The 103,901-nt window shown below is 40.1% G+C and overlaps 3 protein-coding genes across 9 annotated transcripts; 1 reads left to right on the top strand and 2 right to left on the bottom strand.

The window, feature by feature from the left end:
• The first annotated feature begins 16,486 nt into the window (after window positions 1-16,486).
• coro2ba (coronin, actin binding protein, 2Ba) lies at window positions 16,487-71,147 on the top strand. Of its 4 annotated transcripts, none has more exons than XR_015129123.1 (13): window positions 16,487-16,740; window positions 49,423-49,623; window positions 54,818-54,934; window positions 57,346-57,495; window positions 57,619-57,783; window positions 57,947-58,063; window positions 58,164-58,268; window positions 58,577-58,673; window positions 59,035-59,147; window positions 59,547-59,637; window positions 61,830-61,969; window positions 62,582-68,702; window positions 69,292-71,147. XR_015129123.1 is itself a non-coding variant. In XM_086292805.1 (12 exons), the coding sequence occupies exons 1-12, from the start codon at window positions 16,726-16,728 to the stop codon at window positions 62,714-62,716; spliced, it is 1,446 nt and encodes a 481-aa protein (XP_086148931.1). In that variant the 5' UTR covers window positions 16,487-16,725; the 3' UTR covers window positions 62,717-71,147. The 4 variants fall into 4 exon arrangements, 2 of the variants coding, with proteins under 2 accessions (XP_086148931.1, XP_086148946.1); XR_015129122.1 differs by having other exon boundaries at window positions 62,582-68,730; XM_086292805.1 differs by having other exon boundaries at window positions 62,582-71,147.
• LOC147339332 (acidic leucine-rich nuclear phosphoprotein 32 family member D-like) lies at window positions 64,570-69,872 on the bottom strand. 2 transcript variants are annotated; one of them, XM_086292842.1, is made up of 7 exons: window positions 69,693-69,872; window positions 67,645-67,794; window positions 67,437-67,559; window positions 67,134-67,332; window positions 66,934-67,049; window positions 66,714-66,768; window positions 64,570-65,867 (listed from the first exon to the last, which is right to left on the bottom strand). In XM_086292842.1, exons 1-7 carry the CDS (start codon window positions 69,744-69,746, stop codon window positions 65,803-65,805), a joined length of 762 nt encoding a protein of 253 aa, XP_086148968.1. In that variant the 5' UTR covers window positions 69,747-69,872; the 3' UTR covers window positions 64,570-65,802. The 2 variants fall into 2 exon arrangements, with proteins under 2 accessions (XP_086148968.1, XP_086148958.1); XM_086292832.1 differs by having other exon boundaries at window positions 64,570-65,870; window positions 69,693-69,870.
• Window positions 71,148-82,270: 11,123 nt separating the features above from the next.
• LOC147339330 (uncharacterized) lies at window positions 82,271-88,700 on the bottom strand. 3 transcript variants are annotated; one of them, XM_086292677.1, is made up of 5 exons: window positions 88,263-88,700; window positions 87,020-87,071; window positions 84,862-85,017; window positions 84,521-84,616; window positions 82,271-83,215 (listed from the first exon to the last, which is right to left on the bottom strand). In XM_086292677.1, the coding sequence occupies exons 3-5, from the start codon at window positions 84,964-84,966 to the stop codon at window positions 82,898-82,900; spliced, it is 519 nt and encodes a 172-aa protein (XP_086148803.1). In that variant the 5' UTR covers window positions 84,967-85,017; window positions 87,020-87,071; window positions 88,263-88,700; the 3' UTR covers window positions 82,271-82,897. The 3 variants fall into 3 exon arrangements, with proteins under 3 accessions (XP_086148803.1, XP_086148811.1, XP_086148794.1); XM_086292685.1 differs by lacking the exon at window positions 88,263-88,700 and having other exon boundaries at window positions 87,020-87,326; XM_086292668.1 differs by lacking the exons at window positions 87,020-87,071; window positions 88,263-88,700 and having other exon boundaries at window positions 84,862-85,732.
• Between the last annotated feature and the right edge of the window lie 15,201 nt (window positions 88,701-103,901).

The following is a 103,901-nucleotide window of genomic DNA, read 5'->3' as shown; positions in this document are numbered from 1 at the left end:
GTTTCTAGGACATGACAGCGAGTTCTCTGCAGTCACATGGCCTCCAGCCACCAGATCGCAATCCAGTAGAGCACCTTTGGGATGAAGTGGAACAGGTGATTTACATCTGGACTGGCAGCCAACAATTATGCAGCAGCTGTGTGATGTTATCATGTCAGTAAGAACCAAAATCCCTGAGGAATCATTTAAGCACCTTGTTGGATCCAAGCGATGAAGGATTAAAGCAGCTCTGAAGGTAAAAGAGGTCACTAATTCAAAGATTATGAATATTTTCATAGACAGAAGTGAACTAATAGGATCAGTTCAAAAGCACAAAAACCGAATTAAGAATCTGCCGTTTAGTTTTGATCACTGTTTCACATTAAAAGCTTGTGGCTGCCAAAACCAAAATGGCACCATTGTGCTCATGACACAATACAATAAACAAAACTAAGAAAAACATTGATGAATCTACAAAACTGTGTTTTTAGACACTTAATATTGTGTTCTGGGATGCAAATACATCGGTTTCCATCTCATGATCTTGCTCAGCATTTCTGTGATTTGGCCACCAAGGAGGTCCAAATCACAATTTGATTAGTGTATCACAGGAATAATAGAAATGCTTTTTCATCCATATCAAGTTCTCTCCTGACTTTTGTAAGAAGCTTGACAGTGTACTCCCATTATTAGGTAACTGATACAATCTCATTACTACTCGAATACCAATGGAAAATCCCTTTATAGATGAACGTATTAAAGAGCTACATCCAACGAATGAGAGAAGTAAATGTTACTGTCTGAGCTTGAGTGAGTCATGCTAACTTTTCCAGATCTCTGGCGGAGCTTTGTGCAGGTTGAGTTGTGCCAGTAGCAATAGTGGGAAATAGACTAATGTGGAAACTAAAGCCACACGCCACAAGATGGACGACAATGGAACACTGCAAAGCTCACACGTCCAGATTGAGGGCAAAGCCATGTCTCTCAACACCCAGCTTAAACACAAAGCCCATATGAAAATACTTGCCCGGACGCGTGTGCTGTAGTGTATGTAAGTGAGAATTTTTTTCCCCGTCTTGAGGCCTAATATGGATACAATACAGTAGTCGGAGGCATATAATTTTCACTCTCTCTCATGCAATTCACATTCTGGTAGTATTACTTCCCAGGACAGACATATAAGGGATCTATTAGGGTCACTGCATTCCTATACCCAATCAAGCAACTCAAAACTGAGGTCATTCTGTCTTGTGGCTCAACATAAATTTCTGCCTTCGTCATGTCTTCTTCATGAGAGAGCACACGCTCCTGTTTCATTGTGTTAGGATTTACGTTCATTGTGACACAGATGGAAAAATCGAACCAGGCTTTTTTTTTTCTCCTCTTGGATCTCGATGGAAAACCAGACTGTCTACAATTTTCTGCTTGTAATTATTAGGTTTCACGAAGCTTATGTGCAATTATCTGTTGCAGGTCTACCACTCAAACACCAAGTTAAGCCCTTCTCACAGAAATTTTCAATGCAATCCTTATGACAACACATTAACGGTTAATGCAACACATCTTGTGGCATAGCGTTTCCAAAGGGGAAAGTCTATGTGTGATGTTATTTTCTGTTGTTTTACACCCTGGCAGCTACTGTTCCAATGAGAGACTGAACCTTCTGTTTATTATTTGACCACACTTGGCAGTTTCTTTGCTCATGAGAAGACAGATTCTGTTTCCCAAACTATGTTTGTGTTTTTTAAAGAAGAGTTTAATTTGATATTGCTTAAGGTGTCTGCCGTAAAAAGGCTATAATTCAGTTAAACGTTGTGCTATACATTGTGTTTATAAAAAATCTGCAGACATTTTTGACGTGCAATTTTATTGCTTACCCAGAGATTTTTTTTAAAAAGAAAGAAAACATTATCTTATATTAAATTGTGCCTGATTCAGGTAGAAACATAAGCTAAAGTCTCTGAGATACAAGAATCTAAATGGCTCAAACAATATCCACGTCATATATTCACAAGTAGTTAGTTTTAGTTTAGTGGCTTAAACATCTCATATATGTTCATGTTTTGCAGTTCTCTATATACAGACTCAGTGGGCACTTAATTAGGTACACCTTATAAGTACCAGGTTGGGCCACCTTTTGCCTTCAGAATGCCTTAATTGTTGACGAGTGACTGAGACTGATGTATTTACATCCTGAAACGCAATACTAAGTGGCTAAATACACAGTGTTGTAGATTCATGTTTTTCTTAGTTTTGTTTTGTGTATTGTGTCAACAGTATGAGCACAATGCTGCCATTTTGGTTTGGCAGCTATAAGCATTTAATTTGAAACAGAGATCAAAACTAAACGGTGGGTTCTTAATCTGGTTTTCATGCTTCTTGAACCAATCCCAGGGGTTCTCTCCACTCTATGAAAATATTCCTAATGTTTGAATAAGTGGGATACTGATATATAAAACTATAACTCGCTAGACATTTCATTGGGTACAATCTACTAGTATTGGGTTTGGCGACCGCGGCTCAGGGGGTTGGGACATGCATCTGTAACCGGAAGGTTGCCGGTTCGATCCCCGGGCTCTCTGTCCTGGTCGTTGTGTCCTTGGGCAAGACACTTTACCCTACCGCCTACTGGTGAGGGGCTGATGGCGCGATATGGCAGCCTCGCTTCTGTTAGTCTGCCCCAGGGCAGCTGTGGCTACAATTGTAGCTTGCCTCCACCAGTGAGTGAATGAATAGTGGCATTGTAAAGCGCTTTGGGTGCCTTGAAAAGCGCTATATAAATCCAATCCATTATTATTACTTCTTGGCACAAATCTGAAAACACTGGTCAGAGATTCTGGTACATGTTGACATGATAGCATCACACACTTGCGGCAGGTCTGGTTTGAGCTCTGGTGGAGCCATTTGAGTACAGTCAAGTCATTATCACAAGCAGCAAACCAGTTTGGGATGATTTGAGCTTTGTGACACTGGAAGCAGCCATCAGAAGGTGCGTACACTCTCATATTGTTTACACCAAATCTTGACCCTACAGTCAACGTGTCAAAGCAGAAACAAGCAACGTTTTTTCAATCATCTACTGTCTGATTTCGGTGTGCCCATGCAAATTCTAGCCTTTTCTTAGCTGACAAGGGTGATTTTCTGCTGATATAAGCCAACTGCTTAAAGGTTTGACAAATTGTGTGTTCACAGATGCTCTTCTGCATACTTTGCTTGTAACCACTGGTTATTTATTATTTAAGTTAGTTTTGCCTTCCTGTCAGCACAAAGGACTCTGCCTATACTGAAATATAAAGGTAATAATCAAAAGTGGTAATCAACTGCCAATTATATCCTGGACCCAAAAGGATTAAGTTAATTTAAAAAGATTTACTTTTAGTTATAATGCTAGTTAGTATCTGGACTACTGTATATCAAATGTATTACGCTCAGTACACACAAATACATCCCAGCCTTGCCTATTATAACCGACATGTTACATTAAATATAGAGTATCCTGAGACGGGAGCTCTGGAACATCAACCTAGAAGAGCTAAGTACAAAAATACAATCTAAGCACAGATATTCTAACTGCAAATGAGATGTTTACCTGGAAATACCAACTCAGACTTTTACATTTTTTGAACAAACCCTGATTTACTGTAAAGGGACAACATGATTCCTGGAGCAGGGTCCAGAGCCGCACAGAGTTCATGCGTGCTGAGTGTTGTTGCTCTGCCAGGCGCAGGTAATTATGCTCCCCGTGGATGTTTGAACTCCCTGTACAGCCATGCATTTTATGACCATTCTGTACCTCAAGACTTCAGGTTACAAACATGTCTGCAGTTTTATAAACTGTTCCTGCTGCTTTTGTATTGATGGCCACATGCCTTTGGATGTCTCTAGAACAATGCTTTGATCAGCCTCTCGGCCCGTCTGATCAGAGAAATCCAACCAGAAACACGTGTATTTAGAAAATTTGTTTGTTCCTGGTATTCAACACAGAAAAATATGGAGGCCTTTCATTTAATTAGTGTGGTTATATTATTTCTCACAGCTTCAAACATTTGTTCCTAACACCAGCTGCTAATACACAGATGTGACTATGTACATGCGCTATTAGCAGCCACATGATGAAACAGAATGATCTCATGCTTTGGTCCGAAGGCTTTTATTTATTTATTTATTTTTAGCAATGATTAGTTTCACAGCTCTTCATAACTGTTCCCATTGTTTTTCTACTATGATGAGCTTCAGCTTAATATTTGACTTCTGTTTCTTGTGCTTCTCAAGTGTTTATGGAGTTTTGATCCCCAAGCAAAACATGACTTAGTACTTGGTGGAAAAACCCTTTCACAATGATAGATGTCTTTTGTAATTGGTCACCAGGTTTGCCCACATCTCAGGAGGGATTTTGGCCCACCGGTCTTTACAGGACAGGGGTCAGGAGAGCTTTGGTTTCATCTGACCACAGCACATTCTCCCAAGTCTTCCCTGAATCATTTAAATGTTAAGTGGAAACTTAGAACAGGCCTGTACACGTGCCTTCTTGAGCAGAGGAACCTTGTGGGTGGTGCAAGCTTTCAATTCATTAAAGCATACTGGTGTTCTTGGTGACTGTGGTCCCAACTGTCTTCAGATAATTAACAAGCTCCTCCCATGTAGCTTTGGACTGACCCACCACCTTTCTTATGAAGATCCCTCACCCCATGAGCTCATTTAATATTTCATCCACTTCTGAACAATCGCACCAACAGTTGCCACGTCCTCACCAAGTTTCTTGCTTCTTCTCTTTCATTTTGCCATGAAGGTGGAAATGTTGGAATGGAAGAAATTCTGTGGACAGCTGTGTTTTATCCACATAATGAGTTGAGATCATGACATCTATAACTGACTGTTTGCCACATGGGTGCACAGCCAGTCTGCGGAAGCCAGAATACTGGCTGGTTTGTAGGCGATCAAATACTTATTTTATTCAGTTACAGGCAAATCAATTTATGACTTTTATTAAATGTGTTTTTCTAGATATTTCACTGATGTCTCGCACCATTAAAGTGAAACTACCAGTTTGCTGGTACTGTTAGGATGCCTGGGTCGTTGACCCAAGGTTTTTGAGTTTATTATTTATTATTTCCAGTCTTTGGTTTTTTTTGAGTTCTGTCTTATGGTTTATGTCTCTGTCTTCTCTAGTTGCTCTGTCTCCCCTGTCAGCTGTATCCCCTTGTCTAGTTCGCGTCTCTGTGTATCCTTAGTTGCTATATCCCCGTGGCCAGTCAGTGTTTGTGTCTGCCCTGGGCCCATGTCTCTGTTCCCTCTGTTGTAGTGCCTGCATGTGAGTCTGTGTCTTTTGTTCAGTCTGTGTTATGGGTTTCCTGTTTTACTTTGAAAGTCCATGTCTGATGTTAATGTGTCTGGTTTTGCTTCCCCTTGTCTCGTTAGGCCTGATTTGCCCCAGCTGTGTTTCCCTCCTGTTACCCATTCCCTGATTGCTCCCTCTGTGTATTTGAGCCCTGTGTTTCTTTGTGTCTGTGTCGTGATCTACCGTTTACCTAGCTGTGTGTTCTGTCAGTCCTCCGGTTTAAGTTTATTTTGATTTTTTCCAGTTATATTTTGAGTTTTACATTAAAGCTGTTTTGAGTTACGATTGTCTCCGGAGTCTGCACCTTGGGTCGTATTCCTGTCTGCACACAGCCACTCATAACAGGTACCAGCTTGCGTTGTAAATGAGCAAACTTACAAATTCAGCAGGGGGATCAAATAATTATTTCACATCACTGTATCACCGTGTCTTCCTATCTGTGCTGCCTTTCTCTCTTCAGGTTTAGTGTGAGAGTTCGATATCTGCATGTAGCACTAGTCTTTTGGATATTTCATGTTTTGCTACCTTATGATCTTCAGCCCTTTATCCTTTGTGATTTTTGGACTTTGGGTTTTCTTCGGATTTGGAATTCACCTTTAAAGCTCGTCTTTTGCTTCATAATTTGTATCTCTTGTATGCTGTGTTGTCCTCTACAACAGTGGTCCCCAACCTTTTTTGCTCCACAGACTGGTTTATGTCCAACAATATTTTCACGGACCAGCCTTTAATGTGTTGCAGATAAATACAGCAAAATAAAACCAGTATCAGTACCAAGAAAAAGAAGATTTATTCATAACACACGGGAAAGACCCAGGGAAACCAAGTTAACGATAAAAACGCTAAAAAAAAAACCACGCTAAAAACCCTGAAAACCATGAATTTCACACCGAAGCCTCAACTCCTGCGGCCCGGTACCAGTCCGTGGCCCGGGGGTTGGGGACCGCTGCTCTACAACAGTCTTTACGGCCACCACACTGTGACATAGAGATCCCAGGATTCTTTCCCAGCCTAACTGCTATAGAATATTTTGCTTTTATGTTTCATAGAATAGATGTGTGTCAGCGAAGTTATTAAAGTAATTAAATGATTTTGGTGACACTACACTGCCTGAATTATATTAAGTTTTTCATCTTTTTCCAAATTTTGATGAACATGTTTGTAACTCACTATGATCTAAAACATCGATTTGTCATTCATTGTCTTCTTTGCTTTAAGAGAGGTCTATATTTCCTCTAAAGACAAAGCAGTTTGGAGGTAGGCTGTCCAACATACTCTAAAAATCATTTACACCAACTTCCCATTCGTCATTTTAGAGCAAGCAAAGAATATTTCAGGTATCTGAATGGTTCAAATTTGAAATGACCTGAAAAAACAAAACTGCACATAAAAATGCATTCAACTATTCAGTAAGGTTTTGACATGTTTCTAATATGATCCAATAACTCGCTTGTATGTAAATTGCATCTAATTTGCTTTTTGTCATATTGAATCAAGGCAAATGCCCACACTGACCAGCACTGTCATTTGTTCCATGCGGTTGAAATATGCCACCAGTTCCAGGCGGCTGGCACTAATCAGACTTTGCATGCGTTCCAACTTTGATTACCAGCTCAATCAAACACAATCAAGAGGAGGGTTGGGATGTAATTTATGCCTTGCAAATAGGTTTCAACTCTGCAAGAAATAAACAATGTAACAGCAGACAAGAAAAAAAGTTTACAAAACAGTAGTAAATGCCCAAGTTTTAGAGATCACAAAAAGATCCATCCCCTGGTGCTTCAAGAACCACCCAGTAGGTCTGAGTCTGGCAGATTTTTGAGATTTTTGTAAGTGACCCCTGTTTTTGACCTTCAAGCATGAGTCAGTATTCAGTTTTCACTTTTGGCAACACACCAGATGAAATACAGGCTTCTGTAGAAGGTTCAATAGCATTCCAGTGCTTTTATAATAAGCTGTAGTGCTAAGACTGAAATCTTTAGGCTGGCCAACAAGCTGTGTAAGCAATGGTGAGAGCTGCGCTAATTGAAGAGCACCAGGCTTAGTACTGGACTTATAGGCCTGTCTGTCTGTCTTTGCTGCTGCTTCGTCTGCGGCATGAAGGCCACACAAGGCCATATCTACACACTATAACCATTATTTTGTATCCTTACACGGATGGAGCACAGAAAAAAAGGCAGATTTAAATGGGAATGTGGTCATTTTTGATAGATGTTTTCTCTCATAAACGATGGTAATGTGTTTTTTCCACCACACAAAAGGCTAATTTACACCACTGCTGACTTATTGATTTGTGGTTATTATTAAAAATAAGTTTTTGTCTAAAAATACATTTTTTAAATTATTGTTTTTACAAGATGTGTCCAATACTGTATTGTATGTATGTATGTATGTATGTATGTATAAAAAAAATCAATCACTGAAAAGCAACTTTATGGCACTGCAAAGATACAAAGAAACAGCTCAGAAAAAGTGTGAGTGTGGTTCCTCCATTGTAGAACCAAATGGAAACCAAATGAGCATAAAGCACATTTCAAATTCATCGGTGGGGCCGGAGCAGACCAGAGGAATATTTAAATATATGATGTCTGCCAAACTGACTCACTTCACTCAGTTCATTGAGTGATCTGTGGGGACTTGTAAATTTTGAAAGTGTTTATCCCTACTTATTGAATTTTATGAGAACAAAATATATAGCCTTTGTCCATTGTAAGAATAAAATTAGTGAACTAGAGTAACAATTCCTACTTTTATTTGCCTTATTAATGTCAATTAGTGAAAGAAAATTTATTTCAGAACCAGATAAAGTGGGGGGAAAGGTATTTCTTCTGCCTGCTGTATTTGTATTTGATAATATGTTGTGTGGTGTTTCCAGTCTTTTTCTCCGTATTTTATGTCTACTGGATTTGAAAGGTCTGCTTAAGTGCTACCACATGTTAAGCCTTTATACTGCTGTCACTAACTTAATGTGAGTGTGTTGTTTTCCAGACTCTGTGTGTGGTGAATGTGTATGTGAGAGGAGACAGATGCAAAATGACACAGACAGAAAAATAGGGGCTAGATGTATACAGTATATGCATTTGGTTACTCGGATTGGGTCTTTTTCCATGTGGGAACAATCTAAACTGTAAATCACAACTATATCACACTTGAAAACATCCCAATTGATTCATCATTTTACCTTCATAGACCTATCTCTAAATCAGCAATGGGGTTAACTTATTTAGGAAGGCAGGGAGAGAGGTTAGGCATTTTTTTTCAATGTAATATTATAGTTCAGAAGCATCTTTTTTTTTTGACAGTGGAATTAATCAGGATCTGGGAAGGACTAGGTGAATAGGGGCTTTTTTCCCACCAGACGACTCTGTAAATCTGCCCCAATGACCGGCAGGTGAAAAAATAGTGCAAATGAGAGGCTCAGCGGAGTGAAATGTAGCAGGAGAGGAGACCTGGATGAATTAAAAACTGGTGGAAAGTAATTTCAAGAGTAGGAGAGAATGGAGTGATTCATGTGTTGAGTGAATAAACGGTGGAAATGTCTAATCATGGCTGAGTTATGCATCAGCTGCTCATATCGGCACACGGTGGTGAGAAAACTGGACTGTGTGCGTGTATCATATTTCTCTCTAATATTGTAGGGTCTTTACCTTACACTAGAAAGTGCTTTAAGGCAGCTGCTGTTAATTGGCGCTACATAAAATGAGATGAAATGAACTGAATCTAACTCATGCTTGCTTCAGTCTTCACAGGTTTTTATTTTCATGCCTGCTTCCTTATCCCTATTTTTCTTCTTTACATTTCTTCACTCATCCCACTTCATCCTCACACAGACCCCTACAGTAATCGTTATGCTAACTAAAGCTTAGTTTTGTCCTCATTCCTCCCATGACGTGGAACTATTTCCCAATCGGCTATCATGAGGGGCCTTCAGTTTCTTAATTGCAACTTGAGGAGATAAGGAGTAAGGTCAGAAGAGGCTTTTGGAGAAGCTAGAAAATAAAGGCTTCATCTTTAAGATTTCCTACACTGAAATCTAGAGCTGCAGCATGTCTGTGAGGTATGCTTATTGTCACATTTACAGTTGTGGTCAGAGGTTTGCATGCACTGATCATGGGAATGGATGCCATAGTAATTTGGGGCTTTTAATGATTTCTTTGAACTTTTCTTTTTCCAGAGTGGAATGATTGTTCAACATAGACCTTTAATGACTTTAAAAAAGCAATAATTAAATCTACAAGTTTGAATTTATTTTGCATTTTTTTCTAATTCACACAGAGTCAGAAGTATACGTACAATCCACTAATATTCGGTAAAATGTCGCTTAGCAGACTGCAGACTGGTCAGACACTTACAGTAGCCATCAGCAAGCTTCGGGCATAATTCTAGCTGAATATTTGACCATTGTTCTTGGTAGAGTTGGCATTTTAAGTTCATTTTAATTGGTTGGTTTCCTGCCAAGGACCTGGGTTTCAAACATAACCTACAAATTTTCAATAGGGTTGAAGTCAAAGTTTTGGGAACACCATTCCAGAAGGTTAATGTTTTGATGCGTCTCTGGATCATTGTACTGTTTGAACGCCCAAGTTGTCAACCTGTTGATTAGATGTGAAGTTGAAGAATTTGGAGCTAGTTCCTCTTCATTACTCCATCTAGTTTGTGCAGTGTACCAGTACCACTGGCAGCTAACCGGCCCCAGCGCATGGCACTAGCACCACTATGCTTGACAGCTGGTTCAGTGTTCTTAGGTTTGAAAGCCTTACCTTTACTCCGCCAAACATATCTCTTGTCATTATAGCCACAAAGTTCAATAATTCTCTCGTCTTATCATAAAACTTGGCATTTGGCGCAGGTCGCTGTAAATTTCAACTGAGCGACAAGGTGTTGGTTTTGGAGCATGGGCTTTGTTCTTGATCGGCACCCTTTCAGGCCAAAGCGATGTAAGACTTGCTTCACTGAGGACAGCGACCCTGGGGTTTCAGAAGTTCCCTTGTTGGTTACAGTGGTTGTTCCTGAACATCCTAACAAATTTCCTTTCATCTGAGGGTGACAGGTTGGATCTTCTACAACAGTACAGTACATCCCTGTACAACAGCACATCCCCAGCAGGTCCCTGAGGTCATGTGATCAGGGCTTGCTGGTCGTCCAACATACGAAGCTGAAAACAAAAGGCCCCCAGACTCTGGAACTCCCTTCCTTTGAGCCGGAGATCTGTGGACTCAGTAGTTTCATTTAAAAAAACAGCTAAAAACTCATGTCTTTAAACTTACTTTTGGTTGATTTCTGTTTTTATGTTTCAGCTTTTCTGTGAAGCACTTTGTGATTTTTATCTTGAAAGGTACTATACAAATAAAATTTTACTTACTTACTTCTAGATCTTGGTGAAGTGGTGGCACATTTGAATAACTTCTACTTACATACAGTTTTTTGAACTGATGATCTTGGAATCTTGAGTTGTTTAGAAATGGCTCCAAAGACTTTCACAGTTTGTGTAAATCTACAATTCTCCTTCTTAGATCTTCCTGAGTTCCTTGGACTTCTGATTATCAATCAGTCCAATGTCAAAGAAATCCTTTGTATGTTTGTAAAGACAAATAGATGTAATAAACCATTTTCACTGACAAGAAGTTAATAGACCAAAGTCTATTAAGCATATGTATTTTGACCCTGTGTGGATTAGAGAAAAATAAGAATTGGGCCATTTTTTTTTTTTTTTTTTTTTTGGTTTTGTTTTTTTAATTTTACAATTGGCATGCACATATTCTTTGACAGCTGTGGAAAGTCTTGTTGTTAGTTTAATATAAGTAACAAAAGCCAAAACAAATGTACTAATCTATACATGAATTAGAAGTTTTTAAAGTAATATAAAGAGATGATTTTAAGTATTACTTCTCTATAAGAGTCTTTAAGACAGCAGAATGGTGCAATATATAACTTCTGATGAAATTAGTTACCAACACGCAACAGTCTGAGAGTTGAAACAGCTGTGCATCTATCATACACTAGCTGATGTTGCTTACAACTGAAATTACGGAAACAAGGATTTCTCATCTTGCAGCATCAGCTCTCTCTCTCTTTCTTTCTCCCTTTCAAGGAAGCAGTGTAAAGATGCAAGTGGCAGAAACAGGGAAACACTTCTTTTCCAGATCCTCACAATCCTACTCGCCTTTTTCTTCTTCTGCACTTTCCTCAGATGGAGGAAGTGGTTTGTGAGCAGACTGCGGCTGACTGGAACACTGTGCTGCGCACTGGGGAAGCCGAAATCGGAGCTTCTGTGGATTAAATGTTCCACTAGAGCAACAATTTCTGTGAGGGGGGAATCATGGAGCGGGCTAGGAACCGAAGAGGGGGCTCACTCATGGTACAAACGAAGACAGAAAATGCAATGTAATGCAATGAAGGGAATTTCTCACAATTTTAAATTAAAAGTTGGCCACATTGTCAGTTCATTCATTTTCAGTGCTAGCCATATTATCTACGTTTGGGTAAAAGCCTAGCCACTTACCTTTTTTGTATATCACTCTCTTTCTCTGCATCATTCTTATCTCTCTCTCACCCTCTGCTGTCAGCTGGCCAGCAAAGCATCTACGACAGATCAAGTGCAAGAGAAATCAGGTGACAGTAAATTAATTACGTTCCATCTCAGATAAACTGTGACAGTGAAGGTGATTTAGTAGGTGCAGGTAAAACGTTGCTGATCTCTACACACATTATAGCAATTATGATATATGTCCCTTTCAGTGTGACCTGCGTTACCATAGGGATGAGGAAACTTTGCTGTAAGTGTGCGAATGTGGAGTGTATTTGTTTCATTTTTGTGATGGTTGAGGCTAGTGTCAGTCTGGCCATGATAGGAGAGAGCTGAAAATTCATACCACAAGCCACTGAAGATGTTCCAAACCAGCATTGTGTGAATATAATACATGTCAGCTCCCATAATAGCAATGTTATCAGTGAACGGTCTGGGGTTCATCTGAGTTTCTTCCATCATAATTCTAAAACTCCATAACACTATAACTCTCTATTATTGAATCCTGTTCAGGGGTTATTTTCTGAATGGAGCTAGAAAGCATATGATTGTCAGTTACAAAATATGATATCTCTGTTTGCTGCAATAAATGTAATGGCATGACAGCAGAAGGGAACAGAAGAAGACTGCAGATTGCAAGCCTTTCTTTTGTTACTAAAGCGGGCTATTGCACACAGTAGGACAATGTTTCTGGTTTTTACAGGCTACGTGTTTGTTTGTGCAGTTTTGTGTAGATTTGGTGTTTTGTGACCCTGTCATCACACGTAAATCTAAGTTGTCTTTTGTTTTTCTTTACAAATTGTGTAAAACGTTTTGCTCTTGTAATCAGCTTCTGAACAGTCTTCAGTAAGACAGTTATTTTTTTCAGAAATAGTCAAAATAGTTTTCTGGTATAATACAGCAGGAATTTATTCGTCAATGAGAAACATTTGAAGACAACACTTCTCGCATGAACTGTCATTCTGATGGTATATTAATAAAACGCTTGATTTTACATCATGTCGGAGGTACAGTTTACCTGTTAACCTGCAGTGTGTGGATGCTCATTTGAACTGTTCTGGGAAATGCTTCTTCAGTGCTTCTCAAATACTTTGAGAAATATACCAGAACAAGAGAAACTATTGGCTGCTAATGGTACAAGTTAGTTTCTGATATGGGAGAAACTGTATCAGCTGCACATCAAGCATGAAATAGTTTTTCACTGCAATTTTAGTCTGCTTGCATTGGCAAGATTAGTCGTCCCATTAACTGTTAATACAGCGTGGTTTCTGAACAGTGAGTCAGCTGAGACCTTAAGAACAGTGGTCCTTTCTTGTGGTTTACACACTCCTTAATATTTTCTGTGATGGATGAGTCTATTATTAGCTTGAACCAGCGGCACAGAAGTTGGTTACATCATATTATTGTGTTTTGTAACAATAATCTGCTGAGTAGATTAAATAATGGCTACCAAATAATCCTGCTATACGCTTCAATTACAGTGAAGGCCAATCATGTTTTACTCTGAGCACAGATGTGCGTCAACAGCAAATGACAATCGCGTACCAACACAGTCTGAGGTCTGCACGCAGAGGTTTAGGCTTCAATTAATCTAACAAGAGAGCTAATTGCTGCCAAATACTGTCAAAAATGCAGAATTTGTGAGGTTCATCCTCCTTGGAAAGCTCAAAAGCTTTTACCAACTCAAAAGCAGAATGATAGAAAATAGATAGTTTAAAAAGTCTTTAAAAATGCTTTTTTCAAGTCCACAATGTTTTGATATGCAATTCCAAATACTATAACTTTTGGTCATTTAACTTAAAAATGTGCAAAAATAATTTATTAGGAAACCAGGTTATTTAATCAATTAAAAAAGAGAAATAACCCTATTAGCAAAATCCTGTTTTATTATATTTCAATATCTTAATACTTTGGTTTTTGATCCTTCCTGCTAATAGATGCAATTTGAGGCAAACCTATGGGTAATGTTTTAGCTAACATTGAAGTAAGTAGTAGCTTCTGCACATTACATGTAAAAGGCCTACTACTGATAAAAGAAAACATTTGTCAACATTAGCTTGTGCTTTTTTATTTATTTATTTTGACACATTATTTATTATCCTTTTTGAGGTTTGAAACTAGATGATGCTCAGCTAAAGAGAGAAAGAGAAAGCCACATACATATTTAACTCAGTTAACCAGTTATCACTTCCTTAAACATCCCAACCAAAAACATCACTGTATAACCTCCATAACTACTTACACTTTTACACTTTTTGTCCTCACCACCAGTATATCATGTATACCCTCTATGAGCTATGAAGCTTCAAGGTTTAAGCTAAGCTAACATTAACTGTTAGCTTAGAAACGTGGTGTTAAACTTGTAGGCCTAAATGCACCACTTCTGTTAATATGATTAAATTTGAATAGTTTCCATGGCACAAGTAAAAGGTATTTTTGCTGGAGAAGCTACTGCATATGTAAGCAAGGCTTTCCCGGTTTCCTATTAAAAACAGAAGGAATGATAATAGCAATGCTTATATCCAGTACACTTCCACTGCTTATAAAGCGAGAAATTTATTTGAAAATCATCCACTGATAAAGACCCTTAAAGCCTCTGTGTAAAGTTGATGAAAACTTAAAACAAATGCCATGTTTAGTAGGACCAGACTATTACCTGGAGGTAATGATATTGTTTCACCACAAGGTGGAAGCAAAACATCAAATATGGAATTCCTCGAAAAGCCTTCAGAGGGTTAGACTGCTAAACAATAAGGAAATTAAGCTCCTAATGCATAACAGACCTGGTAAAATACATCCTCTTCCTCTTTGGAGAGCATAGCTAGGCCAGATCAACTGACTGCTGTTGTTTATTATTGCATTTTTCAAACCTAATGTTGTTCACATCCGTGCATGTTAGCTGTCACCGTTAATGAAGACAAGTTCTTTCCACTTCTGTTTCTTTGAGTAGAAGCATGTAGACATATGGTGGAACATATGAGCCACGGTGGCACCTTCAGATTTAATGGTCACAGGATTTGCCACCTCCACCCTGTGGATGATGTCTTTTCCTCCCACACATTTTATATGGTGTAAAGTGGAAAATTTACTTACCTCCAAAAGCCTGAATTAAGAAGTGGCAAGAGATGCAAGTTTCGCACTGTGTTACAGAAATGACCATGGGCTAAAATCCCAAATTTTCTCAAATTTCATCATTTATCTCAGAAATGCTAATTAGTTATGATGTGTGATCATAAACTGAGTAAATCCTGATATAAATAAAATCATCATGTTTAAAATCATGCTGATTTCAACTCCCATCCCCCAGATATTTTCTTCTATATTTGAAAGACCCTCTCCTCCACCCAAAGTATGCAAACAGACACAGGAAATACTATTGTTCCAGACAGGAAATGCTGAGAGTTGGGCCATAGATGACACTCCTAAAACTCTGAGAATTAGGAGCAAAGTGACGCAGATATATGAGTGACATAAAAAACAGACTGAGAAAGAAAACTGCGTTCACTCGGGACTCTCTTTGTCTCAGTAACCTTAACTCCAGCATGTACAGACACTTACAGTACACACACGCACGCACATAAACGCAAGTAGTTACACATAAATGGGCAAAACAAAGACTGTGTTGTGGCTCGCAGCCACTAGAGAAGACTCTCACTCAGCTATTCGGGAATCTAAGCCATGGTAACTGAGCTGGAATCTTGGCCTGTCTCTAGCATCCCTCTATTCAGCCAGTTAGTATGACAAAGATCTGTTATTCTGTGAGTGTGGGTGGATGCCTTTGTGCTACTACACTGAGACACTCAGGGTGAGAAATGCTAAGAAACGTACTCCAAAGTGAAGACGTCATAGACTCTCAAATTTCTTTGAGAAAATCAATCAAAGTTAAAGTAATTGGAGTAATAAGGCAGTGAGGTGTTGTTAGCATTAGGGCCAAATGTGACTGATGATCACTTATGTTCCTCATCAAATGTTTTTCTTGGTTTGTAATGCTTTCATTTACAACAAAATAATTTGGCAAAACCAGATGACGATATCCACTGAAAGCTAAGTTCTGCCACGGTTCACCATTAGGTTATAGCATGCATGAATATTAGATTAGTTGGTGTCCTCCAAGGTGGAGCTTCTACAACTTTTACCTGTGTGTCCATTTGTATCTGCCAAGGACTCCTTTATGGTTTTATATGTAGAATTAACATCCCTTCAGTGTAGTCTGAACTTGGTGCAAATATCTAACAGACTCTTGTCTCCCCTCATTATTTCCTGTGTCGTTCACACACTTAGGCACACACACGCACACGGCAGATGACGTGCAGCCGGCTCCATGCCTGAGTAGCAGACTGCGACACAGCATCTGACTCCCCTCCCTCCCTCCGTCTCTATTTCTGCAGTCCTCTCCTATCCCGGGGTCTCTGCTCCCGCCTCCTCCCGCAGCCTTGCCTCACTGCTAATAATCAGTAATCTGTATTAGCCCATCACTAATCATATTGTGATAGACAGTGAGAGAGAGTAGTGCAGTCAGGCTTTGAGCACATCATCCGCATGTGTGTGTGTTTGTGTGTGCGTGCGGGCAGCTGGGGAGGGAGGAGGGAGGGGTGTATCTTAGCAGGGAGCTCTTCCCTGTTGTAGTAACCAACCACATGTCGACTGCCAGCCATTACTTCACTGCAGCAGCAATCAGCCCTTCCGTACTTAGTGAGCCAGACACACTAACCTGTCTGTCCCCTCCTCTTTCCTCTCTCTCTCTCTCTCTGTCTCTCTCCCTCCCTCTCCTTGTGTGCATATTCAGCAGAGCTGCCCTCCTCTCCTCCTCATCACTTTGCCACTCCTGCGGCATTGCTCTTTGCTTGAAGGGGACACCGGCCTGCTCCTCACCCACTGATTCTGCATGACTGTCACAAAGGTAAGACCGCTTCGGATCTGGAACAACTTTTAGGATCTCCACACAATTTGGCTCAGGGATGCGCTGAGGAGACCGAAAGCATTATTTTTTCTCATGCATGTGTGTTTTTGAGTAGTGTTGGAGTTCCTGTATAGAAGCTGGTTGTCAGGATGTTGCTGCCTGAGGATGTGTGTCATGTATGGTTTTAATAAGACTACAATAATTGACATTCTCTTACCCTAACTGCATTACATTACGGGTCAGCAACAGTTCATTCTGGGATGAGAAGTCTTATTTTTATCCGCATAGAAACTATTTAAAGTTCATTCAAAAAGTCCAAGATGCAATCCAGTAGGAGGCCTGGCGTCTAGTAACAAAGCAGATGCTTTGCAAGCTGTTATCATGCATATTGGACTGATGTGGTGCTAATAATGGGCTGTTAACATGTTTGGCATGTTTCTTTCATTATAAAACACGAGAATCAAATCATGAGGTTGAAAGCAATTTATGTTGTTTGCTAGCAACTGTGGGAATAAAGCATGTTTGAAAGCTCTGTGGTTGCTTTCACGAATAATCACATGTAACACTAATATGCAGAAAGATTACTTTTAGCAAATTATACCTTACATGGATGCTTAGTCCAAGTCCTTCACATGTAAACACATCTCAACTGTTAGTGGCATCAGTGTGACTTCACCCTGATCTGATGTGCCTTGGATTATATTTACGTTTGTCCAGTGATTGGAGTGAAATAATCTGCCTAATGAACAAGTGTAAAAGTAAAATGCAAAAAATGTTGTTCAGACATCAGGGGAACTCTAGCCTTATTAAGGATTAGACAAATCTGAAAATAAAGACTTTTTGGTTAAAGTTAGGTGAAGGGGTGGGGTTAGGCAAACAAATATGGTGGGAATAATGGTGCATCCTCTGGGGATATACTTTGGGGCATTATGCTGTTCTCTCAACTGACAACAAATGTGTTTGTGTGTATTAGCAGCCTAAAGCTAATCTTAAAGTAGGGTAAGAGTTCATGTGCACCTAAGTGTGTGCTGGTGGTCGTAGTTTGTGTTGACGTTCATCGGCGACTCGAATCCTCTTAATCAATTTAGCACACACACACATGCAGAGAGAGAGACAGACAGACAGAGAGAGGAAATTAGCACACCTTCTCCCATGTAGAGAATTAACCTGGACTGAAATAGATGACCTACTGTAGACATGGGATAATGGCCTATTTACACACAATCGTGGTCACACACCTCCATGTTCCACCAAAAAGTGTTGGTAATAGAAAATGAAGAGGTCTGCATTTCCAGGATGCAATCTCCAACACAAACCTGCACAGATTCACAGACAGTTGCTCTCAAAGCACAATTTTGCTGCCAGTGTATGTGTGTGAGTGTTTGTGTGTGAGAGAGAGTTTGTGTGGGAGGTGTGTGTGTGTGTGTGTGCTGCTGAGTAGGTGGACGTTCTCCACTATGAGAACTGAAAGAGGAAAAGGTCAGGTGCTCATGTGTTGGCACTTAGCCATAACCAAAATCTGACTGTAGACAAGACGCAAAGCACTGAAAAGAAATGTAATGAATATGACGCTTTTTTCTTACCTGTAATTATGGAAATGATGTGAGGAGGAGGAAGTGAGAGAAAAAAATTGAAAAAAAAAACATGCTTTGACATCTTTGTTAAAAAAAAAAAAAAGGTATGAAAGCGTTTTACCCGGTGGTATCTAAACGCTGATGGGTGTGTGGGAGAAGAAGGGAGAGAAAGAGAAGAGAGAGGGAGAGTCTTGGGAGCTGTGTTCATGGCTCTGCCTGCCAACAGCAGAGAAGTCACCTTGGGAAGGATACAGGACAAGGGCCTCTATGCTGACGGGGCTAAACACCCTTCTTCCCCTCAGCGCATAGATGCAGACTGACAATATTGTGGACAGGAAAGCCTTGAGATTCCTCTTTAGTATCAGACCAAGATCTGCATTGCCTTTCCTCGCTGTTTATTTAAAAAGTGTGGAGCTGAAATAAGAGTGTAGATATTTACACAGTTGCAGTAATGCTCTCTTTAAACAGCAGTGAAGCACAGCTCACTTATGCTGCCTCCTGAGCACCAGCATGTCAAAAACACAACAGAATGTGGATCATTTCTAAACATCAAAGAGCACATCTGCATATTTGATTATTAAAAATATTAATCAACACCGCAAGGGCTGTTAAAATCTATTTTCTCTATTTTAGTACATTATAAACATTTTAATCCTTATCCTATTAAGTAGGACAAAAGAAGAAATACAGTGGTTATATATGACTTTAGATTTATCTAACAACCAAAAATAGCTATACTTGTTATTGTTCATTCCATAAAAAGTATGTATTTGATTTGAGGGTAATGAAAGTTGCCGGAACTACAGGAACTCCTGGATGTAATTGAGAAACAGCGGTTGCTATGAAGAAGGTCCACCAACCAGAAAATGATCATTGTAAAGGTCAAAGAAGTGCGTTGCTTTCACATTGAGCTGACAGAGTGAGAAGCTACCGTTCAGTCTTTTAAAATGCTGACAGAGAAAATAGGTCATTGCACGTTTAAATCCACAGCCTTTGCTTTCAAACATGGCCTCACTGGACTGAGTTCTCTGTGAGACAGAGCCATAAGCTCTTTAGCTTTCAAAGACTGACACTTTAGAATAATTTCTTTGGGCCAAATGCTACCAGCTATTATGCTACCAAATAGCATAATACCTCAGATTGATATGATTTGTAAATACCTGAGGGCATCCCTAAACTGTATGACTTTATTATGCTGTTGGTTTACGAGCAGAATTAATGCCCTGTGTGCAACTATTCTACAGCAATATTTTTACGCTACAGAGTTGCTAAGGAGCAAGTGATCTACAACTTAGTAGAGTTTTTTCTCAAAATGCAAAAGAATTATTTTAGAAATATCTACTCGTCTCCCCTTCATGTTTGTTTTCATTTGAAATCGATCCATCCCTGAGTTTTTAAGAGGTATGTACACACTGGAAGCAACTTGCAGCAATGTGGAGACTAAAGACCATAGATAGTGAAGATTTTCAGAAACTTCAAGCAAATAAAGGCGACACAACGCTGACAAAATTAAGTGGGTGGGACCCAACATAAACTTTTCTAATCAATTTAATTTTATTTATATAGCTCCAAATCACAGCAACTGTCACTCAAGGTGCTTTATATTTTGAGGTAAAGCTCTTACAGTAATACAGAGAAAACACTCAGATGATCTTCTATGAGCAAACACTTGGAGACAGTAGGAAGGAAAAACTCCCTTTTAACAGGAAGAACTCTCCAGCAGATCCGGGCTCAGGAAGAGGAAACCATCTGTTAAGTCTGCTTAACGTGTTATTTCTGTGGAGAGGTGAATTGAATTGCTAAAGGGGTGAATCAGAATTAAATAAGAACATTTCAGTTTTGCGAGCACACAAAATGTGTAGAGAAATGTTGAGTTTGTCAAAATCGCCAAATGTAGGTTTCACTCACTCCATTTGAAAGCTCTGTTGAAACCACCAGTTAAAATCGATCTTCGACTCAGTGTCCCATTAAATCAATCTCAACCTGTACTCTATTGTAACAGACACAAAATTTATTTTTCCTGCCTCAATGCTTTACTTTTATGAATGTTATAAAAATCCTAAGTGTAGCAGCTGTTATACAGACATACCATGCAGCACTGCGAAATTAATTATATTCATTTTTTGACAGTCAATATTAAAACATATCGTTTAAAAATAACAGATATTTTTTAACATATTTAAAATGAATTAAACAGTAAAAGGCAAACATTAGGTTTGTGAAGTCCCACTTTGAAAACTCGATTTTTATGGGCGTTGCTATTTTGTTGTTCTGGCTGCAAAACTGTATGCTTAACTTGTTAATCATCAGTCATTAGCCAATAATATCCCAGATAATCCTCCTTTCTGAAACATATGTACAACATTTGCAAAATGGACTCAAATTTTTATTCAATATAACCTAAAATAAGTGACTGAGGCCATGCCGTCAATAATAGTGTTTACAGAGGTCCAATAGACTTTTATAGGACCGGAAGTACTTTTGCAACCACATGTAAGTGAGTCAGAAGACTCAGAAGCTGAGTCTAAAAATCAGTGCTGTGAAAATAAACACATACAACAAGTAAGTATGTACAGTACTGTGCAAAAATCTTGAGTCAAACGTCATTCCTTTATGTTTTGAAACCAAGGATCAAGACTTTCTTTTAATTTTTCTGATTTTTTTTTATTTTTTTTATCTTGAACTCAGCAATAGTTTTCCAGACTTTTGGAAAACTTTCTTGGAGTTTTTTTTTAATATAACTATCTCTAATCTAATACTAAAGGGTGCTGGCTCCCATTAGTCTTGTTCAACTAGTTTTTGAGAGTTGCCTTGATATCAATTTGTGTCCACTGAGATTCCAAAATATCTTCAAAAATGTATTTAAGCTCTGGTGGATACTTACTTTAAGTCCAAACAGCAGACCACCAGTGTTGGGTAAGTTACTTTAAATTAGTAACTTAGTTACATTACTAGTTCCTTCTATCAAAAGTAACTCAGTTACTTCAAGTTACTTGTTACTTTCAAAGTAACTAGTTACTAGGGGAAGTAACTTTGGTTTTACTCAGAATTCTCTTGTTAATGTGTTGCATCCGTAACTGGATACCCAGCAAGATTGCCAGTCTTCTAGCTTGCTTACTTGCCACAAGTGCACTGTGCCACCTACCAATACAAAGGAAAAAATAATGTGCATATTTCCACGAGAGAAATCCCACACCTGGACCGTCGTTGACCGCTGCCCTGATTCTAGCCTACGTCACAGCGTCATGTGCGCTTTTTACATACAAAACGAAAACTGCAGTCGTGGTGCTTTCGATTGTACTCAGAACTCGGAAATTCTGCCTTCCGAATAGGAAGATGTAGATAACACCAGACTGCAGATGAGCTGCATACAGGGCTGGCCTGGGACAAAAAACCTTTTGACTAGAGACTGACCCACCATTATAGCAATAATCATAAAGCCTTTGAATGAAAACAAACGCTGTTGTGACAGTGATGTACACAGTTTTGATGGAATATATGCATCAATCTATCAATCGTTTGTTGTAAGATTCAGATAATAATTTTTTAAAAGCTATACATTTTAAATGGGAATAAGAAAGAAAAGTACTTCTTTGTGTCCCCCTCTCCCTGTTAATGCCCTACCTGGCCCCCCTGGCAACACTTTGCTAGACCCGCCCCTGCACAGTTACCAGCTGTCAGCTACATAAAAAAGGATCCTGGTGTTATTTGTCTCTCAGAAACAGTTCATAACTTCCCTTCAACTCATTCATGTCACCTAAAAGGTAAACCTGTTTCTCCATCACCTGTTCAGCTCTGATGATCCAGTAAGGACATCTCCTGGTTTCATCTTCATGTTTCCCTCTCACCACATAACCAAACCGATATCATGACCAACAGCTTTACAGCTGTGGCTCCAGCAAACATCAGCTGATACTAGAAATTAATATTAAATAAATTCTAACAACAGCTGATCAAGCTTAAACGTGCTACTGTTGTTTAGCGCGACATCCGCTGGTTTCTTCTTTCTGGCGCAAAGTGAGCGATAAACAAACAAGAGAGGAAAGCCGATCAGCTGATCATTGATCAGTTTCATGATTGAAGTAGAAACAGGCGAGAGAGGGGAGAGAATGAGAGAAGAAGAGGCAGCTGTGCAGCAAAGACACAGAATAACTCCAGCTTTGTGTCTTTTTCATTGTAGCTGAAGTCCGGGACAAACTGTGTTCCTTTTCACCTCAACACGAAACGCGTAATATTTTCTCTGAATACGAGACGATTCCATTTTTTAGGGGATGGTTGGCAACTCTAATAATTAACCCCATGAACAAAATAAAGTTCAACATCAGTAACATCATAGCACCCACCCAGCTGTATAAAACTCTGTCATGCTAGCTAGTACGCAGTACGAAAAAGTCAGCATAACGAAAATAAACTGCACCTAAACTTGGTTTATATCTGACCCAGATAGACTGCAGGTCATAACTTCTTACCTGAAGTTCAGTTCTCCTGACACTCGGACCAGCGGTCGCCTCGGGTCTCTGCTCCTCCTGCATCCCTTTTCCACCTGCTGGCCTCCACCACTTGCTAATGTTACTGAATCTGTGGAAGCTCCGCGATAGCCACCACACGAAGTAACAAATAACGACCCTATCTAAATCCCAGTAACGTTTAACGCGTTCCTGATTTTGGCATAATAACTAGTTACCGTGCTCGTTACTACAACAATAACGTAGTTACTGTAACGCGTTACTGTAACGCGTTACTTAATAACGCGTTAGTTATTGTGAGAGCATAGAGTACCGTTGACTGACATATGAAAAATACCCACATGTGACCAGCTGTCATCTTCAAAGCAATACAACAAGCAAATTGCTTCCAGTGTGAAGCAGTTTTAGTCATCCTCGCAACTTTGGTCGTATTCAGACCACATTGCGTGAGTTGCAGTGCTCACTGTGGACATGTGACCACTCTGTTGCAGGTCAAGCACACAGAGACTGACCATTCACTATTGACCAGGCTAATTTAGAATCACAGATTAATCTATCACGTTTGCATCTATGGGCTTTTGGAGTAAAAGGAAGGACTGGGAGAAAACCCAAACAAGTACAGGGAAAACATGCAAAATCCACACAGAAAAGCCTCATTGTTATGAAACACTTTCTGATGGATCCCTAACAGGAAACTAGTGTTTTAGTGTGTTTTACCCCCAAAAAAAGAGAAAAAGAAAGAATAAATAAGTAAAGCAAAACATGTGCTTCTCACAGAGTAATTAATACACTTACAATTATACAGCATTCAATTATAGAAGTTTATTCAGTTTAGGAGTTGTATCTTTTATCTTCCACCAGAAATCACCTTAAAGATATTTTGTGGGTAATCCATTAGAGGTCAGCATACCAAATCATAAATGCTGTGATGAGTTATTTCACATTTTATCCACAGATTAGAAAAGACATAAAAAATTAAAACAATGCTTTTCTTGAGCGAGCTGCTTCGTTCTGCACACAGCATGCTGCTCTCAGCAGGCAGCGCAGAAAGCATACTTGCGCTTGCTACCACATCAGGGAACAGCTTGAAATTATCATTACTATATCTGGACACTATGTTCTCATTTGCTGTGTGATTACGTGTCCGTCTGTGTGTGTGATGAGCCCGTGGACATAGATGGGATGGCACAAATGTGAACTGGCAGACGTGTTATGCGTAGGCTGATGGGAAACACAAATTACTATCATGAGCATAGAATATTAGAGATCTGGTAATACCAGCAAATGAAAAAAAAAAATTAAACAGTTTACCTGCTGTGTTTTTACCTCAAAATTAAGGCTTTAGCCAAAAAAAACCTTGTGGCTCACAGCTACTCCGTGCTCAGACAGTGAAACCACTCGGCCTTTGGTTTGCTTCATAAAAGACCTCTTCAGAGTCCTCCAGCAATGCAGGGGGCAACAGACGCTCGCTTCAGCATTGATCGTTGCCCAGAGTTACCTTCCTGTCAGTTTTAGTTTTACTCTCTGTCCATAGGACACATGGGAGAGTCATATTAGCCACAACGGGAATTCTCTGTGAAAGAAACAAACCTCTTCAGAAGACTGAGGTCACCCAGCCCTTGATCTGCCAAATGACCTCCAGCCAGAGACGCTGGGCAGTAAAAGCACAGATGGAAAGAATTCTGTTTCAAATTTTAAGCAATTTCTGAGCATTTATCAGACTATCCAAATGTGCCACAGTGCATTAAAGAAAGGTGCCACTTTAGAAATTTTTTCCACAGACCATTAGCACTGTTCTCTTGAATACCCGCTTGATTAAAAAGCTGAAATCCCTTAAATGGTCCACTTGTTTTTGGTAAGTTACCACAGAAAGGGCAGTCTGCCAGGACTGGTGAGGGGGCGGGAAGAAGGACAGAGGGACGCTGAGGGAAGAGATGAGTGACCAAGATAGGGAGGGGCAAGAGCGGCCCCTGGTGTACCCCCTGTTTTGTTTTTTCGTTCCTTTACAGACCAGTAAAAATGATCCTCAGCTAACACCATGTGGTGATAAATGATGTCTGGCCCAACAGGGCACACAAATACGCTTACATCTAAATCTCAGTCCTCATAAAGTACGCGAGTGCACGCATATAAATGCACTTTAGTCTCAAGCGAAGGCTTTACATCTAACTTCCTGACACGAATCGAATATAATTCAAAGCAGCATTCCAGCTGTGTTGAGTGTGTTTGCAATTACATATCTGCAAACACCCCAATTATGAAGGAGGCCCACGCTGCTCTAATGTCAAGCACACATGTGGTGGGAAAGACGTCTGAAAGCCATTTTCAGAGTGTTTATGGTACAGCTTCTGCTTTTAACTGTACGGCAGTTAAGTCTCTTATAGCAGAAAGCAATTCCAGATCTATTTCAAGGTATGGAAGCTAGATATTTTTTTTCTCAGTAGACATGCTGATAATAGGGACTTAACATGTCCCAGTGAAAGAGAAAATAAACACTTGCTGCAGAGAAGGCTGACACACGCACACACAGAAATCCACACTCAAACTGCCTAAATTCTTAAGTAGCGGCACCTCGCCCACCATAAATCTTAATTGAGTCTGATTTAGACCACTGGCCATTTGTCAGGGGTAATGTTTACCCTGCATGCTCACTAACTAACACACACACCTTGACACACAGACTGGAACATTAAACTAAATGCTAAATCACTAACCTAGCAACACCAAAACCTGCTTTTCCTGAAGCAGGAAAAATACACAACAGCTTAGTGGATTAAGAATGCTAAATCCAGAATTAGGCTTTTTTCTTTAAATATTCACTCTAAATGGAGCAGATAAAAGAATTAACATAGGGGAGCAAGTTGCATGAGGAGCAGGAGCTGACAAAAAAGTGTGAGAAAATAGAGGAAAATAGGGGAATAGTTGTGAGAAAGCCACAGAAAAGCATTCACCACAGGAAGACATTCAGATCTCATGAGCTCATTGCCTGTCAGAAAGCTTCCTTACGCTGCTCTGTGTGTACGTGTCGGTACGTGCAAGTGTCTGTGAAATCTGTGCTTTTCAATTCTGTGTGAAAAACCTGAAGTAGATTTCCAAAAGTTGGGAAACTCTTCTTTCCTTGTGTCACTGCATAAATCATTCCTCAACTTCAAACGCTTTCACACAGCGCAGGCTCCTTTACAGCAGATGACCTTCTTCTCAAAATATGACTTGAATAAATTGGGCAAAGTGTGCAGGAGAAAGCTTTGGTGTGGCTAAGTTGGATATGAGTGTTCATTTTTAGATTCCCCTTTGGGAAGCTGCTGAAATGAAAAAAGCCAAAATCATGTGAAATTATTTGTGAACATCCTCCGGAGGGAGATAAAAACAGAGTAGAGGCTGACCATTATGAGCATTCCTATTCCACAGCAGCTGAGATTGAATGTACATCCCGTGTGTGTTTGTGTAGTCTGTAGAATCAACACATAGGATGTGCTTCCTGTTTGTAGGCCTGCGGACAAAGAAATAAGTAACTCCAGAGAGAACGGGGGCTTTACTTTGTAAGTGCAAGTGTGTATTGTCGAGTGTAAGTGGGAGATTGGTAGCAAAAACTATTCTCAACACTGTCCAGTGTGTGCAGCCTTTTTGTCAGATGTAAGATGAAATATTTCAGTTTCAAAGTAAAATGTTTAGCATTTATGGTGTATGTATTTATTTATTTTTTGCGTGCATGGAGAAACTGATAGTAAGTGTTTTGAGCAAAGTATAAACATGGCCACTTTATGGGCAGCTTTATTGGGCCAACTGCTCATTAACGCACATATACAATCATCCAATTACATACTGTAGCTGCAACCCAGTGCATTTAGGCGTGTCAGTATGGTCACGTTAAGGTTCTGAGCAGAAAGGGGATTTAAGTGACTGAAGGTGGCATGGTTCCTGGTCTCAGGTTGGCTCGTCTGATTATTTCAGAAACTGCTGATCTACTGGAATTTTCCCACACAGCCATTTCTAGGGTTTACACATGATTTGGGCTTGTTTTTCACCCTGCAATACTGGATTCTGACTTGATGACTTAGGAGATGCTGTCAGGCATTCATATGAAGATAGATTTTGGCTTTATAAAATAAAATAACTGGTTTGTGGACTAATGTTTGAAGGCTTGACTTTGGCATTTTGACCATTGGTGGCTTTGTGCTTTGAAGAATAACTCACTTTTCTCTGATGCATCACTGTGATTGCACCTGCAGCAGTGCATGCATGCCCATGCAGGGCTTTGCAGTGGCACTGCAGACTCAGGGTGGTCCATTTTCTTGCTGAAACAGCAGCTGCCTGTGAGACCAAGCTGTCATGGAAGTATCATGGAAACATTTTGCACAATGCTATCACATTCTCAGGTGTGAGGCTGACAATGGCTGTGCTGTGTTATTCTTTCTAGCATGCTTGTGCAGGGACAACACACAATGCAGATGCATAATGTTTTGTGATTCAGGTATGATGCACTGGGACTGTCTTGTGTATGTTACATTTAAACATGCACATTATGCATTCCTGCAAACATGCTTCATACTTCAGGTATTCTACGCTGAATATGGCGGCACTAAAAAGCTGAGTGAACATAAGAGAGCAGTGAGTGAGGAGTAGGGCAGCTAGGGAGAGCACATCCATGGAGGATGATACTTCCACCCACACTCGCGCTCACACACACACAAACACTCAGACATTCCCCATTAGAGTTCATCGGGGTCAAATTCAGCTCTGTATTTTGCCCATGGGCACTAATCACAGTGTAAATATAGAGATTCGTTTCTGAAACAAAGAAAACGTTAGTTCTTTTTTTTTTTTTTGTGCCAGTTTCTTACCACATGTTTCTACTATTCCCACTCGTTTTCCTCTCATAACAATCTGTGTCACAGTCTGCTCAGTGCTGTTACAAATAAGACACATCGAAAGTATTCAAATGGATTTTAGTTAGGTCTGTACAAACTGATGAGCGAGCGCATCGATCTCAGAGTGTCAAATACTGCTGTCACATACTTGCGTTCCTGCCTGATGTGCTGGGTTTAGAGAATACTGAGATAGATCTGTGCCTTCCAGCTCATCTCACATGGACTATTTTAGTATCCAGCATATTTTGACCCAAACTACTACCTTCTTCTAAAAGTAACACGGTAGTTTTTACCGCTCAACCCTGAAGAGTGACTCAAAACGTAACAAATCAAAGCCCAAAATATCCTACTGCTGACTTTTTGATCCTTGAATGAAAACCATTAAGACACAAAATCCAATATTGCTAGAGCCTCAGCCAAACGGTGCCAAAAGGAACCATTATTGAATGGCAGTCTTTCACCCCCCTGGGTTAAGAATGTGGTACAGCCTGCTCTCATGAAAATGGGATGAGAGGGATGAGAATAGTTGCAGCTTCCTATAAGCTCCTTATAAAGGCTGCAATTCATGATGAAAGCGTCAACTTTAAGGCACACGTAAAGCCTTGTGTGTCAGCAGTTTGTTACATGAGTTTAGCCAAAGCAACACATTTTAATAGTAGGGCTTGTTAGAGCTCAGTTGTAATTTGGAAAGATCAGGAATCAGGAGGTGGAGGAGAAAGAAAACAGCGTAGCAGAAACCTGAGTTCAATTTCAGCAGTCTCTCTGACTATGGAGTGGTAGTGTTGCTTTTTTGGTCACATTTGTGTCATTTGAAACATGAGGTAAAAGTTGTTGGGTTTTTTATGCTATACAAGTGACTTTTTGTGGTTGGTGTTGTATTTAGACAAATACAACCCCCGTTCAAAGTAAAAATCTACAATGAGGCAGGTAAACTCAGTGCCTAGATTCTTCTCCTACAAAGCCATGTTATTGTAATAGATGCAGTATGTCTTAACAGTGTCTTGCTGAAATATGAAAGACCGTCCCTGAGAAAGTTGTTGCCTGGATGGGAGGGTGTACTTATCTAAGACTTCTATATATCGTTCAGCATAGATGGTCCTTTTCCAGATGTTCAAACTGCCCATTTCATAGGCAAAGTTCATTCATTTTAAGTTAGCTTTAGGCCAGAGAAGAACGTGCCATTTTTAGATCACGTTCACATACAGCTTCTTTCGGTGACAGAACTTTAACCTGCATTTGTGGATGGCAAGCTGTGTTGATGGACAGTGATTGCACACGTGCAGTGATTTCCATGACAGAATTTTTACATCTTTTTAATGCAGGGCCTGAAGATCACCAGTATCCAGTCTACCTTGTCCTGTGCACATAGAGATTTCTTCAGATTCCTGGACTCTTGCATGATTTTGTGTACTGCAGATGATGACATAATGAGATGAAGTCTTCATAGATTTACTTTGAAGAACGTTGTTATGAAGTTGTTCCACAGTTCCAGGTTTTCTGTTTATGAAAATCAGCTGTGTTTGTACTTAAATTTGGTGTCCCTTTTTGGAATTGGTGTTTTAGGTTTACAGACAGGTGGTTTAAACAGAGTATTATCTTCTGAAAGGTTGGCAGGTATAAAAATATGAAAATAAGAATCATATGGATGATTACACCCTGCAACAGGCGGCCAGAGAAGTTAGTAGCTCCTCCGTATAAAAATCAAGGAAATACATTTATAAAAAATCATTAATTTTATGATTTAATGATCTCAAAAAACCACTAGTTGGTGCACTAGGTTAAGATTTTTTTTTCTTCTTTTTTTTTTCTTCTTTTTTTTTCTTTTTCTTTTTTTTCTTTTTATTTTCACTTACTGAATACGGGACAGACTTGACTGGGGGAAAGAAGGGGAGAAAGAAAGAGGGAAAGAGAAACAGCTGAGAAGAGGGACGGGGGAGAAGGGCAAAAGACAAAAACCAACAGAACGGGCAGAGAAAAAAAAAATGCATATATCAATCACCTGGGTCACCTGCTGAGAAAGAAAAAAGAAAACAAGCAGAAGAGAACAAGAGTAATAGAATAAACAACATCACAATGATATATGGGAATATGACAGTAAATACTAAATGTTAAACATTATTGTGCAGCACATAAGATCAACAGAACACAGTGTGCTTTGAGGTAGGAGCCAAAAAGGGTGTAGTTTGTGGGTGTGATCACCCGTGTGTACACCTGTGAGCATGGACGCGTTTGTTTTTTGTTTTTTAAAAAGGTTCCTTCATGTAATAATCTGCTAGAGGGTGTGGGGGGGCCACAGCCCCGTCCTCCAGGGCATGAAGCAGGTATGGAGGAGATCAAAACTCCAGACATCCAGAGGCCCCCAGAACACAAGAGACCAAGGAAGACCAACAGAGGGGCAGCTGCGCCACTGTCCCGGAAAGAGCTGAGGAGAGTCCCAGATGAGGGCTCACTCAGCAGCCGCGGAGCAGAAGCCAAGGGGAGTTGCAGTGACGCGCCCGTGAGCTCCGCCGGCAGCCAGCCGCGCCTGAGTGACCGAGCCCCAGGCCGAGAGGCCGGGGGCACCCCACCTCCGAAGTGGCCCGAGCGAGCCCCAGGCTCCAGGCCCCGATAAGCGGCCGCCAAGGAGTGAGCCGGTGTGTACCTGGACGCCCATCCCCGGACACAAAGAACCACCAACACACCGATGTCTGAGGGGGTCCGCCACTGGCAGGGGAAGTGGTGGTGGGGGGAGATAGGCCTCCATACCTTGGAGGGCCTGAGATGTCCCCAGAGAGGTGGCGCCTGACACCCAACCTGACATATAGACACAGACATACAGGCACACACATATACAAACATCCATTCCCACCCTCATGCTCTCATATGCACTTACTCCACACTCAACCAACGTGGAGACAGACATAAAGAGACGCTGTACACACGATCACACCCCCCAAGCGTACTCTACAAACCGGATTTTTTTTTCTTCTGAGTAATATATTTGTGGTCCGCAACATGACACTGTACCACTGGTTTGATTTATAGCCTACTGGGATTTGTTTCACAGAAGATCATCCCAGATTATTTTTTTTTTTTGCCAGATATTTTTGGTCACAGCTGAGAAACGTTGGTATTAATGTCAATTGGCTCTTATGTTTGGAAAAATGGTTTTTTTAACTCCAAGTGTCTGGGTTTCACTTGCTGTCACTATAGCAACTCAGTGGGCATGCCAGTCTAAAAAGGAACAGTACAACAATTGAGGTGGGAAACAAAGAGCTTTTGGAAACGATTGGGCTTTAGAATTCATAGTTACGTCAAATATGAACTGCTGCAATCGTTGATAGCTCTGGAATCATTTATGATTACTGTAACACGTTAGACACATTTTTCTGGCAATCAACATATTTTTAAGAAGTTATTATCTTTATGCAGTTTCTACAGAAAGCCCAACATTGATCTTAATTTAAAGTTTTAAGGAACGAAAAATCTTTTTTGCTAGACACATTTATAATGTTGTTCTCACTTTTTAATAATAAGATCTATATACTTTGCACTAGACGACACATAGACTGCAGCTAACAGAATTCCTATGGGCACCATATGTTGACTTACTGTATGAATTTTCCTCGTCTCTTATTGTTTATCAGATGGATTCGCCAGCTGAGAGCCAGCTGTGTCTGCATTTCAGCTGCTAGTTTTTTCTCCGTGGGTGGTGACTGCAGCTGGGAGGATTCACTGGGTCTGTGCTGATGCCATTTATTTATGTAGTTGGTTCGTGGAGAGAGATGAAGTAGAGCGTAGGAGAGAAACAAAAGAAAAAAAAATGGCTACTTAAAGTTTCACTTGCTGGGCCCACGTCCTATTTGAGGCTTGAGACTTGAATTGAGCTGCAGTTTGGGGAAGGCCGGAAGACCTGGCAGATCCCCATGTACTAAATAGAAGTGAAGAACTTAAAGAATTAAAAAGAGGAGGGAGCACGGTGGGGCACGAAAACGAGAATGAACAGATTGTAGAACTGGGGGAACATATATAGATGAGAACCGGAAGGAGCGTGTTTGGAGGCGTGGTCCCGCTCCTGAAATTCAGATACTTTATCTCCAATTATGTTTGTAGTTTCTTTATTTTGATACATGGTTCATACATTGATGCGTCATTACCTTTGAGTCTGGGAACCTATTAAACAGAAATCTGTGGATTTGTTTTGGTTATTTTGCATTTTCTGAAAAATAAACATAAATTATTCTTTAGTGAATTAAACCTAAAATAATAAAAGAACCAGTTTTATTGTTTTAGGTTTATTATTGATTATTTCCCTTTAACTCAGGATTAAACCTCTTCTGGGACACCAGAAATCCCCACTGATAGCCATGGTTAACACAGATAATCCTCAAGTTAAAAGAATGACGCATGGTTAACATACTGTCTCGTTATATTTGAATTAAACCTGCAATTGTAATTCTATTAAGCCATTAAGAGCACCACCACACCTATGTTTTTGGCTGTAAAAATTTATATTTTACAATATAACAACCTTTCCAATGCCCCTGACAATGAAAAGTGGGATTACTAAATAGCAATGAAGCAATGATTCCAAGCCTTCACAGCATATAGGAAACAGAACATAATAGAATTATAAGCCTTGAAGTTTATCTTAATTTAGGATATCACATATAGCTCAATTAACCCTCATCCCTACAGCCTTATTTCTCTGCTACCACAGGAAAAAGTAAGGTATTTGCTGGTTGAAGTTCCCATCTATCAATCAATAAAATCACATCACTGCAAAACTCTTAATGGTTTGGCAATAGAAGCTACTGTGCCCTTACACAATTGAAACCATAGCAGATAACATCAACATTTAAATGACACAACTTGGAGGGACAGAGAGCTTACCAGGACTGCTGCTGATATCAGCTGACTTGCTCTTGTGCTGACAAATTAGGTGCAGTATTTTGGCTTCGGTTATTTTGGTGCAAAACAGGTGCACAAAATGACAAAGAAAAATAACTCAGGCCTAACTACTACAGGCAATGCCTGGCAATGATTTTTGACCTAAATGTACTTTCTATCTACTGCAGAAGTTTTTCAGGCACATTTTTTAGTCTAATTTTAGTATTACAAGCATAAACTAATGTGCATTTCTATGCAAGAACACTGAAGTTTATTATTTTGAACTTCCGTGGAAGATGGACTCACTTTCTAATTCATGGTGAGTTCTTGAATGAGGTTGGTGTCAGACATATACAACCTCATAATTGTGTAAATAGATTAAGATATGTGGAAATAAAGGGGGATAAACTTGGCTAAAGTATGACTTGGGAAGCAACCAAATTTAGCATGTTGCTAATAGAGACTTCCTTATGGAATAACATCCAAAATTAAATATTATTCTCCATAGAGCATGGTGAAATTAGGTCTGTGCTTTACATATGGCCTTTAAACTGGGACACATACTGTAGCGTAGAAACCTAATTAACAGACTGGCAATAGAAGGATCGATGAAACAGACTGGAAATATGTGCATGAGTGACTGAGCTTTTAATGGATAGCTAACACAGTACGTGGTCTTACATAAACCTCATAATAAAATTCGTCAGCACGGGAAAACCTGTATTGGACATATGGAGGTTTGCTTATGCAGAATGACAGCAGCATGAGTGCTATAACCCTGTGGTTGGTTTTCTGTTGGTGATCTCTTCAGCACAGTGGAGGCTCAGAATTAGGTCAAATTCACAACACATTAACCTTCACCCTCATATGGGGATACTGTCGTTTCAATGTAGCTTATGAAGCTCACACATAGATCCAAAGGCGATTACTGATGGCTGTTTCTGCATGAGCGTGCTCTTTTTTTTGTAAGAAAAGGTCACTTGGCTCATTTTCCTTTATTTCTGTCTTTCTTTCTTCTTTTTCTCCTTTTCTTAAAACCTAAAACTGAAGAAGACATTATTTTGGAGGCAATGGAGAAATGATCCCGGATATGCAGAAGTACATACAGGTTGAGATTCTGTATGTGAGAGTCAGAAAACTGAGGAGATGGAGCAGTACGCAATAATCTACGTTGGCTTGATTTGTATCCTTGTCTATTTGGACTGGGGATATGACTTTGAGTCAGCTATATTTCAACATGCTCACTTTAGTAGAAAAACTCATTAGACGTCCTTCCTCATGACTGCTGCCCTGGATAAGTCGTAACATCTGGAACTTCCCTTCCCCCACATTGGTGCCAGAATTGCTGAAATCTGTCTGTCTCTTTGCAGCTTGCAACTTCTTTGTATGCTGCTTAACAGACTGTTGAATGCCTAATTTGAATTTATTTTAAAGTCCCATAAAAGAAAATCCTCTATATTGATATGCTCTCGTTTATTACTGCTCTCTTCTGAAGTGACTCGGTTCAATTTCTCCAGCACTGGCAAACCACAGCTCACCTTTTCCTGGCGATAGTTTAAAAGGAAAGACAGTAATTTTTTTGGTTCTGAGCTAAATTTCTTTTTATATTTATATCCTTTCCTAGTTTCCTAGTAGCTGTCATTAATTTGTGGATCTGCCCTCCCTGTGTATTAACTATTTTATTCAATTTGATGTAACCAGTGCTTAATATGCAAATTTAGCCATCCACTGAAGGTGCTGTTCAAGCACAGCCGGAAACAGAGGAAGTCATGAAACACATCAAAAAGTGACTGAAACACATTACACAGCATCCCTGTAAACAAAAACAAAACAAACAGTAATTCAAATTTAATGATCACAGAATTCTGATATGAACTTAAGATCAGCAGGTGGAGAAAAAAAAAACAATGTCTTGCATGAACTGCTTCATTAGAGGTAAATGGAATTGGGGCCAAAAGTTGACTTTGCATTCATATAGGAAAAGAAACCAAACTACACCAACCAGACATGAAGACCACCTGCCTTAACTGTTGGCCTGCTGGTCCCCCTTTTGCTGCAAAAACAGTCCTGACCTGCTGAGGTATGGACTGCACTAGACCCCTGAAGGTGTGCTATGGCATCTAGTCCCAAGATATTATCAACTGATCCTTTAATTCCTATGGCACCCATGGACTGGATGGGTTTTTTTTCAGCACATCCCACAGATGCTTGATTGGATTGAGATCTGGGGAGGACAGGTTAAGACCGTTAACTCATTGCTGTCCTCCTCAAACCATCCTGAACTCTTTTTGCTTTGTGGCAGGTAGCATTGTCTGGCTGAAAAAGGTACAGTCTTTTCCTAGGGAATACCATTTCTATGAAAGGTTGTACACAGTCTACAGCAATGCTTAGATAGGTGGTACGTGTCAAAGTAACATCAGGCAGGACCCAAGGTTTCCTAGCAGAACTTTGCCCTTAGCAGAACATCACACATTTGAGCCAGCACTGTGTGATCTGAAAAACTGACGTCTATCTTTGTCAACATCAGGCTTCTAATATATCGAGAATAGGGAAACAAGCGATTTACAGTTAACTTCAATTTCAAACAAAAGCATGGAGGCGCTTTTCTTTCCAAGCTCCTTAGACTACGATGACCTGGATGACTGAGAACCTTCACAGACCAAAGCATGGATGGATAACATTAAATATTACAGACGTTATTGATAGTGATGACGGAGGTACGTGGTGCACTCTGGGAGGGCCTGCATCCTGTCTCAACAGGATGCAGAACAAATTAAACCCTGGAAGTAGGCATAAACTGATTAAGAAGAATCAACATGATGAACTACTATGCGAGAGGCTCCTGTACAAGGACAATGTTATCTCATTGCTCTGGATAACTATATCACACAAATAGCAGCATTAGCTTCTGGTATCTGTACTGTCACTAATACAGAGTTAATGTCGCCATCACTCTGATCTAAAGCAAGATATCTCAACAACTGCCATACAGAGTGGAAAGGAAATGTTGAGGCAATTCAAGGTGACCTCATGATTCCTCAGATATTTAGCAATTACCTGTCTTCTTGTGTAGCCATCATTAGATGGGAATATTCACTTTTACAGAAGATAAACAAATCAAAAGCAATTATCATTTTTTATGAATTGTGATTCAATGTAGGACATAACCGCACACGTCAGCACAGGGAGATAAACACATTTTTTGCCTAAAGGCCGACCATGTAATTAACATGTGATTGCCTAAGTGTTAAATATACATTGCAGCTTTGTGGGTGCTCCTTTATTTAATAACCTAAATGTGACCTTTCAATTTGCAGTGTGATTGGCTTATCTGTTAATGGACAAAGTACTGACTGACATTCAAACATTAAGATGACTTATTTGTTATTGGGTCTGATGGATATTAGAGCTTTCTCACTCTCTCCCTTCTTGCATTCATTATCTTTAGCATTATCTTCAGTATTCCTACAGCGTGAACTAGTCTCGCCAAGGTTCAGACAGTCACTGTCTGCAATGGAGAAGTCCTTGGCTCGGCAGATGGTCTGGCACTTCTCTGTCTAGGTTTGCTTTTTCACGCTGTCCATCTCTCCAATCCTGTGAAGAGAGACGGAGTGAGAGAACGAGCTAGTGAAAGGACATAGGAGAGAAAAGAGAGAGCGAGACAGACAGGGAAAGATCGAAGAGGCAGTAATACCAAAAGGGTGTTGAGTCCGTCTGGTGCTGGGTGCTGACACAGTCGGGCAGGAGTGCCGAGCATACTAAAGCTCTGCACTTCTGAACCTCAAAGCTGAGCGCTTCATCCAATTTGGAGTGAGTAGCTTTTCTCAGACATGTGAAAAAAATAATAAATACACTGTAGGCCTTGTGTGAGAAGGAAAAATCAGACGAAGCAGTTGATGGATTGATGTTTTTATGGAAACTGGTGGCTGGCCATCTGTTTCAGTCTGCCCATGTTGTAGCATCTGGTTATTTTTGCCTTCTGTTTTTTATATTTGCTTAAGAAATGTTGCAATGCACAATAATAGGCCAGGTTAGGCCTTTCTTCACAGGAGACTTTTTGGCTTGACATTCTAATAAAGCACATGTTTTACTCATAATATTCACGCCCTTTTTTTGTCTCTGTAATTTGTAATTCTAAAACTGAAGCAGCTTCTATTAATTCACATCATTAACGCTGGTTTCTCATGCCAACATGTCGAAATGTCTCCTATGGCAAATCCTGGTTATAGAGTTGTTTTCTGCCAAGTTTTGACTACGACTTATTTAAACTGATAGGAAACCAGACAAGCTCTTCTTTGTGTTTCTTCAGTGGGTAATCCAGAAATGTGTGGTGTGCAACTAATTTTCTTCAATCCCCCAGTGTGAAAATGCTTTGTTTTGCACTCCACAACTAGCAAAGAAACAGAACACCAACAAAACAGCTCATCCACCTACAGTCTCTTAACTCTTTAGCATCAGACAGAACTGCTGTTTGTATCTGACTCAGAGGAGGGTGGCTCTGTGATTAGCACCGCTGCCTCACAGCGAGGGGTTCACTGTGGAATTTAAATGATCTCCACTAAACACAACTTTTCTGCAGGAGCTCCAGCTTCTCCCACCACCCCAAAAAACCTAGATTACATCTCCAAAAGACCTAGGTGGCTGCCTGCACAGTGGCTGCCCACTGCTCCTAATGAATATGATTGATTTAACGCAGAGAAAAACATTTCACTGTAGCAAATCTAGGCATGAATAGCAACTTTCATCTTCCCTTGATTGTGGTGTCAGGTTCTTGGCACTCTCCAAGCGCTGTTATAAATGCCTGGTGATCCAAACCTTCTGCAAGTCAATATTCCCCATCAGCATTCACCAAAAGCAATACCTTAACAGATCTGAAATCATAACTCACTCACTGATTAATCACTCCACAGAGCTGTTCCTGTGCTCTTGCTTCAGCGATGGGTTTCAATAATCTGATGAAAGTGTTCCTTCATCTTCTGTCTCAGACTCTGTGCCATTTTTATTTTTTCCTCCCCGTTTTGTATCGCTGCCAGACGGCTTTCATTTCAGAGCTGATGCGATTCGTGCAGCGTGACATAAAATAACTTTTGCCCATACTGCTTCTGTCAAAGTTCTTTAAACACACAGGATGAATTGGTTTATCTGTTAGCTTTACACAAACAGATGTTCACCGTGTAAGATGAGATAGTCACACATAGTACAATAGTACAATGAAATTGGAAAACTGTCCCAAGTCAGCACTACGTACAACAACACGACACGGTAACTTAACTTATTGATAAAATGAAGAATAAGTGTACGTGTATTGCACACTGTTATTATAGCACATTCAGTATTATTGCACCTTCTTATAAATATAAATATTATTATTGTTATTGGTGCCCTGTTGAGGCAGCGCGTGCTGTACAGGTTCTTCTGGGAGAGAAGAGGATGTCCAATGATTTTTTTTGGGCCATATTAATGATAAAGGATGGAAACTGTGTATGTATTCAAACAGACTGTATATAGGCTGGGAGTAGTCGCTGTAATGTCAGCCATTGGTTTGTTAAGTCCTGTTATGAAGCACTGACCTGAGACTTTTTCCATCCATCCATCAATTTTCTTTATATGGTGGTTATATGGTTTATATGGTATATTTCTTTTAACAAATCAGTAACCAAAGGAGTCGCCCCCTGCTGGCCATTAGAAAGAATACAGGATTAAAGCACTTTTGCACTGGCCTAAAATGTTTTATGGATTTATTAGGTTAGTATTACTAGACATTTGTCCTTTTGCTGGATTGCTGTCAGGATGCTGTTCATTAAATAATGAAGCTTAAGTGCTTTTTGGGTGATAATATTTTAATCATTTGATGGTACAATAGAATCACGCTCGCTGTGTATGCGCGTGTGCTGCAGAGCAGGCAGGTGGTCTGACAGAGGGGAGTTAATCTCTGTCTGGTAAGAGCCTCCTCTGCTCCTCCTCTCTGTCTGCTTTTTCTTTTTTTCTTTAAATATTTCATCAGTCTCTGTCGCCCAGCCTGCCCTTTTCTTTCTCTTTATTCTCTCCTTTTCTGGTCTTCCCTTTCACCTCAAATACCTTATTCTCTCTCTTTTAGTTAGCTTTTATCTCTATTTGTCTTTCCCCTCTGGACCTCCAGTTTCATCTTCTGGTTCTCTCTCTAGACTTTTCCTTCACCTTAAATCTGCAGCCCCCTTCTGTTATTCAGGGTGTGAGGCCCAGATCGCATCATTATGCTCCAAAAAGCATGTGGCAGAAACTCCTGGGGGAAAAAGAAAGGCAAGCACAGAGGGAGATTATTAATTTAGACCTTTCTTCTTGGTTTTGGATGACTGACCTTATAAGTGGTGCAGGGTAAAATGTGTCTCTGGTTTGTGTTTGTATGGAAAATATGGCATGCGTTAGTAAGAAGGATAAGCAAAAAGGCTCAGAACTTGTATCTGAAACTATATCAGAATATCTAGGAAATAATATAGAGTGTATCCATAGTAATTACATTACCTGGACGATAGCGCTGCTGCTGATAACAACCTCCTTTTACCCTCCGGAGGGATAGATGGATTCCGGGACACCCACTTCTTCGTGTACTTGTGCTCTGATAAGTGCCCTTGAGCTGTGTTTCAGTGTTTCCTGTCCATGGGCAGCGTGCTCTTTGCATTACAGCTGCTTAATAGGCCTGGCTAAGAGCAACCATTATCTGGGCTTCTGCATCTCCTGTCATTATTCTGAGTGATCCCCTATCATCAAGAAAGCACACTCCAAGAGTCACACAGCACTTGTTGTTACTGAGGCATTGACAGAGATTGATTCAGTGAGTTTCATGATCTGGTTACTATATGCCAAGACTAAAGAAACTGCGAGGTGTTCATCCCTGGGTATTGGCCGTGTAGGAGCCATATGAGTTGTTCCTTTTTTGACTAAGTGGGTTGGTTTAAATGGACTCACTGTATTGGTGCACGGGTGTGGGGCGTGTCTCATGGGTGAGGTAGTTGATAAATGTGGTTGCACTCACCTGTTCACAGCACCTGATGTTGATGAGCAGAAAGGTAGGGTGAGCATGAGGCAAAACTTTCTGTTGACCGCAGCTTGAATGATTTTGAGTTGCATGTGGAATAAAAGGAGCAAATGATACAGAAGTGTATTTCATGCGTTTATTGTTGCGCGTCATCTGTGTCCTCATGTTTAGCCTGCCGCGGCCGTTGGTTGAGACGGAACAGGCCGAACTTTTAAACGAATGTGCCTGATTTATTCGGTCCTGTCTGATTAGTTACAACAAATATTTCCACAGATATGTTTTTCTCTCTACTGTGGCTTTTTAAGATGCCGTATGTCCACTTTAAAGGCTTTTGAAAGCTGGGGTCTACTGTAGCTTTATATGGTACACACGTGGAGTTTATGTAACAACACCCCACCTCATGGATACACCAGCTACTATTGGCTGAAATGCTGACATGAAAAATGGGAATATTTTGCCCCTTTGCCCAAACCTCGAGTCTTGCTGATGCTTTAATCTGTATTCTTCACTTTCTGAGAAACTCCAGAAATGATATAATAGAAATTAATGAGCAAGATAAATGGGAGCCAGTGAGTTCCAACAGCTCCTGTGACCCTTCTTTTTAACTGATTGAAATTAATGCAGGCTCAAATAAAAGATTAGCTTTCCAACATTCCTGAACAGGCCATCTGGAAAATCTGACAAAAACTCCAGATGGGCCGATTCACTTTAGGCTGCTGGAGCAGGTGTGTTAAATCTATTCTGTTCTGTTTTATTTTATTCCATTTGCCGCTCGCTCACAGCTGCTGTCCTGTGCTGCCTCTGCCCTTCCTTTACTTCTGTAAGTGTTAGGCTTCAAATTAACTTTGCATTCATGACTTCTGTGAAAACAATCAGAGTGCTTGCAGCGCTTTTTCTGGCTGCATCATATATTATAATTCAGTTTTGAGGTCATTTGGCGTGTCAGTGTGCTTATAGTATCTTGCAAGTCCATAAAGGAATGAGGGGCTAACCTCTCATTTCTTGACAGCACATATTTTCATTTGGGATTTTGATTCAACTGCTTACTTTGGATCTGTATAGATGATAAAGTTAGGTATTTACATGCATGTAAAAGTGATGAAGAAGTCCTGCACTCATCTTCGGTGACTGTCTTATCGTAGCTCTTGTTGCCATCTGCTCAACAGCAATGCTTGCTACCAGGCAAGACAGGCAACTGCTTGTGTGGGGCCCCGAGGGCTGTCAAACTTTAAAGTACAGCACTGGAAATGTGCGAAATTTGAAGTGACGTTAGACAAGAGCTGACTTCCCTAAGGGGGACCCACTATTCATTGTAAGTGGCACGCATGATTTTATTTAAACAAACCTAATAACAACAATGAAAGCCATCCAAACAAAATGAAGAGGCGTTATCCTTATGGGAGGGGAAAAAAGAAAGAAAAGACACGAAAAGGAAAAAAAAGCAAGACAGTGGCAAATAGAGCAGATAATAAGGGTTAAATATGATGCTAACTAATTGCTGCTAGTTTAGCCTTAAATGTGGGGGAGAGACACTTGAATAACATAACAATACACTAGCATCACATTATTTCATTTATTTACTTTGATGTTTAACATTAGTTAACTTAGCAGAGCTAAGCTAGAGTCTAGTGTGTCTGAGCTCTGCTGGCTGATGTGACCGATCCGTGAATCTAGAAGCGAGTAGTTACAATATTAACGCTTCATAACCACTCAGCTCACCTTGGGGCATTGTTACTAAAATACCTGTCATCTCTGCAATTTCTAGTTTTACCTGTCATTTTATAGGACTGTGTTTGACCTTGTTGCTGTCAGATTATTCATCAAATATTTGTGATGAAAGCTGGTTAGAGGGGTGCTTGTGAATTTTTGCATAGGCCTCCAACAGACACCAGAATTCTCGCTGCATTGTGTTTGATCAGATCTCTGAAGATGGCTGTTTGGCACTAGCTGCTGTTCTAAGCTGCTGTTTGTGGGAAAAGGGAAAAATGATGTCCTTTTGCATTTAGGTCATTAGATTTTAGGGCTGTGCGATATGACCAAAATCTCATATCCTGATATAGAACATCTATCATCCCGATAACGATATAAATCACAAAAAAATTAATATTTTCTGTAAATTCTGTGAATCTCGGGTAGGTGAAGTGTTTCCAGCTGGGCGCCGTGTACCTGCAGTCGAGTGTTTTAACCGATACATGAAACTACACATTTTTAGACATAGGTTGTAACGGCCACCGTTTTCTTTGTGAGTATTTATTACAGCGTGCTGCAGGGAAAAGCCTGTTCTTACGGAGCCCCCCAGGGGACATGGGAGAAAAAAAAATTACGGAGGAAAAAAAAAAAATTAGGGAGAAAAAAAAAATTAAGACGCAAAAGTATTGCGAGATCTCGCAAAAGTAAGTATGGTGTTACCGTCGCTGTTGGACAACCCATAAAAACAGGCGCTTGTCTGTCCATAGTGTGGTTATATTAAATATAAGAGAAAGAGAGAACTTTAAGAAATTAATTTAGCCACTACAGTGACCATCAAAACGATGAAAAAAATATTGCCGTAAACAGTTTATTTTGCGACACCACAAAACAAACTATAGCGTAAAATGAAACTAGACGTTTTTATATCGTCATCTGATATATATCGTTATATCGAACAGCCCTATTAAATTTACATGGTAGTATATTTATTCTTTATTCTTCAGTTAATAAAAAGATGTAGTCCACCCATCTGAACTGGACTAAATAAATTTGGGACAGTTTATTGTGATTCAGGCGTTTATATGGAGGGCTTTTATCCAGTTTTGGCTTTTAAAACAGCGATAATTAGTATTATTATTGCAATGCTAAGCTTTAAGTAAATGTAGCCATTGTTTTCAGCTTGATTTACTTGATGCCCTTCCTTATATAGAGCCTCTGCAACCAGGCTAATCCCACTTCCTTTGACTCAATGCAATGCCAGCAAAATAATCAGAATTAACTCTATGCTGGAAGAAGTATTCATAAAAACTGTTTACTGATCCCAAAATATTTCTGTTAGATCAGAATGCGGGAGAGGATGTGCGTTTGTACTCAAACGTATTATTTTACTTACGCAACTAGCTTAGCTTCAGTCGTAAACATGTAAGAAAATCTGCACGAGGCAATGTTAGGATCAGCACTGCTGCTGTAAAGAAGATTAACATCAACCAATGATGCGGACTTTCAGCTGATAGCGTGTAAAATGGAAATACTTTGCTTCAATAATCTGCAGCTTCACAGCACACAAAGGCCTTTTTATAACCTCAACTGTCCCATCAGGCATCGCCATAGCACTGTAGAAAATATTTTAGCACTTTCAGCCAAGCTGTGATACTTCCTGTGTGACTCAGAAATACAGAGCCCACTTCACGCTGAGACACATTTTGGCTGAAATAACCAATAGTAAAGCTCTCTTTTTGTGGAGTTTGCTCCTCGCAGAGATGGGAAATCATCATAAATGACTGTACAGTGTCAGTGCCAAGGGAAAGGAAGAAAAGACCAAACATGACACGGTGGCTTGACAGGGCTTCAGTGCGTCTGAGTGACAGGACATGCAATCTCCCCGTGGATTTCCCTTTTGTGTCTCCTGAATGGGAACGCAGATGGTTCTACTTCCTTATTTGGCACCAACGCTGATAAAATCCTGATTGGAATATTTGAACCCTATCATTTGATTTAGTGTTGTATGGATTCCTTTTTAGGGTTTATTAGGAGTCAAAGAGCTGCTCGTTTCACTACTGCTGAGGCCAAAATGAATATTCAAAAGAGTTTTTATGTAGCAGTTAGACAAGTAGTTTCAGATTTTGGCAGCTATTTAACTGAGAAACAAAAATCTGCTATTGCATATGAGGGGAAAAAAAACCCTCAGAAAGACAAGAGGGGTCTGGTGCTCACAAAGAGCAGCAGCATTGTCTTGAGGCAACATGTAAAAAGCTCAATAAACACACTCTTCTCTCTGGAGTGCTCTGCCTTGCAGCTATGAACACTATACTGAATGTATACTGGTACAAATAGACAACAAATGGTCAGGCATGGATGCAGGTGCAGAAACCAGCACAACATGCTCACACGAACACGCACCAAACTAAGAAGCCTCTGGATGTCTCTTTCACACTGAGCCCGAAGGGGCCCGTCCACATTTCAAATACACAGACAATCATCGAGGGAGGCAATTTTCACTACAACACCTGCTTCAGTATCGAACTGACCTTTTAGAGGGTGTATGTAGTGAAAGAGTGGAAGCTTGCACAGTTATCTCCATTTCCATTAAATCCTTAAATATTCTGTAGGTTGCAGACATTTTTTTGAGTTTACCAGTGTTGTTAAAACAAAACCCTTGAAGAAAAAATGTAATTTTAAATGTAATCATCTCTCCTGCTAGAGTCGACTTAAATGGGCCATAATCTTTCTACTTTCAGTTACTAATTAATTTAACAGGTTTTCATTTTGTATATCAACTGTTCTTCTTCTTTGCCTTCGCCGCCGCCTATCCATAATCTTTGTCCAACAACAACATTTTATCTAACTCTACCACCCAGTAATCCATTCATGGCACTTTATAATACGTTTTTTTTTAAGTTTGTTACAGGAAATTTTAAAAAGAATTATAATATAAGTACATTAAGTAACCCAGCAGAAAAACAAAGTATGTAAAAAAAAAAAAAAAAAAAAAAAAAAAAATTAAGATTAATCCACGCCATAATACAGCCCGCACCCCAAAAAGTACAGCTGCTCGTTATGTAAGGTGGGAAAGTGCTGTTTGTTTTTCTGCAAAGTTACCAGTTATGTGCTGACATGGCATATTTAGAAAGTAAATCTGGTTTGTTGCAGCCAAAAACCAAACAAAACAATATTACATTCAATCACAATCAGGTTTTTGTAGTCAGATGCCCACTTAACCATGTGACATTAACGTGTTGGCCATTTTGGACATGTGACACGGTAGGTTCAAGGAAATAAGGCAGCAGTCACACAGCCCAAGATATTGGATTTGGGAAAAATAAGTATTTCGTGACTGGATGTTGATTGGCTGCCAGAAGCTGATGAGCAAGCACTTGGTGACAGTGGGAAGGAAAAACTCCCCCCTGCACAAACAGGCTCAGGGAGGGGCGGCGATCTGCTGTGGCAGAAAAAAGGCATGCTGTGGAAGAGAGCTAGAGCTTAAATATCTAGATAAGCTGGATGTAACTGTTTAATTGAAGACTTGTTTAATTGTGGTGTCTTCTTCATTTCTTGTCTGTGAATATTTCAAGTTTTACGCAAAATTCCTGATTGAATTTTACTGTTTCTGTTAGCTACAAAGTCCACAGTTGGGAGAAACGAGATTAAAAGGAAAAAGATATAAGGGCTGAAAAACTGTAAGCGTTGCTGGGAATCCGCCAGAAAGGCCTTCTGATTCCAAACAAGCAGTGGGTGGGAAAGGAAAGAGGATGAATGGGTACTTCTCTGCTAGTCTGCCTGAGCTGGAGTTTCAACTGTAGTGGACACAGAAAGAGATGCAGAGGGCTGACTGAGTGGCAGGATGGAAGAGAAGGGTAAGAGGAAGAGGAGGGGGGTGCTGGCCCCTCAGCTATCAGTGCTCGTAGGAGGAGAAGAGGGTGGGAAGAGTGAATTTTAAAGGGGAGGGCTGAGAAAAACATGAGAGAAGGAGGTAGAGTAGACACAGGCCGCCAGCTTACATTCGAAAGGGAAGGAAGGAAGAGAGAAGGTCCTGCGGCTTGTGTAGATAGGAGGGTGGATGTTTGCAATCTCAGAAAGCAGCAGGAACACTGTGACTGGAGTGTCATTATAAGGACACTTGTAAGGTAAGGCGACATTTTCAGGTGTGGAATTAAAATATGTGATGTTAATGAAATATGAAAGTGGTGAGAGTGAAGTTTATATGATTCAAACTTGGCACAAAAACCTTCATATTGTGAAAATCTGCAAGTCTGCAAAGTCCTGAAGGATTCACAGTGCATACCGCGAGAAGAACTCATGCTCACAACCCACAAGTCTTGTGATATGATGGATACCAAATCATTTCTTGACTTGCTGTCTTTCTGTGTATGTGCATGCTCTGCTCATGATCTGCGTGTGAGCTGGTGTGCCGCAAACCCTCGTGAGATAAGAAAGACACAAACACGCTCAGACAGACATCCTCTCTGTGCCATACGCCGGGGACCGATGAATGAGCATCCTTGTAAAGAGAGCTCAAAGCGGACGACTCTCCTCTAACTGTCCCTTAGGCCAGTTTCTGCTGCTCTTCTGTTCCACATTAATTCTTTAACAAGCAGCTACTATTGAGCTTACACAGACCTAATATTGTCGGATCTTTACTTAACAATGTGAAGTTCTTGGAGACAACTGCTTTTTTGAGCTGGAATTAAAAGGATTTGAATGTTCGTGTGAATGTTAAATAAAGAATAAATGTTTTAGTTTTCATACTCCTGAATATGATAGGAGCAAAATTCATGCCTGCACTTTAGAGTTTTCTTTATATTCTGTTTCTTTAGACCGTACATGTGGTTCAGCTTGCTCTGTGATTAAAGGTGTTGTTTTAAACCTGTGGCTCGTTCCCCACGACAGCCACAGTCCTGCAGTGTCTGCCAATGACAAGCCAGCACTTTGCATGGCAGCACAGCCTCCACTGGTGTGTGAGTGAGAGAATGAATAGTGAGAAACACCTGCTTTACATTTACCATTACCATTTGGGTTTTTGGGTCTGTTTGTATTGCCGGTACAGATTCACATAGCTAATCTAGCATCAATAAACACCTCGGACGGTTTATGGTTTTAGAGAAGATTAAGCATTTTTTCTTTGTCTTATATTTGCTCGCCTCAGACAGCTAAATCACAGTAACCCACAGAAAAACTAGTAATATAAAATAAACGTATTTTCCTGCCTACGTTTGATTTATACGGGGTATAATTCATGCACTATCTTGAGTGTTGAAGTGAGGAGATGGAGGTCAGCCACACTGTAGCCTCCTGGATGCTACTTCTGCTGTCCAGTGAGAAACAGGAAAAGACAACGGTAGCAGCATGGTCAGGGCATGTTTCTATTTGCATGCATACACCCCTCCCACCAGTTCCCCTCCTTATCCGCAGAACAATGCTGAATAGAGGATTGCCTGATGTCATCCAGAATTGCAGCCACTGATCTGACAGCGGTCATAAATTCTCTTCCTCCAGTCCCCATCGCAAACTGATATAGTCTAGATTAAGTGTCACTAAAAATGTCTTTGAACAGATCTCCCTTCAGAGAATTTTTTTTAGAAGAAATTCTATAGCCACATTCATTCACCACAACTTCTGTCCCGTTGGGTCAAAGGTCATTTAACATCCTTGTCCTGTGGCTGAGTCAACTGTTAAATCCCTATGCAGAGCCAGACCATAGCAAAAATCAAGCACTCCACCAGTGCATTCTTGTGGTGAAGTGGCAAACAAAAGAAGCATCTTGAGTCAAGACCAACCACTTCTCTTTTGTTGTGAGCAGCAGCTGCAAACAATGGTTGCTATTCTGTTGTACAAGATGCATCTGAACCAAAAACAGAGTGACAAACAATAGAATATGGTGTGTTTGTCAGAAATGAATGATTTTTGTTCTTGATTGAGATTCAGTTTGGTTTTGTTTTGTTCCACGCGTTAATCACTGACTCTGTGGCAGCGTGGAGTAGCATGAAAACATTTTCACCCAGTTTTCACCCTTCAAAAGTCTCACACCCATGACCAGTTTGGATGATTTCCCACAACTGTATGTGTGACTCTTATCATATGTGCACAGATGGGACAGCCCACCCTGCAACTGTGCTTGGAAGATGGGGACTTTTAACACAATCATAATTATGCGTGCATGTTTTCTAGCTTCTAATCACCAAAATAAGACATTTTTTCCATTTTCTATTTACATTTGTCTTCTCTTTTTATATAGACTGTATATAAACAATGTCGTCATCATCCTGATTAACTAGCTTGTAAGCTGTCCTTTTTGAAGCCTCTCCATCTATCATTATGGTCAATAGTCAAAGGAGCTTGCAAAGAAAAGCGTCTGGACTTCTTTAAGTTGCTTGAAGACGTTTCACCTCTCATCCGAGAAGCTTCTTCAGTTCTAAGGTCAAATGGTGGAGAGTCCCAGATATAACCCTAGTGGGAGTATCCCCCCACAGAGGGACAAAAGGACCCCCTGATGATCCTCTAATCGCCTGAGCCAAGGTGTGAAACTGGGTGTGGGTCCCAATCAGCCAGAGTTTCGGTGTGTTCATTGTGAAACCTGGCCCCACCTTATCATGCGAATTCCTGCAGTCAGATGGCCCAGGATGTGAGTGGGCGTTAAGGCGTCTGGGAAGGGATCTCAAAACTGGATTATAGATGGCAGAGAGTTGGTGTCGTAAACCCCCGCCTCTGTTCAAAGATGGTCGCTCACAGTGGACATAGATGCTTCTTTCACTCCTCTTTCAAACCATCTGTGCTCTCTGTCCAAAATGTGAACGTTGGCATCCTCGAAAGAATGTCCTTTATCCTTAAGATGCAGATGGACTGCTGAGTCTTGTCCTGTGGAGGTGGCTCTTCTGTGTTGTGCCATGCGCTTGTGAAGTGGCTGTTTGGTCTCTCCAATGTAGAGGTCTGAGCATTCCTCGCTGCACTGTACAGCACACACCACATTGTTAAGTTTGTGTTTTGGCGTTTTGTCTTTCGGGTGAACCAGTTTCTGTCTGAGCGTGTTGCTGGGTCTGAAATACACTGGGATGTCATGCTTGGAGAAAACTCTCCTGAGTTTTTCTGATACACCGGCTACATAGGGGATGACAATGTTGTTGCGTCTGTCCTTCTTATCCTCCCTCGCTGGTGTCTGGTCTTCTTTTCTGTGCCTCTTTGCTGACTTTAAGAACGCCCATTTAGGATAGAAGCATGTTTTGAGTGCTTCCTTTACATGTGTGTGTTCCTTCTTTTTTCCTTCAGGCTTAGAGGGAACATGTTCTGCCCGGTGGTGTAGGGTCCTAATTACTCCAAGTTTGTGTTCCAAAGGGTGATGGGAGTCAAAGAGGAGGTACTGGTCCGTGTGTGTGGGCTTCCGGTAAACTTCGATGTTGAGTTTGCCGTTCTCTTCAATGTGCACGGCGCAGTCCAGGAAAGGCAAACAGTTGTCCTTTGTGTCTTCCCTGGTGAACTTGATGTTTTTATCCACAGCGTTAATGTGCGCAGTGAAGGATTCCACTTCTTGTGTCTTGATTTTGACCCAGGTGTCGTCCACATATCTGTACCAGTGGCTGGGTACTCTTCCTTTGAAAGAGCCAAGAGCCTTCCTTTCCACTTCCTCCATGTAAAGGTTGGCTACAATACGTGACGCGGGGGAGCCCATGGCACAGCCATGTTTTTGTCTGTAAAAGCCTTCGTTGTACTTGAAATATGTAGTGGTGAGGCAGAGGTCTAACAGTGTGCAGATCTGATCGGGTGTGAAGTTGGTCCTGTCCTCCAAGGAGCTGTCTTCTTGTAGTCGTTTTCTGACAGTCTCCACTGCCTCCGTGGTGGGTCAATACCATCTTTTTATTTTTTTTAGCTAGAAGTGATCATATTCTACAACAAGGGTAAATGCTAGGTTTTCAACTAATGCTAGCCAACTTCGTCAGAGAACTGCAGCCATAAACAAACACAGATGCATCCCAATTATTAATTTACAAACCAGTACTAGTATTTCACGCAACAAAACTCCAGTGTAGACATCAGACAATCGTTTAGTATAATTAGTCGCAAAACACATCATGTTATTTATCAGATTACTGCCTTCACTAGAACTAGTTTCCTGAAATGTTAGGCTTTTTCTCCCCTGTTTTATATCATTGCGTTTTATAACATCTTTGATTTTTCAGATTGTTTATCTGTGACACATCTCTCTTTTTCAGATGTCATGGCGTCCGACGTACCGAAGCTCCAAGTTTCGAAATGTCTATGGAAAAGTAGCCAACCGGGAGCACTGCTTCGACGGTATCCCCATCACCAAGAATGTCCATGACAACCACTTCTGTGCCGTCAACTCCAAGTTCCTGGCAGTCGTCACAGAGAGTGCCGGCGGAGGCTCTTTCATTGTTATACCTGTATCCCAGGTAACACTGAATTAGCTCTTTGCTCCTATATCCTTCAGAATAAGAAAAATGAGTAAATTTTACAAAGTCAAACACAAATAATAGCGCGAGTAACTCATAATTAAAGAGAAATTCTTGCAGGATAAATCTGCATTCGTATGCATTTTTTCCTCTTGCTCTGTAAAATTTCTGTTACTTTAATCTTCTTTGACTGCACAGTGAAATCGGCAAGTTGCAGAGCTCTTTCCACACAAATGAAGCACAGTTTAACTGCCACTGCAAAGCCAGAATCTAAGGCCAGCATTGTAACTGGGTTGTGCTGCCAGTAGCACAATATAAAGGCATAGTGATATTGCTTATAAACACTACAAAAGGTTTCTGTTTGCTGGAAAGTTCAAAATTCCTTTTCTTATTATGGGAAAGGGGATTGTGCCTGTTCTCAATGATATTTCATTTCACACTTAGCAAACAGACTGTGCATCACTGCTTTTTGTAGGATATACAGGATGCAACACTAGTCCTGATTTGAGTAGCAACGGTAAATAGCAGCAGTAAGAAAGTGAAAAAGTTAGCTAAGAACATGTGTTCATGTAAATTTTACTGAAAGTTGTTCCCACATATTATGTGTGTTGGTTATTTTGGGTTTGATAAAAAGTTTCTGATGATCATTTTGGGGTCTTCAGTCACATCCCAATTGTTTCCAGCTTTATATCAATTGATAGTGTGTTTGTGTGAGTTCAGTGTAACTTTTCAATAAGGAGATGTTTTAGTTTGAATATCATTCCCATTTTTAGATGGCTTTGTGGGCCTTACAGAGTGCTTTGCCTCTTTAAGAGAGACCATGCCAAGGTGCTTGCAAAGCTCTTGGCTGCCAAGCAGGGTCAAGTCTGGTTGTTATCAGGCAGTAGAAGCATTCAGTAAGCTGAACAGTTTTGCTGTCCGAAGCAGAGAGACTTCAGCTAGATTTTACGTCACATCATCGTGAGCTAACGTGTTCAGTCATGGAAAAAGACCGCCTGTGTGTGCATGTGGGCGTTTGCTGTTTAGCTTATTAGATACTTGGTGTGAGTCTCTCAGATGATGTCATGCTTTTTATGCATACTCACCCGTCACAGCACTGGCCAGAGGTAATTATGCTTTCTGAGCTGCCGGTTTTGTGAAGGTCACATCTCAGGAGCAACTCTGTTTAATAATGCACTGATAATGTTTTATACAAAATAGGTCGAAGGTTGATTTTTCTGGTGATTATTCAGTGCCTTAACACAGGTAGAGAAGGGGTGATTGTGATCAAGTTTCGCACAAATCTTGGGTCAGTGGTGTAGTTTATTTATTTGAAACATTGTTTTAATGACTGTCAAGGCTCCAACTTTGTTTCCTATTAGAATCTTCTTTTCTGGTCATAAATAAAGCATAAATGTACGTAACACCTGTCATTAAATGTATTTAAGTAGATCTATTATATGAGCCTGGTTATGTGTGAATGTAAAGTGCAGCTGAACTGGTAGACAGAGCCACAGAGTGGTATTTCTAAATAAATCAAGTCCATTGATCGTCAGGTTTGGAAAGTCCAAAGCTGATGATGGCGTTATCACAGAAAACTGAAGCAATCCCTGTTGCCAGGATGCATAACTTTATATACAGATGTATCGAGTACATAATGTGCACATACACTTAATAAGGCGTTTCATGACTTTTGTCCAGTAAAGTTCTGCAGATCTGCTGTTATATAAATAGATAAACTCAAAAATATGGGTTATATACACCATATATATACATAATATGTTTGTATACACTTTTTGTTTTAGGTACACTGTGAAATGTTACATTTAATGGAATCTTTGGTAATCAGTTTACACCAAGCACATTTTCCATAATGTTTAATTATTTGAACAAATAAACCTTTGACTGTATATAATTCAGCTGCTTTTTACTCCAAATAATTGCTTCATTTTTATGAGTGCAGAGAATCATTTTTCAAGTGATTGGTTTTGTCTGTTAATAAAAGTATTTTATTTCCAATAAATTTAATTAGGACAAGATGTTATCATTTTGTTTATCCATGCTGCTTCAGGTAGATTCATTAGAGTCTTTAAAACTGGTGAAGCTGTAGATAACAGTCAGGGGTGTCTTAGAAGTCTGTGCAGCACTGTTTATTTAGGCTTTTCAAGGAAGGATTCAGTGAAACAATAACACAAAAATAAAATGAAAAGACAGAAAGAAAAAAGGTTGCTTCCACACATGGAAAGAGAAAGTCTGACAGATTTCAGTGACTAAAAGAAAGAGCTGAATGTTTTTCAGTCCAGCCAGTCAGTCCAAGAGGAAGTCTCGTGAGTCAGAAAATTCACACACAGTGAGCATCAAAATGAAATGATTATGGCAGCAGTTTTATAGAAACTGTATTTTGTGACAGGAAAGAAATGTTTTTAATTATTAACCTGGGGGAAAATTGCAATAATCTAAATCTTTTGAATCTGAATCTCCAGTAACTATTAAAATCAAACAACCCAAAACTTGTATTTCCCCACTGTACTTTTGCTGCTGTGTGTAAAAACCCAGCCAACAGCTAGAACTTAATAGATTTCTTCCTACAATGAAAGTACTGGACTTGAGCGTTTGCTCAGGTTTCCGCTGAGTGGATAAATTCACAAGTGGCATTTATCATATTCAGCAACAGCACAGCTTCTGTGTGATGGAGGCTGCTGTTTAATGCAGGAAGGCAGACATGAAGTTTATTTTGTGTTTTCAATCTTATTTTACAGGCTTCACCTAAAATAAGGCAGCATATATAAGATGGCACGTGCTGTTGTTTGTATGAAAGGGGCCATTACATGGTTACCACAGGAAAAATAAACTTTTTATTTATTTTTTACTTCTTTACAAAAGGCACCCACGCTATTTCAAAATGAAGCTCTGGCTCCTCTGTTAGATAAACAGACCAATCTGTAGGGGTTTGGCTAATGGTGAGGTATGAGCATGGCAGACATATTATGATGACAGCTGGCGAGACAGCCATATGTTTGCCCCTCAGACAGAGTCGCTAGAAAGTGGATGGACTACTGCTGGCACCACCTGGCACACAGCCTGGCTCTGAAAATGACACACAAGGTCACAAACACCTCTTCATCACCTCAGACAAAGAGGCAATTGCAGTGGGTGTGGTGCGTTGTGAATCAACATACTATTATTCCTATTACTACTGCTTTACTCTGTATGATGCAGCGTGTGGAGGATTTTAATTGGTTGGAATTCATTTCTCTGATAAAGTCATTGAGCTAATATTTTACCAGCAGATATATGCGTAATAGTGATGCATAGATAGATAGGTGTGGTATCTATCTAAGTTAAGCGTGACTCAGCGGGTTCACTTCAGCTGGCTGAGGTGTCGTAAGGCACATGGGAGATGCGCCACAGAGTATACATAAAAATATCAGGTTTATAGAACAGTGTCACCATGGCTGAGTTCGTCCTGTTCTGTTACTGAAACATAATTCCTCGTTCTCATCGGGGGAACCATATTACATTTTGGAAACATGACTCTGTTCGATGTCAGCTGTTAGTATTGCTGCAGTGACAGAGCAGCAGTGGTAAGTTGCATTAGTAAAGATTTATTGGGAATAACAGTTCGATAAAAGTCTGCAGCAACCGCAGCGTGGTGCCGCTGGCGTATTGGAGATGCTGGTACCTGGCCAGCACATCTGCTCTTCTCAGAAAGTGCTCATATGTGCCACAACCTCGGGAAATGACTAAAGACCATCAGGCCTAACGCTTTCCTGTCCGATAAAGTCTAGCGGGTGGTTGCAGCTAACGAGGCTATTTTATGTTATATTAAATTTCATGCGTGGTAGAAAGATAAAAATTGAGGGTGAAATCCAAGCTGTGAAAAGTCTGTTTTATTCATTTTATGTCCTATTATAAATGTAATTCCTTATAATACCCCTTAGAGCCTCTGAACCCTCTCATTCCCAACGGATGTTATGTTCTGTGCAGGTAATTAGTTCCACCCAAATAAGGAGTCCCTCAGATCCTGTTTCATTAATGATGAAAGTTCCCTAATAATAATGTGTCATCAGAACTTATATTGGCACAGCTTGTCATTGTTCTTTGGGGGTTTTTTTTTTCAAGGGGAGATTTTATTACCCCAGTGCTCTACATTAATTATGAACTCCTGATGTGCCTGAGTTAGCTGTGTTTATTAAATCGAGTTGCCTTGCTTAGTCATTTCTTCTCTCATGCTGACTGATTGGATGTTCAGCTTCACGGTGGCTGTGTTCTGCCGGAGACTGATTTTGGCTCTTGTTCTTTGATTTGTTTGCAAAGCCCTCACTGTATTGGCAGTGTGTTACCTTGAAACTTACCTTTATTTCCCGGGTTGACTTCCTGCTTTGCTCTTTTTGAGCTGGTTGACTACAGCTAACCAAATTTGGTATTCACACAGACAAAGAATTCTTTAAATCTAAGCTTCACTGTGAATCTTAAAAAATTTTTTTCAATATTTTATCTCCTGTTGTAACAAAATTACATTTATTGTTTTCATTTTGGTGGGAAAGATTTGCAAGGAAATAGCTTGAAATTTCAATTTAATGCATTCTCAAAGATATTTATTATGAAAATTTTGCTAAAGCTTGGCAATGCCTCCAAAATAAGTCTTAAGGGTTCAGCAAGGACCGTGCATGCAGACGCACATGGGATTTCACAGGTGCATGACCCAGTGCTCTTAAGCAAATCTCTAAGGAAATCAGAAAAGAGGTCAGTGGATTGAGTGGACATCAAACATTCATGACATCATGACCGATATGAAGAGCTTCCTGTCATCTGCTGTTATGAGCCAGTGCCCCTCTGTGGACTCTGTAGGTTATTGCAGTAGTAATAATAATAATGTGCCTCGGTTGTCCCTGTACAATAACCGGGTTTGCTTTGCTTTGTTCAGAAGTGATAGAGACATCTCACTGATGTGAGTCTTTCATGTTCACATCAAAAGGAGCAAAGATGAGTTCTGCTCAGTAACATTCTCTAAAAATGTATGCTATTCTTTAATATTGTCTTTAATATTGTCTTTAAAATGTCTTTTGTTTCGACTAAAGTTTTGTGCAATTTGTGATGATTCTGATTCTTTCCAGTAATATTCCTTTATAGTGATGCGATTGCAAACAATACCTCTTCATTTATGCATTGACATACTGTATGCGTTTCATCTGCATGTTGTACGTGCTTTCAGTCTGGCCGCCTGGACTCTCATCACCCGAAAGTGTGCGGCCACAATGGCAACGTGCTGGATATCAAGTGGAACCCTTTCTGTGAAAACATCATAGCGTCCTGCTCCGAGGACACTTCAGTAAGTGATCCACTTTATTCTTTTTAACTCCCATTTTTATGAGTTGATGACTTTTAAGATTCTAAAAAAATTCTCTTGTATGTGCTTAAATGCTGAGGTTGACAGCCACTAGTCCAGAAGGTGAATGGGTCGTCAGTTTAATATGGTCAGAGGCAGAGGTGTGGACTCGAGTCACATGACTTGGACTCGAGTCAGACTCGAGTCATTAATTTTATGACTTTAGACTTGACTTGAAAAAATGTTCTAAGACTTGTGACTTGACTTGGACTTTTACACCAATGACTTGGGACTTGAGTTGGACTTGAACCGGTTTACTTGAAAAGACTTGATATTTTACCCCAAATATAAAATTTAACACGCATATTATATAGAGATTGAAAATGTGACGTCATTCACGGGTAGAACCGCAAAGGATTCTGGGAACTCGTGGCAAGCGGTACTAGCGCACGCAGGCTTTCAATTGAAATCAGTCACACAGCGATAAAAAGAAACACAAAAATGTCAAGAAGCTGTTGTATTATTAACTACAATAGCCGGTCGCATGACAGCCACGGGAAGCCGACGGGTAAAGAGATCGGTTGTTATCGGATTACGTCGTTGAAGAGAAATTGTTCATGTTTCCGAAGTAACAAAGACGCGACTGGATTGCAGCCATTCAAAGATCAAATATAACGTCCCAGAACACTCCAGCTCACAGGTTAGTCTGCTCCAAGCATTTACACAAAGGTCAGTCTGCTGTTGTAGTTAATGCGTCACTTTCATAACATAATTGGTGATATAGGTTACAAGCAAGTCTGGCGCTGAACAGAAATTGTCGCGCTATGCTCCTTTGTTTATTGTGCATAAATAGTGAATTGTCCTGACACAATATTGCGTTTCGCTTCTGTTATTATGGTACATTGACAAAAACATATACTTTTATTCACAGGATAAAACAGTTGTTTTGTATCACTAATTGTCCAGTGCGATTACAGCATACAATATTATTGTCACTGCTACATTTCTGTGATGCTACCAGAAATTATTTCCACTACTAATTAATTACCGTTGAGCTCAAAGGTCCTATTAATAAACGGTTAACGAATGTATATTTATGACGACGATTTGTGAGACTGGTAAACTTATGATACGTACGATGGTCTTTACTTTCTACACGGTGCATTTCAAGGTCCTGCACCCATCCGTCGGTAAACTGTACCTGGGCTTGTTGCAGTGACCGGAAGTTACTAAACTTCACGAGTGTATGCACTCACTCCAAGAACCGTATAATTATAAATATGCATATAAATATGCTACAATGAGATAGCTGACTTCATCTAACTAGCAAATGTTGTCCAGGCTACGTTGGTGATGCAGTTTTTTTTAATGTGTATGATATTTTTGTCATGCGATTTTAAAGCCGGTCCTACAACCGCATCCAAGAATAACATGCAGCTTATCTCAGAACTGTCGGTGAAAATTATTCTTGGAGCTAGGTTTAATTGAGCTGCATTTTAAAGAGGTGCAATTTCACAATTTGTGTATATTTTCTAAGTTCACTATTTTGTCATGTGTTGAGAAAAACACAGATTTAAAAATTACATGGTCTAATATTTACATTTAGCATAACTGCAACATACTTTTTTCTTTTTTTTTTTTTTTTTAAAGACTCGAAAGGACTTGAAATTCAAAATTTCAGACTTGTGACTTGACTCGGACTTTTACACCAGTGACTTGAGACTCGACTCTGACTTGCCTGACATTACTTGAGACTTGACTTGAGGATAAAGACTTGAGACTTACTTGAGACTTGCAAAACAATGACTTGGTCCCACCTCTGGTCAGAGGTTACTGATTCATACGGTTTGTACTGGACACGCGCTTCTGATCCGATCCTACGGTGTGCTGTTGTTGCTGCTGTGAGGTTTGAAAACGACAAATAGGCAAACATCAGTTAGCTTTTCAGCAGCTTGCTATATTAATGACATTAGGCACAAAATAAAATAGCAATCACTGTTACCCTACAGGCTGTTTTTTCGTGATACATGTACCTGTTACATTACTCTAGTGAATACTGCACAGCATTGGTAGCACTGTGCTCTGTGTAGTACTTTCACATGTTCAAAGATAATCTGATCTGGTCTGACACAGAGCCTCTATCCATAGCAGTAATCCTGTCTAATCCTAATGCAACGGGCTACATTGATAGCTTGTGCTATTTCTGATCAGACGATTTCTAGCTGTGTCCTCCTGATTGTGGTTTAGAGTTCATACTAATGTGTTGTGAAAGCACGCAGTAGTCCTGATAATTTGCTAACAAAAACAGAATAATAAAAATGTCACTTGTTATCATGTTTTGTGAGAATGAGCAAACCTGTAGGTATATTTGTGTGTCCAGTAACAACCTCGGTGTGCGTTGGTAAATGTTGCAGGTGCGAGTATGGGAGATCCCAGAGGGCGGCCTGAGGCGCAACATGATGGAAGCAGTGCTGGAGTTGTACGGTCACAGCAGACGGGTGGGTCTGATCGAGTGGCACCCCACCAGCAGCGGCATCCTCTTCAGTGCAGGCTACGACTACAAGGTACAAAAACAACACAGCCACACCCCCAACAACCACAGTTATATCTCTATTTATGATCACTTTAATTGAAGTACAGCAGCCCTCTAACAGCTCCACCAAAACAATTTTTCCCGACTGAGTTAGATCCTCATCTGGAACCTGGAGATAGGCGAGCCGGTGAAAATGATCGACTGCCACACTGACGTCATCCTCAGCATGTCTTTCAATACAGACGGCAGTCTGCTGGCCACCAGCTGCAAAGACAAGAAGCTGCGTGTCATTGAGCCACGCTCCGGGAGAGTCCTTCAGGTGAGGCGGACCTGGCTGATGACGATAAACTGACATGTTTTAGTGGTTTCTGAAAAACGCTCTGCTTTCTACTGTCACAAGAATATTCTGTTAACATATTAGAGTGTTAACTTCCTTGCAAGTGTATGTTGCCTCACTCTCTCTATGTGTGCTGCTCCATCAGCAAGCCAGCTGCAAGAACCACCGCGTAAACAGAGTTGTGTTCTTGGGCAATATGAAGCGGCTGCTCACCACAGGGTTTTCTCGCTGGAACACTCGGCAGATCGCTCTCTGGGATCAGGTCAGACAACACTTCTCCATACATGCATACAGTGCCACAGCAGGTAGATCAAGTGTGCATGTGTGTTAAAAACAATGTTTGTATACATTGTTATTCCTAGGAGGATTTGTCCATGCCGATGGTGGAGGAGGACATAGACGGGCTCTCAGGACTGTTGTTTCCCTTCTATGATGCTGACACACACATGTTGTATCTGGCAGGCAAGGTCAGCCCCGATGTCCCTACAGTTGTACAAAAGTAGTCTAAAAACTGAACTGTGTTTACCATTCATTTATTGCATATCTAATACATTTTGGATGACTGTGATTGGAATTGATGATTTATTTTTAAGGGGTGTGTGTGTGTGTGTGTGTGTGTGTGTGTGTGTGTTCGTGTTCGTTCAATTTAACTTGAGTAATAAAGGGAAGTCAAAGTCTGAGAAGCATTGCTTGTTCTGGAAATCTGAGCACAGCAGCAAAAAAGATGTAGCTTCAATTGCTCAGAGGTAATGACCATGTTCTGTTGCTCTGGCAGGGGGACGGCAACATCCGTTACTTTGAAATCACCACAGAGAAGCCGTACATCCAGTACCTAATGGAGTTCCGATCCCCTGCCCCACAGAAAGGACTAGGTAAGCCAGTTGCTGAACAGCAGTATCTGATCTGTCCTGCCAGAGGAGAAAGAGAAATGCTAACCCAGTCATTAACTGTCTTTAGAAACGGAGAGGTGGAATGAATCACTGTGAAAATGAGCTCAGCCCTCAACACTCCTCTAAAAACGGTGTTGCGTAGCTGAAAGGATCGTATTTACTGAAGAAAATAAAAATGAGGTGTCCGAATTGGAAATTTGCTCAAAAAAGCTTAAAGAGCTTCACTAACTTGTCACGCTGCAGCAGGTTGTTTTTGTATCTTGTTGATGAGACAAACAATGAATTCTAGGAAAGGGATGTTGGCAAAACAGCCGTCACCACATGCCTCTTTTCCTGTCTGCAGGTGTGATGCCAAAGCACGGGATGGATGTGGCAGCTTGCGAGGTGTACCGCTTCTACAAACTGGTCACCCTCAAGGGTTTGATTGAGCCCATTTCCATGATTGTGCCAAGAAGGGTGAGTGGGAATGAAATTAGACTCCATTCTGTTATTATCAGTCTCATCTTCAGCAGATGATAACCAGCATTTATTAAGTCAAAAAAGCTGTTAGATTTTAGCCAACACCTCTTGGGAACACTGGACTTATAATACCTTGGTTTGTGATGAATACAAAATCAGAGCAAGAAGAAACAAGAACAGGAATAATTAATCTAATACCATTTATTTGACCTAAGACGTGTGTTTAAAAGCAGACTGGTGAATGAGCATCTCAAAGTCAAAAGGTGGAAAATTATCAAAACCGTATGTAATTCTTTGAGATAAAAACTCTTTACCAAAGACATCCGAACGTTGAGATAATCAGCAGTGCTGAGCAAATGGTTGCTGAGACATCTGAAAATGTTTGTTTGTTTACAGTCAGACACGTACCAGGAGGACATCTACCCCATGACGGCAGGAACAGAACCGGCCCTGTCAGCCAGCGAGTGGCTGAGCGGAATTGATAGAGGTAAGCAACCCGTCAGAGACGCACTTGTCTGGCTTGTTAAACAGCATTTTAATAGGGGAGCGGCATCTTATTCATTTGCTGCAACTGATTTCCATGATGACTTGCATGCAAGGTTGCCTCTAACAAGTAAACAAAGCTAATGTAGATTAATTTACAGCAAACTTCAGTCACTGAGTGTTTTTGTTTTGCTGAATCATGCACTGACAACATGTAGCTTGTGTTATCACCAGCATGGTTTAAAAAAAAATCCCCACAGTTGATTTATTTTAATTGATGCAATCCAGTCCAGTTCATTAACATTCAACTTTACTATATTGTGAGCACTACTTCACAGCAATAGTCATCTCAAGCTTCTACAGTAAGAGTATTAGAGAGAAAATCCTCAATAACCCTCTAACTAACAACAGCAGGGAGGTAGAACTCCATTTTAGCAGGAAGAAACTTTAGCTGGTCTCAGCTATCAGCTGGGGTGGGGGAAATGAAAGGAGAGAAATGTGGAAAGATGGTAAACAAAAACAAGATAAAGCACAAACTACAGGACAGAGATGACAAAGTGAATGTTGTGCTTAACAGTGGCATAAAAATGCATTGGGAGTAAGAGAGAAGGGAGTGATGGAGAAGTGATCAGTGCTTCATGGGCAGTCCCCAAAGAACCCGGGCCTATAGCAGCATGGCTAATGGACTGGGTCATCTGATCTGATAACAGTAAAGAGAGTGTCTGCCCTGAACCCAAGCTGGCTCGACAGGAGAGTAGTCAGATAGATGAAGGTGCTACCCCCCATTTTAACTGTTACAACATCTAAGCTCTTCATGTTCATGTTTCATGGAGCTTTAAAATAAGAACTCAAACCAAGTGAACACTAATGCAGTTCACTTCAATTTACGTTTTTTTCATATACTGCCAAATCACCTCAAGGTGCTTTATACTCTAAAGTAGCGCGCGCGCACACACACACACACACACACACACACACACACACACACACACACACACACACACACACACACTCAAGCATGAGCAAGTAGGAAGGAAAGTGGGAAGGAAAAACTCCCTTTTAACAGGAAGAAGCCTCCTGCAGAACCAGGCTCAGGGAGGGGCGGGGCCATCTGCCGCAACCAGTTAGAGGTGAGAGGAGGAATACAGGACAAAAGACAAAAGTGAAGGCTCTGCTTCTCATTTTACTTTTAAATATCCTTGGAAGCACAAGCAAGCCGGCAGTCTGGGGGTAAAGTGCACTATTGGGGTGGTATGCTACTGAGAGGTATTAAAGATAAGATGCAGTCTGATTATTCAAGTGAAGAGAAATGAAATTCAGGATGTTAAAAGTATGTTTTGAAAGTCCCGTTCTTTCCTTCTCACATTGTGTTTGCTCTCAGTGGGTTAGGGTTAAATATCTGCATTTGCAAAAATTACCATCCGATTCACAAAACCCACACACCTGCCAATTTTGTTCTTACAACCACGCGTATTTCACTGAATCGGAATCAATGTAAATAGACAGGTTTTTTTTTTTTTTTTTCTCACGAGTGTGATTTTAATATGCTCGGCAATTAAAACTATAGTATGGTCACTATTTTGTAAAGGAAATTTTTTAAAATAAGAGATGCTTTCCAGTCAGTATTTTGTATTATTGACATTTACATTTAGTTTTTTAGTTTTGTGAAGATTTTTTGGTTCATGGGCTTTTTGGAAGATCAAATAATGACCTACAGGAGTTTTTATTATAACTAATATTGTTTAGTTTATACTATTTAAATTGTATTTGAAGAAAGTTGTCTTCATTATTTGTGTGTAGACATGGGCTGAGATAGTACTATATATATATATATATATATATATATATATATATATATATATATATATATATATATATATATATATAATTTTTTTTTTTTTTTTTTTTTTTTTTTTTTAAGAGAACAAATGAACCCAATGCTGATACTGAAATACTGATGAAGTCTGGATAACAAAAGCTTAGTAACTTTGGAAATTGCTTTAGGCACTGAATCCATATCCTAATCATGTTGTAGAATAACTAAACACTTGAATATGTGGATGTCCTGAAGAGCTGAAGACGTGCATGGATAAACGGTAGATTCTCTGGTGTTGATCTGTGGACGGCCGAAGCCTCTTGCTGCTTTGTGTTGGTTTTCACAGGGAAAAGTTCATTTTCTCCCTGCTTTTCAAACAGACCCAGTTTTGATGTCCCTGAAGGATGGTTACCACCGGCCAAACCAGGTGGTGTTCAAGGTCCCGGTGAAGGAAAAGAAGAGTGTGGTAGTGAATGGGATCGACCTGCTGGAGAACGTACCACCCAGGACAGAGAACGAGGTGTGTGAAGGATGACAAGTATAATATAAAATAATTGCAGCCTTTAATGGAGTGTAATAACGCTGTAACTGAACCGCAACTTGTTTTTGTTGTACAACTGATTCACTTAAAGTGGATCTCTATACATTTCTTTCCTTTTCTTCTGTATAATAGTTCAAAGTCATCTTTATTACATTATGCATGCATTAACCAAAAAAAATGTGAAACGTGCTATTTTAGCGCTCGCCCTTTGAGTCAGCTTTCTTCTGATTGGCTGCCCTTTGTGAGACTGAAAAGCCTTTGGTGACCATTTTTTGGATATCCACTGTCATACAGTTTGAATAGTAAAAAAAATAAAATAAAAAATCAGAAACTAAGCTTTTAGAGCAGTCTGACCTTTTGGCTCATGGGGTCCATGTAGTAGCTGTTCCACAGCTTTCGATCATAAGAGTAGAGCATAATGTACTGGTGCAAATGATTTCAGAAAAAAGCTGAGAATGAACCCAGCCTTACACAACTTGCCATTAAAACCAAATGTTTCGTCCTTCATCCTGCCAATGTCCTCTTTTCCTTGTTTTGAGAGCTGCCGTTGCGCTCATGTTCTTCCACGCGTTTCCCACCTTTTCCACCCAGCTCCTGCGGATGTTCTTCCGGCAGCAGGATGAGCTGCGGCGGCTGAAGGAGGAACTGACCACCAAGGACGTCCGAATACGCCAGCTGGAACTCGAGCTCAACAACCTGAAGAACGTTAGCCCCAACAACGCCTGACCTCTTAGACTCCTGGACTGGCAAAGCCTCGCTTCCTTTGCCCCCCCCCCCCACTTCTGACCTCCAACAACCTTCTGAGCCCTTCGCCCTGCTTTTTTGATATATTTCATTATATCATAACTTCATTCTTCCTGCTGTTCCATGTAGTGCACACAATAACATGGTAACCATTGGATAATGTTAACTGATCCAAATACTGCAATATTGTAGTAGTGACAAATACAAGTAATGAGGCATGACAGATCAGGGATTGCTACTTAAGCATTAAATCGCTGATATAGAATGCAGAGAATTTTGGTATTTTCAGTTTTTATAAATGTAAATGATTGATCTAGCAGTGTTATTCCACGCCGCCTAGGTATTCGTCTCACTTTGCCTACCCTCTTGTCCATGTGGCAATGCCTTGATCACCATGCAAAAAAAAAAAAAAAGTCCTGTACTGACCAAACCACCTCCGAATTGTAATTTTTATGTTGAGGTTAAAACTGGAGAAGACTATTATTGCTCCTATTTTTCTTCCCCAAGGCCTTAGACCCTGCTGCAGACCCAGTTTGCAGCGAGCTGCAACATTATCTCAAAATGGCGGACGAGGAGAGCTTTGCAGACATGGACCATGTTTTTCCCACCGGGCTGCTTATCCCATTACCTACAAACAGTGGCTAGAGATTTACTTTGTCACACTGACACTTAGCTACTCCAGACAGTCTTTCCCCAAGGACAGCACATAGCTCACTTTGTTCAGGTATCTCTTTATTTAAACAATGGGGACGCAGCTGAGGAGACATGGATCCGAGGGAAGCTTTGCTGGCTGTTACTGGTTTTTAGGGCTAATTTTGATGGGGTAATGTATATTTGCTTTTTATTTATTATTTGTCACATCTTACCTTTTTAGCTAATAACATGTATATTTCTTAATCCCTTTGTTTTTGTATGACACACTGCGCAAGTAATGATTGTGATGCTTGATAGATTTTGCTGAATGTTTCCGGTGGAAATGGTGCAAGACTTGTGTGAAACAGCACCTTAAAAAGGTATTTCTTCTTAGCTCTTTGTCTCCAACAACGTAACTTCAGATAAGTTATGAAGCTATATAATTTCCTACTTTTAAAAGTGCAAACTGGAATAATAACCAACCATTTGACATTTAAACCAAGTATATTACTATTACTGAGAAATGTTTGTCTGTAGCCGTGTAATTTTTGCTTTCAAGACGTCAGGTGACGTGCCTCTCCTCCACCCGTACCGACAACACATACAGGAGAAATTTGCGCTGCCTCATTCAGCTTTACATTTGAGAGCATTTGAATTTAATTGGCACTATTTTAAGAGCCGAGCTGGAGAAATTCCACTGCATGCATGACAAGGATGGAAATGGTAAGTTAACAGCGAGTTACGGACTAAAGGTCACAAGTCTTTCCTCATAACATCATCGCAGGCACATAAAGGGCCAAAGCTTCATAGCTTTAGCTAGAGAAGATGAGCCCTTAACAATGAACAATGGTAAATATCTGTGTTAAATAAAAGGCTACAGTGAAAGTAGACAGATCGATGAGCTGCAGTGACAGACAGGAGACAGGTCGAGTAACTGTTTAGTCATGACATTTTTGACCAAACAGTTACTGCTGCAGACTCAAAGTAAACTCCAACTTAGATTTGCTTAGTGTGGTAGCAGTGTACTGTAGATGTATACATACGAGTTCAGTATTGTGGGGAAAAAAAGGCATTCTGTAAATTCTTTTCTTGATTTTCCATGTAGAGGATCAAAAATGACAACTGTCATCACTCCCTGGAATTCTGTATACACTTTTTTTTTTTAATATATTAAACTGTGTACAAGGACCACAAACGTCAAACACATATATAAAAGGGATTTATTGAAGTGAATGGAAGGGGAAAAGAAAGAAATCAGCTGATGACAGTGGATTTAACATGTAGTGAAAAAAAATCACTGAGGTAGGCCAATTTGACCATTGCGTATACTGGAGGAAAACAAAGTCCAAACAGCTGACCGTTTTCCAGAGTTTACATTTTGCAACAATAAATTTTCGATGCACATACGTTGTGGCTGTAACCTCCATTTAAATCAAGCACTCCTCTACACCACCAGCACAAAATTCAAACATTGCCATCTGTGTGTGTGTCACAGAAAAGAACATGGGTGGGGGGGGGGAGCAAAGAAAGCAATGAGCTCTGATGTTTTGTCCTTATGGAAAGATGATGCATACAAAGTTATGTTCAAATTCAAGAAATTTCACACTGCGTATTCTTAGATAAAGCAGCATACATATTTAATATCTTATTACAATTCATAGTTTCACCTCAGTTGTCTGTTCAATGTCTGCCGTCATCAAAGAGAATACAAAAAAATAGATTTGGTCATTATTTACAAGAACACGTAATTTCCGAACTATCAAAGCTGAGGGTTTAAGAGGAGGAGGAGCAGCTTTGACAAGGGCAGACATTTTTTTGCTAGGATTTAAAAATATGTCCCGTGAGGGTCACACTGCGCATGTTCAGACAGAAGTTTCACACCAGGACAGCAGAGAGTATTGGCATACTGGTGACACTACAAACACATAACTTACATTAAAAAGAAAAAAAAAAAAGAAATACAATTAAAAAAATAATAACAATAAGTTTAAGACGAGGAGAGGACAGCCATACATGAATCCAGTAGTTGACTTTAAAATGTATTAGACATGCACTCTTTTTATTTTAATTTTTTTTCCTCCCCTCTTTTTGGGGCGGTCTTAAAATACATCAGAAATTGGTCTTACACAAACAGTGAGGAAACAAAAACGTCTCTCAAAAAGGTTTATATTTGCTATTATTTGATATTACAAAACTGGTGTCCACGAAGCAGTTAAAAGTGGACAGTAAAGACTGGAACACGGGGGTGTCAAAGGTACACAAATGTAACCTTTTCTTTCCCTTCAGGAAAACCCGTCTACCTAACTGGCCAATAACAAAAGAAACCCACTCCTACTGCAATATGAAACTGAGGGGAAAAAATACATGGGGGCTGTTGGGAAGTGACTGGGAGATACAAGTTAAAAACAGTTCACAACTTAGCTTAAAGAAGACTCTCAATCGTCATCATCTTCCTCCCCTTCTTCATCCAGGTCCCTTTTTCTCTTCTGACCTCGCTCTTCTTCTGAGAAATAAGTAAGAAATAAAAGTCACATTTATAAGACAAATACAGCATTACAGATGAAGAAAGCTCCACGTGACCAAAACACATTATCCTTGTCCTCGTTTCACACTTGTCTCCCTGTTTTGTTTGTATCACGCACACATAAGCTCCCTCTGAGGCTCAATATGAAGCCAGCACACAGGGGTGAAAACTGCAAATCATTTGAATGCCCACTAGAGGCTAACTCCCAAAGGATTCACTCCCTATATTTATTTTATTTAACCTTTATTTCTACATTTACAAGAGAGACCCGTTTCCGACAGTATAATGAAATTACAATTAAAGAAAGTAATAATAAAATAGCTTTTGGGGGACAGCTCCATATTTATTTGTACATTACTTTCCATTAACTATAAAATACCTCTGTTTGTGCACAGATAACAATACACTCTGAAATGCACCTTGCTAACAAAGCGTGCTAGCCATAGTGGCAAGGTTTAAGCATTTTTAGCATTAACTTAGCATTCTACAGTCCCAAGCACAGTCATTTCTGGCTCTCCAAAAGACAAGCTTGCAAAAACCATAATACTGAAGATCAAGGCTTCAAAACATGAGTTTACGACCTACAAGGTGCTGTCACTGTGCCTACTCCCATCCTTTATATACCGTCTATGGTTTATACATGGTGTATATATAGTGGACACAGAAACTGTAGCATCTCTCCATGTTAACGCCATGTGTAAAATATCCAAAGGGCATATTTAAATTTGCTAATTCATAAAGGTTAAGAAAAACAAAAGCAGTCCACTATAAAGAATAGCATCAAGCGTGTGCACTTATTATGCATTTGGAGAAGTTGCTCACCTTCGTCATCTTCATCGTCAACCTCTCTGTCATTCAAATCATCCTCCTCTTCCTCCTTTGTTAAAAGACAAGGCAAAGTTAGTGAGATGATTCACTTCCGGGTCTCGCGGAGTTGAAGCCAGAGGACGAGAGGCGGGATTCACCATGGCAACCAGTCTACTAACAAGAGCATTTTTACATAACTATTAGAAAAAGCATATCTCATTTATTCTCATCTCACCTCTCCACTGAGGTCTTCCTCTTCTTCTTCTTCATTCTCCTCTTCTTCATCCTCTCCTTCCTCCTCCTCCTCATCTCCCGGTGCTGCATCTTCATCATACTCCTCATCATCTACATCTGGGTGAAAGTGGTCAGTTAATATAAACGCCAGCATTAGCGTCGCAAAGACATACATGAGACCCGACATAGTCTTGGACATACCATCTTCATCTTCCTCATCATCATCCAAGCCCTCTGCATAGACCTCAGCATCAGAATCGGGTGCTTCTTTGTCATCTTTGTCATACCCATCCAGGTACGTGAGCTGGGGTAATAGCTTGAACACGTTGTCTCTGTATTCGTTCAGGTTTGTCACTTCACAGTTAAACAGATCTAGGCTTTTCAGGGTCCCCAGTTCTTTCTATCAGAACAAAAAACAAACAAAAACAATCCAGTTTGATAAACAACAACGAGCTGTTTTGCATGTTGTGCTTTCCCCCCCCCCCTCATATTTCTGGGACTCACCAGTGGTTCTATTGTGCTGAGGTCTTTAATCTTGTTGCCACTGAGGTTTAGATGTGTGAGATTGGGGCACTTCTCCGCCAGAACTTCCAACCCTCCTGAGATCCTGTTATCGCTGAGTTCAAGCTGTTGGTCAATTAAATAATCAAAACCTTGCAAAACTTTACAGTCTGAAGCTACAGAGATTTGTCACGTGATGAAAAGCACCCACCTTTTTGAGTTTATTTAGCTTCGGCAAGTGGGCAACTGTCGTCAGACCAACATTGATTGTGCTTAGAAACTCCAGCTCCTCAAACTCGTCTGTTAGACCCTCGATCTTGCCTTCATTTGAGCGACAGTTGTCTAGCACTAGTTCTTTGACCTGAAGCGTAATCAAAAAATTAAAATGGTTAGAATTTGTCAAACTGCAAACATCATATTTGTTAATCCCAATCAACACATTACATTGTTGCTTTGTTACAGCAGTCAGCAATGACAGGAAAAAATGCTAACAAAAAGCAAGCACATACCAAACAACAATCCATGTAAATTCAAGACACATTTTATTTTCATTACTACATTCGTCTTTGACACTTTAGTTAAATTGTATCAACAATATCTGGAATCAGCTCTTAATTGTAAAAAAATATATATACACATATAAACATTTAAATTGATTTACTTTTACCATTTTTTAAGAAAATAAATAAATAAATCTGAAGAAAATAAACAAACGTCCTCCTACAGATAAACCAGCTCAACACTGGGCGGATGCCACACTTCAGTGTAGCAGCAGCAACAGCGTTAATTTTGGCCCTGCGCACTGATATTTAAATAGTGTGATATGCGGTCACAGGTGGGCTGTTATCGGATATTTCACCTCGGCCTTGAACGTGACTCAGCCAATCAGCAGTGAGGACCAGAACTATAAAAAAAAAAAAAAAACCCCAAAAAAACCCCACTGTCCATCAGCGGTCATTGTACCGCTGTAAATATCGCGATGCGTTGACTCTTTCCATTACGTAAATATGACATTTATCTCGCTTTTTTGACACATTAGTAAGAAAGCGATAAAGTACGGCTGCCGTGTTTAAAGCGCAATAAGAGACGTGCGCGTGAGCTATGAGCGACGCAGATGCACATTAGTCAAAACAAGCCGGAGCCAAACAGACCTACGAGTCGTGCACAGGGTCATTTGTGAGTAGGAGGGGCCGCTAAAGCCGATTAGATAGCTGCCAGGCAAACGTTTTCATTGTTGCTCGCGCTAAACACTTCCCGATTGGACTGATGGTGTGTATAGACCTCTATTAACACGAAGGTATGATGACTGGTTCGTCGTTTGTGTCGAATGAACGGGATTTCGGTGTATTTCGAATAGCCTTTGTTTCTCGGTAAAATGGCGGCTTGTCCTAGTTCTGGAAAACTAGAGCAACAGCGCGGCTCGACGATTTCCCCCCCTGTTTTCACCGGGGGAGCTGGGACGCCTAAGCTTCGAGAAATCCCGATGAAAACGAGTGAATAGCCACACGACAGTTGATAATGAGACGGGCGTAGCTCGTTTTTGATCTCTGCGTGGGGTTTTTTCGCGCAGCTTGGTGGCCGCTAACGGTCCACGGTAACGGCACTTTTATTTCGGCCATCTGTGCGCACAGTGACTCCGGATGGAGGTTTGCAGGCTCCCCCAGCGTAAAAAGCTGCTCCCTGCAGACATAAACGACTTGAACCGGACGGTTTGTGCAACTATAGCAGGGGTCTGCAGTTGTAAGGCGATAATTCGAGGCTGTGATCTTTATGCATCACTGATAATGTTCACGACTTTGAGTGCTCGCATCCTCAACGCGCCAAGTGCACGGCTTAAACTGTTTTTTTTTTTTTTTAGGTGAACGTATTTCCCAGTCCAAGCATGCACACTGAGCCTCAGACAATGACTAAAAACAAGAATCCCGACAACGCGGGGTTCGTGGATCAAAAGTTACAAATATGGCTTCTCACACTGCTTGCCTTGTTTATACCGCTGGCATTAAAAAAGAAGCTGTGGTGCATTCTCAAACTGCACATTAAAACGTGAAGCTGGAGCCGCACTAAAAAGTTCAAGCAGCGGACCCGCGGAGCACCTGCCCGCTGTAAACACGACGGCAAAAGCAACAATGTGACCCGACGTCCCCCATCATCTTTTTAACTTGGAAGAAACTTTGTATCCCCACGCCAAGGCATCACGCGAAATATTCTCCATTAGCCGAGAGTGAAGCATTATTACAGCGAGCCGCGAGGCCAACTTACGTCTGACGGAGTGCGGTTCCGCAACTCTAGGTGAATTCTTTTCTTCATGTCCATCCTCGAAAGGCTCACCCCGTGATACGATACACACTTTTAATAATTACTGCAAATGCAACTACCACCTCCAGAGCAGGCTGCTGCTGTTCATTCAAACTTGATCCGCTCGGTGGGCGGGAGCACGTTTCAGGATTGTCGTCACCGCCGACCAATGGCACGCGCCAAATAAAGAGGGAACGGATTTACAGACGCGCGGGCCAATGAAGGCGCCCTTATCAAACTGGGTGGGGTTTTGTTGTCTAAGTTTGGTTGTTTGTTAACTTAAGTTTACATGGAAATAGTAATACTGTAATGTTTTTCACTGAATACATGCAGTCGATGCACAACCACCACCCTTAAACCTCCACCTACATCGAAGCCCAGCCCCATACGTTTTGAGGTTTTTTGAAGCTTAATTAATTTTACATTTAATTTATTGTTAAATTTAACTGACATATTAATTGTACAGCTTTTTAATTTTTATCATTTAAAAATGCACACTGTTCCATCCTGCCTCTGTACAAAACAAAAAATATAAATTATTTTAAAAAGTATAGAATAATGACACACTAAAAAATATTTTTTTTCCTCCATAAAACGTCTAACAACTATAAAACAACAACAGCTATTGCATGTAATGTTAGAAAATTTGCCCAAAAAAGTTGACATTGTTATTGTATGCTATGCAAAAACAACTTTAATGACCCATAATATATAAAGAATAACATTTTGATATTAGAACTTACCATTTTTCAAATATTACTGATCCAGAGTGGAGAAGCAAGAATAGATAACCTAATAGTAAAATAACACCAACCGGGTTGAAAGACCTGATTTTTCTAAGTCGCATGTGATAACTGGCATTACTCATGTCTTTTAATAATGCTAAGAGCTCCTTGTGTGGCTTTGAGGTACAGTGGGTCATCCACTAATAACAGGTTGGCCAGCACGTAGACTGATGCCATGAATGCTTTGGAATAAAGGGCTAGATTAATTTAACTATTCTTCTCCAAACAAATAAAATAGCACAGTGCTGAGTTTTTTGGGCAGTCTGAGATCCACTAGGGGTCTTCTTCACAGTTTCACTCAAGTGCTGGCAGGTCATGAGTGCTCTGCGTGTTGCTGTGTGCACCTTTTCCACAAGGGGGAAGCAAAGCCTCAACTGTATATCCAGTGACCACCAGGAGGGTGTTTAAAAAATTTCAGTTAAACTCAATTCAAATTTTTCTTTGTGTTTTTTTAGCAGAAGTAATGGGTAGAACGGATCCTAGCACAATGTGGTGAAAAGTAATGGCTATTAATATACCACAAACTTCCTGTTAGTTAATTTAATTGTACTTTGAACAGAAAATGATGAAATATATCAGCACAAAGAATGCTTTGTTTCTGCCAAATAAATACATGTCACTGGTTATCAATAAGGAGGAGTGTCCGTCTCTCTTTGCGCCACTGTCTCACTCCATATCCATGAAACTTGTCTGTGATAAATAACCTGCATGCTCATGATAAGGGCAAATGAGAGTAACCGCCAATAACGGAACTGCTGCCTTTTCATTGCCCACGGCACTCTCAGCAGCCCCTAAAACCATCGTCTTTCTCTTCTCTGTTTCGCTCCATTAATGGTGAACAAGTTGCTGTCTAACAGGAATGCTCCTGGTTAACGGAGCTAACCTTAACTACAGGGGACACCAGCCCGCTTTCTATTATAAAGTTGTGAAATTTTGTGACTCACATGTACCCTACAGTTTAATAACAAGATACAGGATGAGATAGTCAATTAAAGCCATTACCAAGTAAAATCATATAGTACAGCTACCTTCTTATATTTGCTCAGTGTTGGGGGGGCTAGCATACAACCACAAAGAGGCACAAAATAACAAACTATTATGCAGCATTAACCCAAAGAGACAGGAAAACACAAGTTTTGTGATGCAAGTAAACACAAAAGAGATTAAAATGCGGCAACAACTGAAACTGTCACAAACAGAGCTGCATTTTTGTGTGTGTTGGGTGTACTCTGGGTAAGTGTTGGCCTTTGATTTTTGAATTGTGCATCAGTTTTTTCCAGATGAAATATAATTCATTATTCCCTCATCAAAATGTTTTTGATTAGCCTCTTTGGAAAAGTTGGCACCTTTACAAAGGTTTATAATGGTTCTGTGTGACAGTGAGCCCAAGTCTAAGAATTAGCTGGGAGAGGATTGAGGAGATGAATGTAAGAACTCTGCTACTAGAGGGCGACTCTGTGCTTTTTCTCCTGGCACTTTAAACTCTGTGCACATCATATAAACAATCTGTTTACCACCTTTAGGTGTCACATTGAAGTCAAATAGGTGAAAATGGTTTATAAATGAAACAAAAACCATAAAAAGGATGTATTTACAAAAGTATATAAGAGCTTAACAACAACAGATCCTGTCACATACTGCAGAATATTCAAATGAATTTATTAGGCAAATCTGTTCAACTAGTTTTTTGCATTTGGCCTGGTTTTTCAAAAACTGCAAAGTTGAATGTTGAATGTCCACCTTTCATAGTTGTTTGCCTATCCAGCTCAATGGTTTACTGCCAACCCTGGATGGTAGGGTCAGTATGGGTCCGTCCTTGTATCAATGTTTCAGGATAGTGATAGTGATGAAACGGTGTGGAGAATCTTGGCACACTTTTGGCCCCTTTAGTCTCAGTTGAGCAACATTTAAACCACACAGCCTATTTGAGTATTGTTTCTGAGCATGTCAATCTCACTGATGGCTACTTTCAGAGGAAAATGCACCACATCACAAATGTCATATATTCCCAAACTGGTTTCTTCAGCATGACAATGAGTTGTGGCCATCACAGTAATCAGATCTCAATCTAATAGAGCATGTAGAGGAACGGGAGATTTACATCATGAATGCACAGCTGAAAAATCTGTAGAAACTGTGTGACGGCGTCATATAAATATGGAGCAAAATCTCTGAGGAATGTTTCCGGCATCTCGTTGAATCAATGCCACAACTAATTAGCACAGTTCTGTAGGCAAAAGAGGGTCCCAGAGTCACTACTAGCAAGGTGTTCCCAATGAAGTGTCTGGTGAGTGTGTGTTATTAATACATAGTGAAATCAACCAAATTAAGACACAAAGGCAGAAATAATTCTCAAAAATGATCTTGAATAATGAACATTAAATGCTAAGTATTCCCTATGAATGACATTTTCAAAATCTGGTCAAAATTCACCAATATGGTGCTGCAGTAGCGTGGAACAACGCAGCTGGTAAACAAACAAGCAAAAGTAATGGTATCTTGTGCTGAAAATAGTTGTGACTAAAAATCTTGATAGATTTTGAATGACTGATAATTCATGATGATGTGAAAGGAACGTTTTAGTGCTGTTTTACCCAAAATAAAAATGGTTTAAGAGTTTTTAATGGTGGTTTCCAGAATGTACAACAACAGACAATGTTCAAGGCCAGTTTTCCAGAGATCAGGTCAGCATTCAGGTGAGTATTTCCATTTATCCAACACAGGGTTAATGCATCTAGTTTTTCCAAGAGCGGTAAATCTCTGAAAGAGACAGAACAAGACTGGCTCAGGCAGGCACATCAACAGGTTTTCTGCAAGGAGGAAAAAGACAAACACATAAGTATAAAGCACGTGGACATCAGGATAATGGGTGAATTTAAGCAGAGTAGAACCTAATACTGTTTATCTCTGTATGCTTGTTCCAGCAGAGATATCCTGCTGGAGTTTCTCCATTCCCCTGGCTGATGGACACAAGATGTTTTACATCTTGGTCAACTTACCAGAAAAATCACAACATGATATCAATGACAGCTCTCTTCATCAAGTTATCAAGCATAAGAGATTATAAGGACACATATTAAAGTACCCTGGCTTCAACTAAAACATTAGAAATACTCTTTGCTTTCACTTTATTACTCCTGAGTATCTGATATTGGTTTATTTGTAATATCAGCTTGCTCACCAGCATCAGTGGTATTTCAGAAATTGCATTTGTGAAGTCATTTCTAAAATGTTTTTTTCTAAGGCTGAGGCTTTTCAGTTCTTTTTTAGATTGTTAATAAAAATGTATGGCTCATTCAAGTAATACCAAGTGTAGTTAAATCTATAATTTTCTGTCTATAATCAAATTTTAGTGCTTGAACAATCTAACAGCTTCAACTGCACTAAAGAGTAAAACAGTAACATGTGGATTATTAAACATTTGTCTCTCTCTTCTAACTCTCTGTTAGTAAACAATTTAATTCAACAAATTAATTTACTCTGCCTTACAGAAAAATGGTTACAGCGGGATAATTATATTAATTTAAATTAATTAACACCCTCAAGTTGTACTAGGCGTCAGAATCCTTGAAGGACAGGTCAAGGAGGAGGAGTAGCAGCAATCTTCTCCTCCACCTTATTAATCAACCATAGATCCAGACAGAGGTTTAACTCATTTGAAGGCCTGACTCTTAGCCTTTTCCACCCTATTTGGAAAACTCAAAAACCTGTTTAATTTGTTGATATCTATTGTCCACCCAGCCCTTACTAAAAGTTTCTATTTCAGGCTTTTTTTTATCTGATTTAGTGCTCAGTTCAGATAAAATAATTATAGGGGGAGCTTTTAACAGCCATGTAGATGCTGAAAATGACAGCCTCAACACAGCATTTAATCTATTATTTGATTCAATTTTCTTCTCTTAAAATGCAAAAGAGCCCACCCACCTCTTGAATCACACTCTGAATCTTGTTCTGACATACGGGATAGAAAGTGAACAGCATTCTCTGAATGTTGCTTTTGTCTGATCGTTTCTTAATAAGATGTATATGTACAATAATGGATTACACATTAGTGAGGAACACATTTCACTACAGTAAATATCTTTTTGAAAGTGCTGTAACTCATTTTTAGGATATAATTCATTCACTGTTATCGTCAATGCCATGTACCAACACGGTGCAGAGCAGCTACTTGAACTTTACTCCCACAGAGGTCGATTAACTTGTTAATAGTTTTACATCTTCACTCTGTACGACTCTGGATACTGTAGCTCTTCTGGAATAGAAAACCTCAAATCAGAAGTACTTGACTTGATAGTTTCAAGTCTCAAATGTGCACCTTACAGTAGATCATTCGTAAGTTGGAGAGGAAAATGTCATATCACTGATTTACAAAATGATCATTTAACCTGGAAAAAAAGTTTGTTGCTCTATAAAAAAAAAAAACCCTCCATAATTAATCACTGATTGAAGAAAACTGAAGCCAGGCTGACAAAGAGTCAATGTTCTGCAGAGCCAAGCATGTCTTTAACCTTAACTAGTAATGGCTTCAGCAGTTTCTTCACAAATAAAATTTTAACCTCTACAGAGAAAAATACTCGAAACCACCTCACAGACATAACATAACCACAGCTACTTTCAATAACATTGATATTTATTTACAGTTTCTCGCTGATTCGTTTTTTGGAGTTAACTTCAATAGTTACTTCTGCCAAACCATCAACATGTCTTTTACATAATAATAATAATACATTAGATTTCTATAGCACCTTTCAAGAAACCCAACATCCCATTCCTACAAGATTGCTCCACAAAGTCCTACCATCAACTAACATTTTCAACCTTAAATATGATCAATCTATTAATAGGGTACCACACGCCTTTAAGGTTGCAGTAATTAAAACATTACTTTAAATGCCTTCATTGACACTTATAACTATCTAGCATTTAGCTAATTGAAGTAATTTTTACCCGGGATATGTCCTTCAATGTGCAAATAAACAAATACAGGACTGTTCTTGCATATACACAATATCACTAAAGTTACAAAGATCCTGTCTCAGAGTGATACTAAAAACTAGTTTAAGCATTTATTATCTGTTGGACTATTGTAATTCATTATTATGAGGTTGTCCTAAAAGCTCCCTGAAAAGTTTTCAGCTGATCCAGTGCTGACAGGGACTAAAGACAGAATATATTTCTCTTGGCTTGGCTTCTCTTCATTGGCTCCCTCTTAAATCCAGAATCAGTGGAACCAGCTCCCAAATTAGATTTGGGAGACAGACATCCTTTCTCACCTCTTTTCACTCGCCATGCATTTATACACCACTCTGCATTTAATCATATTATTATTATTCCCTGTCTAAATATATTATTAATATAATATATATATTATATATCTCTAACAATATATTAATATATTATAAATATATTATTAATCTCCGGCTCTCTTCCACACTGTCTTTTGTCCTGTTATCCTCCCCTCTCTGAGCCTGGTTTTGCCAGAGATTTCTTTCTGTTAAAGGGGAGATTTTCCTTCCCACTGTCGCCAAATGCTTCCTCATAGGTAGGTCAGTATGTGACTGTTTGTATGTGAATAACTTTATGCATTAACATGTAGTTTTTTTTAACTATGTATTTGTAAGTTTATATAAACATATATCGTATGTGGACAGTAAATGCATGTTTACATATTTTTTGTCATTTAGCAGTCCATTTCACTTTTACATTAATACCTTTAGTTTCTTGTTGTTTCCAGTTCAGATGGCAAAAACAATGCATACTCATAGGGAGAATGAAGCCATGCGATTGATAAGTGTGAATTTGATAATCCATGAAAATAATATGCATGCGTGGACTGTATCTTTACAAAAACTGTGACTTTGCATGTCTTTCATACACTCCACAGTCATGACACACTCCCAGCAGATGTTTTTAACTTTATTTTCAGAATGAGACCTTGTTACAGGCCTGTGTGGGTCTACACAGACTGGGACCTAAACTAAATTTCGACGGAGCCAGAAAATCAAAGGTGTTAAAAAGCAACGAATTGTTTCAGGGTCCTGTTGTTGCCCACACTCCATCAAGCTATCAGGACTTCAGAATGATGCCTTGTTGTCTTTAAACCATATGTACTTATCTTTGTATTCGCAAGCGCCTTTATTTGGTTTTGTTTCATGTTTTAGCTTTTTCATTCATTCCCTTTACAAAAGATGTCGATTCAGTGAGGCTAATTGATTAAATAGAGATCATATGGCATACTGGCAGGATGATTATAACTAAAACACCGTCTGAGAAAATGTTTTTAATACATTGAAATGAAGATAAAAAATTATATTAGCAAAACTGATATGGAATAATCTTGAAATAGAAAAATCTTTATTGTGGTCGATACAAGTACAATAAAATTTAGACTGTTTTTGCAGGATTGTGTTAGTCTGCCTGATGACAAAAGGTCAAATAGAGAGTGCCCTGGGTGTGAAGTGTCTGAAATAACGCTGCTGACCTTCTTACTCAGACATCCTTTAAGTGTGGGAGTTCCAAGGCCACCACACATTGTACAGTCTTCATACTTTGTTGTTCCTTCAGCTGAGCAGCTGTGCAGTGTCTGCACCCCATCATGATGTTGTTTGTGCAGATGCTCTCAGTGGTGGTTCAGCAGAAGTTCAGCACAGGTTTCTGGGAGAGCTGCACTTACTTCAGCTTCAGCTCCTTAGGAGGAACTGTCTTTGTTGGGCTTTTTTGACCAGGTTTAAGATTTGGAGCTCCATATGAATGGACAAGTTGAGTCCATGGAACTTTCGTTTATTCACACTATCTACTACTTTTTTGTCTATAGAAAGGAGGAGGTGGGCTGAGCTTCCTGTTCTTCTGAAGTCTATGATTAACACTTTGGTCTTGTTGGTGTTAAGCACCAGGCTGCTCTTCCCAATCAGCCAAGTGCATCTGCGAGCAGTTTGTCATTGCCAGTCACCAGGGCCCTATTCCAGAAGGCAGGTTTAGCTAACAACTCTGTTTCAGAAAGAGAGTTAACTTGGACTCTGAGCTCGTTACTGAGGTAGCGAACTCTGTGAACCTTAGGTTGCTATCAAAGTGCACAGACGAGTGAATTAAAGTTGCAGAAGTTTACATTTTTAGAAAGACTGAAATCCCAAATTTATCCTATTTTGCTACTTTGAACAGTTTTGCAGTGATTCAGTTGAAATTCATGTTGAAATGTGCTCAGCCATATAACATCAGTCAACATTTTGAAATTTATGGTGCTGAAATTCAGGGTCTGAGGCTCCACATATTTTCTACTGAAAATCACCAAAATCGGTCTCAGTGGCTCAACCGGAAAATATCATAGCCTCTGTAATGGGTCAGCAAACTGTCCAGTTGCATGGCTGGATGGATCCAAAAGGGACAAGGATCACAGATTCAGGTTTTCTGTATTTAAGCATTTTATTCTCACCCACAAATTTTATTATAGCCTTGAACAGATGGGAGAAGAGGGTGAACAGTAATGGGCAAAGAGGTGCACGTCCTCAGCTGACTTGCTGGTGGAAGTTTAAAACCTGTGACCGTAATGAGGAAACCTCAGGCTTTGTAGTTCTGCAGAAAGGGTGCGCTGCCGAGGAATCGAACCCGGGTCGCAAGAATGGGAATCTTGCATGATGCCACTACACTAGCAGCGCCTGTACTAGTGGGCCATAGCTATATAAAATAGCATGCATGAGGTACACCTGGAAGTTAGTGTTTGTCAGTTTGGTCAAATATATGACCACGGAATAAACTTGAGGTAGACAAGTGAAAATACATTTACATTTATGAAGAATGTCTTGTCTACATGAGTCTAAAACATGTAGGTAACATGTGCTGGAACACCTGCTCTGACTTTCTTAAACATTTCTCCTCTTGAATACCCCGACATTTTAATAAAATCACTTTGAAACAAAAAAAACCTGTGAATTTTTACAACACAATAAAAATGGATAATTAAAAATACAAAAGGATCCTGATAATAATGATAATAATAACTGCTTATAGTTACTATTTGGGCCTCTGTAGAATTGAAAGCACCCATCTTTCTATATTACACTAATTCAGACTCCATAGGCTACATCTCAGGCTTTAACCCTTGCTCTGGTTTCTGGTTTGCATTCCTGTATTTTTGCATTTAGCCATGTTATTTGTGGCTCATTAAATTATGATTTACAGTCAAGTGTGACAAATAATGTGGCCCAGAAGGGTTTTATATTCTGTTGTCCTATATACTGGTACGCCTTTTCAAATTTAAATAAATAAGAAATCCTGTTGGTGTTTTAGTGTTTTAGATCTGAGAGTGCATGATGAACTGAATTTTAATAACTGCTCAGTGGAAAATGTGATTGGTGTATGTTAGTGTTTGTCTTCATCTGTCAAAGCCGGGTCTGTTTGACTAGAATAACGAAAACATCTTTGCGACCCTGTACAGGGCCTTTAGCATGACTTTTCCAACTTCAGTTACTTGGTCATAATAATGCATGCATGCGAATTAAATGTAAATAATTTCCCCAACCAGGATAAACTTTTATAGATTATTTTTAAAACCAGAAAATTCAATTCAATTTTATTTATGCAGCGCCAAATCACAACAACAGTCACCTCAAGGCACTTTATACTGTAAGGTAGACCCTACAATAAATAAATAAATAAATAATATTTGAACAAATATAAATGTAATGGTGCACATAGTATGGGATTGGGATGCAATGTACAAGATAAAACTGAACAGAAGGAAATATGTGTTGTGTAGGAGTAGGTTTACCACAAGAGGGAGGCATTTGTTAAGGTAGCGAGCATCAGTAGTCAGTAAAGGGGACATTGAAATGTAATTGGCTAGTAGGCATTAACTTTCAAGATTGACAGGATTAAAGAGCAAAAACAGAATTAAAACCTCACAAACAGGCTCATGTCTAAAATAAAACGTCAATCATCCGTTTGAATTAGTCTGACTACAAAGAGCAACTTGCATCTTCTTCATCTGTCTTTAATTAATCACAAAACTCATCTTGTTTAATGACATGTGGTTTAAAGAGGTGAGGCTAATAGTATGTTGCTGTATTTATGGCAAACGGACGGCAGAGAGGAACAGCTGCTAAAGGAGCAATCCTGCTCTTCCACTTTTCTCCACATGGAAGCACTTTATGCCCGCAGTAACCCCGAACTCAAAAGCTGGCTCATGGTAGCTGCTGCGTGAAGTCTTCTCCGTGATGTTTCTTCTTTGTCAGTTTTAATTACCTCCTCTCCCACCAGCAGCTGCCTGCAAATTCAACAGAATAAAACTGAACAGACCCGATTAGACTAAAAGTTTTCCTCTGTTGGAGTTTGGCAGCTTTCCTGTGCGGCAACCTGATGTTAAGATGCGGAACTCAGGCAGATGTGCTCAGATGGGTGAAGCCAGAACAGCTGCTGTCCTGTCTAAATATCACTTACAGTCTTTCTGCAGGTAAAATGACACTGAAGAAACTGGGAAAAATACATGAATCTTGAGAATAGTGCACTTCACAAACAGCAATATGCAGTATTGGTCATGTGATAACACTGCTCTTTCACACTATCAGTGTTGCTGTAGGTTTAGGTTAGCCCTGTCCATGGACACGTCCTTTAAAACTGTCCACTTTGGCATGTTGACTGTCACTTCCTGCTTTTTTTCCTTTCTCCCAAAAGGATTACATCTTTATGGTTACTGTGAGTCATGCAGCTGTTATTTTCACTTCAATATTTAAATAATGTTTGGTTAAACTGGTGAGAAACTCGGTGCACACTTATTATACACCCAGCCTGAGTTTACACAGTAAACACAGCACAGATATTAAATTTGCTATGCAAAGCTAACAGAGCTTCAATAAAAGGGATTAATTTTGAAATGCTAATCTCTGGACTATTTCCAATTTGAAGTAAAAAACTAATTTTTTGTTTAATCACTTACTAAAGCTTTGTCAGTAATGGATTATATAAACATTTTCTCTGTTACTGGTCTCACTGCGCAGGATCATTTTGAAGCACGCTATAAAGAGCAAAGTGTCTTCTGGAGCTTGGTGGCGACTGCTCAGTGCCTGCTGACTGGGTAATATGTGTAAGCCCTACAGCTAAGGGTGATGCAGTGGGTAAAGTGATATTAGTGGGGCAACTAATGCCATCAGTGTTTCTTGATGTAGTGGATTACATTCCTTCTCCATGTGAATTAGATCCCTTTTAAGAGCCACATTTAGCTGTTGTGGTGAAGGAGAGTGCAGAGGGGTTTTTTGTGGTTTGAAGCTTTTTAGGAGCATCTGGTGCCTTTAAAAAAATCTTAGGACCTGCTTCATATCTATAAAAAAGTTTGCTTCTTGTACCTGCTGCAAAATTAAACTGTTCTCCTGCACGTGCTGGAACAATGGGAGCTGGAACAAAATGAACACTCAAGACCAACCGCGTCAGAAGACATTCATTATTCATGTTAATTGATTCTGGCAGTTTGGAGACAGTACCTTGTAATGCAACACCCATCCAGGACAGGAAGACGATAAACACACACAAATCTCATCTAGCATGAATACAGAGTAGCCTGCTTCCTTCTCATGTGACTCGTTCTTCTCACATCAACCTGGAACTGCGAGGCACCGTGTGAGCCGGAGTATATTGTTAACATTGGAGTGTGATTTGCATCGTCACTGTGTGTATGCATTAATGTTTATCAGCGAATTGGAAGGCAATCCTTATTTTCTGAGAAACTGAACAGAGTTTTTTCTTTTGATTTGAATTTGGAAAAAAAAAGGACTAAACTATTAAAATGAACGAGAACGTTTTTCATGTGAGATCATTTCAAATAATCAGACCCTACTAAATTGACAGCACTCGCAGTGCATGCACTCGTTTGTTGGAAATGGGAAATGTGAAAAAAGAAGGTCACATGCATCTTGATGTAGATGGCAATGCACTCAACATCGTGCCGCAATTAAATTTTAATGAGGCCTCTCCATTCTACTCAACTGGAGATGCTACTGTGCAGACTCTCTCCTCTCCCTCCTTCCATGACTTCGCAGCACCCAGTAGCTTATTTCCACTGGTGTGCAGTGTCAAAACAGACCATATGTGAGGCCCATTGAAGAAGAATTCATCCATGATAGATCAGACTAATGTAGGATGAGATTTCTTTTGTATTGTCAATGTGAGATCCAGTACAGGTAATGGAAGATTTTCAGCCTATTTCTCAGTCACTGAGAAAATGTGGAATACAAATGAAGGCAAAAAATATTCACATTCACCTGCGTCATGATTTTCAAATCCACTCCTGCACTCTAAGAACTAAAACTGATAATTACTTAAATATTTTGGTGCAACACTTTTACACTCAAAAATAATGAGTAAATGCAAAAACAATCACATCTCTTAAATACACCTTATTAATTGAGTAAATCCAACTAAAATGGAATAAGTTGTTATGAACAATTAAAGATGTTACAGTAACATACAAAATTGAGTAAATACAATTGAAAATCTAAGTTAAAACAACAGTAACCAAAAGTTCAAACTACATAAAAAATTAATTAGGAAATGCTGAAATGCTTGGCACATTTAACCTACACCATTACAATTATTTGTTTTTAAATAATGGTGCAATTTACTTAATATTTTTAAGTTAATTTAAGCAAAAACGTTAATTACAATTAAGTGTTTATTTTATTTATACACACACACACACACACACACACACACACACACACACACACACACACACACACACACACACACAGGAAAAAAGAACCACGTCAATTCAACATTGTTCACAATGATTTATTTTAAACAGCTTTTTTGTGAATCACACATTTAGCAGATTCCTTCTCTGAACACAGTGAGCTGAAATCTGTTCTACATTCAGTGGATAAAACTTGGATAAAATTTCAGTCACAACAGCCTTATATAATAAAATTGCATCCAAATTGGCATGCTTGATAAAACTCTGTAAAACTGGCATATTGATGCTAACAACAAGAAAAATGTACCTGCCATACAAAGAATAAAAGTGGCTCAAGTGAACGCAGTGCTTTACCTTTTCAGAAAAGGTCAAATGACAAAAATAAAATTAAGATCCCAAAAAGATATAAATCCTGAAAAAAAACCCATTTGCACTGTGACATAGTTTTTGAACATCTTATTTTGATTCCAAAAAATTGGGAAGATTATAACTAAAGAGTGACCAAAAAACATCCATAATGATACTCTACCATTTACACCTTAATGTGAATCTGGAAAGTTAATACAAAAACACAGTTTATGGTACAAACATTATTTATGAACAGGAATGTCAAAACAATGTAATGTCGCAACTGAACCTTTTGATGAGCATTACATGTCACTTAACAAGTCTAACACTTTAAGAACAGCCCTGTGAAATTTTGTCTACAATGAACAGAGGTCATTTTTCAGTCTTTGAACCTTGACAGAAAGGTTTCCTGGATCCAGCTCCATGAACACTTTTCGAAATGCTTCAAATGTGCATTTGAAATTCTTGGGGTATTTCAGATCCAGAGCATAGCACAGTCCCAAAAGATAGCAACAGGCTTTGCTCAGATTCCCAAGTTTGCCCAGAACAGTAACGCCTTCAATAACAATACCCACATTAGTAGGTTCGCCTGACCTGTCTTGATTCTGCAGCAGGTAAATCTTCATCACCTCCTCAGCCAAAGCCTCTTCAACAAAGACAGCATCAGCACCGTCCTTTAAAAAGAGAAACAACTGTTTTAAGCTCACATATTTCCAAACATTGAAACAAAAAGTTTCATTTGTATGACATCACCGGTACTCATAATATGTAGACACTGTGCTCCAAAATCTTATAGCAATAGCAAATGCAAATGCTATTCTTTTGTATGCTTTGAAGTGTTTTTTTTTCTTTAGAACAGTATCTTAAAACTTTTCTATGATCTCACAAGCTAAAATAAACTACCGTAATTGTCGGGCTATAAGCCGCTACTTTTTGCACCAGCTTTGAACCCTGCGGCTTTTAGTCAGGTGCGGCTTTTCTCTGGATTGTCCATGATTTTTGTCATATCGTAAGATTTGTTTTGTTTGTTCCGCTGTTGCCTGGCGGAAGGGCATGTGATCAGACACACAGTATCGGGGTTCAAGAGTGGTATGTTGGTCACATGTCCATCCGCCAGGCAACACAGTGCCGTACAAGTAGCGCGAAAAACAAACTTCAAAGTAGCGCTACGCGTTCAGCGGGAGGCGTGGATGACGAGCGGTGATAAACTTGCGAAAAGCAAGTTATGCTCAATTCCACCGGTGGATTCTGACAGCGTGGAAAAGTGTGAAAACATCCACGATCACCAACGGATTTGAAGGGCTGGACTGTTGCATGATGGAGAGGAGGACACCGCCACGGCCCTTCTGAGGGTGTTCGACTCTGACACTGACAATGAGGATTTCTTTGGTTTTGAAAGTGACAACGAAGGAGAGAAGCGGAGAGTGGATGACGAAGCCATCCTGAGCCTGTTCGTTTCCGACACTGGAGAAGAGGACTTTGGTGGTTTCAGTGCGCAGGAAGAAGAGAAAGATGGTGGTGAATGACTGACTTTTCTTCTTGTTAAAGCCGTGTCGCTGCACCTGAGCCTAAAAGGTAGGCTGAATCTATTTTTCTGGTGTGCTGCAGGTTATTGTTATGTACTACATTTGTTACTCATTTATGAAGCACAGTACATGTGTCCTACTTGTAATTACCGCTACTTGTACATATACCTAAAAAGTTATGCAAATATGTACCCATAACTTGTTTTTCAAGATATTAATAAAAGGGGTGTGTCTCCAAACAGCCATCTCTTTCCTGACAATTCCCTTTGTGCATATTCTCTTACATATGATAAGTCAACATTGAAACACCTGCGGCTTTTGGTCAGGTGCGGCTAATGTATGTACAAACCAGGATTTTCCCCTGATTTTAGCTTGTGCGGCTAATATTCAGGTGCGCTTTGTAGTCCGGGAAATACGGTACTAATATTCCTAAAACAGATTTATTGCACCAACCTCAAAGGTTTTGATTAAGGCACTTGGATCCTCTCCCAGATGGTCAATGAAACATCTGATGATGACTTCTCGTTTTTTCTCGATGGAATTTCCACTCTGTAAAACAGGAAGTCTCAACTGAGGCAAAATTTGCACATTTAAAACATGACTTACCATTTCTAGCTTAAACATAACTATTTTTTTTTCTGTTGTTGACCTGTTTTCACACCCACCATCAAGGTAAGAACACCTGTGGAGCTAAAATATTGAACAGAAACCTAAGAAAAGCCGTTTTTAGTGGAAGGGCCTCTTCAATGCTGTGTTGGAACGTTTTTGTGGTTAGAAAATGCAATCTTCCTTACCTGAAGCAGAAGGTTTAACTGTGCCCTGTGGCGTTGTCCAGCAGCACCTTTCTTGGCTTGAAACAAGGACAGGAGTTTGGATGAATACAAGTCCAACGATGACATGAACTTTGGTTCAAGGTTCAGGGTCGTGATCCTATGAAACGCTGCACTGACCTGGATGGGAGAGGACAAAAAATCTGAAGGCCAAAATTCTGATTCAATCAAAAAAAATAAATAAAAAAATAAAAATCTACCATTTTTTGCAACCTGGACCTTATTTTCTAACATGCAAAAGATTAATTTACACATCCAGACATAAATCCATATAAGTGGAGTTGTTCAGTATGCAGACTAAACCCTCAACATAAAGTATTATCTTCCACTAAGCTTCTAAATTTTATGTTATGAATTGCTTGCACTATTTCCCTGTGAGATTGTATAATCTTAGAGGGAAGAGGCGGAGCCAGGTTGCCCTCTGAACCATCGTCTGCCAGGCAGCGATGCGAGAGGAACACACCGCTGAAGTGGCGCACATATTCAGAATCGTGTCAGCGGCTTTACAGAGAAAGCCTTTCAGCTCCTCTGGCAGCTCTGCTTCCTCCACCTTCCTGGAGATGACAAACGCTAGCAAATCAGTGTTGTTAGTCAATGCAGCTGACTGAACAGTGCATTGATGTGCGCGATCAGTGAACCTTGCTATCAGCTGGTCAAGTTTGGCGGGATGGGCCGGTCGCTGTCCAACGACCTTGGTCATTTTGGTGCCGAAAACTGAAGCGAGGCTCGGCTCCAGAGGGGGAACAGGCGGAAAACTCCGGTCTGTGAAGCCCTCTGTGAAGCCCTAGGTAGAGACCGGCGCTCTAATCTTCGCTGGCTCTGCTGCTGCCTCAGAGAGGTTGGTCATCATCCCTGTGAACTGAGGCCAGATGGGATCTGGGCAACGAGAATGAGTGGAGCCATACCTTCCCGCCAGATCATGGCCTGTATTTATATAGCGCTTTACTAGTCCCTAAGGACCCCAAAGCGCTTTACATATCCAGTCATCCACCCATTCACACACACATTCACACACTGGTGATGGCAAGCTACATTGTAGCCACAGCCACCCTGGGGCACACTGACAGAGGCGAGGCTGCCGGACACTGGCGCCACCGGGCCCTCTGACCACCACCAGTAGGCAACGGGTGAAGTGTCTTGCCCAAGGACACAACGACCGAGACTGTCCAAGCCGGGGCTCGAACCGGCAACCTTCCGATTACAAGGCGAACTCCCAACTCTTGAGCCACGATCATCAGATGGGGGTGGAGCAGGCTGAGGGACGGGAAGTTCCTTCTCACCAGCTGCCTCCTGGATGATGCCAGGCAGATCCAGGAGCAGCGCACCAACAACTGGGAGCGGTGTCCTTGCCGACATGTGAAGGCCAGGGGTGGATGAGCGTCGGCTCATCCACCCTTCTGTCACCAGGCTGCCCAGCTGGGAGGCAGTGGAGCTGCCACCACTGCCGTTTTCCTCACGGTGGGTGGAATCATCCAATTCCGGCCCACCATCGAAGAACTCGATGGCTTCTTCCAGCGAGTGCCTCTCTTAGTGGGAACGCCTCCTCAGCATCAGCCTTGAAAAAGGCTGACCTCCGCTGCTTTTCCTCTGGCGGGAGGAGCTAACAGGAGCAGCAATAGGATTAAGGTGTGAGGGCAAGGTCCGCATGGTGAGGACCGAGGCAGCCCACGCAGACGGCATGTCGGTCATACGACATGATGTAGCCAGTCTGGCAGGATGGACACAGACGGATGGTCTCGCTGGACATCTTCTGGCTGGCTGAAGAAAAACGGTAGAGCCGATTTCCTGGTCTCACCGTAACTTATACTAGACCAGGGTGAGGCCCACACAGCAGGTGGGCGTGGACTAAAATACTTCAGTGCTGCGCGCACAAGGGGAATACCCACTTAAAGGGCTGCGCCTATACTCATGGTGACACTGGATGACAGGCCATGAACTCATCAATATATTTACCGAACTGAAAAATTCTCAAAATTTAGATTTGGCATTTGTATGACTAAAATAACCCACCACAAAACCAGTATAAATATTTAGGTGGTATCACCATCCACTACTCAGCTTGTATAAAACAATATCATATCCTTCCAAAATTTAACACATCAAGTCCTCTGAGTAAAATTACCTGCTTTACTTTGTAGTTGATGCAGATTTTTTTCCTGGTGGTGAAGATGGTGCTGAAAAAATACAAATCAAAACTTTATCATTACAAAACATGTCACTGAGTAATCTGCCATAACACCAATCTCTTATAAGAAAGTTTAGCTTGGATTGAAATAAACATTTATTTATGTAAATTGGGAGTAACTAGGCAAGGCAAGGCAAATTTATTTGTATAGCACAATTCAACAACAAGGTGATTCAAAGTGCTTTACAGAGAAACAAAAACAAATAAAAAGCATGATTTAAAATTGATTAAAGCAAGCAAACAAACTAACTAACAAACAAAACAGTATATAAAATCAAAACATAAAATCACAACAGTAGATAAAGTCAGTAGTTAAATGTAAGTTTTGAAATTTAAGCTTAAAAGTGTGGATTTGGTGCTTTATTCAAATGCAGCAGAGAATAGGTGAGTCTTCAACCTGGATTTAAATAAACTGAGTGTTTCTGGAACTATACTATACTAACTATATACTAACTATACTGGAAATGATGGTACTTTTGGCTTGACCAAAAGGACCAAAGCTTTTTTTTTTTCATTATTTTCTGGGATCTGAAAGGAAGTAGGGCCCCCAGTCTAAATTTACTTAAGGCCCCATAGTACTTTGGACCGGCCCTGGATGAGGTAATCTGCTGACCCGGGCGGTCCTCTCAGCGTTCTCTCAAAAACTGGCCCTGTTCGGGACAAAGCTGAAAGCAGCGTCTTATATGCTCTGAAAGACCCCACATAGAACAAGAAAGCTAAGCAGCATGGTTGCTGCTATGAACTGTTCCGCGGGCAGGTCTTCTTAGTTACCAAAGCCATTGATGACGTCTGTTCATCTCCTCCTGAACAACCTGACAGAGTGAGTCAGGCCGCGTGACTACCGCAGCTCCCGCACCGCGACTCAACAGGGCCATTTTCTAGAAATGTCTGAGCACACCTGCTTTCACGTGGTTCCTAAAATGCCCCCAATTAAACGGTCAGGTCGCTGGTACCGGGACATTCCGGTCAAATTACCCGGAACGCAGATAGCGACTCAGAACGTAAAAGGATAAAAGGGTGCGGTTTCCCGCCGCCTTGACTGGAAGACGGGTTGAAAACTTAAATTAACGTGCACAAACACGCTGCGAAAAGTGAGCCACCATGACAAACGCTTTCTTCAGAACATGTTATAAAAGAACGGTGTGGATAAAGACAGCTAATGTAAGAATTGGTCACTTACCTGAAAACGTTACCAAGTCTGCAGTGGATGTGTGTCTGTCTCGTTCAACGTGCAGAAAATCTCCCATGAGGCCATGCTCCTCGCGTGCGGTACATGCCAAAGGTCATTAGTCTTACTCAAAGTTTTAAGTTAGTATTGGGGGACAAAATTATATTGATTTTTGAACCATTAATAATTAAAGTTAAAGACAATGATAAGTATGAATACCAGTGTCTCAGTTATTATGAGTACTTTCTATGAGATATATTGAGTAGATTTAAATAATGCACCCTGTGTTTCAAATACAGAATTTTTTCTTTTAAATAAACTTGAACAAAAGAGCTCAGTTCAACTCAAAAACTGGTGTTGAAAATTTAAGCATTCTTTTCAGTATTTTCAACTCAAGATAACACTTTTGTGATTTTCAAAGATTTAATCAAGGTCATCTAACTTAGAATTATAATGATATTTACTAAGCCCCTGAATAATTTTTTAGGGTGTGCTTCTGTTTCCTGTAGCTCGCTTTCATGACATTGTTTTAGTCTACAGTGTTTCGCCTTACACTAATACATAGGAATACATTAAATCTCTGCCTCGCATATAGATCATCAAACATCTCCGCCTGTGGCCAATTGTATTTAAACATGGTGAGTGATGCATAATTACATATTTGCCTTGTGCTAATGTGCAGCAGTGTCCTCGTGCTAATTATGTGTCAGAGGAGCATTTGACACAGATCTTATCATCTGTGCAGGTTGTGGGAATGACTTTCAGAGGCTCACAATGTGGGTCAGTGGATGACAGTTTCTACTGCAGATGAATTAAACTCACCTTAAGACAGATAAAACCTTTTGTAGCACTTGCACAGATTACACATTTCCTCTTTTCTCTCGTTTCTTCTTTTCATCCATTGTCCTTTCGCTGTTTTCAGTCTTAGACTGTGAAGCAGTTTGTGATGGAAGTTTTATGAGACCAGGTTTCTCTCTGAAGTTTATAATTCAGCAGTTTTATTTATCACCTTCCTGTGCCTGCTCTCATCTCCTGATAAGAAACACAGTGAGGTTGTGCACTATAAATCCCAGCACAGACAGCAAGTAACCAGGCTGTCCTCGAGACCTTGATGGAGGCAAAACAGAAGATTTCGACGAGCCTGACCCTTTGAGGCACAAATTGTGAGGCTTCACTACACAGAGGGGTCAGTACCAACACACACACACACACACAAACTCCACTGCACTCTGAACATACATTCAAGTCTCTGTTTGGTGACTTTGGTGGTCACCCTGAACTTTCCTTTAGCAAACTAGCTGGCTGGATTCCATCAAGCTTAGGTACAGTCGATGTGTTCATGTTTACCTCAGGATAATAATATTACCTCTAGCTTTACTATCACCGATAATACAACACACTGCTTTTCATTCATCAATAAGCAACAGAAAATAGGATAGCAGTCCTATTAGCCTCAGCTTTACTTTGTATTTTAAACTAATTAGCAACTGCTGGCATGCTGCCAAGTATTAGTTTTTTGGTTTTTATCTGTATGCAAGCAGTAACAGCACAGGCATTTAGTCTTCTCATCCCTGAAACAAATCAACACATGTAGTTGCAAGTCTCCCAGTGCTCTAACTGTTGGGGTTTTCTATATAATGTTGTGGTTTGAGGGGTGGTGTTAAACATTTGCACGCCCCAAAAGTTGGATGTCAAGTACAAGAGAAAAAGGAATTCTGGAGTAAGCTGGCTGAAGTGGCAGAGAGTCCTCCCAGGGGGAAAGAGTGATGATTGGAATAAGGGTGATGAGGAGGTGTTGGGTGGGTGTGGTGTTAAGGAGAGAAATGCAGAGGTTCTTTGCGATCTGAAAGAGATACAAGACTGAAAGGTGGTGTCAGGAGAGAAGGTGGCAAGGTGGCATTGGATGGTTGGCTGTAGGATTGTTTTGGAAATCAAGAAGAGGAAGCAAGTTAAGGTGGAGGTAAGGACCAAATGCTGGAAGTTTGTTGTGTGGATTTCTGGTTCTTGGTGGTGTTGAAGAGTAGCCTGATGACTGGGAAACTGCCAAGAATGTGATTGGTATATCCTCTGGACACTTGGAGAATTGGTGGTGGAAGGAGGAAGTACAGGTAAGTATTAAAAGGAAGTGATTAGCAAAGAAAAAGTGGGATAGTCTGGAGGTGAAGAAAGTAGACATGAGGAGGCTAGGCATATGGCAAAAAGAGATGTGGCAAAGGCGCGCCAAAAGGTTTATAGTGAATTGCTTCAGAGGGTGGACACTAAAGAAGGAGAAAAGGGGCTTGTATCGACCGGGTAAGCAAAGAAATGGAGCTGGAGAGAAGAAGAATAAAAGTTGGTGGGAAGCAAGACAGAGTACATAATGTGTGAATGAGAGAGAGACAGGTGCAAGGACAGGATGAGCTGCAAGGAGCAGAGATAGTGAATGTAGGCGAGTTTAAATACCAGGGGTCAGCCATCAAAAGTAATGGACGGTGCAGAAGGGTGGTGAAGAGGAGAGTGCAGGCAGGGTTGAGCGGGTGGAAACGAGTGTCTGGGGTAATCTGTGACAGAAGCATAGCAGCGAGAGTGAAAAGGAACATTTGCAACATGGTAGTGAGGCCTGCTATGATGTAGCAGATGTGGACTGGAGATGGTGGCACTGACAAAAAGACAGGAGGCCGATACTCGAGGTGGCAGAGCTGGAGATGTTATGATTTTCACCGGGAGCGACCAGGATGGACGAGATTAGAAATGAATATATCAGAGGGACAGCTCAGGTGGAGTGATTTGGGAAGAAAGTTAGAGAGGCAAGGCTGAGATGGTTTGGACATGTGCAGAGGAGGAATAGTGGATAACGAAGGGTGTTGAAGATGGAGCTGCCAGGCAGGAGGAAAAGAGGAAGTGCACATAGAAGATTCATGGATGCAGTGAAGGAGGACATGCAGAGGGTTGTAGTGACAGAAGAGGAAGCCAGAGATAGGGTGATGATCTGCTGTGGTGACACCTGAAGGGACCAGCTGAAATAAAAAAGAAGAAAAGCAAGAAGAAGAAGCACATTTGCACTAATTAGATATATAACTGAACTAAAGTAAAAAAGCTACGCTGGACTCGGGTCAGCTGCGATTGGCAGTTTGTTGCTTCCTAATGAAAGTACATTTTGTAATATGACAAAAGCACAATCACAACCATATAACTCAGTCATAGATAACAAGCTCCTACCCTGGTGTACCGTGCTTTGACAATCTAGCTTTGCTACTTTCAGTGTACTGCAGCTAGTAATGTCAAAATTATTTCCATCTCTGACAGCAGTGTCTGTGTTTTGGTCCAATTTAATGTCCGTGTATGAAAACGGCACTCTGTCAACCACAGCTGCGAAGCAAAGCATCTTAAAGCAACATAATAAATCATTACGTATCTTGCACACAGATGTTTCACCAGTTTGTCTCACAGACGCTCTTTACTTTTTTGCAGAAATGTGATAGTCTCGCACTGAAGCACCCTTTGTGATATGATTGACATTTAAAGACAGCCACTTGTTCCTGTCATACAGGCTGTATGACAGGAACAGGAGGGCATCGTGCACAATTTCTTTAGTGTGCCAAGAAAGAAAAAAATAAAACGGTTTCAGCTAAATTACTCCTTAAAAATCACTGCAGTGCAGAGCGATTAGTCAGTTATAATTTTTCCGGTATCAAGAACTTTTGTAATTTGCATGACTTCTTAATGTTTTTTCAAAGTTTAGTCCTCATTTGCATAATTTTCATTATCCCATAAGAAGTGGCCCCAGCTTCATAAAGCTGCTCTCCATTCCTGCTTGTAGCAGTTAGTTCTAGCTGGGTTGTAGAAAATTTGTCAGCTCGGCTAATTTTACAAGAAAAATCAGCATTGTAGTTTTTATGAGGGAAAAATTCCATATCAAGAAAGTCTTACCGATGCATCTGTAGTTATTTGTGCAGTATGTTTTTATCTTTTATACCTCTCACTTGTGGATATCCCTCATCTTTCTTCAGTGAACGTGACACGAACATGAATTTTACTTTAAAAACTGCAGTGGATTTTCTCTGAACCAGCTGCCAATGAAAACACTACACAGCAACAGCCAGTTTTATTGTTATGTGTCTGAAAAGCGTTATCTGTCCTAAAGCATTGCCATTTTAATTTACCAGTACTTATTCCAGAGTGTTTGCATAGCTGTAACAATGGCAGTGCTGATCTGATGACACAGCTGTAGCCTCCTATCTACTTTATGCTGTCTCTTCTCGCCTGTAGGAGGTAAAGAAACAGGCAGCCGTTGGTAGATAAACATGCAAGCATGACTGTTTTCTCACCGGTGGAAAACTGGACTGAAAAATGGAAATTATTATCACAGTAACAGAACAAAAAGTCACCAACCGCCTGTTCAACCGTATAAGAATAACAACCAATGGACACGTTTCATTAACATGCTGAGTAAACTAAGCATGGGCCAGAGTGTGGCCCCTCGAATAAACTGAGAAATAAACCATAAAGACAAGCTTAGATTGAATTACATTTACAGAGGTCCTGTTATAGACTAACATGTCACGTGTTGTGGAAATGATGACCTGCATTAGTATAAAGCTGGGGTCGGCAACCCTGATCACTTGTGTGCCACAGCTGGCTCGCGAAGGGTTAACTGATGGCACGACACGCAGGGAATTAATCTGAGAAGGTGCATTAAAATAAATGGCTGGGCCACTGGTGCACATCGCAAATTAGCTCGCATAGACACATTAGTTGTGCCGCTTCTTAAAACGGTATCTTAGCTAAAAAACCCAACTACTGGATTCCACTTGTAATTGGCTAAAAATCATTTAGCCTACCGGTGAGAGAGATGTTGCTAGCTGACAGTTTTTTAAGTGATGTTGAAATTTCCACGTTCCGCTACTTCAAATGCTTCAGGAGCTGCCCGCACAGCGCAGGACCAGCACCTCGGACATACACACAAATACAATACTGCACTATATGCCAACATCTGCGAACAAATATAGTTCTATAAAGTTGTTCTATATAGTGTGTAACTGTTCACATAGAGCGTTATTAAATGTATTGCTAATGCAATGGTTGATATGGCACATTGAGATGGTACTCATCATCAGAAAGGTTGCCGACCCCTGGTATAAAGGCTTCCATTAGGTGATCTTTACCAATAAAACTAATATCAATTAGTCACTTTCTCTTGCAATAGTCAAAGTATTGAAATTTAAAGCTCTTGTCAAAATTTTCCATCCACTTGTTATGGGCATAAAAGTCATGATAATTTGGGGCTTTGAACTCTTCATTTTCCATGGTGGAATGATTGTACAGAGTACATTTTTAATTACTTGGATCCACAGTTTTGAATTTATTTTGGATTTTGTGTGAAAACGATACATGCAGACTCAAATATATACATACACTCCCACTAATATTTGGTTAAATTTTCCCTAGCAAGTGTCTTGGTTTCCTTGCACAGACACCTTTTAAGCACAGCCCACATATTTGCAATAGGCTTACAGTCAGGGTTTTATGAAATCCATTCCCAGAAATTTCATAGTTATCTGAAACTACTATGCTTAAAATGCCTTTACGTTCTAGATAAGAAATTAAGTAAGAGAAGCTTAAAGTTCTTTTCTTTTCAAACCCAGGAGGCAACCAAAAGCTCATTAATGACCAGCTACATTTTTATTACTATATTAAGGCTAACTTTTTATAAAGGTGCAATCCATTCTACCTCAGTGATCCAAATATTTCCCACAAGTCCTGGTAGAACGTGATATATTTTTAATCCACTACTAAAAGTAAAATGGCAGAATGTAAACAGCGACCACGATTTACGCCAGCCGTCTCTGACTTTGGATTACCTCTTAAAAAGTCACGACAGGTTTGCTTTCAGTGTAACTCTGAAAGATACAATGTGTGCACCCTCTGAAAAGTGCACAGACTCAGATTTGTCAAACGTATGCCTTGGCTCCGTGATAGATTGTAAGTGAAAAAGCTGAGCTTTCATTTGGCTGTCAGGAGGAGCTGCCAGCTTCAGCAGTTCTATAACCTTTTAAAAAATGAACGGCTTTATGGTAATGGCTAAAAAAAGTCGTAAATAACAAAAATGAAGTGTTGCAAGTGTTTCAGCCAAAGCAATCAGTTGTATTCAAATCAGGTGGGGTAAGAGCACAGTCACATTATAATTGTTGAGTCTTTCCGTGACGCTTTTCAGAATTTCATCCTGCTCAAGGATGCGTTTTACAATGTCTTTGTTGAAGAATGTATAATTTGCATTTAATTTAAATTTAGATGCTTACACTTCTTTTGCCTCATCTCTGAATCTGTTGTACAATTAACTCCACTGGAGTTGGTGAAAAACAGTCCTCAACACAGCAAGTGAGCCTGTTTGCAATAATTTAAAGTTAGAGCTGATCGAGTGGGAGTCAATTTGCATATAAAGATTCAAAACTGGCAAATGTTACTTGGAAAATATAGTTAAAAAATCTTGTGTTTCCTCATTCATCAACTTTATTACATTACCTTTAACATTAATCAGCTTAACAGACCTTTTTTTGCGGATGGAGGATGTGTCAAAAATATATAATATATAAAATTAGCTCGCTTCTGTTCTGTCTTTGTGGCTCTCTGTTTTACGCTACTTAATATAAGTGAACTAACATTGGAAGACATAGTACATGAATCTTTTATGACCCTGAGACAGCAGATAAAGTGGAAGACAAAAGAAGCTCTGCTCACAGTGCACTCCGGACGCCGAGATCAATCAAATGTCAGTCAGACAGACTCACCTCTGTGTGGAATCTTAATCTGAGAGAGTGTGCCTTTGAGGCGAGCCTCAACTTTTAAAGAGCTGTTGTTCTATGCAAAGGGATATAAACTATATATAAACTATGTCAGATGACAGTGTGAGAAGCTGTTTTGCTGCACTGAAGATTTAACACTTATACTGCGCAAAGTGTTGCTATATTGATGTACTTGTGTACTCGTATTTCTAACCTGACTCCTAAAAGTACATTTTTACAGAATGATTATCATAGTGAGTGTATCTATCTGTCTATGTCTGTTCCCCAACTCTTCCTAGACACTCAAATCTTTACAAATTATATACATATTATCCATAGTAGCTGATCTCAAAACATTACGTGTACGTTACATACTTTTTGCCAAGCACTTTTTAGTGCAGTGGCACTTTGGGGTCACTGGAATGTGTCGCATATATATATATATATATATATATATATATATATATATATATATATATATATATATAGCTCTGAGCACATACAAGCTCTGAGCACAAGATCCATAGAGGCTGGGGTCTATCACACCAGGCAAGACCCCAGGTGCAGGCTGTGTAAAGATGCCCCAGAGACAATCCAGCACATAACAGCAGGGTGCAAGATGCTAGCAGGGAAGGCATACATGGAACGCCATAACCAAGTGGCCGGCATAGTGTACAGGAACATCTGTGCCGAGTATAACCTGGAAGTCCCGAGGTCAAAATGGGAGATGCCCCCAAGGGTGGTGGAGAATGACCGAGCTAAGATCCTGTGGGACTTCCAGATACAGACGGACAAAATGGTGGTGGCTAACCAACCGGACATAGTGGTGGTAGACAAACAGAAGAAGACGGCCGTAGTGATCGATGTAGTGGTTCCGAATGACAGCAATATCAGGAAGAAGGAACACGAGAAGCTGGAGAAGTACCAAGGGCTCAGAGAAGAGCTCGAGAGGATGTGGAGGGTGAAGGTAACGGTGGTCCCCGTGGTAATCGGAGCACTAGGTGCGGTGACTCACAAGCTAGGCGAGTGGCTCCAGCAGAACAACATCAGAGATCTCTGTCCAGAAGAGCGCAGTCCTGGGAACAGCTAAGATACTGCGCAGGACCCTCAAGCTCCCAGGCCTCTGGTAGAGGACCTGAGCTTGAAGGATAAACCGCCCGCAGGGGCGTGCTGGGTGTTATATATATATATATATATATATATATATATATATATGGGATCAACACTAATGATGGGATCGGCACTGGGATCAACACTAATGATGTTGAAGACACATCGCAAGTCTACTGGCTGAAAATGAGGAGCACGTATAGTGTGATTCACATTTAACTTTTTGAATGTAAAAGCATACAGGCACTCACAGAGCATTTCACGTAGCCCTACTTGACAATATGAATGCGCTTATGTGCCAAAAATAGCATGAGCAATCTAAGCCAACAGGCACAGTAGAAAGACTGTAGAGTTCAGACCTGCACAAAATATGCTATGAGATGTTGGATGAAAAGAGCAGGTATACACAGACAGCAGATGATTGAGGGTGTGGGTGTGACAGACATGTGACTGGACAGAACATGTGGAGGATGGATGGGGTGATAAGGGGAGGTAGGTGTGAAGAGTGGAACATAAAAAGAGGCTCAGAGTAAAACTGACATGTGCTATCTCTGCAGTGAAAGATAGCCTTATTGTTTTAGACAAACTGGAAATCCAATTGTTTTGTGTTTTGTAAAGCGCCCTTATGGTGGAGCCTCAGATAAATCAGCTACAGCTGCAGAAGCAGGTGTAGCTGATAGCGTTGATATCAATCCGGTGCTTTTAACCTATAAAGGCAGCTTACACATGGGAGAGCAGTGTGCCATGATTTATGAGATGAATTGTCATCAATTTGCATAATCTCAACACTAAATCAGTGTCATTCTTACTCTCCACAATAAATAGTTAACACAACAAAACACAACTTTCAGCTTTTCATGTATTTTGAAACTGGATTTTTCCCCCCCTAGACCTGGAATGTAAATGTGCTTGTCTCCAAATCACTCTGGGTTCAACTTTGGTTGATGTGCTATAAGCTATAAATTAGGGATGGGCGAACTCCAGGCCTCAAGGGCCGGTGTGCTGCAGGTTTTATCCAACACAGCTGATTTAAATGGCTAAATTCCTCCTCAACATGTCTTGAAGTTCTCCAGAGGCTGGGTAATGAACTCATCATTTGATTCACATCTGATTCAGGTGTGTTGACCCAGGGTGAGATCTAATACCTGCAGGACACCAGCCCTTGAGGTCTTGAGTTCCCCACCCCTGCTATAAATAAAATAGGTGTGACAGTCAACACAGTTCGAATGGTTCAGACATTTTTCATCGTCCATATTTGTGGTATATTTTTGCCATTTCCAAAAAATGTTATTTATTTAACACAATCAATACTACTGATACCATGTTTATACATATATATGGATCGATTCATATTGGACTGATATATTGTTAAGTACAAAGCTGTATGTTCTTCACCTTCAGATGTTTTGTCGTTGCAACATTATGGTTGCTGTTCAGGCTCGGTTTCAGTTTAACTCGAGCATCTGCACCCTGCCACAGACGTCCTTTTCGGCAACATTAACCAACTCCTTCAATCTTTCTTTTTTACTTGCTCTTGATAAATCTGTCTCTGTGCATCTTATAAATATAATACAGAAAAGCTTCCAGGCATATTAATTTGTAAAGCTTGCTGCAGCCAGGCCTGTATCAGACAAGTCCCAGGGTGCCTTGTGTGAAAATTAGCATTTGATTATTTCCCTTTGCTCTCTTCTTCCATTAGCAACACAACTTTACTGTTCTCAAGGACTGAGAATGCAAATTAGCTATGTAACTAACAAACTGTTATCAGTCTGAATGGTCTCTGTGGGTTTTGCCATCTTTTATGCGGCGGCGAAAACACTCTTCATTTGTGCAAATTGTATTATGTTCAGTAATTGTGGGAAATAACTGGTGGCAAAACCTCTGAAAAAGAAAATTATGTTGTCGGACTGAAGAAAGAAATGTGTTTTGAACGCCTTCATCCACAGGAAGACCTCCCCTCCACCCACTATCTCTGTCCACACAGAGCTGTCAGTCAGTTTATATCTCTTTCTAGTGCCTGAGGTTGATATCAGATACAGAGAGCAGCGCATTAAAGTGATGCCGCTACCCTCCTTTTCCAAAAGTTAAAATGAGAAACAGACTTGGAATACAAATAGCCACAGATCAAATGAATGGTAGGGATTTTGAGCTCCTTATCTCACTCAGTCAGTCATTTTGGAGCCCAGACACCAAAAGGAGAGACTATGGGCTCAGAGGTTCTCTCAGCAAGCCCTCTGGCTGCAGCGCAAACAGGGACATCTTACACACATATCGCATTCAATTTTGCCTTCAACATTGTTATTATATTTTTGACAGTTTCTTCAAAGAAGCTATTTTTCTGCTCGTGCTTTTGCTACTGATACCATATTTTTGCCATATTTCGGCCTCCCTTTGCTTTTGGGAAATCCAGAGAAAAGTTGAGCCCCTGAGACTTCACTTTGTGCATCATTTGTAAGAAAGGATTTTGATTTTTAAGACAGGGCGTTAAGCCTGCTAATCCCCAATTTATGCTGCCGTTGCTCTGGAACGGTTCCTGACAGGTATTAAAAGTAGGACTGGTGTTTGAAGTTCTTTTCAGCAGCTTCAGTGAGTCCACATTTCAGTGGTGAGGTTAGTTTAGACTTTGAGTGTTTGAGCCACAAAAACACACTCAGAAATCTCCTCAGCTGCGATGTGTTTAATCAGCCTTTGAATGAAATTTTTTTTTAAAAAAAACCAAAGAACAAAAAAAAGCTTTTAATTTCCATAGAATTTAGTCACGGGATGGGGCAATGGTGCTCAGCAAGTGGGTTTGATCGAGAAGGTTGCTGCTGCTTGTCAGAAATATGATTAAGCTCTGAAATAGTCTCTGCTGACTGAACGACCCTTGTTGAGTGTTCACCAAAAGCAACTCACATTTCAGCCCTGCTCCTTGGGTTCAACAGTTGAAGAAATGAAAAGAGAAAACGATCGCTTTTGAACTGCCTATATTTAATACCACATTCAAATTCTTGGGTATGTGTGTGTGTTTGTGTGTGTGCATGCGTGTGTTTCTCTTCTTTTCAGCAGTGAACGTGCACAATATCGCTCTGCACAGAATGAATGACTGAATAGCATCTGTGTATGCTGACAAATGGGCTATAAAACCACGTTTCCTTTACATTTCAGTCCGTTACCAGTCCCATTATTGTCTTTTTGAGTGTTGACAGTTAATAATGTCCCTTTTGATCCAAATTTGTTTTCTGATTTGAATCAATAAAGTTTATCAGAGTACTCATCACAGTACAGGGACACAAATACACAGCACAAAATCAAATAGCTTTTTTGTACCACGCTTAAATATATTTCGACACACTCAAATATCTTCTTTCTTCATTTATTTGGCAATATTGTCTCTCATAAAACCTCTCTGAGAGGTAATTACATTAACTATAAAAGAAGATGTAATATGAAGTTTCTATTGCCAAGTTGTTCATAATGACGATAACGCCCCCTCCCCCGCAGCTTTGTATAACGTTTTAGGAGAAACATCACAATGATTTGTGTGTGTGAGTGTGTGTACACACACGTGTGTGCATTTTTCCTTTGGTTTTGTAATAAAGGAATATTAGAAAACTTATAGAAAAACAACATTTTAAAAGGAATGGAAAATAAACTCTGGACTTAAAATTGGTGCTCAAAGAAACACATAAATACCTCTGTGAGTATAGAATTATCTCCATCTTCCGGACTGATTCTAGCTCTGTGTTGCTGTAGTATGCCCTTTGGAGCAATAAATGCAACCAAGCTATCATATTTTAGTTTCGTGGTTTATCATTGCTATTATCATTATTATTTATCATTAGATCCCAGTTACAAGGAAAGTCTAAAGCAAGTGAAGAAAGGAAAGGAAGTCTGGACCGGCTTTCCATCTGAAGGTCAGAGTCTGGTCCTTTTCCCTAATAGGTTAATAGAAGCTGATAGAGATCGGTGTTGAAGAGACTGGCCTAGCTCTAACTGCCTATGTCTAAATGCCAATCCCACTAAAACTCTAATGATGCAACTTACTAGCAAACCTTGAGTGCAATCAGCTGCCACACCCGCTAACAGTAGCTCTCCTCATTGATCCTTGCACTTGGGAAAATTGCTAGGTTAAACGTTAGTGACCAGGAAATAGCCCCCAAGGATGTGTTCAATTCAAGGGCTGGAACAACCCATTAAAACTATTTGAGAGATGTAACATATAAAAAGTTTTACCTTTGTCCACAATGTTGGACTTTAAAAGCAAATGGATATTATATTTAAGCAGTTTAGCAAGGGTAAAGCAACTAGCTCGAACAAATGATAGGAATCATGACATGTGACATTCACTCATAGAAAACCTATCATTTCCTTTGCTTGTAGCTAAATACAACCGTGCTATTTTATCTTGGTTTAACGGTCTATCTTTGCTAACATTCTCCAAGTAGCACTAGAACAATCATATCGTTAGCTTCATAGCATAAGTGCCTAAGTCATTGACTTAGTCAAATGACTTAGGCAATTATGCTATGAAGCTAACGATATAGCTAAAATTATATAATATATAGTCAATAGAATTTTATTAGATTAGATTAGATACATTTCTTAAAGTAATGGCAGTCCTAGATAATTTTTTTAAAAGAAGGAAAATAAATATGTTGGTGTTGCCATGTATAATTTGGTCCATTTGTTTTTGGACAATGGTAGCTTTGCCTTTACACACCACCACAGTGGAATTTAAATCAAGCGGTCAATATGTGATCGAAGTGCAGATTTTCAGCTTTGATTAAAGGGATTCAACAAAAATGTTGTATCATCTGTTTAGCAGTTACAGTCATTTTTCAACATGGTCCACAGTTTTCAGAGGATCAAAATAAAACAAACAACCTAAAATAATTTCAAATATCATTGTTTTTAATAATGTGATGAATACTATGATGACCCTACCCACTCAGCCTTCTCTGTTCTGCCTCTTTCTGGTCTTGTGTTGAAGGCAGCAGGTTGTGATAGGCAGATATTGAGAGACGGCACATCTGTTGGCACTTGGCTAATGGTTGGCTAATGGTTTAATGTTTAATGTTTTCACTTCTTTCCAGCAGGCAGGAGAACAGCTGGTTTGGGTTTGGCTTTGGATTAACTTCACTTTTCTTTTAGAGACCTTTGCAACATACGTGAATTCACACTCTTCACGTGACTGATCTGGCCACTACATTTTTATTTCTTTTAATTTACATTTTTATTCCTCTAAGACAAATTTATATGTGTGATCTCCCTCCCTTTGTCTGACCTTTGGGCTGGTTTGTGAGAATATGCTTTGCAGTCAATGACTGCCTGATGTCTAGAACCAGACACCACCAAATGCTGTCTTTCCTCTTTTGAGATGCTCTGCTAGGATTTTACTGTAGACACCTTTATTTGTGGGTCCCTCCAGTTTTGTCTTCAGTTACTGAAACGCATGCTCTGCTGGGTTGAAATCAGATGACTGACTTGGCCTGAACAGCAACCATAATGTTGCAACGACAAAGAATTTCCCATTTCTTTGCCCAGAGAAACTGCTGGGTTGATTTTGCAGTTTGTTTAGGATCATTATCCATTTGCACTGTGAAGCAGTATTTATCTGAATCTCAGCAGAAAGTATAGCCCTGTAAACTTCAGAATACATTCTGCTGTTCCTATCAGCAGTCACATCATCAGTGCTAGTGATCTAGTTAAATGCCTATGCCATAACACTGCCTGCACCCTGTTTGACAGATGATGTGGTATGGATTTGATCACGAGAGGTTCTCTTCCTTTCTCTTCCCATCATTATGGTATAGATTAATCTCAGCTTTATCTGTCCAAAGAATATTTTTTTCAGAAAAACAACCAGGCCTTCTTGATCCTCAGTGTAGTCAGTGGTTTGCATGTTGGTGTAAACACTTAATCTTTTCCATTCTTGAAGGTCTCTCTTGATTGTAGTTTCATGGTAAATGGTAAATGGCCTGCATTTGTATAGCGCTTTTCTAGTCCATAGGACCCCAAAGCGCTTTACACTACATTCAGTCATCCACCCATTCACACACACGCGATAGCAAGCTACATTGTAGCCACAGCTGCCCTGGGGCGCACTGACAGAGGCGAGGCTGCCGGACACAGGCGCCACCGGGCCCTCTGACCACCACCAGTAGGCAAACACGGGGTTAGTATCTTGCCCAAGGATATTTGGCATGCAGCCAGGATGCAGCCTGGGATCGAACCACCGACCTTCTGATTAGTGGCTGACCTGCTCTGCCACCTGAGCTACAGCCACCCCTTTCACAATATCTCCTTGAGAGTGTTCTTGACTACACTTGACTTCTTGACTAGAAACTATGAACACTTTTTAAACCAGTGAAATAACTCTGCAGTCATCCACTGCAGTTGTCTTCTGTGGGCTCCCAGGAATTTTGCTGTTTATGAGCAAACTGGTGGATTGCTTCTCTTTTATGAATGCACCTGTGATGGCTGCACTTACAGCCAAACAGTGGTAATATCACCATGTTAGTGTAGAGGCTTATAAGTAACCTTGCATTCACATTTCTTTCTTTAAATATAGGAATTTATTTACAGAACAATAAATAACTGGTTTTGGTTTAGAATTATTCACATATCCACATAACACTGCATTCTAAAATAAGTGCGCACATTTTAGTTTACACTGTTATGTATAATAAATTTTTTGTTTTCTGAGTTACCTTACTTGCAACTGTTCCAGTCCCTTGATTTAGGAGCCAAGAGGTGGAGAAGGGGCGGAGTGAGCTTTAAAGGAAGACTACAAATTGGTTCATGCCATAACTCAGGACCATGGGGGGGGGGGGGAATTGGAGTTCATTATGTTTGGTTTAGTTAGGTTTTGTGTGTTTTACCCCTTCTCCTGTTTTTGTGGGCTGATCAGCCACTATTTAAGTTTCCCCTTTGTCTCGTTAAGTTAGGTCAGTTTTTTTTTGAGTTATCAGTTGTGTTGTCAACTTTGAGTGGAGTTTTGTTAGTTTGACCTCTTTTATGGGCCCAAGATTTTGATTCTTTTTGCATGAGGTAACCAATTATGTTTTTTGGGTTAAATAAAAAATCATTTTTTGGACTTTAACCTGTGCCTAAGTTTCCTTCACTGCTCGGTCCATCACAGCACCAGATTGTTGGTTTGGCAAGGATGATATTCATCTTCTGGGAACATGAATATCAGCACAAAGAAAGTCATCAGCCAAGAGAATTCTGCACTATAGACCAACTTAGGGGACACAGCAACTTTGCCTTTGTGAAAAAAGAACACCTCATCAACAAAGGCAAATGCCATTAATTAATTGTGCAGCTTAAAATGTTATAATGCGATGTGATGTGCTGGTTGTGGTTTGCTTACTTTAGATGATCCTGTTCATTGACTTCTAATTCACCAAAACAAAATCATTTCAGTATTCAAACCATAATGAAAGAAAAACATACAGGATCTTTCTACATGTTTTTAAAAAAAAAAACAAAAAAAAAACAGAGCTGACTGAATTTTAAACATATTTTTAGATGAAAGAAGGGCTGAAGATGCTGGCTTGCTAATCTTAAAAGTAAATTTAAAAAAATAGGAAGAATTTAAAATAAAAGAAATCTGGATTCCTCTGAGTCCACTAAACTATTAAGCACCAGTGGACTGGAGAATCTATACCTGATTTTAATGAGCATCCACAACTAGGACAGCTAAAGCTACTGAGACTGCATTAGTGCCCGTTAAGTTAACTGCGGGGATATGCGACACTCACAGAGAAAATGTGAGAATGCTCAGATGTTGTTTTTT

The sequence above is a fragment of the Aulonocara sp. 'chitande type north' Nkhata Bay genome, linkage group LG1 (genome assembly GCF_057382095.1).
Source record: "Aulonocara sp. 'chitande type north' Nkhata Bay isolate Kocher_YH1m ecotype deep benthic linkage group LG1, A_spYH_male_GT1.1, whole genome shotgun sequence".
NCBI lineage: Eukaryota > Metazoa > Chordata > Actinopteri > Cichliformes > Cichlidae > Aulonocara > Aulonocara sp. 'chitande type north' Nkhata Bay.
Note: the sequence above shows the minus strand (reverse complement) of the source record. Positions and strands in the feature narration are given on the sequence as shown.

Coding starts and splice junctions, on each gene's coding strand:
- coro2ba (XM_086292805.1), top strand. Junction 49,624..54,817: donor TTGTTATACCTGTATCCCAG/GTAACACTGAAT, acceptor ACGTGCTTTCAG/TCTGGCCGCCTGGACTCTCA. Junction 58,064..58,163: donor AGATCGCTCTCTGGGATCAG/GTCAGACAACAC, acceptor TGTTATTCCTAG/GAGGATTTGTCCATGCCGAT.
- LOC147339330 (XM_086292668.1), bottom strand. CDS start 85,152: ATGTGTAAATTAATCTTTTGCATGTTAGAAAATAAGGTCCAGGTTGCA. Junction 84,617..84,861: donor AGTTAAACCTTCTGCTTCAG/GTAAGGAAGATT, acceptor CCTGTTTTACAG/AGTGGAAATTCCATCGAGAA. Junction 83,216..84,520: donor CCTTAATCAAAACCTTTGAG/GTTGGTGCAATA, acceptor CTCTTTTTAAAG/GACGGTGCTGATGCTGTCTT.
- LOC147339332 (XM_086292832.1), bottom strand. CDS start 69,746: ATGGACATGAAGAAAAGAATTCACCTAGAGTTGCGGAACCGCACTCCG. Junction 67,560..67,644: donor AGCTAAATAAACTCAAAAAG/GTGGGTGCTTTT, acceptor ATTGACCAACAG/CTTGAACTCAGCGATAACAG. Junction 67,050..67,133: donor TGATGAGGAAGATGAAGATG/GTATGTCCAAGA, acceptor ACTTTCACCCAG/ATGTAGATGATGAGGAGTAT.